This window comes from Mesoplodon mirus, assembly GCF_964341445.2.
Source record: "Mesoplodon mirus genome assembly, chromosome: 12".
Taxonomy (NCBI): domain Eukaryota; kingdom Metazoa; phylum Chordata; class Mammalia; order Artiodactyla; family Ziphiidae; genus Mesoplodon; species Mesoplodon mirus.
In genome coordinates, this window is record NC_138988.1 from 97,776,982 (window position 1) to 97,921,160 (window position 144,179).

Below are 144,179 nucleotides of genomic sequence, written 5' to 3' on the forward strand. Positions count from 1 at the left end.
CGTCAACTGTGGATCTTCAGATGCTGTATTTAACTGGGGTCCAGGTGAATTAAACCCAATTATAACTACTGATTTAATTGTCATTTCCACTACAGTTTAAACTCCAAGAGGGTAGAACTATGTCTACTGTATCTCCAGTGTCTATCACATAGCAATTTCTCAATAAAGATCTGATGAGTAAATGTGGGAGTGCCTGACTGACTGGCTGCATAAATGGGAAGAACCGCAGAGAATCTACTTCTGTGGTGGTTGTAAGAATTGGCTGGTAGTCTTTCTCTTGCTGATGAGACTGGTTCTTTAAACCCGGAGCATACGCTCTCCCTCACACACCCTCCAGGATGAGAGAGTTATTAAAAGCCTAATAACTCTCTTCCAGCCTCAGTGTCACTTCCTGCTAATCTCTAGCCACAAGCGAGGTAAAATGTCTAAAACAGACACCTAGTCACCATGTTGTTCTCCCAATGACAAACCTCCAGAGATCCTCCACTTGACTCCAAAGTGTGGCATAACATCTAAGGCCCCTTTGGGAGTCTGTCTTCAGCCCATCTTTCCAGCTTCCTTTCCATCACTTACAACCGGCTCCACAACGCAACCCTCCAGACTCTACACTCCATCCATATGGGACTGTTTGCAATTCCTTAAATACTCCAGGCCCTCCTCCATTTTTCCACCAGAACCCCAACCTACCCTTCAAGTCACAGCAGCTCAAAAGTTGTCTTGACCATGACACCTCATTTAGAGTGATTCGCGCCTTCTACCAAGATCAACGACACCTTGTTTATAACTCTCTTCCCATAGTACATTTCGATTAGGTGTTTCCATGTCTATGGCTCCCCAGACGTACAGAGAGCTCAGAAGTGAGGCTTTGTCTTTGCACAGGTGGTTCCTAGAGAGGTAGCCGGCACACCATAGGTGTTTCAGCAACTGGTAGTCAGACGAATGAGCTTACAGAGTGAGTGGCTGGAGGTGTCTGCTTGGCCACCAGGCTTTGATCCAAGCTTCTTTGCCTGGGTGTTCATGCTGGTTACAGACAGTTCCAGGGCCCTGTGTCTGCCACTGCAAGCAAAGGAGAAACTGTCCATGAATGCTCATTGTACAGGTTGTATATTTTCAGCCACAAAACCATCCTCTGCTGGTACCAGTAACCTGGAGTGGTAGGTCGGTGACCAGGAGGTCCCCAGGAGATCATCCTCTCCAAGAGACTAAGAGGTTTCAATCTGAGATGCTAGCCTTTGCATCAGCCTGACCCACTGTCACCCTGGCTTTGTTGTTCTGACTAATTTGCCTTGCTGTGCAGGCTAATTTAAGAGAAAACACACAGTTGATGATTATATGAAACTGGTGACTGCACACCATTCCACCAAGGCACAGTCCTAAAAGGCGGCAGAAATGATGTTGTTGTTTTTTTTAAAGTCCAGCAATGTTGAGGATACAACCAGACATGCTCCCTCTCAGCTGAGAAATATTCCCCTCTCCTTTGTGGAAAGTAGGAGGATGACAGCAAACTTTCATCTTCCCTGACAAGGTAACTCAGACATTTTCCTCAGGGAACGGCAACTGACCATTTGATTCTGCTCAAGGATAACGTAAAGTGCATAAAAGCGCTCACAGGCCCCACTCTTTACAGCCGCCTCCTTTGGACACATGTGAGAACACACAGGATGTTCTTCATTAGACGAGGAGCCCACTTATGATTTTTGTTCCTAAAGGCTCTTGAGTCCTGGGAGCTACGACAAGAGGTCATTTCTTCCCGATAACGCAGACCAAAAGAGCTCTTCTCAGGCCCCCAGACATGCCCCCAACCTAAGTACTCTGGTTGACATTCCTCTCTACTCTCTGGACTCTTAAAAGCTCTTTCTGCCTAAAGCGTACTGCAGACGATTTATTATAGATTATATTGGGTCCTGTGCTCTCCTCTTAGGTTTCATAGTGTTTCAGGTAGATCTAGAACTTCGGAAGGACAGAGGACCCACCATGTACCTCTTTGGTAACCCCTGGAGGGCCAAGCACAATGCGGAGTACATACATCATGCTCAATAAATAATTCGATTGACACATTCCTCAACACAAGATATAAAAAGGACGTGTGAGAGAAGATTAATCATATGATGTCAACTTCTTTTTAGGCAACTTTATAAGAAGCTATCACCAATTTATAACTCAACAGTATTTCTTTTTGTAACCTAGATAACAAACAATGTTCCGTGATCAATGACACATGCAGTTTCCCGTCAACCTGAAGCTGGTCCCCTAGCCTGTGCTAACATGGGATTGTTTTTAATAATAGGATTAAAACAGCATCACATTCTTGAACCTAACCAGGATACATCTACCTGAGGAATTCTGTGTGTCATTCTGTTGTCAAACCTTAAGAAGAATAACTGAGAGCTACAGAGACCTGTGGGAAAGTATTTTCGAAGAGTAAAGAGATTGGATGCACTGTTTGAAGAAAACCAGTTGACATATTACAATTCTTTATTCAGACTACAAAAAGGATAATAACATATACAAAGTTTATAAAATCACAAAGATAAAAATTGAGTGACCACAGAATTACTGACCAAAAGCTATAATTCTACCATCTAAAGACACTCAACAAACAGCAGGCTTGGAAAAGCCCTTAGTGATCATGTGATTAAAAACATATAGAGACCTTAGAAGGACTGGAATCAATTAATGGTGCACAGAACCACAATATATTATTTAAGGAAATCAGGAACACTTGAGGTTCTCGTGCTGAAAGCCAAATTACCATGTCTTCTCACAAAAATCTTACTTGCTGGCCTCCTCAGACATATAATATTGAGGTGATGAGGGTATTGTGTTTTGCTATTATTATATGTTTTAAAATCTTTACCTCCAGGGGCTTCCCTGGTGGCGCAGTGGTTGAGAGTCCACCTGCCGATGCCGGGGACACGGGTTCGTGCCCCGGTCCGGGAAGATCCCACATGCCGCGGAGCAGCTGGGCCCGTGAGCCATGGCCGCTGAGCCTGCGTGTCTGGAGCCTGTGCTCTGCAACGGGAGAGGCCACAACAGTGAGAGGCCTGCGTACCGCAAAAAAAAAAAAAAAAAAAAAAATCTTTACCTCCACTTTGAATTTTTTTTTCTTTCCCTGGATTCCTACAGAATTTTATCTGTACCAACAATATAGTAAATAATCTGTATACTCTGTGCCTTTTATTATAAATATGTGCATGTCATTTGCCCTACAAGGTTTAGAGGTCCTTAATGACAGAAAGAATGATGATAAGGAGGATGATGATATAATAAAAGCTAACATTTATTATACTTTTACTATGTGCCATGCTTTACTGGGTTTCATTGAATCAGATTCACTTAAGCACAGTGCACTCATCTTTGTATGTCCATTAGGCCTAATAGTACTAGAATAAAATTATCTGTGAAATCAACAAGTAGTAAGCAAGTTCAGTTGTTTATTTTCCCTTTGAGTAACCTGGGCACATGGGCAGATTTGGTTGAGATCCAAATACGTGACTGGTTTTTCTCCTCCTTTGAAATTTTCAGAAGTCTCTTCTATCAAGCAGGAAGGGTCACATCTTCTGATGACACAGTTTCCTCCAAGTCCCTACTGCAGTGGTAGCTACCTAATAGGTTCTCAGAAAATGCCCTTGACTTAAATATTCCACAGCACCAATTATGAAAAGTGACTTAGCATAAGAAATGATGATAGACTGAGCTGCTGTGGGTTATACACAGTGAACATGCTACCACTTCAAATTTATAAGCATCAGGAAGACCATGAGGGATACATATATATATGAAAATTTACACGTTTCAAATAAGCCCTGTAATGAGTTTGAGAGGTCCCTGTGTATTTCTAACTAATTTGACTACATCATTGTAGTCAATCTAAAATGCTCTAAAATGCCTGGGTTTGAAACCTTTTAATACCATGAAAATAGTAAAAGAGAAACTGTGTGTGTTATTCTAACACTCTAAAAGGCTTAAAAATAAATCACAAATATCCTAAAGAAACTCCCACTCTTGGGGAAATTACTAACTTGTGAGTAATGTGAAGAGATTCTCAATAGATTTGCAGTTACATATCCAGTGGTCTTCATTGTTTACTCTTTAATTAAAGTGGGTCCATCCCTTATGTCTCATGGACTCCCAAATACGCAGAATGGCCCCCCCAAAAATAATCACTCTTCTTATCCCCCTTTCTGCCCTACCCCTCATCCCTTCTAGCACCTTTTCCTGGGGTTACAGTCTCCTGAGGGAACTTGCCCTGGGCCAATGGAAGTTGGGAGGAGAGGGGTGAGGGAATAGAAAGCAAGGGAACCATGGCAACTTTGAGCTCCCTCACTACCCTGAAAAGCTCTGAAATGGCCTATCTTTGTAACAATCTACGGAATTTGCCTCAAAGAGAAAGTTGGAGAGTTTTCTCCTTTTCTGATGAGGGGAATCTTAGATCCTGGTCTCAGAGTTTGCCCGTTTCTTTTTAGTGGTGGGCGGGAAGTCAAGTGGCTGAATTCCCAAGCCTTCTGGATCTATGTGAAAGTTCTCAGCCTCTACCCAAGCCTTTTTCTCTGCCAAGTGGTGCGATAAAACTTGTGAGAACAGGTTTGCCTTGCGAGGTAGCTGATGCATCTGCACCCATTTCTGGCAGAAAACCAAAGTAAAAAAGAATTTGGAGAAACCTTACAAATATCGTAAGGGGCTTGATATGAATTTCCTTTAGAAATTTAATGATTGTTCAAGGGAATGTGATTTTTGTTTGACCTTTATCTAAGCAGTTTCTCCCCAATCCCAGCACTCACACTTAGCTATAATTCAGCTTAATCAGCCAAGACCCAGGCAAACCACTTTTATCTGGATGAATTATAAGACTTTTACCAATTCAACATGATCAGCACGTGGCGTAGGTCTTTTGCAACAATGACCTTCTACAATAAGAAAACCTTAGAACTGTATGAGCGTCAGAGATTTCAAAAGACTTCAACATGAGTTATCACTTTTAATCCTAGGAGAGAATTGCTCCAACTGTCCAATAAATTCATTGATTCTAATATCTCAGTAAAAGAAATATTTTCTATTTTCCATCCTTTCCCTTTAATAAGAAAAAGAACCAAAAGGGAAATATGTATTCTTGTCATCCCTTCAGAAATGCAGAGGGGACACAGCTAGCTGTTGCATCCTTCAAAGGGCTGAGGTCTCAACCGGCCCTTGGTGATGTCACCGTGATCAGTTTTCACTTTTGCTTACCCTTCCACTCAGACCCAAGGGAGCAGCCACAAGGATTGTCAGTCACTGAGAAGCGGGGCTCCCTCCACCTTCCTCTTCTTGGTTCTGCTGTGAAAAGCCCACGGTTATCCAACACACACTTGGTGGAGAAACCAAGCAAGCCTCAAGATCACCAGCCAATTCAGACTTATAAAGTGCTTTACTGGTTACCTCACTGAACTCTTAAAACAATGCTTTGGGGCAGATATTATTACTTGTCATTTTACAGACGAAAAGTCAGAATTTTAGCGAGATTGAAAGTAACTTGCGGGCTTCCCTGGTGGCGCAGTGGTTGAGAGTCCGCCTGCCAGTGCAGGGGTCTCAGGTTCAAGCCCTGGTCCGGGAAGATCCCACATGCCACGGAGCAGCTCGGCCCGTGCACCACAGCTGCTGAACCTGCACTCTGGAGCCCGCGAGCCACAACTACTGAGCCTGCGTGCCACAACTACTGAAGCCTCCGTGCCTAGAGCCTGTGCTCTGCAACGAGAGAAGTCACTGTAATGAGAAGCCTGCGCACCGCAACGAAGAGTAGCCCCTGCTCACTGCAACTAAAGGAAGCACGTGTGCAGCAAGGAAGACCCAATGCAGCCAAAAATAAATAAATAAAATAAATTTATTTTAAAAAAAAAAGTAACTTGCACAAAGTCAGGTAGAACTTGGATTGAACCCATGTCTCATGGCTTGGTGACAATGGAATAAATTCACCACATCCTTCAAAGCATATTCTGTGGACCAGCAGCATCAGCGTCCCCTGGGAGCTTGCTAGAAATGCAGAGTCTTAGGCACTCCCCAGAACGGCTGAATCTGCATTCTACCTAGATGGCAGGAAGTCTGTATGCACAGTAAAGTGTAAGAAGTACCGCTGTACAAAATAACTATCTCCAGCCAAGGGGAAGCTCAGCTGAAGCTCCAAACGCAGAGAAACCAAATGAGAGGGATGCGTCCCTAGGAGGAACATTACGGCAAGCTCATGCTAATTTTGTATTATTCATCTGTAGTTAATCCCCAAATTTAAATCCCTCCAGCTCTTCCAAGTCTAGTAAAACAGAATCTCACCCTCTACAGGGCAGATGAACCTCTGCTCAATGCCTCTGCTTGTGATGGGGGGGGGGGGGAATGGGAAGCACTGTTTTCATGTGAATCTTTTTGAAGATCCCTATTGAAGAGGCTCATCACTCCTGCTAATATGGAGTCCTAGTTGATGTCACTTCTAAGAAAACCCATTTAGCTTGAATACTGTTGGAGATATTCACAGATAAGCAACAGTGATTTTTGCTTGAACAAAAGTTAACTGGTAGCTGTAGGGAATGGGAAAGGGTTTGGGGGAGAGGGCTGTAAGGACTCCCACGGGAACAAGGACGAAAGCTGCCTCTGACTTCATTCTCCTGCTCACTGAGCATCCCCTACAAGAGAGGGCTGAACAGGCCACTTAGGGCCTGCCTGTAGAGTGTCATAATCCAAATAAAAATGTTTCTGGAGTCTTTTCACCTTCTATCCTTCCCACTTTCCCAAAGAAGTACTCAGGAAACCAAACGGCATGATTTCAGAGATTGGGATAGTCTAATTATGCAAAAGGCACCCCACGCCCCTGCCATCACCTGTCCTCCAATTCCAGGAATTCTATTAATTAGTGTTTCTGCTCAAGGTAATTTTTTTATTTCTCACAATTGGAATAGTTCTCCTTTTCATGATGTTGGGTAGGGTGTTGGGAGAGCTAGAAGATTCAAACTGGCTTCAGTCACACGGATGCTAGTTGGTGCTGGTGGCTGCCTGGGAGCTCAGCTGGGCTATTATCTGGGAGCTTCAGTTCTCTTCCATATGGGTTTGTCCACGTGTCTGCTTGGGCTTCCCAACAGTATGGTTGTTAGATTCTAACAAGGAGCCTTCCAAGAAGTAAAGGCAAGTAAAAGTTAAGACCTTGCCTTGGAGGTACACAGTGTAATTATGAAACATCATGTTAGTCAAAAGAGGTCACTGCCACAGCCTAGATCCAAGGAGGGTAGAGAGGGAAATAAGCTCCACCTCTTTATGGGAGAGTAGCAAGATTACAGTGCAAGAGCGCTGTAGAATGAGAACTATTGCTGGAGACACCTTGAAAACATGATCTACCACAGGCCATTTTAAAAGTCCTCTTGCATGACATGGACTGTTTAAAACAGCAGGAAAGTTGATTATAAGGACAATAGCATTTGAAAACAAAACAAAACAACAACAGCAGGATAAAGATTATGATATCACTTTAAGAAAACAGAGGGTGGGACGCCTGAGAGTTTGATAGCCCTCACATGTGTGATAGAGGTACTTTCCTACGCAATGGATCCAACGCATCCCTAATCAGTGTATGGGGTGAAGAAAGGTCAGGGTTCACTTTCACTACCTGATTGAAACGATCAGTTGGAACTGCCAACTAATGGAGCACTGCACGTGTATTACCCTATAGCAATACGTGGTGTGCACACCCCACCGCTAGCACTAGACTAAGTATAGTGGGTTGCATGGGAAGAAAGGGGCCAGCCCTTGCCCTCTAGCACTTGCATACTTAGATGTATGGTTGACATGAGAATCCCATTAGGATGGAGCTCCCAAAAGTGTACCTAGTCACATACTTCTGAGTTCGACAAACCCTTGAATCACGTAAGCAATCACTGCTTGTCTTGCTACAATGCTTTAAAAAGGAAGGGTTGGTGGAAACTGATCTAGGGTGAGGTACAGACCACTCTTCCGGAGCAACAAGTCTAGTAGCATGATCAAATTAAAACTGGAGGCTATATGCGGGTTCAGAGGGAGAAGGCAGAACCTTGAAGACGTTATACAGACATGTGACTCCCAGGTGCCTGGCTCCTTGCCATTAACAACATGGTGTAGGATCAGAAGCTTTGTTGCATGATCTGAACCTGGACAAAAAGAACATTTCCAAGCACCTTGTTAAAATATACTCTGGCAAGAGTACAGCTGGCGCTCTGTAAAGTAATCTGGACATTTTTATCAGAGTAAGAGACAATAATATGATTTGCTGTTGGCATAATATAAAATCTATTCATTTTTTAAAATAACAAAGTACGTAGTTATGTAAGTGTCTTATGGTAAGCATTCTTCCAAGATAGGGAAAGGCTCCGCGTCTCCGGATTTCTGGGTAGAGTTTATATCTTACATAGATTTATGACAATGATGAGATTTGGTCCCTTGAACTTCCTGACATGGAGTGTCTAGCACAAGCTTCCTACCTGGATTGAATGGTCACCCTTGGGCATCCTAACTTGTGTGGGAACAGCAAACACATAATAGGCATTCAGCAATTGCTAGTGAATGGATAATTTCATGATTGGAACAGACAAGGCTGATTAATTGGATTTCCCAGGTCTCCCCATCTGCCCCCAGCTCCCATCTTACACACACATACCTACCATTTGAGTTGCCTTCAGAGGCCCAAGGGACTATAAGCTGCTTCAGATTCTGAGGCATTTCAAACCAAAAACATAGTAAATATTGCTAAATCAAAACCACACAGACTGCATTCATTCAGTCTACTACTTTGGAACAGTTGCTTTCCAGAGCAAGACACTCAGTGGTTATAAGTAAGAAATAGGGCTCAAGTGGAAAATATTTACAAGGGGAACAAAAAGCAAATGGTGTTGTGTTTGCCAATGACATCTTGGAGAACCAGTGGGTATTAAAAGAGGGAAGACAAAGAGACCTGCTATTATAATGTGCCTTTCTTTCAAGCACACACATACACACAACCAAAATAAGGCAAGCTCCTTTCAGGCACTGAAAGGGGCAACACTTCTGGCAGAAATAATTGCCCTATACTTATTGCTGCTGGAGTTGTGGCTCAACAGGGGAACAGAAGGTACAAAGGGCAATGAGGTAGAGCTGCAAGGGGGACCAATGGGCACTGAACAATTCACAAAAGGCTCAGTGTGTTCCACCTGGAGAGAGGAGTGTATATTTTAAAATATCACATTTAATTAACACTTGAAGAGAGGAACCTAATGGCTCACACCAGTGATTCTAGGCAGCTTTTGTATGAAACAGAGGAAGGGGAAAAACCCTGATTAGGCACTGGCCTTAAGCACAGTTTCCTTGGATTTCCTTTTTCCTCTTTACCATATAATAACATGGCTGAAAATGAGTTCTGACAGCTAATCAGAGTGAGTGGCTCTTTCTTTTCTTGGAGTGGTTAACACGTACTGTGCATTGTGCCAATACATCTACTGCTGAATGGCTGTAGGAAGGAAGGAACTGATGAGTTATTCCATTGCAGGCAGCTCTGTACCTCCTTTCAGCTGAATCAGAGGACTTCTGTGGTACTTGGGTTCGCTATGTGTCTGAGGGCAACCTAAGAATGTCAGAAGCCACTCTGCTAATATGGTAGCTTCCCCTCTGACTTACTGGACCTTATGTACCTGCACTCCCCACGCCCCCATGCCCCACACCCATCCCTCTCCAATGCCTCCCACTCATAGTTACTGCTGCTTCTGACAGCACACTGGAAACGTGTACTATAAAGATGGAGTGTTGAACTAAATTTAGTCTGTTAAATGATAAAGCAGGAATTAGCTAAAGACAAAAGAACAAGTCAGTAGAAGGAAAGAAATCATAAAGATCAGAGCAGAAATAAATGAAATAGAAATGAAGAAAACAATAGCAAAGATCAATGAAACGAAAAGTTGGTTCTTTGAGAAGATGAACAAAATTGATAAACCTTTAGCCAGACTCATCAAGAGAAAAAGGGAGAGGATGCAAATCAATAAAATTAGAAATGAAAAAGGAGAAATTACAACTGACACCACCAAAATACAATGGATTATAAGAGACTACTACAAACAACTATATGCCAATAAAATGAACAACCTGGAAGAAATAGACAAATTCTTGGAAAGGTACAATTTTCCAAGACTGAACCAGGAAGAATTAGAAAATATAAACAGACCTATCACAAGTAATGAAATTGAAACTGTAATTAAAAATCTTCCAACAAACAAAAGTCCAGGACCAGATGGCTTCACAGGTGAATTCTATCAAACATTTAGAGAAGAGCTAACACCTATCCTTCTCAAACTCTTCCAAAAAATTACAGAGGAAGGAACACTCCCAAATTCATTCTACGAGGCCACCAACACCCTGATACCAAAACCAGACAAAATAAATTTGACAAAGATATCACTAAAAAAATAAAATTAAAGACCAATATCACTGATGAACATAATCCGAAAATCCTCAACAAAATACTAGCAAACAGAATCCAACAACACATTAAAAGGGTCATACACCATGATCAAGTGGGATTTGTCCCAGGAATGCAAGGATTCTTCAATATATGCAAATCAATCAATGTGATACACCATATTAACAAATTGAAGAATAAAAACCATATGATCATCTCAATAGATGCAGAAAACGCTTTTGACAAAATTCAACACCCATTAAGATCAAAACTCTCCAGAAAGTGAGCATAGAGGGAACCTACCTCAACATAATAAAGGCCATATATGACAAACTCACAGCGAACATCATTCTTAATGGTGAAAAACTGAAAGCATTTCCACTAAGATCAGGAACAAGACAAGGATGTCCACTCTTGCCACTCTTATTCAACGGAGTTTTGGAAGTCCTAGCCACGGCAATCAGAGAAGAAAAAGAAATACAAAAGAAAAAGGAATCCAAATTGGAAAAGAAGAAGTAAAACTGTCACTGTTTGCAGATGACATGATACTATACATAGAAAATCCTAAAGATGCCACCAGAAAACTACTAGAGCTAATCAATGAATTTGTTAAAGTTACAGGATACAAAATTAATGCACAGAAATCTCTTGCATTCCTATACACTAACAAAGCAAGATCAGAAAGAGAAATTAAGGAAACAACCCCAGCTACCATCTCAATAAAAAGAACAAAATACCTAGGGATAAACCTACCTAAGGAGGCAAAAGACCTGTACTCAGAAAACTATAAAACACTGATGAAAGAAATCAAAGATGACATAAACAGATGGAGAGATATACCATGTTCTTGGATTGGAAGAATCAATATTATGAAAATGACTATACTACCCAAAGCAATCCACAGATTCAATGCAATCCCTATCAAACTACCAATGGCATTCTTCACAGAATTAGAACAAAAAATTTTACAATTTGTATGGAAACACAAAAGACTCTGAATAGCCAAAGCAATCTTGAGAAAGAAAAACGGAGCTGGAGGAATCAGGCTCCCCAACTTCAAACAAAGCTACAGTAATCAAGACAGTATGGTACTGGCACAAAAAGAGAAATATAGATCAATGGTACAGGATAGAAAGTCCAGAGATTACACACACATATATGGCCACCTAGTTAATCAAAAAGGAGGCAAGAATATAAAATAGAGAAAAGACAGCCTCTTTAATAAGTGGTGCTGGGAAAACTGGACAGCTATACATAAAAGAATGAAATTAGAACACTCCATAACACCATACACAAAAATAAACTCCAAGTGGATTAAAGACCTACATGTAAGACTGGACAATATAAAACTCTTAGAGGAAAACATAGGAAAAACACTTGTTGACATAAACCACAGCAAGATTTTTTTCAATCCACCTCCTAAAGTAATGAAAATAAAAACAAAAATAAACAAATGCGACCTAATTAAACTTAAAGGCTTTTGCACAGCAAAGGAAACCATACACAAGACGAAGAGACAACCCACAAAATGGGAGAAAATATTTGCAAACAAAGCAACAGCCAAAGGATTAATTTCCAAAATATACAAACAGCTCATGGAGCTCAATATCAAAAAAACAAACAACCCAACCAAAAAATGGGCAGAAGACCTAAATAGACATCTCTCCAAGGAGGACATACAGATGGCCAAGGGGCACATGAAAGGATGCTCAACATCACTAATTATTAGAGAAATGCAAATCAAAACTACAGTGAGGTATCACCTCACTCCAGTCAGAATGGCCATCATCAAAAAATTTACAAACAATAAATGCTGGAGAGGGTGTGGAGAAAATGGAACCCTCTTGCACTGTTGGTGGGAATGTAAATTGATACAGTCTCTGTGGAGAACAGTATGGAGGTTCCTTAGAAACTAAAAACAGAACTACCATATGACCCAGGAATCCCACTACTGGGCATATATCCTGTATATGATGAATGGATAAAGAAGGTGTGGTACATATATACAGTGGAATATCACTCAGGCATAAAAAGGAATGAAATTGGGTCATCTGTAGACATGTGGATGTACCTAGAGTCTGTCACAGAGAGCGAAGTAAGCCAGAAAGAGAAAAAAATATATATTGTATATTAACGCATATATGTGGAATGTAGAAAAATGGTATAGGTGAACCTATTTGCAGGGCAGCAATAAAGGTACAGATGTAGAGAACCGACATGTGGACATGGTGGGAAGGAGAGGGTGGGACGAATTGAGAGATTAGGACTGACATATATACACTACCATGTATAAAATAGACAGCTAGTGGGAACATGCTATAAAGAACAGGAAGCTCAGCTCAGTGCTCTGTGATGACCTAGGTGGGTGGGATGGGGGGTGGGGTGGGAGGGAGGTCCAAGAGAGGGGATATAGATATACATATAGCTGATTTGCTTCATTGTACAGCAGAAACTAACACAACATTGTAAAGCGATTACACTCAAAAAAAAAAAAAAAAAGACAAAAGAACAAATTCAAATCCAACTCTCTCTTAAAGAGAAGAGCTTGGGATCCAAGAGATTGGCTAAGAACAGGACCAGCATTTGTGTGTAATGGGCAGATGTGAGTTAAGGTCATCCCAGGTGAGTGGGCAGGAGCTTCCCTCCCCAAAGAGTGTCCTTTACTTGGCTGAAGGGAGTTTGTTTGCTCACAAAGAATTTTGTTTTTATAGTTTGGAATGCAAAAGAATGATCATTGCTAAAAGGGCTGTGATAGAATGGACTGGAGGTAAAGAGCTTTAAGATTCTCCAGATGAAAGCCATGCAAAGGGGTACAATGACTGCCCCACCAATTAAAAATAATAGCAATAGGGCTTCCCTGGTGGTGCAGTGGTTGAGAGTCTGCCTGCTGATGCAGGGGACGTGGGTTCATGCCCCGGTCTGGGAGGATCCCACATGCCGCGGAGCGGCTGGGCCCACGAGCCATGGGCGCTGAGCCTGTGCATCCGGAGCCTGTGCTCCGCAATGGGAGAGGCCACAGCAGTGAGAGGCCAGTGTACTGCAAAATAAATAAATAAATAGATAGATAGATAGATAGATAGATAAATAAATAAATAAATAAATAAATAGCAACAGCAAAAGTGGCCAAAGGGGAGGTATCTGGGCCAAACACAGCCCACAGGATTCCAAAACCTGCCCTAGGGCTGGATGACATTTGAAATCCCAAAGAATGTCCCTGAGACTACAGTTCCTGATAGGTCCCCTTCCTAGGGAAGGAGCCCGGGGAAAGGATTCTGAGCTTAATAGGGCAACGTGACAAGGCCAGACCTGAACTGTGGCAGCTCCCACTAAGCCGAGGCTAGCTGTGTCCAAGCAAACACGCTGGGGTGCTTGCTCATGCCCCAGTCGGGCTCTTGGCTGAGATCCTGGAAAGTTTCCCTTTCAAGTTGTCTTTCGAGGGAGGAATGGGCACTCATCTTCTCCAGGACAGTTCTCCTTGGCCCTCTGGAGGGAGATGAGCCCCTGAAGAGGACGAGCCTTCTTTAGCACAAATGTCCTGGCATTTTAGGGCTGGGTTTTGCTATGTCTATGCTAGAAGGTCAAAGAAAAAAGGGAAACCAAGCCTTCAAAATCACTTTAACAATGCACAGGCTGTATTTTGGCTGGATGAACACTTTTCCTATGTTTTTTATTGTGGTAAAATACACATAACAGAAAACTTATATTTTAATCATCTTGAAGTGTACAATTCAGTGGCCTCAACTACATTCATAATGCTGCTCAACCATCACCACCATCTGGTTTCAGAACTTTTTCATCACCACGAAAGGAAACTTGTACCCGCTGGCAATAACTCCCTCATTCCTACCTCCCCCACCCCTGGCATTCACTAATCTGAATTCTATTTCTATAGATTTGCCTCTTCCTATGTTTCATATAAATAGAATTACACATATCTGGCCTTTTGTGTCTGGCTTCTTTCACTTTGCATGTTTTCAAGGTTCATCCATGTTTGGGCATGTACTTTATTCCTTTTATGGATCACTAATATTCCGTTGTATGGATAAAGCCCATTTGGTTTATCCACCCATCAGTTGATGGACACTTGGGTTGCTTCCACCTTTTGCGTACCGTGAATAATGCTGCTATGAACATTTGTGTACAACTTTTTGCTTGAACATTTGTTTTCAATTCCTTTGAGTATATGCCTACAAGTGGAATTGCTAGGTCCATATGACAATTCTATATTTAACTTTTTAAGGGACTACTAAACTATTTTCTATAGATACTGTACCATTTTACATTCCCACCAGCAATATAGGAAGTTTCCAATTTCTCCACATTCTCACAACACTTGTTATTTTCTGTTTTATTATTGCCATCCTTGTGAATTTGAAATGGTATCTCATTATAGCTTTGATTTGCATTTCCCTAATGACTAAGGATGTTGAGCATGTTTTCAAGCGCTTGATGGCCATTTGTATATCTTCTTTGGAGATATACAAATAACTGTTCAAGTCCTTTGCCTATTTAAAAAATTTTGTTGTTGTTGTTGAGTTGTAGTTGTTTGTTTATTTGTTTGTTTGTTTTTCGGCACACGGGCCTCTCACTGCCGTGGCCTCTCCCGTTGCAGAGCACAGGCTCCAGACGCGCAGGCTCAGCGGCCATGGCTCACGGGCCCAGCCGCCCCGCGGCACGTGGGACCCTCCCAGACCGGGTCACGAACCCGCGTCTCCTGCATCGGCAGACGGACTCTCAACCACTGAGACACCAGGGAAGCCCTATTTATTATTTATTTATTTATTTATTATTATTTATTTATTTTGCTTTACGCGGGCCTCTCAGTCTTGTGGCCTCTCCCGTTGCAAAGCACAGGCTCCGGACGTGCAGGCTCAGCGGCCATGGCTCACGGGCCCAGCCACTCCGCGGCGTGTGGGATCCTCCCGGACCGGGGCATGAACCCGTGTCCCCTGCATCGGCAGGTGGACCCTCAACCACTGTGCCACCAGGGAAGCCCTGTAGGAGTTTTTTAAAAATATATTCTAAATATTAGACTCATCAGGTATGTGATTTACAAGTAATTTTCTCCCATTTAATGGGTTGCTTATGTACCCTCTTCATTGTCCTGTTTTTAAAGAGAAGATACCAAACAAAGCACTCAGATGCTTTTAAAACAGGTGCACCAAATAAGACAGTAACGGTCACAACAGTTCTGAGCTAAGGAAAGTCTCCATGCTGTCACTGTTTTACGCTCCTGGCCTCCAGGAGGAGGCCTCCAACGTCTCCCTGAAATAACTAGGGCAACAGTAAGTTGTGTAAAGACTCCATGTGCCAGACAGGGTGCCGGGTGCCTTAACTGCACTTTCTCCCATCCTTGTAGCTACCCTGCAACATGTGTTATTACTCCCATTTTACAGATGAGGAAACTGAGGTGCAGAGGTATTAATGAATGACCAAAGGTCTCAATGCTCACAAACAACAGAGTCAGACTCCAAAGCCAGGTCTGCCAGACCCCTTCCTGCTCACCGACAGGTTTGTTAAATTTTGTTCTGGGGAGCTTTAGGGCTTCCATGTGGGTGCCTCTGGGGCCTTCCTGGACATAGAGAGGAGGATCAGTGGAGGGTTTGGGTCTCTGGGGCCAGCACCCACTCCAACCGGAGCAGCTCTGCTTTGATCTCTTTTATAATTTGGGGCTCAGGGGTAGAACTTTGAAAAAAAAGAGGCTTCCGGTGCTTTAAAAAAAATGTTTGAAAACCACTGCTAAATCATGCTGCTTCATGGGAGGAAAACCCAAAGCTCTTGCAGCTTCTTGTAAAACAGAGGTTTAGTTAAAGGAAAATCAGTTCTAAATGGGGAGTTGTTGTTCAATAGGTATAAAGTTTCAGTTATGTTAAATTAATAAGCTCTAGAGATCTGCTGTACTTGCCTATAGTTAACAATATAGTGTTGTGCGTTTAACATTTTGTTAAGAGTACAGATCTCGTGTTAAATGTTCTTACCACAAAAAAAAAAACAATTAAAAAAAAAAGCCTAAGGGATACAAGGAAAAGTTGGGAGGTGTTGGAAATGCCTATTACCTTGATTACAGTGATGGTATCATAAGACTTTGCACGTGTCTGAACTCATCAATTTGTACACATTAGATATGTGCAGTTCTCTGTAAATCGCTTATACCTCAATGAAGCAATTTCAAAAAAAAGGAAAACCACTCCTTGGCTTCACTGATAGAAACCTTTTGTGTTGCACTCGCACACACCCACCCCCAAAGACGCACACACTCTCCCTCATCGCCCCATTCCGGTACTTTCCTACTTCAGGTGGGTGATGCCAGCTCCAGAGGGAGTTGCCTCTGAACTGCCACTCACCAAAAAAAAAAAAAAAAAAAAAAGGTGGCTCTTGCTGGCGAGTGCACCCACACTGCCTGGCAGCCACAGCTGTCACCATTCATCAGTCAGGTATGCTGCCTGCCTACCTTTGAGGGCATTCTCACAGCCAAGCAGCCAAACCAGAGCCACCTTTCTTGTTTTTTATTTTGCAACTTAGCATGAGGACCGTGTTCAGGAACAGAGCCATCCTGTGGAAATCACACAAGGTGAGGCCACATCTTAAGAAAAACAGCTTGCAGGTGCCTATCTTCCCAGACTGACAGCTGGCTTGGATGGACAGGTGGCTGTGTGGCCAGGTAAGGAGGCGAGGGGACTGCCTTTCCCACACAGCATTTCTGATCTTAGGGGAAGAGGCGGCCAGCGGCAGGCAGAGCTCTGGGCCGGAAATCCTGTGTGCAGGAAGCTGGGCTTGGTCTCGAGCTCCCTGCCTTTCGTTCTTAGGAAACCCGGGCAGCCTGAGGTGAGCTACAGGCACATTAGAGCTGGCATTTGAGCTTCACCACTGTGTGAGGATGAAGAGTTGCAGAGAGGGTAAGGGGCCTTGCAGTGGGTGGACAGGGACATGGATTTGGGCAGCTTCTCACAACTGCAACTTGGGTTTCTGACCATTTACTCTCCGTGCCCGTGAAGTGTTGCCAGAGGCCTGCTCAATTACAGTTCTAGTGTGAAATCACACGGAGAGGTTTAATGCCATTTACTGCTTTGGTCAAAGATAATGGAGGGGTGAGGAGGGGTGATGAGGAACCTTCCTGCCCACGAGTTAAACTGAGATCTAAGAGCAGAATGCCCTTTCATCCTCCACTTTTAGTTTTCTCCACTTAAACACTATGCAGGGCATCTTGTCTCCTTCTGTTCTTAAAAGTTACCCAACTGATAGTGGGTATTAATTATCATACTCCTATAGGGTAAATGGTGTCAGCAGGATGTCAGCAAGATGTGTCTTCCAAAACACTGAAAGGCCTTCCTCACCTCCACATCCTCCCCAGTGCCTTCCTCAAGTACTACGCCCTCTCCTCTAATCTAGCCAAAACTTTCCTAAACTTTAAACGACTAAAGTCACTAGTAGGTTAGCCTACCAATATGGCACTTTTGCTGCCGGAAGGCCCCTGGCAAAGTACACCTGGCATTGCAGACTCAGCTGCTCAGTGGCCCGTCTCTGGAAGATCTAGACCACACGAATCCAGTGAGACACAGACAAGAGCAAGCCCAGGTCTGTCCTGCCTCTTGCTGTTTAGGTGTGCACACCCTTGCTGGGCAACACCCAACTCACCTACCCAGATAAGCAGCAGCGGGGCGGGGGGGCCCAGGCACCAGCCATCTGAACACTCAGTGAACCATCTCTGGAACACTGGATGCCTGGAAGTTGAGAAAATACCCCTTTCCTTCATCCTTCTTTCTTTCAGAGCCTAGGGGTCCAGCTGTAATTTATTCTCTTCTTTACAATCAGAAAAAGTTTTCCCTATACCCTGAGAAAGAATAAAACTAAGAGGAGTTTAGGACTGTCTAGCCAGTGTTATTTCCCAATGCCTCAGATATCTATATGCGCTGTGGTGAGGTTCTTTTATTTTTTATTTTTTTTATTATTATTTTTTTTTTGCGGTACACGGGCCTCTCACTGTCGTGGCCTCTCCCGTTGCGGAGCACAGGCTCCGGACGCGCAGGCTCAGTGGCCATGGCTCACGGGCCCAGCCGCTCCGTGGCATGTGGGATCTTCCCGGACTGGGGCACAACTCCGCGTCCCCTGCATCAGCAGGCGGACTCTCAAGCACTGCGCCACCAGGGAAGCCCTTTTATTTTTCAATCAGCAAAATAAATTACCACCTACCAGCGAGGGAGACCTTTTGGTGGCCAAGCTTCCGGATGGGAGTGGCAGAGGGGAAGAAAAGGGCATCCCCACACACTCTACTGGCCACTGAGCTGTGCTGTTCCATGGAGCCTAATGCGGTCTGCTCTACCCCATCACAGTTCTTTAGCCTCTCCGTCTACAAGGGGTGAAATTGACAAGTGCTCAGGAAACACTGAGAAACGTCCTGAAGGTATACAAGAGAGCAGGGATGGGATCTCATCGGGGAGCAAGGCAGCTCTGGAGGGAAGGCAGCAAGATGAGGCGCTAAATTCAGGTAAACCCTCTATATCCCAGAGTACCCTTGATGGCTAGGGGTGCCTTTGCTGCTGGATCTTCCTTTTGAACTAAACTAGCAAATCTCAGGGATCCTGGATCAGAAATCCCATGAATTTGATTTAGAATGATTTCCAGAATACTTTTCTCTCAGGACTGACATGATTTCAATGAGCAGCAAATAACAGAATTATGCTTGAGGATATGCCTTATGTGAAGTAAGAAACAAGAAACCCTCCTTTCTCACACCAGAAGGGTCTCCCTAAAGCCCTCCTGCAACTCTGAACCTTCAAAACATAAACTGTAGGCAGCATTTCAAAGTGAGCACAGGGCACAATCGTATACAGAGGGTTAGATACACAATATAGTTAGTGCAAACATTCTTGCTAAATTAACCATGGCTTGCCAAATTAATTCCTATAAGCAAAGAAAAAGTTCAATTTTCTGACTAATTACGCTCAATGATTTTTCAAGGTCATGCATGCCTCAAAACAAAGAAAAGAAAATGGTGAAGGTGAAGGTGAATACTGAACATTGCAATAAGGCTTTATGAAGAGCCTGAATCTGAAATGATGTTTTATTTCTACTTCAGCAATAACTACCATTCTCTTAATCAGTGAGCATATCTAGAATCCTACCTTCAGAACCACGCCCTGTGTTCATGCTGGCTACAGACAGGTCTGTATACGCTTAGGATCCCAGGAGCAGGCTCACCTATTTAGGGTCTATTTTCTGGGGCTTAAGAGGTTTCTAAGAAGTAAATTATTCAACTGCCTCTGCCCTCCCGATTATATAACTTATCTGTGGCAATCAAGAAAGTGTATAGTTGGATGTCATATGATGCTTGTGTTCTTTTGGTGCCCCAGTAATAAGTTTACTTTGGGACCAAGATCCACACCTGACCTAAGTCTCATTGTGAACCATGAATCAAGATGACCAATTTAAACAATTGTTTTTTGAGGGGGTGGGGAATGGCAGAGTTGTTAATGACGCATGAATTTACAAATAATTATTTGGAGGTGTAAGACTAAGTGATTTCTAAAGGATTTAGTGCATTGAAAATGGATCCATTCAAAACAAGCTTGCTTCTTGAGAGAGGGAAAGAAACCCAATTCTAAGTGTTTAGCTTCATAGACAGAACCTGGTGTTACATCTGCACACAGCTACACCCACATCCACTCCCCCGCCCATTTCCCCATTCCTAGCAATTCTGTGAAAAAGATCATGCGTCTGAGCAGTTGCCACCGTGTAATAAAGTCGAGACTGTTCTACTCACTCCTGAGGGTGCCCTGGTGATCGTCCATTCCCACTGTCTCCTCCAGTACTTCTATAGATATCAGTACCGTCCAGCTGTGGGCTGCCTGCATGGAGGGGGCCCTATTCCAAACACTGATTCTTCCCCAGACCTACTGAAACAGAATCTCTTGGGTCAGAATCAGGAATTCTCTTTTATTTTTTTAAAAAACAAGATCCCCAGCTAACGCCTATGCACAATAAAGTTTAGTAACCACTGACAGCAAGATGGCAAGGAAATTGGTTCGTAAAGGAACCAGACCCAAGGCCTTGACTTCATTCTTATATTTATCTCAGCAACTGTAGCTCTAGACTTCACCACCACCTTCCAATGGCCCAACGCATTACAAGAAAAAGAAATGCACAATAAAGGTTTAAATGTTAAGGATCAAAATAAGAGAAATAAAAGTCTAAGTAATAAATGCTAGAATGCTGAAATAGGTAATTTTTAACTCTCTTTAATGACACAAAGACACCCAAGCCATCATTACTTCTAAAGTCATCATGATTCAGGTAACCAATATGACTGAAATTACGTATACATTTTAATATGGATGCTGATTTAGATCAGTTGAACTAGAGACATGAGAACAGTAAAGCAAAGCAAAATAAAATAAAAAGTGGGCTTCTACTTCAAAATATTAAAAAAATCCTTTATTAAAATGTATGGATAGACAGTAGTTACCAATAAATATACATATATTGGGGACAGAGCTCAAAATTTTTGCTGCTAAGGAGACATAATCAAAAGTGTTTGGGAACCACTGCTTTATTTCATTCCTTCAGGATCTTGATAGTTGAGATGAATCTGATAAACTTTAAAAATACAACAGGATACTAATATATGGTCCCATGTGCCCCCTCTTAGAAGAGATCTGTATTTTCATAGAGGACAATGCTTACTCCAGAGGAATCCACTCAAGGAGAGCTTCTGGCTCTCTGGTTGGCAGGTAGATGAGATGTGGGGGTAGAGAAGCCTTTCCCAGGAGAAGCATATCCAAGAAGAAACTTCTAAGGGTTTGTAACCACATCCTTGTCTGGGATGAGGAAATCAAGGCAGTTATGATTTTTCAGTGAACTCAGTAATTACCTTCTGTTTTCGCACCTGAGTGGGATTCAAAATATGGTCAAGCAGGTTACTGGTGGTTTCTTCAGGTAGTCTGAGGATAAGTGTCTTGTTGGTGTTTTCCACATTCGTATCTTTATTGCAGTTTTACATAGACTACCTCAGTTTTAATAATCAACTCTGTGATCACATCAATTCATTCATTTGAAAGAATATTTTCTAGGTGTTCTGCTTGGGAGGGAAAACTCAGTTCTTCATCTCGCCTCTGCGTTTCTCTCCCTTTCACTCTACGTGTAACTAGCACACGTCTAATTCTCACTTCCAAATATGCCAAACATGTTTTACAAAGGAATCTGCTTTAGAGTGACCGGTTATCCTAGTTTTCCTGGGATTGTCTTGTTTTAACACTGAACGTCCCGCATCCCAGGAAGCCCCTCAGTCCTCTTCACCCAGAACTGCACTACCCAATATGGTAGCCACTAGCCACATGGGGTGAGTTAAATCTCAATAAGTTAAAATAGACAAAACAGTTCCTCAGTTGCACTAGCTATCTTTCAAGGGCTTAATAACTACGTGTGGCTTCTGGCTACCTTACTGGCCAGCGTAGTTGTAAAAATCTCCATCATTGCAGAAAGTTCTGTTGGATAGTGCTGAGCTAGAGGGTTTTTCCAGCAAGTACCTAGGACTAACATCTTTTAAAACAGTACCCTGGTCAAGTGTCACCAGATGGTTGAGCAAACTCATGTGATGGGGCCTCTGCCATCTCAGTGAACACACAGAGTATGCTGGCTCATCAAAGCCTCAGTGAAAACTATTTGTTTTTCCGAGTTCACATTTCCTGATGCATCAGGCTTCTGGAACCATGCCCTCAATCTTCCCAGCTCCCAGGGATTTATAAACAGTTGTTCGCATTTAGTGAAAATGGGAATATGGCATTAAGAAACATTTAACATGACAGCAAGAAAAGACAAGTTGACTCCTTTTAAATTGTGTCCATGACGCATGAGGGTCACACTAATTTTGTTCCCATTTGTGGATTTTCCCTTGGTGCGCAGCAGAGAGGACAGCAGAGAGGATAGCCGGACCTAGCTGAGTTAGAACTGAAGAGGACATGCATAGGAAAACCACCTTAGGAATGGGTGCCTTTAAGTCGGTCACATCCCTACCCCAAGCATCAGGTGGATGGAGCAACGGGGCTTCTCCTCTTACAAAGTGGCCAGGAGTCACGCAGAGGACAGCACTTTGGCAACACCCCTGTTCCCCCAGGGCAAAGGAGAATTAGAAACAGAAACAGGAACAAATTGCTGTCGGTTTGAAGATGCATTGCTGAAAGACCTAATTGTGAGCACAGGGATTTATTTGTTTTATAGAAGTTATTGAGCACGTACTCAATAGGTCCCTACTCGCGAGCCATTCACAGTCTAGTAGGGGAGATTAATAATGTTCACTGATTTTTAAAGTATAATGTAACAAACGGTTATTTGTGAAGATAGTGATGATGATGATGACAGCTAACATTTACTCAGAGCTTTCCAGGTGGCAAGCTCTACTCTGAGTGCTTTACATGAAGAAATACAAGAAGAATAATTGAGGAATACAGATGCTGGAAGGATCCCCAGGTGAAAATATAACACACTATTTTTCAAAATTTCCAGGAAATTTAGCAGATAAACAAAGCAAACCTCTCACAGCTGCTTGAAAAAGTAGCCTAGTAAAGCAATTTAGATAATGGATTTTATTTTTTAAATAGCCTTTTTTATTTTGGAATGACTTTAGATTCATGGAATAGTTTCAAAGAAAGTATGCAGAATCCCCATATGATAACTGGTTTCTGAGTCAGACAGAAATGGCTTCAAGTCCCAAGTTCTGTTATTTATTATTGTGTCCTTGGGTAAGTTATTTAACCACTCATACCCTCAGATGTGGCTTCCTCAATGGTAAAATGGCACAACAGAACTTGCTTTAGAGGGTTGTGGGAAAGAAAAAAAATGAGAGAATTTGTGTAAAGTGGTTTGTACATGCTTGGGCCACTGTGCTTAATCAACATTAGCACATTATTATTTACGTGGATGACATCTTTAAGAAATTAATGAAATTTGTTAAATTTAAATGTTATAATAATTTTAAATGGCCAATATCTAATAACTATAGTTTTAGCACTTCAAAGGACAAGTTCCATTTCCTTATCTTGTTCCTTTTCTCAGGCAGTTGAAAGGGCTCTCAGTTCTAACCTTCACCCAGGCTCAGTCTATACCAGGCCAGATAGATGTACCACCATTTTGGTCTCACATTGTAAACATGTCTCTCCCCACCTAAAGAAATGGAGGGAAGATGGAGTGGGTATACCTACTGTCTTAGACATTTCAGGCTGTTATAACAAAAATACCATAGACTGGGTGGCTTAAACACAGATATTTATTCCTCATGGTCTGGAGGCTGGAAGTCCAAGATCAAGGTGCCAGCAGATCCATGGTCTGGTGAGAGCCCATTCTCTGGCTTGTAGATGGCTGTCTTCTCATTGTATCTTCACAAGGCAGAGAGCAGAGAGAGGAAGCAAACTCTCCTGTATATTCTTATAAGAACAGTAATCCCATCTTGAGGGCTCCATCCTCATGACCTAATTACCCCCCAAAGGCTCCCATCTCCAAATACCATCAAATGGGGGATTAGGGTTTCAACATGTGAATTTTGAGAGGACACCAACAGTCCACAGCATCCATCCAGGATGGGAAGCTGAAACATTCTGCTCTGGTCTGTCCAATCGGGGCTCACTGAGGGGGCTCATAGAGCACCTTCTTAGGAGCTCTAGGCACGGGTACAGGGACTCCTCCTTCTGTGGGGTTGGGGAATGATCCAGAACTCAGCATCCTGTTGTCTCCCTGCTGAGCTGGGGATGGAAGTGGAAGGGCAGAGAAACTGGAGGGCCAAGCACCTTCTTCCCCCTTTTCTTCTCGTTCTATGATCTCTGAGGTACTGAAGGCTGTGTCTCTACCTCTCAAACACAGAGAACTCCCAGGATCCTTGGGCCTCTGTGTGGTCCATTAGCGCCATGCACATTTATCTCCATCACTGAGAAACAGTCACTCCTGCTGTCTGATTTCTTCAGAAGAAAATACTTTTAACTCGACAACGTTTGGGTTATGAATTCAAAATCAGTTTTCTGAGGCTTCAAAATTTGGTAAACAGTTGAACACACTCGAATTTTTCCATATTTCTCTCTGCTACCAGAAGACACTTCTAATCATCACTGAGCATCCCCCTTGATTAAAACAAAGACACCAACTCAACACTGAGTGTTTACTTTTCTTCTTACCCACCCTTGCCTACATGAACCTGCCCCCACTATGTACACACACACACACACGCACACACACACTCACACACAAAGAAAGAGGTGATGATAATCCACAAACCTTGGACTTTAGGTCTATTTCAGTTGGTCTTTTCAATTTCTAAGAAACTAAGCAGGGGGCATGGGGAAATTCTGAGTTGCAGCCTTAATGGAAAGCCCCAGGTCAAGAGTAACAGCTTTTCTTCAGTTTAAAAGCTAATGTTGACCTTAAGAGAACTCTGAAATATGTGAGAAAATTGTTCCCATCCAATGTTTTCTGGAAAGAATTCAGGCTTTTTGCAGTGAAGAACCTATGGATAGATTTAGCACCTCAACATGCCATTCACCGAAGACACACTGCAAAAGTTGTTCCTGTGACTATTCTTTCTAGTGGTGTCGGCCAGATGGGCATCCTGATCAGGTGGTGGCTGTGAGGACAGACAGGCTGTGAGTTAATTCCTATCATCAAACCTAACACTTATTGACTACTTACTACCTTACAAGTTCTATCCTTAGCACTTCACATGTACTGTCTCATTCAACTTGCACGGTCATGCTATGAGTTGGGCACTATTATTATCCCCATTTTACAGTTGAAGAAACCGAGACTCAGAGTTTCATTAACTTGCTCACTGTCACACAGGTAGAAAGAAGTGAAACTAGGATTTGAAGCAGGGCATGCTGACTTTGGAGCCCACAGTCTTGGCCACTAAGTGACAAGGCTTTGCCTCACTGCACTTTGGAGTCCATGCTTCTTTGGAAGCCAACATTTAGCTGCAGACCAGCAGCCTCACCAAACAGAAAGCAACCTGAGGACCACTCAAATCATCCAGCATCTCGCAGACATTTCCTTAGTCATCCCCTCTTAGTATCCCCATAATGACATCACTGATGGTAGAAAAATGGCAGTGCCAGGACTGAGCACTGGATTTTCCTACGTGGCACTCTGCCCAGTGGCTTCTAGGCCCAGTGTATTCTCTCTTAGCTTCTGAACCAGTGCTCACTTTGAAAGCTACAGACAGATTTATGGAACCAGGGATGCTTATACTAACACCACTAAAGAGCCAATAACTTCGTAAAAACTGTTCTATCGTATTACAGCGGTAGGGGAGGGTGTCATTAGGCCTGCAGTGAAACAATCATTGTTTCCAAGAACACAAAAAAGTCAGCACCTCAGCACTTCAAGTAAGTTCATTGGCAAAGAGGCCTCATGGTTTGAGGACAATCTTTTTTTTTTGCGGTACGCGGGCCTCTCACTGCTGTGGCCTCTCCCGTTGTGGAGCACAGGCTCCGGACGCGCAGGCTCAGCGGCCATGGCTCACGGGCCCAGCCACTCCATGGCACGTGGGATCTTCCCGGACCAGGGCACGAACCCGTGTCCCCTGCATCGGCAGGCGGACTCTCAACCACTGCGCCACCAGGGAAGCCCGAGGACAATCTTGAAGACAACTATTATGCTTCATCTACTCCCTACGTAGGCCTTTTCCGAATCATTTCAACATTACTCCCTCTGAATTTTGGAAGGGGGACAGAGAAGGGGAAAAGGCAGAATATCATGGAAAAAGTTCTGACATCTTTGAAGACAAGAATGCAAAGGGCTGGTACTTGAGTGGAGGCTCAGGAGGAGACATTCCCTCGAACCAGCTGAGCAGCAGCTGTACTTCTGTCCCCAGGAGCTTACAATCTATAAAACATTCTTATGCTGAGAGGCCAGGTTTCAAAGAGATCTATTGTTGTTGAAGGTAAGAGAGAGATGCTGAGTTTATTCTGTATTGGCATGTGATTTATTTTAGGCACCAACAAAAACTGGAATCACTTTGAGTGGCCCCAAATGCTATGAACCTTCTGGAGGAGAATGGTGGAAACTGCACCTCGACCAACCAGATAATGTGAAGCAATGCTAGATGAATAATTAGTATGTAGTGATTCAGACGTGCTTGGCAGGAAGAAAATGCCAAGGAGGCTAACAGATTTGACCTTAAACTTCAGCCATTTTGTAAACAAGTGTTCTGTGAGGTTTCATTTCATTTTCATACACGTTGAGGATGGCATTTCCATTCAGAGGGCAGTCAAGTAAATGATTAGCCAAAACAACTCCTTTTGACCAAATGAGTCAACTCTGCAATAAACAATCTGGCAGTATGTGTGTTTTTTGGTTTACTTTTTGTGTTAAGGGGATTTTTTTTTTTTTAAGCACAGCAACCTTTTCCTTGCTTTTATGAAACACTGCCCTATGTTTCCAGGCAGAAAAGCAAAAACTTTCAAAAGGTCATGTGATGTCATCTCAGCAATGCAGAAATAAGAAGAAAACCAACTAACATGAAAAAAAGGATGTATTTGATAATGATCTTTGGCAGATGTCTTAAAGTAGAATATATAAACATGCATGCAATGTATGTAAGGCTAAGAGTATTTCACCTTGAAACTTGATAGATGTAATTCCTTAATAAAGACCACTTGTTTGTCAAGGGCTAGATTAACTTCTGAGCTGGGTTATACAGGAAGTCAAATTCTGTTCCATTATAGGAGCCATTATCAATATCCTCCCTGAGTACAAATTTGGGATGTAGTAAGAGGCAAATAAAGCCTTCCCTCATCCCAAGCTGAAGGAGTCAGCGCACGTAAACACAGATTGGGATCCTAAAGTGCTTCCACAAAGCTTTAGGGGAGAACATATTCCCATCTCCCTACAGGATCATGGCCTGTTCTATATGGAGCACACTGAACTCTTCTGGTTTCTATAGAGTAATGGTCCTCACTTGGGGGTGATTTTCTCCCCAGGGACTTTTGGTAATGTCCATAGATATTTCTGGTTGTAATACTGGGACCCCCAGTGATACCAAATAAACAAAGCAAATCAAAGTAGCATCACAAAGGCTCAGGACATTAAATTGTCATTGGAACCATAGCCTACAAAAGTCAGGCCAGGACCCATGTGCTAACCCTAAACAGGGTGACTGATTGCTAAAAGATTTAAATAGGACTCAGAGACTCTTAAGATAATAATCAAAATCTCTAGGATACAACTGAAAATCCCAGCCATACCAAGAACCAGAAAAAGCACAGCCTGAAGAAAAAAGGACAATCAACTGCCACCAACACAAAGATGAATCATATATTGGAATTATCTGACAAAGACTGTAAAGCAGTTATTATAAAAATGCTTTAATGAACAATTCAAAATTCTCTTGAAACAAATGAAAAATGGAAAATATCCACAAAAAAATAGAAGCTGTAAAAAAACTCAACTGGAATTATAGAACTGAAAGATAACAGTAACAGAAAAACAGACAAAAACAAAAACAAAAAACCTCACTGAATGGGCTCAGTAGCAGAGTGGAGATAACAGAAGATAGAATCAATGAACTTCTGGAGCAATTTACTCACATTGAAAACCAGAGAGAAAATAGACTGAAAAAAAGCAAACTGAATTAGAAGAGCCTCCAGGAGCTGTGAGACAGTTCCAAAGGATCCAAACTTCATGCCACAGGAGCTCCAGAAGGGGAGTAGAAAAAGAGTTAGACTGAAAGAATATGTTTTAAAAATGGCTGAAAATTTCTCAAATGTGGTGAAAGGTATAAATCTACAGATTTAAGAAACTGCACAATCTCCAAATATGATAAGCCCAAAGAAATTCAAGCCACAACACATCATAAATAAACTTCTGAAAACTAAAGATAGTCTTCAAAGCAATCAGAGAGAAATGACACATGAACCGTAAGGGAGCACAAATTCAAATAAAAGCATTATTTCTTATCTGAAACCATGGAGGCCAGAAGGAAGTTGCACAGTATTTTTCAAGTGCTGAAAGAAAAGAACTGTCAACAGGGAATTCTATATCTTACAAAGCTATTCTTCAGGAATGAAAGGGAAATAAAGACATTCTGAGATGAAGGAAAACTTAAAGAATTTTGTTACTAGCAGAATCACCCTTAAAAAATGGCTAACGGAAATACAGTCAGCCCTCCATATCTCCACATCCACAGATTCAACCAACTGCAGATCAAAGATATTCCAAGAAAAAATTCCAGAAAGTTCCAAAAAGCAAAACTTGAATTTGCCACACAGCAACTATTTACATAACATTTATACTGTATTTACAACTATTCACAGGCATACCTCACTTTATTGCACTTTGCTTCATTGCACTTCGCAGACATTGCACTTTTTTACAAATTGAAGGTTTGTGGCAACCCTGCATCAAGCAAGTCTATCAGTGCCATTTTTCCAACAGCACTTGCTCACTGCATGTCTCTGCGTTACATTTTGATAATTCTCACAATATTTCAAACTTTTTCATTATTATATTTGTTTGGTGTCCTGTGATAAGTTATCTTTGATGTTTCTACAACTCACCGAAGGTTCAGATGATGGTTAGCATTTTTTAGCAATAACATTTTTTAACTAAGTTATGTACATTCTTTTAGAAATAACGCTATTGTACACTAAATAAACTATAGAATCGTGTAAATATAACTTTTATATGCACTGGAAAACCAAAAAATCGCAAGTGACTCACTTTATTATGATATTTGCTTTATTGTGGTGGCCTGAAACTGAACCTGCAATATCTCCGAGGTCTGCCTGTACATAGCATTTACATTGTTTTAGGTATTGTAAGTAATCTAGAGATTTAAAATATACAGCAGGATGTACCTAGGTTATAGGCAAATACTACACCATTTTATATAAGGGACTTGAGCATCTTTGGATTTTGGTATCTGCAAGAGGTCTCAGAACCAATCCCCCAAGGATCCTGAAGGATGACTTAATTCAAACTGGAAGACAATGACAAAAGGATGAAACTTGGAAGCATCAGAAAGGATGAAAGAACAAATATAAAGAGCAGAAATATGGTATATACAATACACTAACTCTTCTCATGAGTTTTATAAATCATTTAATAAGTAGAACAAAAATTGCAACACTATCTGATTTCCAAGACTATGATATTTAAAAATGGGAAAAGTAAAGGGACTAAAATGGAAGTAAGGAGTCCAAGTGGTAAACTGTAATGCCAGTAGGCTGTAATAAGTCACATATGTATATTGTCATACCCAGAGCAAGTGTTAAGAAAACTATACAAAGAGATACACTCAAAAATACTATAATTAAATCAAGATGGAATCCTAAGTGTTTAATTAATACATGGGAGGCAAGAAAGGAGGAACAGAGGTGTAAAAAAAAAAACAGAGGAAACAAGGAGAAAGCAAATAACTAAATGGAAGACTTAAGTCCTAACATACCAACAACTACCTTAAATGTAAGTGTCTAAACACAACTATTAAAAGGCAGAGATTGGCACAGTGGGTTAAGAAAAACCTCACAACTCATCTATGCTGTTTACAAGAAACTTGCTTTAATTTCAACAAAATAAGTAGATTGACAGTAAAAAGATTAAAAATATGTACCATGTAAGCATCAATTTAAAAAAGAAGAAATAATAATATTACTATCAGATAAGGTAGACTTTATATGAGCAAAGAAACTTACTAGAGACAATGAGAGACATTACATAATGTGAAAAGGATTAATCACCAGGAAGACATAGCGATCCTAAAGATACATGTACCAAATAATAGAGTCTCAAACACATAAAGCAAAAACTGATAGAGCTGAAAGGAGAAATAGACTAATCCATAATTATTGTTAGGGACTTCAATACTGCTCTTTCAGCAAATGACATAATTATTAGATAGAAAATCAGCAAAGTGCAATTTAGGTATACGAATATACATGATTCACACATGGTACTATACAGACTACTAAAACAAGATAACCAGAGCTTAACTGCTGATCTTCTTGTGGTGAATTTCTCAAGAAAACAGGCATTTACATGAGAGTTTTAAAAGATTGAAACTGGAATTGCTGATTGGTCAGCACTGAATATGTTTTTTAACTTTGCTGATTAGTTCAGCATATAAAATTCTATCTGAAATATCTGAGTTCTTTCATGAGAAAACTCATGTAGTTCTCATTAACACAATTTTGCAAAACATGAAATCTGACATGGCATCTAAAAAAAGTCATTTCTAGGTAGACAGTTTCTATTTAATAACTTCATCAGACCTCACATAATCAAGTGGACACACAAACTAATTCAAGCAAGAGAAATTCACCTGAAAATTTCAGAGCTTGGGTACAAAACAAAGCAATTCAAGAAACAGTGAAATCTCACTGGCCTGATTGTTAAGACACTTGTGTTCTGGTCATTGCTCCCCCATTAACAGCTGTGTGATTTGGGGCAAGTCCTTTAACCTCTCTGAGCTTTAATTTTCTCATCTGAAAGATGAAGAGGTTGAATTAACTGACCTCAAACTGTTCTTTCCTGCTCTAAACTTTTAAGACAATGTGAGTCAATTTCATGCTTGTAAACAGGAAGAGTTCTTTGGCCTCCCAACTGAAAATGCACCATCAAAACTCCCAACAGGGCTTCCCTGGTGGCGCAGTGGTTGGGAGTCCGCCTGCCGATGCAGGGGACACGGGTTCTTGCCCCGGTCCGGGAGGATCCCACATGCCGTGGAGTGGCTGGGCCTGTGGGCCATGGCCGCTGGGCCTGTGCTCCGCAGCGGGAGAGGCCACGGCAGTGAGAGGCCCACGTACCGCAAAAAACAAACAAACAACCTACCAACAGAGAACTCTGCTGCTCTAAGTGAGTCTGAGAAGGTTAACACAGACATTTGCATTCCAGTGCAAAAGCAGAACTGGAGATCAAAGAGTAAGGCAGATCTGAATCAGGTTTCCCAATGCAACAGGCAAAGTGATGGGCCAGGAAAGTTTTCATAGACTGAAAAAAACAGGTTCCAATGCCTTTCTGAGCTGGCTTGGTTTGGTGGCTGGAAACCCACACATGGTCTCACCAAACAGACTTCAGATGGGAGCCTTTAATAAATGTTCTAGTTTTTGAAAAGCAGGGCAGTCCCAGTGACCTCTGGGAAAATCAAGTGCTGTTCGATGTGGTATAAATAACCCGATGGGTGAAACGCTTCATTCTAACTCAGTTTTCGGCCACATGTACAGTCAATGGACAAAGCATCCTAGGGATGCAAAGTCCACTGGAAGGAAGATCCTGGTCTCCCTAAATGTTGACTTCAACTGGGCATCTCATACATTTAATTATTTCCAGAATAAAAGGTAGGCACCTTTTACTGGGGAGAGGGCCTGTAGAAGACAGTGTGGGTGATACTGGTTCAGAGGCAGCAAGGCTTCTAGGGAAGTACAAACAGCACTGGGTTATGGGAGTGGTAATAATCAGGAAACCCAACGGTCAGAGAACCTCCCCCCGCCCCAGGTAGAGAGTAAGAAGACCACGATCCCAGAACTGGTCCATGCAAACAAAGCTTCATTAGCATCTAGAATTTACCTGCTACCATAAACAGTGCTAAGGGCCCAGAATTGTGTCAGATACTCCTGGAGGAGCACACAGTCTGACTGGCTCCATCAGTTAGAGTTCCAGCAGAAAAAGGCAGCCCCACCCAGCTGGGAATTTAATAATGGGACTATTTACCAAAGGGTGGGTGAAGCTAAGGGAGCCTGTAAGGGCCGGGGAGGTATACGTCAACTTTAAAGGGAAGGAGCCGTCTCAACAAGGTTCTCTGTAGGTTAAGAGGGTAAGTGGACTACAGGTAAGTCTCACCAGCACGGCTTGTCTTGAAGCTTAAAATGATGGGGATTTACCGGTTAGCACCATCATCGGGAGGTGTGTCTCCCCTGTGCCTGAATGAAACCACACTCCCTCAACCTTTTCACCATAACCTCAAGAATTCTGGGCTCCACCATCCTTAATTCCTTCTCTCCACTGTGCTACCTGCAGTCATCACTGTGAAGGGTCTTCCAACACCTTCCACTGTGGTTGGCTCTACGGTCTGTGCCGGACTGGGTGTGTATCAGTGTGGGCTTGGGACTTTGCGCCAATCTCTTCAGAGGCTAGGCCACATCAATTACTCCTTTAGCCCAGTAGATGTCCTGGCTTTAGGAAGTGAGACAATCACTGTTCCAGATTCCCTGAGCCCCATTTCACACTTGAGGGAATGAACTAACATCCCAATGAGGCTGATGTCTGACCAGCTCAAGGTCATGCAGCAGACTCAAGCCTGGGTTTGAGCCCCTGCTCTTTGTACCTCACCATTCTGCGCCTGGCCTAAGAAGGAATGGGTTACAATCTCCATCAGACAAAGCTGTTATCTGTACTGGTGAGATTACATTAATTCTTACCTTCTCCTACATGACATCTAGTCTCCTATGATTTACTCAATGCATTCATCTTTAACTCCATCTTCTGCATATTTAGAATGACAGAATAATTTGCAGGATAATTTAGGCTCCATTAGTATGTTATACATGCCTCTATTACAGTACTTATCACATTGTGCTGTAATTTTTTGTTTACATATCTGTCTCTGCCACTTGACTGTGAGTTCCTACGGGGATCAGCCTATGTCTTACTCATTTTAGTATTCCACCTCCTCCCCAGAACCCAGCAGCTGAACATTCTGAATGTCGTAGGTTTTTAATGAATGAGGCAGCTATTTATAGTAAGGCTCAATAGACAACCACACCTGGTTTGCACACATTCATTTATTCAACAGATATTTATTAAGTTCTTACTGTGTGCCTAGCAATATGCTAAGCTCTAGGGATCCAAACATACCATCTCTGTGTGTTTGGGATATAATGGGAGATAATGGCACATAAAAAAGATAAAATCCTAATTGCTACAGACTGTGTTTCTCCAAAATTCATGAATTGAAATCTTAATCCCCAAAGTATTGATATCAGGAGGAGGGAAGGTGATTAGGTCATGAGGCTGGAGCTCTCATGATGGGATTAGTGTCATTACAAAAGAGGTCCCAGGGAGATCTCTGGCCCCTTCCCACATGTGAGGACATAGCAAGAAGATGACTGTCTAGGAAGCAGGCTCTCACCTGCTGGTAGACAGAATCTACCAGCAACTTGATCCTGGACTTCCCAGCCTCCAAAACTGTGACAAATAAGTTTCTGTTGTTTACAAGCTACTCAATCTATGGCGTTTTTGTTATAGCACCCTGAATGGACAAAGACGCTAATCACCACGCAATTTGCAGAGATGCACAGGGTATTAAGGGAGACTAGAAGTGGCTATTTAATATGGCCTGGCTGAGGAGAGGTTCAGGTAAGGGTTTCTAGAGAAGGAAACTGCTGAGCTGCATTTTTGAACATGGTTATGAAATAACCAGTGAAAGACATGCCACGAGGCCATCAGGCAGAGGAAATAATAAGAGTAAAGGCACTAGGATATGACATAGCCAGTTGTGATTGGACAACTCTGCCACTCTGGTGCTGTAGGACGACCATCAACTATGAGACAGGAGTAAGGCAGGAAAGACTATCAAAGCTAGCTGAGAGTGGCCAGTTCATCAAGTTATGGAACTTGGATGCTATTCTGTTAATGATACTGATGCAGTAAAGGGACTTAAGAGGGGGAGAGATGTGGTAAGACTGGCATTTTAGGTAGAATCCCTCCCTGACCTTGTGAAGAACGGAGTTGGGGGATAAGACTAGAATTAGGAAAACCAGGTAGAAGACAGTTACTAAAGTACTGGAAAGAGATGAAGAAGACCTGGACTAGGTCAGTTGTAGAAGGAATGGAAAGAAGAGGACTGAATTGAGCTTGATTTGGGAGATGAACTTGGCAGGATCTGGTGGTTAGTTGGACTTGAGGAGTCAGGGAGAGAGAGGAAACAAGGAAGACTCCCAGTTAGAAGACAGGGCCATACTCACATACGGAGAATAGAGGTGAATAGTCAGGTTTGGGGCAAGGTAGTGAATTCATTTTAAACATCTTGAGTTTGAGGTGCCTCTAACTAATTGAGGAAATGTCCCACAAGCAGTCAAAAATATGTCTGAAGCTTGATGGAGATGGGGACAGGGCTGGGATTAGAGGTATAACAGTTTTGGTCATAGACTAGAAAGCAGGGGTAGAAATCATGAGAGTCAGCAAAATCGCTATGGTGAGTATGTAGTGTGAGATGGACAAAGAGCTGGGCCAGGTCCCTGGGAAGCACCAGGAAGATTTAGGTCTTTGTCTCCTCTCCTTTCCCAGTATTTCCTCAATTCTTCACCCATCTGCAGACCTATGCTTGAGATTTTGTATAAAGGGATAAAAATCTCTAAATCTATAATGATGCTTACCATGAAAACACCCTGGGAGACATAGCACAGTACCTCATATGTGCACCAAGTTTTAAAACATAATCTGATCCTTTCCTGAGAGAATTTTCTGATGGGAGAGGTAGAGGAATAAAAGGGGCTCAGCAGGAGTGGAGAAATATTGCAAAGGGAGTCTAAGGGTGTGTTTCTTTGTGGTCAGGCACACTGGTTAGAGTGCAGCCTGCAGCTCTGCCTGCCTCTTACTAGCTTTTGAAGGCATCCAGCTTGGGCTTCAATCTCCTCATCTGAAAAGGAGGATTACAGTAGTACTTACTTCGTAGCAGTGTTTAGAGCGTTAACTGAGTTAATATGCGCAAAGCATCTGGAACAGTGCCTGCCTCGTAGTAAGTACTGTAAAAGTATTAGCCGCTCTTGTTAGTTACCATTTTAACTTAGGCCATGGAGCTGTGTACAGCATTTTCCGTCTCTCATTTCCCAGGCCACCCTCTCCTTTGGGGATGGTTACAATGCAGACCCTATATTGTCGGCTCAGGCGTGCTCTACCCCCGTCTACAGTTCCTCATGTTTGGGTTCCAGTGACTCAGGAGGTACGTTTGTTTTTGTTTTGTGCTCCATGTGTAGCCTGCAGTTCTTTCTCCCAGTACTTGTAAGCCCTGATTAAATCACGGAAGAGCACCACCTACAGACTTTACGTAACTGCATCAGGAGCATTTCCCTTGGGGATTTGCTCAAAACCCTCTGAGTCAATTGCCCAGGGAAACAAGCTGGTGATGTCACAAGGTATGACACTTCCAGCCCTCTCTCAGGTCCCTTCTGTCGAGCCTGAGGCAGGGTCCGGTTCTGAAGACTTTGCCCAGCCTAAGCATACTCTTGGCCTCTCCGAGGCAATGCAGAGACCCTCATTCTCTCTCCGCAATGTCTGAGCTCAGGTATGTTGGGGTAGTGACCACACACACCTCTTCCTGATTCTTTGGCCACAGACCTCTTGCTATGCTTCTTCCCTCCAAGGGAACAGAAATGCCTGTTTAAATGGAGTGTCTGGGACAGCTGTCAGTAACTCTTGGTTCTCTAGGATATAGATAAAAAACTGCGGGGGGCGGGGGGAACAACTAACTAAAATGCTGGGGCTGCTCCCTAGAGGATCAAAGGTTGTTTCAGATTTTATAGGGCCTCAGGGACCTTAGGAGCAAGATTACAACACCCTTCCCCTTTCTAAATATTTACTTCCCTCCATGCGATAAACACGCCCACAATCTCTCCCTCCTGGTCGGTCAACCTGCCTCTCATTCTCTCAAGATATATTATGGCAACTTCCTTATTCTGCCCCAAAGAAAAGAAAATACGACCATGACAGTAGGTATTTCGTTAGAGTTCTCTGGTACTTAATGATAAGGTCATTTAATCATGCCCCGACCCAGTCAAATAGTGCAAAGTGCACTTCTTACATTGCTCCCTGCCCTCTTCAAAGCCTAAATACTGAAACATATGCAAATATGTGGATTGCCTGCTATTATCTAAATGAAGGCGTCTGAAAATCAGCAATAATCCTGTCTCCCACGTTTATCAGGAAAGGAGCCTATGAGAGAAGCAAAATTCAGCCATGTTGGAACTCTCAATCCCAGAGGGGAGTGTTCTCCTTCTACGGCCTGGCCTGCCATAGGACTTCCGCTGTGACCTGCGGAATTACGCCAGAGGGACGCTACTTTGAGACTGTTACAGTTCCCTGGTCACAGCTAGCCATGACGAGGACTTCTACGTGCATATACCACTTTTTTGTTTTGAGCTGGTATATTTTCCTCAATTTTTATATCTCACAACAAGGAGAGGATCGGCGGAAATCCAAAGTCTTTCTAAATGGTGGACAATGGAAGTACTTAACATTCCTTAATCTGGTAAGTCCATTTGGCTGTATCAGGAAGCAAGCTATTTGTCTGTAATATCAGTGCCTCTATACATAACACTTTTTGATTTTATCAAGTACAAAATTCCAATATTTGTCTTTCTTCTTCACTGTTTGTTGAGTTTTGGCATTCTCTTTTACTTGACAATTTGCTCTGAGAAACCCCATTTGGGAGTTATCCATAGCTACCTTTTGTGCTAATTGTTAAATGCTCTTTTGAAAAGAATCTTGTCTTGAAGTTCTTCTCAGATGAGCCCAAATGGGGAACTAAACTAATGGTTTCACCATGGGACTGACTACATATGCAGGAGGAATTTTGAACTTTGCTTGGGGAAGTCTGTGAGGGAAGGCAGAGTGGTGTATGTTGCGTGGGAAGTGCAATTTCCAGTGGAGGGATAATGCCATTTTACAGCACACACAGACTAACAGATTTATCTAAGAAAAGCAAATACATTTTGCCATGTTCAGATCCCACTTCAATTTTTTATAGGCTCAGGCTCCATCTTAAAGGACAAATCACCCAACCAAATGGCAAATACACATTTTCAACTATTTACAAACCAATCACATCACTTGATCCTTTCTTGTCTCCCTAGCCCAGCTGACCACAATCTGATGAATGAAGTGATGAAGTGTGAATGAATGGGAGAAAAATAGGTTTTTAAAAAATGTTTTGGAAATATGTAAAATTATTTTTAGAGTTAAAAGCTAAACATGCTGTAGCCTTTGGGGATGCTAATTAAAGTTTTGAGATTTTTAACCTAAATGTAGGATACCATATAAACATCTGATTTCAGAAACTAGACAAAATATTCCAATTCTTTGGCATCATAATCCTAGGCAGAGGTAATGCATGGTAAAAAAAAAAAGAAAAGAAAAAGAAAAAAAAGATGACTCTCTGTAATGCTAAGGAGAAGAAATTCAGAAGGTTCAAATCAAAGAAGCCTGGAAGTTCAGCTTCCTCCTCTCTGGTAACTTGCTGGCTTTTGATTTTGAGATTTGAGCCCTGAATACAGTTCTACTGTGCTTGAAAAATATCAAGGTGACGGCCTGTTTCAATCATAGAATTTTATGAGAAAACAAGTAAATAGAAAACAATAACAAAAAATGATTTTGTGGAATTAGAATAATACAGTGAAAGTCTCAGCTTTATGTATGTATTGGCTTCACATTAAGAATAGTCAAGGTAAAGGGAGCACTGTCAGCCAGGATTGATGATCTAATCAAATCCAAATTCTAGTATGGTTGTCCTCCCTCACACTAAGCATGGCTAAGAGCAGATTCATCACCTACTCCCAAAACCCAGCTCCCTGGCTTCTTAATTATAGCTCGGTTACATGTCCCAGAGTCATCATATTTCCAAGAATGGAAAAAGACACTCATCTGTCCAGGACACTTATTTCCTAGTGTTAATTCCCTAATCGGCCACCAAATCCTATGTCTTCCCTCTTAATAGGTTCATCCCTTCTTCCCCAATCTTACTGCCCCTCTCATTGTAGGTGTTTATTAATTGGTACCTAGATGACCAGATCACCTCTTCACTGTCCTCCCATTATCAGTCCATCCATCACTCAGATTTCAGATTAATCTTCCCAAAGAACTGTTTTTGGTTTTGTTTTGCTTCAAACATCATAAGCCTGCTTGAGAAGTGTGGTCAGCTACTCAAGAAACCACAGGGGCTCCCTCCTACCGTACAGGACCAACCTAAACTCCTGATTTAAGAGCTCACCTGCCTCCTTAGCTGTCGGGCGCTCGCCTCCCTAGGAAGGTTGGTCTCTCCTCCAGGAAGGCCTGTGTCTTCTCCAGTGTTGGTCCCTAGGCTTTTGCTGTCACTGTTCTATCCATATTCGCACTATCCTTGAATGAAAGGCCTACCTGATTCTACACCACCTTGCTGCTTTCACAGACCACCTGAAATCCCATATTCTCCTTAAAATCTCTGCTGACCAACTCTAGCCCAAATTCGTTTTTTCCTTTCCCTGAATTTTTACAGCTTCTCAGTCTTTGCTTACTTATGTATAATATTGTTTTCTCATTTCCACCCACATGTGATTCTCAACATTTCAATCAAATTGTAAATGGCTCCAAAACAGGAGTTTTGTCTCCTAAGTCTTTGCCAGCCCTAATGTTCTATGATTCTACGTTGTATTTGCTACAGTGGCTGGCGCAGATTATCCCCATAACGAAAGCTGGGTGACTTGGTATGTTGTCTGGACTTGACCTCACTTTTCTGTATTCCTGAGCAGTATAGTCTCTTCTGACATCTTCTGGCCCTTGAAATGGGCAGAGAGGGGCTTCCCTATGGCTGTTTCCTTTCTGCTGTTAGGTGTCATCCTGAAATTGTGACTTAATGCAACGTTGTCCAACTGGTGAAGATGGGTTGAATGTGTTTTAGAGGATCAATTTAAGGTCAGACTTCAAATATGTGACATCACCTGAAATACTGCGCCTTAAAATTTCTAGCTCTTGAGGTCTTGTGGGCTGATTAACGGTTGTGCTTCCTAATGATTAATTAGCGTTAACTAACGAATAATTAGTTAATGGTTGCGTTTATAAAGTCACAGAGGTCTCATAACTTGCTATAACACTCTTAAATTTATTTTATGTAAACATATTGAAGTCAGTACCCCATCCTGCTTTCCAGGAAATTTACATCCCACCCCTTTAAACAGCTTTCATTTCTAGTTGGCTGAATGAATATCCGTCATGGCCCCTAAGAACAAAGTCCAACTTCATGCAAGTCAGCATTCTAAGTGGGCCCCATTTCCTCCTGAATCTACCCCAGGGGCTTCAAAGGATTGATGCCTGGGGCATGAGGTGAGTTGGGGGGGTGCCACTGAGGCATGGTGACCAATTCCTGCCTAGTGCCTAAGGAGAGCAAAGGAAGAAGAGGAGAGATGTGAGTCTCTGTCTAATGAGGGAGTAAACTGACCCCAGGGAAGAGGCAGCCAATTCCCTGTGGGGAGGGGAGGCAGTATAGCTTAGTGGTTATAAGCAGGAGCTCTAGGATCATGAACTCTCTGGGACGGTTCCTCAGTTCCACCTCCTACTGACCCTGGTCTGGGTATTTCTTTGTCTTCTATTTCCAAATCTGTCAAATAGTGCATAACCACAGAGGGACAAAGGACATGAGGGAAGCACTCAGAATGGTATAAGCAGTGGACAACGGAATGAGGAGACAGGAGAGTGCTGGTGAGCTTCTAGCCATCTCGTCTCTGAGTACAGAAGGGATGGTGCAGAGGGGAGGGTAATTTTCTGGGACATCGGTCCCCTCACCGAGCACCATGGGTGGTGGGTCAAGGATTCAGGCAAGGGCCACCCAACTGCCTCACGGTTCAAGTACTTCCCTCCACAGGCTTCGTACTTCAGCTTCCCAGCTAGAGGACGACCACTGTGGAGTCAATGCTTTCCCTATATAACAGTTGCCTGGGTGGATGCCCTCAGGCACTGGGGAAGCCCTAGAGGTAGAGTCTGCAAGCTCAGGCAGAGGGCAGCGAATCCTGCTGAATGGGGTAGCCCCCAGGAGCTGGGCATGGAGACAAGGCAGTGTTGTGGACATCCTCCGGGTGCTCACGTTGGCTCAGGCTGCCAGTGCCTGGGTCTTCCACAATGTTGTGTTCCCTCCACTCCATCCACTCCACTTCCACTCAGGGACTGTCCCTGACCCCAGGGAATGCAAGCTGGGGAGAGGGGAGAGAGGGATTTTTCAGCTACAGTTGAAATCGGCTTGCAGAATTCATAAGAGTTTGCTGGGTTTTCCTCTTTTTAAAAATAAACTTCCTTCTGAAACATGGTTAGAGGTGGTGCCTCATAACTGGGATCTCCAGGGGAGATTCTGGGTGGGCCCCTCCCTGTTTCCCTCCCCCCACTTCACCAACAGAGGCACGACATTTCCCTCCCTTCTTCGTATAAAGTTGCCCAAGCCGCAGGCAGCTCTGACCTCATTATCGTCAAGCTCTCAGGATGACAAGAGCCACTTCATTACATAGGTCCTCAGGGATGGCAAAGCAGGGCCAGGGGAAGAGAGATCCCTGAGAGATCCTTGGGGACGTTCCACCGTTCAAACTCCAAGGTAGCCCAGGAACAGTGAGAAGACAGGGATCCATTTATAGTGTATAGAACCCAGTGCGATACTTGGGGCCAACCTTTAATTTCCATCACCGGGTTAATATACTCATCTGTGGAACTCTTAAGCTCAACAGACTCAGAAATACACTTAACTGTCTATTCCACAAAAATGCTTAAGATCACTGCTTTTACCTCTCAGATAGTTGAAAGAATGAGGGCTGAGAGAAGGGAAGAGTCACCACCGGCACCCAAAATAAAACAGCTGTGGTTTACTGAGTAACCGTGACAGCATTTTGGTAGGTTCTTTGTGCACAGTATAAAGATGAGTGATGGAAGGCCTAGCTTCTGGAGCCAGACTGCCTGGGTGCCACTCACCTGCTGTGTGCTCGAGTGAGTTACCTAACTTCTCTGTGCCTCATATGTAGTGGATCTGTGGTGTGGCACACAGATTCCCCTACCTCCTCAGCATCAAGGTACTCATTCCCCAGCTCCTGGGAGAAGGGGTGTTGGCTGCTGATGACTCACAGCTGAGCTCTCATCCCACAACTGTCCTCAGCAGAAGGAAGCTACCTGGACCAAGGCTTAAGACCTCCCTGAGGTTGCTGCATGCAGAGACTGGTTGACCTGGGCTACAAAGGCTGGGCTCCGGGACAACTCTGGAGGGGCAGCTCAACTCCAGTGCTCCTTCAGGGATTAGCTGATTCCACGCAACTGTACTGTCCTTCTGGTTTTCCGGCTGCTCGGTCCTTCTCCCTCCCTCCCTCCCTCCCCCTCACGGATGTTCTGAGATCACTCCTCCATCAACGCTCTTCAGGCAGATCTCAGCATCTCAGATTCTGTTTCCCAAGGAACCTGGCCTACAAAACGTAAAATGGTAAATGGACCGAAAAGGTTCCTCCTCTTCTGCCGCCTGCTCTTCTACCTAACAAAGACATATTAACATAGAACCTGCCCTGGTCTGTATTATGCCTAACTTCTGGCACCTAAGAGACATTCTGTGAATGTTGGCTGCATCAATAAATGATCAGAACATAACTCTTAACTGGGAAGAGCCACTTTCTAGAGAACCCCATCCCACCTGTAAGACAGCCCACCCCACGGCCATCCTACTGCTACACTGAAGCCAGCTGTTATCAGCTACAGAACACTGGCCAAGCATTCTTACAAATCTTCCTTCCAACCTGTCCCTCAAGGTTCTTAGTTCCTTCTCTTTTCTTTCTTGTGTTCTTCATATCATGTCTTCTCCCATGTTCTTGATCTCATTTTTCATCTGTTTCATAAGCTCAGTGCACATGAATAATGTCTGAAATAGAATATTACATATAATACAGATATATTTGACAAAGACTTCCTCTACCTGTCGCAGATACCACCGCCCTTACCACCGCAGTTATACAAAACGCTCATCACAATGAGTCCCCATGTGCTGTTGTGTTCTGAATTAATCTCCTCTGCAAGTGCTGCATCATTCTGAAGGCGAGACCTGAGAAAGTCCCGGCCTGTCTGAGTCAGGCCCAGAGAGCTGAGCTGGGCGTTGGATTACTTGACTCATTCAGTCAGAGTTGTAATGTCTTGCTCAGGAAACTTGTGGAATCTCCCTCTCTGGAATTATTTTTAAATGAAGAAATTCTCATTTCCTGGGATAGTTTAAGAGGGTTCTGGCTTAAAGCAAGGAAAATAAACTTGACGACTTAGAAAGGTTAAGCTTCTGTGTTTTCAAGATTTTTGTGAATTTTGTGAAGACATATGAATGTAAAAACGAAACATCCTTTAGCTATGGTTTCTCAAATTGCACTAGTTATAACAAAAATGTAAATTAAGCTCTCCCAGGTGGTAAGTTTGTCAGCTATCAACAAAAATGGAAGACAGCTAACAAACTTAGATCAGCAGTATTTCAGAAGAAGGCACAGAAGAACAAACGGAATTAGGGAAGAACTGGTAGAAAAAAATTAAATCAGACAGCAGCAACTCTGAAGTAAACCCTGACCAAGAAGATACCATTAACTCCGCTTTTCTGAGCAGCCCAAAGAGTTGAGAAATGTAAACAACACTAATTTTGCTGTAAGAGTCGTAAAAGAAGGCCAGTTGTTGCTATCTTCTTTGAGTGCTACTGTATTAGTTTGCGGGGGCTGCCATAAAAACATACCACAGACTGGGGACCTTACACAACAGAAACTTCCTCAGAGTTCTAGAGGCCAGCAGTCCAAGATCAAGGTGTTGTTGGCAGGGTTGGTTTCTACAAGCCTCTCTCCTTGGCTTGTGGATGGCTGCCTTCTCCCTGTGTCTTCACGTGGTCTACCCTCTGTGTGGGTCTGGGTCCTAATCTCCTCTTCGTATAAGGACACCAGTCCTACTGGATCAGGGCCCACCCTACTGTCCTCATTTTAACTTAATCCCCTCTTTAAAGATCCTGTCTCCAAATACAGCCACTTCCTGAGGTACTGAGGGTTATAACTTCAAATATGAATTTTGGGGGGGGATACAACTCAGTCCCTAACAGCTGCCATTTTCCCCCTTGACTGTTCCTTCTGTGAATGTCTTATAAACATTCTAGTGTACTGTCCGTAGAGAATGAGCAGACCAGGGTCTGGTTCTGTGAGCTGATGCAAACCTGTCCTTGAGGCCCTGCAGGAAGCCTCCCCATTGAGTCAGCCGATGCCACCTCCCTCTCCTGGCTCTCCGGCTCGGCTGTGTGGATCCTCTATGCCCTACTTCTTGCCTATTTATTTCTTTTGGCAACACCCTAGCGCCTCCCCCCCGGGCTCCTATGTAGGGGCTCATAAATATTCCTTGTTGATACAGATGATGGCACGTCAACGTGGATTAAGAATCAATGGAGACAAGGCTGCCTCACGCACACAGCTGGCGCCTCTCCAAAGTGACATATGCCTGTGCAATAACGTGTGAGCTGAGGGTAGAGGGGGAGAAGTGATGGGCAGGTTTGTGGCGTGGAGCACATTTTTATCGGTGAAGGAGGAGCCACGGAGGCTCTGAGTAATGTGTTCTTTCCCCAGTCCAATTTCCACATTCTGCGACTGGGAAAGGCAAGAGAAAGTCAGGACGAGCTTGACTCATGCTGATGCTAGGAAGCTCTCGCTAAGGAAAGTGGTCACATGGACTTCACATGCTGGGTGGAGGCGGCCTCTCCCCAAGGAGGGAAAACCTGGCAGGCATTCAGCGCTCCGTGGGAGATTAATTGCCGTGTGGATTAATTGCCGTGTTGATAGAATGGTGCAGGCCTCCTCACCGGGGCCCAGGCCCCTCGTCTGCCCTTCCTAACTCCAGCAGCTGCCTGCTATGGCCTCAGGGGTGAGCTGGGAGCTGCTGGGGGAGAATGGGAGAGAAGGAGACTTCTCCTAGCATCCAGTGCAAAGACTGCACTCCAATTCTGCAGCGCTCAGGGCTCAACGGCGAAAGTAAATGACGAGTATTGGGGTGGCAGCCTCTTCATGGCATTTAAAACTGTAGCCCCCCCTCCCTGGAATGGCCCCTTCTGGCTTGAAGCTTCCTCCTCCCTCAGGGCCATGGGGTTCTTGCACATTCCTGATTCTCTACCATCTGATCGCTCTTTGCTACTTGGCTTCCCCCTTAGCCCTTCTGTCTCTTAGAGGAGGGCATTTCCTCGACATGTGCTTCCCACTTCTCTCCTCTTCCCTTTGTCCTCTCTTTAGAAACCTCATCCCACCATGCGGGCTCATCTCCGCAGCCCCGCCTCCCTGGAGACTAGCAGGTCTGCATTTCCAAATGGAAGTTCCTCTAGGCAAGTGGTTCTCAACCTTGGCTGCCCTGATTACAATCACCTGGGAGAATGTTTTAAGATCCTGAAGCCTAGGCTGCACCCCCAGACTCATTAAATTAGAATCTTTGGGAGTGAGAATCAGGCATCGGTATTTTTTGAAGTCATTTTTAATTCTCCCACCTGGAGATAATGGTCTCTTTTTCTGAACTCCCACAGTGCTTTATCCTTATTCTTAGCAACCTGACACATCACATGGTGTGTGTGCGGTTTTTTTAAAAGTCTGGCTCAAGAAGCAGGCTTTGGGTTTCAAATCTTGGCCTTGATATTTATCAACCGTTAGACTTTACACAAGTTTATTTAATCTGTCTGTGCCTCAGTTTCCTCATCTGTAAAATGGGAAGCGGGGAAGGAATAATAGGACTTACCTCATAAGGTTGTTATAAGAAATTAAAAACTTAAGATCAGTGCCCAGCACATAACAAGAAATCAATAAAAGCCAGCTATTACAAAAAAAAAAGTCAGCTATTATAGTTTTGAGTAGTCAGTAAGATTTTTAAGTGATAAATTTATGTCTAATCCAGTGGTTCTAGAACTTTAGCATATACACAGAGCACCTGGGAGTTGATTGAAAAACAAATTCCTGGGCTCCATTCCCAGAGATTCTGATTCCATAGTCTGGGGTGGGGCTGAGGTCCTGCATTTCTAACAAGCTTTGGGGTGATCCTGGTACTGCTGATCTGAGGACCCCCGTGGGGACATCGCTGGCCTAATCCACCTGTGTGTCCTCTCCTGCCCACCCTTCAGCCTGAGGCATGGCAGGAGGCCAACTCTGCTAGAGGTTTCCTAGGGTTCAGAGCTCAGAGCTTGTTCTCCAAAAGCTGACTTGGTTGATCATTAGTCCAGATGCCCAGGTTCCAGAACTTGTCTGACTCAGACTCAGAGCAGAGTCCAGGCTGTTCCTTTTGTACCAGTCAGAGCTTTCAAGGAACAGGACTGATTCTGAAGCAATAACTCAAAACCAACTCCAACTCTGTACTATTGTGACCCTTAAATTAGAAGCCGTGGGTTTGTGGAAAACTAAGAATGGACAAAGTCTGTTCTGATTGTGATCTTATGTCCTTGAAAAAGGCCCTGCTTCTTTTTTACCTTCAAGGCCCTCAGGTACCTAGAGATGCACCCGAGCCCACGGTTTGCTGTATAGCCCTGTGGATTTAAATCACTCCCTCACACAGACTGTCTCTGTAAGGTCTTCAGAGGCCTTCTCCTCTGGCTTCTCCCTCAAAAAGGCAAGATGCCATTTTGTGGGTCTCCCTCAGGAGAGCACAGAGCTCCTTCCTGGTGCTCGTGACCCTGATTCTGGCTTCTCTAATGAGATCGCAATACTAGGCATTTAAAATTTTTTTCTTCCTAGGAAGAGGCCAGAGTATATCTACCATTGTGTCTGGTGCTGTGCCCTTGTGCTGTTTATTTGGTTTTTCCCACCTCTGTGCAGCCAAGGTATCTACCTCATTACATTCTCCTTTTAAGCTGACTCTATTCTGTTTCCATTTTAGCTCAAGTCCATTACGCTAAATACTGTACACATTATTATCCCCTAAACAACTTTACACAGTCGGTTTTAGTGATCAAGGTCAGGGCCCAGCAAGTTGCGAGACCAACCTTCAAATTGGCTCCCAACCGAAACAGCCAGCAGCCCCTCCTTCTCAAATCAACACTGCTCCCAGAGGGATGGCGCTTCATGTCAGTGAAGAATGTATTAATTAAAGGAAATGAAAAGGTCCTCATTTGTTGTAATGAATTTAGTTCTTGCAGGCCATTTTCTACGGGGTGGCCTGTCTGGAAGATGTGCTGAAAAGAGCTAAAGGGAAAAAAGACATTAAGTTCATAACTGCCTTCAGAGACCTGCTTTTCACCACACTGGCTTTTCCGATATCTGCAGTAAGTTACAAAAATGTGCAGGTAATATAATACACATGTCATATGGACTGACACTTCTCCTGGGCAGCAAGGAGCCCATTATTGTAATCCAGGGCAACTGCATTTGCATAAATGGCCTGAGGACTGCATAGCACTGCCCAGTGTCTTGGGGAAATAAGGCACATTAACTGACAAGATGTATCATTAGCCTTTGTACCTTTGTGAACGTTTGATACAAGATCCTTATTACTGTCTAACAGGGAAGTCTGAAGGACCTTTCTTAACCAAAATACAACTGCGATAACCTTGGTTCCATCAGGGTGATGGGAATGGAGGGTGCTGAGGAGGGAGATGACTAATTCCCTTCCCTTTCATACATCTTGTTTCACTTGCTGCAATAAGCATTTGTTACTTCTGCAAGTGGAAACCATTAAAAATAAGGTATGAAAACTTTCAAAGTTGACACTTTGAGGAGAGAGAGACAGGATGTTTGAAATACCTGGTGTGGGACACATGTTGGGTGACTCATGCATTTTGTTGAATGAATGGACGTTGGGAAGAAGCAAGACATATATATGCAAGGGACAGTCAGCTTGTTGCTGATACTGTCCACATTTCTACAATGTTGCTCAAGTTTTCATTCATTAGTTAGAATGGAAACAAACTGAGACCAGGCACACGGGATGCCCGGAAGGGCCCATAATTAGAAATGATGACCTCTTTCTACCCGTCATCATTCCGCTTCCTACAGTATTGAGACCTCAAACTTAAATCCAAAATGAAACTCTCCAAACACTAACAATGAGCTCTCAGATAATGGAGCGAGAACTGGCATTCCAGTTTTACTTTGCAGGACACCTCCTCCTCCACCCCTAAAAATCTTCCAAAGGCTAAGTTTTTTTGTATCAATGGAGTTTATTCATTTTTTAAGTCGTAGAAATTGAGCCTTTGGAATTTAAGAAGATCATCGGAAGATTAATAGTTATTTTTTTCCATCTCTCCATTGATTTTGTAGCACGGAAGACAGACACTTTGAAAAGATAGCCAAGGGGTACAAGAGGATGGGGATAAATCCAAAGTCCTGGGCAATAAAGAGATCCAACTGTCCGTTCACTAGCTTGTGAATTACCCTGGGAGCTTGTCACCTATCCTCGCCACAGCCTTCCTGCTTCCCTTTGCCATGCCTATTTAGAGAGTGGGCAAAGCAAGTGGAAGACTCACGCCATTCCATGTGGCTGCTCTCAGCACTCCTGGCAAAGCTCAGAGAAGAGAGAAGTCATTGGTTAAAATGAAATGGTCTGCGAATCCTATTTATCTACATCCTCTCTGCCTGCCACAATGACAAATAATTGATCCCTAACTCTCTGAAATCCCCAGAGACTGGGTATCGTAATTCTACAATAAATAATTTTTTCCTTCATTTAGTATTTCATGATGTATATATAGGAATGTATCTTTAAAACTGGTATCTATTTTTATTTTGCTATGTTTCCTTGGTTATCTTAGGAAGCACTCATTGAAAATAAACCTAATGATACTATTTTTGTGTTCTATTTTCCAGTTTGTATTTTTGTCATTCTGGATCCTCTTTCTCTACGATCGAGAACTCGTTTACCCTAAGGCCCTTGATGGTATCTTTCCAGTGTGGCTGAATCATGCAATGGTGAGTAAAAGGAAAATTTAGTGACTACAGAACGGCAATAGCCTCTGTTCTGAGAACTCCAAGTGCCTTATTTATGTTTCCAAACTTCTCCTCAACCCCCAAAATCCCAGTCACTCCTCCCTCTTCATCCCGTCACTATTTATTTAAAGAACACTTTGAGAATACGAAATGAACAAAAAGTGGTGCTGTAACTGGAGATACGGAGAGCAGATGGGATGTCCAGGCAAGACTCTTTGCCAAGTTGCTTATGAAGTTATTGAAAAGACATGAAACCATAAGGGCAAGCAAATTCTTGGATTCTGCAGTCCTGAAAGAGAAGTAACTTCAGCAAATAACATGTAATGAATTCCTATCTAGGAATGGAATCAAGCAAGCTTTAAAAATAATCCACCCTGGATGTTAACTAGACTTGTGGTGGTGAACATTTCCCAATACATACACATATCAAATCATTATGTTATACACCTGAAACTAATATGCTATACGTGTCAATTATACCTCAAACAAATCCACCCAAATGTCCGAAGAATAACTCATGGCTCAGAAGCAGCTTCTTAGCTAACACTCGATCAGGACTATTTATCACAAATGATTTACATATTTCTGTTTCCCATTTGGGCTTTTGTTCATGTATTTATTTCTGAGGGGCTGAAGAGTAACCAGAACCTGTTCTGAGTTATGCAGGGCACTGTATCTGAATACCAGTAACAGTGGCCTGGACAAGCAGAGCTGGAGCAGGACTGTCCAGGTCTTGGATGAAGGAGGAGTTCTGAGTCATCGGCACCACATGCACAGAGTAATCATTCAAAGTACTTGCTCTGTTTCTCAATATTTACAAATGTATTTCCACATTAGTCAGGCGTTCAGAAGGAGGTCTGAGAGTCTGTGAAGCAAATGACATTTAAAAACCAGGGGGAAGTCACAAGGGAGTAGCATATCAAGGCTCCTCAGGTTCACAGACTTTCTTCTACCTCCAACTTTTCCACTGTCTTAAAACTCACATGATTACCAATTTGGAAAAGCAGCTCAGTCCACCATGTGCCCTGCCCTCCACCCCTCAGAAAAACATACTTTCACTTTAAATATGTGCTCAGTGAGATACTAATTCATCAACTAAGGTATACAAGTTCCAATCTCATTTAGAGTTCAGGACCAAAAACTATATATTTAATAAGTCCCGCCGCTCAGAGACCCGTCCTACCAGCTTCTTTTTGTCAGATCACCTCCTCATCTTCCCAGTTTCCCATTAACATTAATCTGAAACCCCTACACGGGGAATATTGTGGCTTTTTATGGCACTTAGACTATATTAAGTATGTTCCTCAAATAGGAGCCCATTTAATTCATACAACTTTCTTTAGATAACAATTACAATCCTGAACTTCTACAAATTAAAAAAATAAAAACTCAGAAAGGTTAAGTGATTTGCCTGGGGCCACTGAGCCCATAATTCACTCTTCCTTGCCTTGTACTATAGTCAGTGCAAAACCTGTGGTTCAGTCTAGTTTCATAATTCACCAGGCAATCAAAAAGGATGTCACTTTGCTTGATTAACAAAGCAAAGTGAGAATTCTCACTTAAAAAAATCCAAAACCCCCATCTGTACGCTAATAGGCCAAAACTCTACTTAAGAAAATGAAGCGATTTGGGACAACTGACTGAGCTGGATGTTACTAAAATAAAAAGGCAGAGTATTGAAGGTGTCTTTTATTTGGAGCCAAACACATGTATCAAATACCTTTTCAAGGTTTTGTTAGCTCAGCTAGTAGTTTTCCTACAACTATTACAAGCTTCCTACCTCTTTGGGGTACCATTTTCCACATGGAAGTAAGGTTAGATTTCTTCCAAATAGGTGTGATATTGATGCCCAGCATTTGTGACCTTGCTAAACAGACGTATGGATTTTTGTTAATTTTGGAAGCAGATAGCTTGATAATGTATGTCATATCCATCAATTAATTGGCAAGGCAGATAATATACAACAGAGAACATAAAATATTCGTGTGCCTTCACAACCTGGGGGTTTCTTTTGACCCTGCTCTTTGCCTTTTGGTCAATCAAGTAACCTGAATCCCTTAGAAAGAAGGGGCTAGGGTCCAAAAAGGTGTAACGACAGTGAAAAAGAGAAAAGAAGAGGCAACCTGCCTTGGGTCAGACACAGACTCTTCTGTGATTCTGTTCATTTAATTGGAGAAACTCCCAACAGAGCCATTTCTAGTGAAAATGTTGGCATCAGCAAAACCAGCACTGGGTGCTCCTAATGGGGTCATCCCCAAACGTCCACGCTACCTTATGGTGTCTGCTCCAAAGCCAGTGTGCTCGTGGCTGCATCTCATCCCTCTCCCCCAAACTGTGTCCCTTACTCTGGACATATTCTGTCCTCACTATCAAATACTCCTCGTCTATTACCTCAAGGAATGCTCTCTGCTAACTTTTTAAATACTAGTATACAAGAATATGGAAATGGCTGTTACTGGGTTAATTTGTTGACACTTTCTGCATTTTAACAGTGTCCTTCCATGACAACTCAAATGAGTAGATACCCAGAAACCACCACTGTGGCAGCCCAAGTGAGGATGGGAGGTCACTGGTACTAGTTGCTTCCATGTAGGTCTGGGCCTGATTTTAAAATGAATCATTTCCTGTATTGCTCCTTTTTTTCTTCCACAATATAAGAACTATTGCTGTACAAAGCCAGGGTCGTACTTTCCTGAAGGTTCTTTCATTTCACAACAGTCTTTATGTCTACTATTCCAGCCTTAGCTTTGGAATATGCTCCCTGTTGCCATTTGCGTTGCTGCCCTGGGTTTTATGAGTAGAATTTGTCAGATTAAGAAATACCACTCTCCCCTTTGATACAGTGTAGTTCTAAAACGTTCATGATTCATCAAGTCTTTGGGCTCCTCCCAACCCAACCCTTCTAGCTCATTCTAGACTTGCCATTGCAGTAGATCATTCAAAGCTGACTATCATCTCTAATGGACGTTTCTCTATCCTTGTTATATATTCAAACCAAACAGTAACATCAGTGTAATATTTGCATCAACCATGGGCAGGCTGCCTTATTTAAAGTAGATCAACCGGACTGTTTTATTGCTAAGCTGTTCTCCAGTCTTCAAGAAAGAAGGGAAAGAATAGCAAAGTACTCCTCCAGGTTTTGCCAGGAAAACATTAACTCCTCAGGCATTATCTAAATGACTACTAAAGATAGAACCAGAACAGACAGATTCAAACAGCAGGAAGAGGACTCAGTAACTGAGGAAACGCTCAGATCCTAACCTGAAGGGAGCTGGGGAACTTATTTCTCCGGAAATCAACCTAAACCATTCAGGTTTCCCTAAAGGAGAGGGAAAAGATCAGAGAACTCCCTCAGAGGCCCTCTACATTTGAAATCAGTACCCGATTATTGAGCATGTGCGTACAAGCACCTTGTAAACTACCAAGGACTGCATAAATAGTTAGTATCATGTAAGACTCTCACTCAATCCATGATCACAGAGTTTTAGAACTGGAAAGGCTTCATTTATATTAATAGAGATTTCAAAACAATCTGCTCTTAAGAGACAGGCCTTATCTTGGCTCTTTAAATTGGAGCAAATACCAGATCCAGCTACCTAGTTATTTAATGTGTTGTCATTTATTCACTTGAAAAAAATAATTATTAAGTACCAGCTATAAGGGTAACATCAAGATGGATATTTGACAAGGGTTTTGACTTCTGGCACCCTTAAATCTGGTTGAGCCTAGTATACACACACAAAGTTGAAATAATAAAAATAACAGTTAATGCTAATACAAGCCATTGACATAGATGGTGTCATGCAGTGGTATGTTATTATTGCCAAGTGAATGACATAGACAGGAGGGATGCTGTGCCCCTTGTGTCCCAGCCTGGCTGTGACAGGCATGTGGGTCATGACTGGACAACCTGGAAGGCCTTTTAGCCATCTCTGGGGGCTTGCTGGGGAGTCAAAATGTCAAGGGAGTGAAACTCTAAACCTTCCAGTTTCTTCCTCACTCACAGTAGGCCAGATGTTGTCCATCACTAAATTCAGGCCCAGTCTCAGATTTTTCTTTCCCACCCGTAAGCTTGGTGTGAAACTGTCGGGCGGCTAGGTAGAGGTAGGTGAGTCCTAATGAGTAAAGAAGGTCACCTGTGGGGACATCAGCATCAAATGGCCGCCCTTTGTCCTCAACATTACAAACCCCTCGCCCATGCCTCCTTGGTTCTTTACCCCATTGCTTCTGGGCAGAGAGGACCCACAGTCTAGATATCTCTGGATAGCTCAGTGGTTTTCAGCCTTTAGGAAACAGAACGCTTTGTGAATCTGAGGAAATCTACGAACACTCTCCCAAGGAAAGCACAAATAACCATAAAATTTTGTGTACAATCTTAGAAGGTTCATAGATCCTCAAAATTCCATTTATGGACTGCAGGTTAAAATCTCCTGACATAAATGAACATATACTTGAAAACTGGGCCCCCGGATGAGTTCTAATGCTGAGTTCAAATAAAAAATACAAAATCAAGAATTATTCATGGGGTGACAAGAGAAATTTGAGATATGATTCCTAACCTCAAGAAGGTTAAATTATAGTTTTATCTATATACATACTCCCACCCAGCCTTTTAACTTGCTGTAAGTAGAGGCTGTGTTCTGAAGGAACTCTGGCAGAACATTTGCCACAGTTAAAAACAGCCCCCCGCCCCTCCAGTATTATTCCCCAGAAAGTCCATGTCTGAAGAGGAAGAGGGTGCTGGTCAGGGTTCCTATGGGAACTCCACCTCCCATCTACTTCTGTTCCCATATAAGACAACAGCCAGAGTATGTTCTGCTGATACAGCAGCGTCCCGGCCCATGTTACTCACAGGGTGGTAAGTGAGATCCTTTGGAGGCTTGGTCTAAGTCCGCAGACATGCTGGGCTTGTGCTCAGTATAGATCTGGAATGTAGAGCCATCAGGATTTACTGAATATCTGGCAAGAAAAAAAGGGGAGATAAGATTATTAGCTTAAGACACAGGGGAGGTATGGATAGAGATGGTAGGGGAGGTGCAAGGATTGTGGAGAAGGAAATTGTTTTGTCTGGACATGTTTGAGATGCCAATTAAGACAACAAACTTTTAGATGCAGAATAGGCAGCTGGACATGTAAGCCTAGGGGAGATTTCTGGACTGGTGACGTAAATTTGGCTGTCTTCATTATAAAGATTGTTTTTAAAGTTAAATAAGATCACCTAGGGAGTAAGTATGGTTAGAGAAGATATCCCAGAGCTAAGCCTTAGAACATTCCAACTTTCAGTACTTGGGAGGAAAAACAGGAGAATTCAACAAAGGAGACTGAAAAGGAGATGCCAGTGAGTTAGGAGGAAATCCAGTGCAGTTTAGTCCCCTGGAAGTCAAGTATAAAAATGTTTCAAGAGGAAGTCTTCTACGTCAAAAGCTGCTGAGAGGTCAAGTAAGAACAACACTGTAAGATGATCACTGGATTTGCAGTAATGAACTCTCTGGTGACTTGTACAAGAGCAGTTTTTTTTGTTTGTTTGTTTGTTTTGCTGTACGCGGGCCTCTCACTGTTGTGGCCTCTCCCGCTGCGGAGCACAGGCTCTGGACGCGCAGGCCCAGCGGCCATGGCTCACAGGCCCAGCCGCTCCGCGGCATGTGGGATCCTCCCAGACCGGGGCACGAACCCGTGTCCCCTGCATCGGCAGGCGGATTCTCAACCACTGCGCCACCAGGGAGGCCCAACAAGAGCAGTTTGATTGGGGGGAGGGGAGAGCCTTGGTAGTGCTGTATGTATTAGTTTCCTGCTGCTACTGTGACAAATTAACGCAAACTTAAATGGCTTAAAGCAATACAAATTATCTTACAGTTGTAGACGTCAGAAGTTCAAAATGGGTCTTACGGGATAAAATCAAGGTGTCAGCAGAGCAGCATTCCTTCTGGAAGCTCTAGAGGAGAATCTGTTTCCTTCCCTCTTCCATCTACAGTCTGTCTGCCTTCTTTGATTCACGGTCTCTTCCTCCTTCAAATCTGTTGTACCATTACATTCTAAAATCTTCTCTGGCCATTTTCTACTCTAGACCAAGTCCACATTAGAAAGAGAAACTATGACTGCCAACAATGAGCAGAAAATGGTGCTGGGAAATAACTTGTCACGTGACTCTAGAGAGGGAAGAGCTGCACTTAAGCCGATGGCGTACCACAGGAAAGGTCCTTCCTCAGAGCATTGTTCTAAATCTCTGAGCAAGAATGAAGTAGAGGGGCTTCCCTGGTGGCGCAGTGGTTGAGAGTCCGCCTGCCGATGCAGGGGACGCGGGTTCGTGCCCCTGTCCGGGAGGATCCCACATGCCTCGGAGCGGCTGGGCCCGTGAGCCATGGCTGCTGGGCCTGCGTGTCCAGAGCCTATGCTCCGCAACGGGAGAGGCCACAACAGTGAGAGGCCCGCGTAATGCAGAAAAAAAAAAAAAAAAAAAAAAAAAAAGAAAAAATAAAAAGAATGAAGTAGAATCATTTATCAAACCCTGATATTTACTTGGATTTTTTTTCAGGTTTAATCACTACAGTGTTATAAAAAGTTGCCCTCTTGTTTTAAAACACTTTATTCATTCCATTCGCTTCTGAATCTAAGGTAGGTTAGACTGTCCAGTGGCACTGGGTTAAATGAATGCTTAAAGCTCAGCAGTGAAATCAGAAGCTAAGCTGGGATTAGGAAGCAGAGTTAGCTGGGTAAGGACAATAAAGCCATCTTGCCCCTCAGGAAGTCTTAAGGTAAACACAGGAGATTCTGATAATGAACTGCCGAAGGATTACTAGTCCACTTAAGGTTTTATATAACTAGAACCAAGCAATCACAGTGCCTGCTTTCTTCATCTCTTGAGAGCAGAAACCAGAATGGTGGAAGTGTATCTTTTTTAAAAAAAATCCCAGTTCTGAGAATTTCCAGTGTGTGCTGAAAAGTAGCTTGCTTTTACAATTCCATTATCCAGTGATGCTCTATCAATGGGCTGCTTTTGAAATAAAAGAATACCAGTAGAAAATACATCCCAATTTCAAAATCAAAGTCAAAGGTTTTTAATGATCAAAACCTATACATGCCTTCTAAGAAGTTACTGGGAATTTGAATAACTGAAATCATTTGGTGTCCTTGAGGGTTCACTAGCAGGCCTCCCCTCCTGTGTGATGTAATTAGTCCCCACTTCCATGGCAACCACAGGTACTACTACCAACAGGAAGAATGACTTTATGCTGGAGAATAACCAAGGTGGAGAGATTCACAACAGAAGATCCTAAACCTCTCTGAAATACCAAAAGAAAGAAAATCTAAGTGGGTAGGAGAGGGCAAAAGTCCCATGATCTCAGAGCAGAAGTGAAAATGCCTACGAGCAGCCTGGTGGAGGGTGTGAGCGCCTTCTCCACAGATTTGAATAGACATCCCCTTCCTGACCAGGGAGCCAGCACAGAAAAGCCCCTTCATGCTTCTAGTTACTTCATAACCCCACAGGCAGACACTCTGACAGCTGCAGAGTCCCATCCTTGAACAGGGAGCTGCTGACAGGCTCTCAACCAGCCTCCACATCTTTTTCCCTGGTCTCTTTATCTTCTCTGCCTACAGAGCAACCACTTGTGCCTAATTGGGAATTGAGCTTTTCCAAGTCCTCTAATCTTACTCTCACCTCCAGGTCCTTGGATTACCAGCCAGTAGATGGTTTCTGCAGAGCGTTATCTAGTCTGCTTTATTCCACTTGCCCACATGTTACACACCCACCACGTGGATTCCTAGCTCTCACATGCTTATGTCCTAAGTTTTGGATTCTCAGCCCTGCCCTTTATTCCTCTCAATCCAATGGGCACATTCATTCATATACAGGTACCTGCGTTCCCAACGGCTTCCTAAATCTCAACAACTCTTCCAACCTACCACCAGCCTTACTTACTTATCAGCTTCATCCTTTTTCTATCACCGTCATGTATTCACTAGACTCATTTATTTTCTCTAAAAGTTTATAATTAGAGCAAAGCTAAAGAAGAGTGAGAACATGGGAACAAGAATGAGCTCTTTCTCTAGGGAGTTCATGCATGTTGAGCCATGTGAGACAGGGGCAACTGCCAGAGTCTCTGAGAGTGTGAGCAAAAGGTTTGCTCAGAGTGGAGATCCTGCTTTTATGCTCAGTGATTTTACACTGAGTGTATACTTGCAGTCTTTTAACAGTGGTCTGATAAAAGGGCCCAGATGCCATTTAAAGAGCATCTCCATTAATACAAAAATCTATAGGCATGTTGGTGCACACTCCATGTATTCACTCAAAGAATCAGCTATCTAATTCTGAATGCTGAGAAACAATAAAAACCTGATGTTAGAAACAAGCTTGCTGATCAGGGGCAAGAGGGCATGGCCATTGCTTGAAAATGCTGTTCTTGCTATTGTCTTAGTACATATGACTAACAGACAATAATATAGTGATATTTCCCTTTTTACCCAATTCATGCTTGACGATAAATATTCTTTTGTAGCAATGATTGGCAGAGACACTAAAATACTTAACCTATCAAATAGTATTTAATAAAAGTCTTTTGTCTCCAATCAACCCAGGGACTTTAGTGTAAGGCTTACATGTGGGAACATTTTAATTAATATGCATACTTTTCCTGACATATTTTAAAATACTCTGCTAACCTAATAATGTCAGAATTAGTGGCATTAAAATATCATGATGATCACAGAAATTGTAAGCCTAGCAAAAAAGGTGCTTAAGAAATATTTGCTGAATGATATTTGACAACTGGAATATTAAGCTGCATAGCCAAAGGGAATGACACAATCTTAGTGGTATCTTTTGAGGTGGTGACTTTTAGAGCATGGTGCAGACAGTCCAAGACATCTCCAGGTACAGGTCATCAGGAAATGGACCATCTGGTGAATCATATTCTATCTTCACAAAAGTCCTTTCATATCTGTTAAGGTTCTTCTTGCACTAAAAAGTTGGAAGGGATAAATTATTAGGAAGAAAAGTGCTGCAGCTTGATCCCTAAGAGTTAGTTTGGGATGAGTGGAAGCAAAATGTCTTAGCCCTGTGTCTCAGTTGCAAAAATAATTGATCTCAGATGTTTTCCACAAGTTAATTTTTGATTTCATGAAAAGAATTGACAAGTACCAGAAAACCTCAACTCTGGTCCCATTTCTGCCATTCTCTTGCTGTGTGATTTTTGGAAAAGCTAAGAGACCTACACTGGGTATTGGTTCCTTGAAATAGGTGTGTTTACTGTTCTTATTTCTCAGTGATGCTATTAGGAGCAAATAAAATAATATGTGTGCAACATAAAGTGCTATCCGTGATCCAAAACAACCTATGTCAAATTGTTGTCAACTTGGAATCACCGTCACCCCTTCTCCATTCTCCTCTGCATAGCAAGGGATAAGCCTGGAATCACACACAAGGTCCTAGAATCCCTTTCTCCATATGGTTCCAGGTGAGAGTCAGCCAGTGACGGGCACTCTCATGAGACGTGAAAGTGAGGACGCCTTTTTCTCTAGTGGCAGTTGAGAACAGATGTGCAGACACGAGGTTAGCATCAACTGCTGGACAAGCACCCAGGAATCACAGGCTTTATACTACAGGCAGCGAGGGGGCAGTTCCCAGAGACTTCTGAGATGTACCACAGCTTCTGAGCCAGCGCCCTCAAACCATCCCCTTGTAGTAGAAGTTCCCCTTTTACTGCTTTGACCTTTCCAATAACTGTCTAAGCCTCTAAAACCTTCATCCCTGGAATCCCTCAATGGGCTTCCCTGTTCCTGATGGGATCCTGACTGATAATGACCATAAATTCCTGCATCCTTCCAAATCATGCCCACAACCCTTAAGAGGAGGAGAGTTATCCATCCAAAGGAAACAAGGTCCCAAGTGCCGTCCATTTCTGGCCATAGAGAGCAACAGTAGCCTGAAACAAACAAACATACAAACATCACAAGACACCTCAAATGCTGAAAAAAATATTTTTAAAATATTTGTAAACATTTGACTTGCGGACAAGAAAATAATGGAAATTCCCCAAAGTTAAAATAAAACAGAAGAGGAGCTAAGAGAGAGAGTGAGATGCAGGCAATATCTGAAGAGAGAATCACTGATTATTTCTTGGAATTTATGAAAAATTAATCCTCAGAGTCAAGAAGTGCCAAAAAAAAAAAAAAAAAAGACACACAGGACACAGGGCAGACATCTAGTCACTTGCATGACATCACAGACACCTTAGACAAAAAGATCCTAGAACCAGCCAGATTAATAAAATGGATTTCCCAAAAACTAACCACTGTTACACTGATAGCTGATTTCTCAATACCACCAGAGAAGCCAGAAGAAGTGGGATAACAGCTTCGAAGTACTGAAGACAAAAAGAGCCAACCTATTTACTCTCCGAAAGTATCTTCTGAAACAGGGACAAAGTAAAGACGTTTTCAGACACACTAAAACAGATGTTATCACCCACAGACCCTCAGTAATGGAAAATGCTAAAGGTCATACTTCAGGAAGAAGGAAAATGATCTCAGAAGGGAGGTACGAGGTACCAACAACAATGGCAAGCAACGTGTTCAATTTATGGTGACTTTAAAAACGAATGAATTAAAACCCTGGAGGCAAACAGAATGTAAGTTGAGAGAGGGCTGATTAGAATTAAGGCATGCTAAGCCCCCCTGGATTGCTGGTGGGGAGGGGCTAGAAATAATGACTTATATTAGCCGTTACCACATTAAATACGCATTTTAATGTCTAGAATAGCCACGTACAAATGGAGTGTATGACTTACGCATCAGTAGAAAAGGAAAAAATGAACAGGAAAAAAAATAAACTGATGAGAGTTCGAATCCATGGTCAGAGACTGTTCTAAGGTTCTGGAGAAAGGCCTTTCCTGCAGGATTAAGTTACCTTCCCCCGAGAATCATTTCTACTGTTCCTGCAGGCACAGATTTCTAAATTATGCAACCAACCCCTAATTGAGCTGTTCCAGTTAATAATGTAGGTGATATGGGGGTTGGGGTGCAGGACGGGAATGGTCAGAACATATTTGAGAGTAAAATGCTAAGCTTCTGAAGTACTCATTTTAAAGGGGGAGGCAAAAGAAAAGGGAATTAATAATTAAATCTTCCTTTTTGTTCATCCCTTTAGTAGGGACAAGAGCCCTGTTCCCGAAGGCTTATTCCACAGGCCACTATTTAAAAATACTAAATTGTGATTATAGATGAATTTGGTGGAGTGTTCTCCTTTCTAATCCTGGCAGCTGTCCCTGGACAGAAGGCCCGTAGAGTTCTCTGGCAATTAAGAAAAGGCTCTTGGGCTTCCCTGGTGGCGCAGTGGTTGAGAGTCCACCTGCCGATGCCGGGGACACGGGTTCGTGCCCCGGTCCGGGAAGATCCCACATGCCGCGGAGCGGCTGGGCCCGTGAGCCATGGCCGCTGAGCCTGTGCGTCCGGAGCCTGTGCTCTGCAACAGGAGAGGCCTCAACAGTGAGAGGCCCGCGTACCGCAAAAAAAAAAAAAAAGAAAAAAAAGAAAAGGCTCTTGATCATAAAGTGATCTCTGGAGGTGATCAAATTGCCTGCCTTCCATGCTAGGCAATGTAAAAATTAAGCACAAGGTTTGTATATTTTTTATACTGTGGTGCATGCTGTGTATTCGTTTGTATATAATTAAAGTTTCAGGGTTGGGTTTTAACGTCTCAGGATTGCCTGATGTACTTTCCTGTTAATGTCAACATGGGAGTTCTGCACACAAATCTACAGAACAACCTGGACCTACTAGTGAGGGGAGGGGTGAAATGCAAGCTCTATTTGTTACCCGGGATTTTCCCCACTGAGAGATCTAAGTGGAAACCAAGTTCTCAGCTCTCCCCAGCTCAGCAATGCCCTGAAATGGAGACTTTGCCAACACAGGCACTGCTTTTCTTTTCCCCAATTTCCCAAACCCTTCTGTTCTTCTGTTCTATTCTATTCTGGTGGTTGTGGGGTTGGCTGATTAGGAGTTTCCTTCAGGGCAGACAGTGCTATTTGAGCCACACGCAAAACAAGCAGGTATGCCTTTCCCAACAGAACAAAGTCCAAGAGCACTGCCCCAGACCCATACGGGATTATCTATACATTCTGCTCACTCCTCTTATTCTAGCCACCAACTATCCCAAACTGCCAAACCCAGGGCTCCTGTTTCCGCCCCCATCTTACTCTCAGCAGCATTCAGCACACTACACTTCTCGCTCCCTGAAACTGTGCTTTTTTGGTTCTATTGATAGCAGACTGACTAGTTTTCCTCCTACCCCAGTCTCTGGCTGTGTCCTCTACCTGCCCTCTAAGTGATGCCCTCTTTAAGGCTTGTCCTGGACTCTCTTTGCCAGTACTCTTTTCCCAGTAACTACTCACATCCATCCCCATGGGTTTAATTCTATCCATGTGCTGAGTCTATAGCTCAGATAGCCTTTGAGTTCCAGATTTGTTTCTCAACTGCCTACCTGACATCGCTGTTACAGGCACACCTACAGGCGTGCCACAGACGTCTCTGAATCAACGTGTCCAGAAGTGGACCTGTTATACTCACTGCCAAACCTGTCCTGGGCACCTCCATCTCAGAAAATGGAGCCACCATCCTCCCAACTGCTCAAGACAGAAACCAGCACTGACCTTCCCACCTCCCTCCACCCCACCATCCTCATATCCCATCTATGAACTAATGTCGTCAATGCTACCTCCAAAATATGTAGCAAATCTGTTCGCTTTCTGTTCACTGCCAGCACCCTGGTGTCCACCTTCACTTCTCATCTAAACCGTACAACACCTCCAAACTGGTCTCCCTGCTTCCATTCTCAACCTTTTCCATACAGCAGCACGATTCACAGGACACAGTGTCCCCCTTCCTAGTGCCCTGCAGTGGCTTTCCACTCCACTTAGAGTAAGTGTAGTGGAAACTACACTTAGGGAACCCCTTCCCACGGCCTACAGGCCTGATGAACCTGGCCCCTGCTTAATGCTCCAGACTCCGGTGGAGCCTGTCTCCCCATTACGCTATGTTACAGCTCTTCTGGCCTCTGCTTTGTTTCTGTAACTATGAGAGCTCCTTCCCACACCAGGACCTCTGCATATGCTGTCCCCTTTGCCTGGAATGTTCTCCATTTGCTCTTCCCTGGCATTGCTCTTACATTTAGGTCCCAGCTTAAAAATGACCTCCTCAGAATGACCTTCCCTGACTGCCTTATGTAAAGCATGTGCCTCCACTTTCCTTCCAATGAGTAGATTCCTGTTTGTTTCCTTTATAGCCCATATTGTGACTGGTATCTATGTGGCTGTTTACTTGTTTATAGAAAATCTTGCTGATTAGACTGTAAGGTCTACAAGGGCAGGGCCCATATTTGTTTACTGTTTAATCCCCAGCACCTCACACAGCACCTGGCATGGGGTAGGCACCTAATGAAGATGGCTGCACGGAAGAATGAAGTCTTTTCCTCTTGCTCTGCTAGCTTCTCTGTACCCTAGACTGACCCCAGAGTTCCTCCTCAGGGCTAGAGTGAGGTGTGCTGGGACCAAAGGGCATTGGAGGCAGAGAGAAAGCCTTTAGCAGCCCTGCCTTTACAATCTGTGGATGACATGATACGTTTGAAACTTTGAGGTGTTCTTTTGTACAGGAAGTTACAAGTGAGGAAAATTCTAGAGAGATTATTGGTACCTTGAAATACCTATGGGGCTTTTCGTTGTTGTATTGAGACATATGCTATATTAGTGACTGATTTATGTTCAAAGAGACGCACAGAGTCACAGTAATTACATATATTTTGTTAAAGGAGGGATGATGTCTATTCTGATTTGGACTGGACTGTGCCTCAAACGCGGTTCTGGAAAAACCATTTCCAGGCTTACGCTTTCCTCTGTTATCACCATTCTCAGATGTTAATTAGGGAACTGAGTATTCATGTAGCCAAAGAGAGTTCAAAAAACCATCAAATCAAGGAAGAAGGGTGGCAGAAGCTGAATTTAAGAAAAGGAATGAAGACACGACCACAGAAAAAACCAGATGAAAGAAAAGTGGTCAAAAGAAAGAGGAGAAGAATTGGTTGCAAAAACAGCCTCTTTTTATCTCTGTGAAAGTGTGTGGAAGGCCAATTTCCCCCATTTTTGTTGGTGGGCTAGCAGTGGCTCTGAAAGATATGTCCTGCCACTCCCTTCTGGCTTGCAGAGTTTTTGCTGAAAGATCAGCTATTAACCTTATGGGCATTCCCTTGCATGTTATTTGTTGCTTTTCCCTTACTGCTCTTAATATTTTTTCTTTGTATTTAATTTTTGATTGTTTGATTAATATGTGTCTTCATGTGTTTCTCCTTGGATTTATCCTGTATGGGGCTCTCTGTGCTTCCTGGACTTGACTATTTCCTTTCCCATGTTAGGGAAGTTTTCAACTATTATCTCTTCAAATATTTTCTCAGTCCCTTTCTTTTTCTCTTCTTCTTCTGGGACCCCTATTATTTGAATGTTGGTGCATTTAATGTTGTCCCAGAGGTCTCTGAGACTGTCTTCAATTCTTTTCATTCTTTTTCCTTTATTCTGCTCTACGGCAGTTATTTCCACTATTTTATCTTCCAGGTCACTTATCCATTCTTCTGCCTCAGTTATTCTGCTATTGATTCCTTCTAGAGAATTTTTAATTTCATTTATTGTGTTGTTCGTCACTGTCTGTTTGCTCTTTAGTTCTTCTAGGTCCTTGTTAAACGTTTCTTGCATTTTCTCCGTTCTATTTCCAAGATTTTGGATCATCTTTATTATCATTACTCTGAATTCTTTTTCAGGTAGACTGCCTATTTCCTCTTAATTTGTTTGGTCTGGTGGATTTTTACCTTGCTCCTTCATCTGCTGTGTATTTCTCTGTCTTCTCATTTTGCTTAACTTACTGTATTTGGGGTCTCCTTTTCACAGGCTGCAGGTTTGTAGTTCCTGTTGTTTTTGGTGTTTGCCTCCAGTGGGTTAGGTTGGTTCAGTGGCTGTGTAGGCTTCCTGGTGGAGTGGACTTGTGTCTGTGTTCTGGTGGGTGGGGCTGGATCTTGTCCTTCTGGTGGGCCTGGACCACATCCAGTGGTGTGTTTTGGGGTGTCTGTGAACTTAGTATGACTTTAGGCAGCCTCTCTGCTAGTAGGTGGGTCTGTGTTCCTGTCTTGCTAGTTGTTTGGCATGGGGTGTCCAGTGCTGGAGCTTGCTGGCCATTGGGTGGAGCTGAGTCTTAGCACTGAGACAGAGATCTCTGAGCGAGCTCTCACCGACTGATATTACATGGGGCCAGAAGGTCTCTGGTGGTCCAATGTCCTGGACTCAGCTCTCCCACCTCAGAGGCTCAGGCCTGACAGCTGGCCAGAGCACCAAGACCCTGCCAGTCACAAGGCTTGGAAGAAAAGGAAGGAAAAAAAGGAAGAAAAAAAGAAAACGAACAGATAGAGCCCCGAGCCAAATGGTAAAAGCGAAACTAAACAGAAAAAAAACCACACAAAGAAACATACATACACACACTCATAAAAAGAAAACAAACAAACAAACAACAACAAAAAAAACCCCAACAGTCAGAACCCTAGGACAAATGGTAAAAGCAAACCTTTCTACCTTGTTAGACTGGCTTCTGTTCAGGATTTCCAAGCTGCTATAATTGAGAGTCATTCTAATCTCTGCTCCTCTCCAGTCCTTCTGAAAATTATGAACCAGGAACTAATGTAGATCCATGGATTTCAGTAGTAAAAAGCAGTCAAGAATGTGTGGCTTCGTGGCATTTACACTGGTCTTCCTAAAGCCGGGCCACCTGCAGAAGCAACTTCTTGTAGCCCCTCTTCCACAAAGCCAGAACCTAATGTTTTAAGACATTACTACTGTTTTAAGACAGTAGTAATCAGGAGTCTTATGTTGAGGGCAGAATTGCAAAACAAACAAACAAACAAAAAACCAAAAAAACCCCTCATAAAGCCAGGGGAGATTTCAGCATTTCACTTCCCTTAATCAGAACAGATTTTACCAGTGAAAATTCAGATCTGAAAGTTATAAAAACCAAGCTAAAACAAAACAAAAACCTTTGTGCTTTTCCCTCCTGAGTTTGGAAACCAAAAAATGCACGATCATTCAGAGGGGTATTCTGGAGAGCTCTCCTAGTACAAACTGCTTGGGAATAAAAGCTTGTGTGTTTTTGACATCTCTCTCCAAACACATCTAGGAACTCATAAAAGCCACATTTTTACTATTCTCTGGTGAGACGGAATTTTGTGACCTTTTGAGAAATTCTGTTTTATTTTTCCTAAGAGGACCACAATAAGGAAGTAAGCCAAATTTCCTGGCAATGGGAGAATTTCAATGCCACAGGCTTGCATTCCCAGGAATGTAGAGGGCTCTGAGCAAGTGGACTTGTAATCAACTTGTGCCACATGTAGTTCCCAAATTTTACACTTAAAAACTTGTCTAGATGTCCATCCACTCTTGGGGTTTGCAGAATGGAAGGCAATGGCAGCCCTGGAGACATCTCTGTATTAACCTCCTCCCAGAGCCCAGGGGCTCCAAGGTCCAGGTCTAAAAATACTATGAACAGGAGGTTGAAACCCAAAGATGCAGGAGACTGGACAAGGAAGATGGGAGTCAGCCTAGAAGGAAGAAGGAGCAATCGGGGACACAAGGAGCAAGCTCCTCTCTGCTCAACACACATTCTCGTCCCTAAAACCAGGGGTGCTGGTGCTCATGTCTTAATACTTTTCCTTGATCTTGGACACAAATTCACCACATCTTTTTCTCAAAATATTCTCTTCCTTTACCTCCAGACTCTCTGACACTCCTTGTCAACTACCTTTGCAAGATGTTCTTTTTTTGTCCATCACTTAAATCAGGGATTTTCAACCGGGATTGCTTTTGCTCTCCAGGGAATGCATGGCAATATCTGGAGACAGTTTTGATTGTCACAACTGTGGGTGGGTAGGTGCTCCTGGCTTCTAGTGAGTAGAAGCCAAGGATGATGCCACACGTCCTACAAGGCAGAGGCAGCCCTCCACAACAAAGGATGATCTATTCTTCAACATCAATCGTTCAGAGACTGAGAAACCCTGCCTTTCACAGTGTTTACTTCTAGATCCTTTATTATTCTGCTCACTCACACACTCCCTTTGGGCCATCTCATCTACTACCACGAAAATAAGTTCTACACTCTGCTCCCACCTCTCTCTCTCCAGCTAGATTTCTCTTCTGAGCACCAAACTTGTATATCTACTATCTTACAGGACTTCTTCTTTGATATCCTACAGATGCCCCTGTTGTTTTCATTTTGTTTTGCTTTTTGATTCTCAGCAAGAAAAATAATTGTTCATAATTGAAAAAGTAGTCTGTGATGATAGCTACCTGCTTTTAATAAAAGAGAATTAAAATTGACTTTTATTTTGAAAGAACAAAACACAGCTTAGTGACTGCCTAGGAGATATTAAGACACAGTTTGGGATGCTACAAAAGCTGAGGAGGAGAAACCCTTGAGTCTCTTAGGTGTGAAGGATTTTTACAAAGTGCGTGAAGGAGAAGCAGGTCTTTGCAGTAAATGAGAACTTGTTCTCTTTGGTTGTGGACTTCAAGGGCTCAACCCAGAGCTGCCTACTGCTGTCTAACACTTTCAGAGCCTCCACTACATAATGCTTTAGAACTAGCCCAGGCATAGTGTGAAACCTGTAGGGTTACAGTAAATGTAAGTTGAAATTCATTAATATTTTTTTGAGTTCCAAGACCATATCTTATGGACCTTTTAATTGCCTGGAGTGCTGAAACATAACTGCTTTTCATGACATATTTGATGGATAGCAAATGAGGGCATTTATCAAGCAAACTTTTCTTTTACCTCGAGGCGCCACTCCCATCCATCTCCTCCCTCTACTGGGAAGAACCCCACCCCCCCACCGAAACCCCACAGTGAGCTCATGTGCCCCTCATGCAGACAAACCCTAAATCAACCAAGTACACACATCTGGGAAAATCACCAGTGAGCAACTGCCATTCTTGCAGAACAGCTGGTGAGTCCTTCTAGGAATACCTTGATGGGTCAGCAAGGGAAAGCCAGAGGCAGGAAGGAGAAAGTGTGGAAAACTGGTCCATCATGGGATCCATCACATGGAGAATCTGGAACTCTGCCCTGGTGCTTGTGCTTACAGGGTACTTTCCTGATTCACTGTTTTATCTCCCAGGGAAACCAATTGAGTCCTTTACTGGCATGGAGACGAGATAGCTGAGAGGAGCGGAAGGTGCCCTGAGAGGTGGTGGCTCTAAAGCAAGAGCAGATTCCTGTGCTTCTGAAACTTTCTCTTTCTTGAAAAGAACAGTCTCCTTTCTCCAACTCGGAGCAGCTTTCTAGAGAGCTGCCCATCTGTCTATGTCTTAAAAACAAGTCTCCATGTGTGCTCTGTGGAGCCAGGCACAGAAGCACGGAGGAAGCGTGGATTACAGATTGATATAGAGGAGGGGGTACAAAGGAGATGCCGAACAAAACCTGGGGAGTTTGTTTACACCTGGCCCAATCTCAGAATGGAGGGCCACAGGCCAGTGGGTCCCAAAGAACGGTCTTTGCTGGATAAAAATTTCCTGACTTCTTCCAGGGCTGCCAACTCCTGCAGGGCTGCAGGGATGGTGACACCCCTTTATTGAGTCTATAGTTTAGTTTCTGTGATGTTGGCACCCAGAGATTGTTCCCAGGAGTCACATTTCCTCACAGGTTTCCCCGTGACCCACAACACCCATTTTCAGGATTTGGGGTGCCATCTACAGCCATGACAAAGGGTATAGGTGACTAGCCTGAAGTGGGATTGACTCTGTGGCCCTGCTAACCATGGGCACAGCCTGACATGTGGCTGCCAAGCCAGGTGAGTCTGGCCTGCAGCTGTCGTCTTCTCACTCTGGGACACTGATTATCTTCCCAGGCTATGCAGAGGAACTCTTCTTCCTCTTTTGCCCCACTCCACTGTTTCACTGATTCATTCATTAATGCCACAGACAGGAAGTGGCCAGAGAGGTGAAGCACCGTTCTGCACTGGAGATGAAATGGTGACAGCCCTATAGCCTCGGGCTGCTTCCATCTCTGGAAGGTTTGGCTGGTGCTGGGTGAACACAATAATGTGATGCTGGGATGGGGATGAGCACAGGGAGATTCAGCCGTGCCAAGGAAGGCCACCTGCCGGAGATCCAGATTCTGCCCTGGAGGCGGGGATATCTACCTTGAGCCCCGTAAGGTGAGAAGAAGGTGGAGGGGGCTGAGGAAGGGGAGACATAAGTGTGTGTAATGTACCAGTGGTGAGAAAGGGAACTGTGGGTGGAGGGCAGTGTAATCAGGGGGTGAGGGCTGGGTGAAGGCCACAGGATGCGGAGCGGGGCATGGAAATGAAGATGGGACAGGGAACCAGATCACCAGGGGCTTTGCAGGCCATATTAAGGGCTTAATTCTGTAATACTTTGTAACACATAGGTTTGAATGAAGAAGATCGGTGGAAAAGTAGTTATTACTCAGAGGGTGGAGGGGAGTCCTGAAAAAATAGGAGGTGAAAGCTTTGACCTCAAATTGTTTATAATCTAACCGAGAATAGAAGAAAAAGTACATGAAATTGACAGTGTAAAAGTGAAAACTGAATGTAATTAAGCACAGAAGAGTCTAAGGCAAACCAAATGAGCTGCAGGAAGGACAGGGGAGAGTCAGCATCTAATGCAAAGGCAGGCTGTGACACGGGTGTGACATGCATGTGACACGGGCCCCAGAGGTGGCAGAAAGCGCTGGGTGCTCAGCTCCTAGAGGCTGGATGGTTTTCTTGGTGAGGCTTCTGATCTGCAGTGAAAGGGTGTCAACACTGCCACTGACTCTCTGAATTCCTGCAAGCTTTTACACCTCCGTGTCATCACCAGTGTATAATACCTACACTCTAGGCTCTAAACACAGAATAAAATATGGGCTGTTTTATGACGCACAATTAGAGTAAAAACAAACAAAAACTCTCGTGGGGGGAAATGTTATTTCTGGAGTCCCCCTACTGCTCTGATCATCAGAAGCCGACATAATCATACAATGTTATCTCCTTACTGGCAGAATCCCCTTCAAAATATGTTTTATTATTTTGCCTTCAAATTTTATCAGATATTATCATTTTATGGAACTTAGATGTCTGAAATGTTTTGCTATGGGGACACTGGTGAGAGCACTGCCTACTATTACTGAGTGTTCCCTAAACGAGATGCAACAGTAAAAATTTCTTTGAGGTCTACTTACTAGTGGAAACACTTAATTTCCCCTTAAAAAAAACCCAGGAACTGTATACATTCCTTCTCTCTCTTTTCACTTTGGCTGTCTGGAAAGAAGTTGCTAAATTTAAATCTCGACAGCAGCAACCCAGCAAGCCTCTGGTTGGCATGTTTCTGTTTCAGTGTTCTCCTGGGTCCTGATGTTCTTTTACATCTCCTCACGTTAATGTGTGTGCTTTTGGTTGGAAGGCATCTCAAAAGTGTGTGGGTCTGACTGGGAGAGAAGAACTAAAGAAAAGAGTTAGGTGTATGAAAAGAGGGAGGAGTCCTAGGAAAGGAAACAGAATGAATGACAGGAATAGTGAGGAGACTGGATTGAGTGGAAGGGATGGAGCCTGTGGAGATACTGTGGAAAACGGGAGACAGCTAAGATTAGAGGAGTAGACAGCGGACTGAGGCAACGCGGAGCCACAGAAGGTTTTGGGGGGAGTAGTAACATGAAACTTGTTTGAAGAAGGTTGGTCTAATTGCAATGTTGAGTATGGACCAAAAGAGAAGAAAGCTAGGGAGGTGATGCTGGGGAAGATAAAAGAATAGACACCTATGGGAGGCATCTGAGGAGAAAAGTGAATCAAGTTTGGATCGAGAAGGAAAGAAATGAGTCACTGATTACAGCTGGTGTCTAGGGTGTTATTATTGCTGGAGAGAGTTAAATTAGAGGCAGGGGTTTGGTGCTTTGCAGAGGCAGGGACACAGAGGAGGAGGATGGGAAGAGGCAGATATATCCTGACTGCAGGCTCTCAAGAGCCCAGATCTTTCTTTTGTCTTACCCTTAACTGAATAGAACCTAAATCACTTCTTCACCAGGCTGGACACTGTCAAAGCCGACTAGCTTCCTAGAAGAATGCTGCTTTGAAATGTTGGCTAACCTACATATTAACCCAAAGGAAAACAGTGTAGCAAGTAAAAAAAAAATCACATAGAAAGTTCAGAGATTCAGAAAGTTATCATCTAACCACCTGTTCATTTCACATACAAGTTCATAAATAATGGCATGCTTTTCTTCCTCAGCCCAGTGGAGCATTCGTTTCTCTTTCCGGGTCAGTAAGACTATTCATATTTCTCCCAACATTTTATTGTGAACATTTTCAAACATAAGGCACAGTTCAAAGAAGTTTACAGTGAACACCTGTATTACCTGCCACTTAGGTTCTGCTATTAATAGTTCACTGTATTTGCTTTATCACAAATCTACGCATCTATCCATCCAACAACTCATCTTCTTTGTGGTGCATATGAGAGTAAGTTGCAAACATTACTACTCTTCTGCAATAAATAAAACTATTGGTTTTTAACTTCTGTTCTCTGAATTTTTACCTGACTGGGCTGTGTCAGCCCACCTAGGTAGACTGGAGATCAAAGAGAAGCCTTCGGCTCTTTCTATGGGTGGCTTATCCTCCCAATCCCTCATCCCCAGGCGCTGACTCTTTAATTACAGTGATGCTTAGTCTGTGCACTTAAGTTCCTAGAAAGTAGAAAAGGAAGTTTTTACACGTTTTACAGTTATCTTCTAAACTCCAGTATCTGAGATGGAAAAGATTCCTGCAGGTAGTGCAGGTGGAAGAATGAAAAAAAAAGTCCCCTAGATATGTAAGCAATACAACCTGTGTCTACATATCCAGATTACGATATATTGGATTGACTTAAAGCAAAACTGCACCTTTAGTAACATAGTGGGGGCCACAGAGAATACAGATGGTCTCTGCTTTTGGATACAAAATATTCCCAGAAAGACCATCACCACTGTCCCAAACTATAAGAGTTAGAGGCAGAAACTGCAGTGGGGGATGTTGGTGAGGAGTGAGGTAAAGTTTTTTAGCTGGTAAATGGATATTATCAAAACCAGAGATTGCCTCACTAGGATTTACAAAACAGCTATCACTGCATGTTTTTACTGTGTGTAGTTTTCAAGCTTAAGGAACATGATCCTCCATTGTAATAACAAGCCTGGGTACAATGGTGTTCTATTAAGGTTTGTTTTGCCTCCATTTTCATGTCTGTTGTATATTTATGTTTAAGTTTTAATTGATGTTTTGACCATGTGTTTGCCCCGAGGAGGTTTTGTGAAGGCTTTCGTCTTTAAATAAATTTTAAAAATGATATATTTAATATACAGTAAGCAAAAATATCCTCCTTAATGTACCCAGAAGTAAAATCTTGTCCGTGCACTAAAACTTCATTTTAAAATATCTATCCAGTAGCACCATAAACGAACCAAAGACATTATCTTAGAGACTTGAGAGAAAGGAACTCAGTTTGGGAAGAGCCGGTGCAAGGAATGAATTCTCAGGTCCAAGCGTTGCCTGAACAGAGGAAGGAAGGAGAAGACTGAAGCAGATGTGAAGTGGGCAACACTACATACGCTCATGATTAGGAACAGCACATGAAGAAGAAAGCCTTTCAATGACCAGCCTGAGAAGGCAAAAGCTGACGTATTTATGTTGGTCCACTCAACATAAGAGCTGGTGCAATAAGGAAATGAAACTGAGGAGAGAGGCAGAGAACTTATTTTAAAGTGTTATCGTCTGATTTTTACAATGTGTAGGCTCTCTGAATTTCTTTCACTGAAGACTATTAAGTGCTCTTGGACCTCCAAGAATCTTAGAGATAAGAGTGTGGCCGTCCTCGCCTTCTGGAGTCAGTCTCTGGAGGCTGCACAACAAGGATGGAAGACTGCCGGCTCCATGGGTTATCTGAGTGATCGAGGCTTGCCTCTTTCTCAAGAGTCAGGCAAATGCATCTCATTTTAATCTGAGCCTCAGACACAGGGAAGCTGTTTTAGAGCAGCTACTTATCTACTGGTATGAGGCTAGTAAAAATAAGTGCTCATTACTTTCCATGTCGCCACTCATATAACCTTATAGGAATTCTCTACGGGCTGGTAAGTGGTAGTACTTATCTACAAGGCTGTTTTGCAACCAAGGAATCTACAGGGCAACTATGATACTAACACTTAAATCAATCTTTCATGCTTATAGTTCTGTCTCCAAGATATTCCAATGCAAGTAGGCATCACACAAAGGACAGGAGGGAAGGTGTAATTTAGTAGAAAAGGATGAAAAAAGGACACCACTCTTCCTTTTAACCAATGCTTTTGGAATGAGGTATTTAAAGAAAAATCTACCAAAATGATGGCTCAGTTAACAAGGAAAGATAGCTTCCTTCCATCCCCTCTGTTTACACATACTATTGTTTCAGCCCATGATGTTTTGTTTACTTTGGAAGGAAATATTTTACCCCCTCTGAGATAATTAATTTTTGTCAGCTTCACTGTTTATAAGGGAAACTGAAAAACTGTTAACTGAAATACAGAATGAGTCACTGTTTTCAGTAATTTTTGGCAGCATTCTAATTTGTGTCAATCCCAGCCTAATTATTAGATTTTTTGGAAGCAGGAAGCATATTTGATTTTTCTCTTACTAAATTTTTTCTCCTCTTTTGAAAAATATGTGCTGCCTGACAAAGGTTATATAATTTATATCCACGTGAGGTGAAATACCAGTAGGTTCGAAATACCAGGAGGTTTACTGTGTCATGCTTGGCTCTTCACAGTAGCTCAATATTTAGAAAGCTCACAGAATACAATCTTCCTCCTTTCCCCATTCATACCCCCAGCCCTGGCCAAAACAATGTGATTCTTTTCGAGACCTTTTAGCTGGTATTAAGCCATAGTATATGGCCCATCACGGATGACATCACTGAAGGAAACTTCCCAGAAGCCATCAGGGAGAATTCATTTGGAAATCCAACTGAATGTCACTTGCAAAGGGCAGGCTCCTAGAAGAGGTGACCAGTCATGCATTCCTGAGTTATTTGTTATAAAAGCATTAATCACTGTGAACTCATTTGCTCCTAATGCAAACACGCTACACTATTCCACAGGAATTCTGTTCCAAATGATCATTAATGTAGAGAATGGAAGCTGCTGTGAGCAGGGATAATAGAGTCTGTCAGGTCAATGGCCAGTATAATGGGACTGTTGGTGGTTCCTGACAGAAGTCGGACCTTCCTGATAGAGCGAAGGTGGGCAGAAAGGCGGGCAACTGTACTGGGCAGACAGCCCCATCTCTGGCCTCCTGAAGTGGCCTCTGGATTAAAGGAGCATCAGTGTCCATCACAGAGTACTGCTAAGGCTCTGAGGTGGCCATCACTGGGAGCACAGGCACCAGCTGTGGGCTGGAGAGGGACCCACGGGACGGCCACGGGGATGGCCCTGTAACCACACTCCAGCCGCCTGCAGGCCACAGGCAAGGGTGCATCCACTCACCTGGTGCTGCGGACACCCCAGACGCTTGCCTCACCCCGCTCCACACTGGGCCACCAATGAGAGGAAGGGTGACAGTCACAAGGATAATAGTGATCATCACAGCTAATGCTCACTGGACACCCTCCTGGGCTAAGCACTAAGCCCTTGACGTGCACTAATCCCAGTCCTCAGAGCAGTACCTCTAGGACATGCGTACTATTTACTGTCACGTTTTATAACCGAGGAAGCTGAAGTTCAGACAGATTGAGTGACCAGTCCGGGGTCGGACTCGAAAGTACGTGCCCTTAAACACCATGCTCCATTACTGGAGGGAGAGACAGAGAAACTGTAGATTTCGGTCCCTAAAATTAGACCAAAGAAAGATGCAGGATATGACAGCGGGCCTGGAAGTCTTTCCACTGTGTGGTCAACCAGTCAGTATATTCAGGACCAACCTTGTAGAAAGTCTATAAAAGCTGTGGTTTGGAGCTTCCCTGGTGGCGCAGTGGTTGAGGGTCCACCTGCCAATGCAGGGTTCGTGCCCCGGTCCGGGAAGATCCCACATGCCGCGGACCGGCTGGGCCCGTGAGCCATGGCTGCTGAGCCTGTGCGTCCGGAGCCTGTGCTCCGCAACGGGAGAGGCCACGACAGTGAGAGGCCCGCGTACCGCAAAAAAAAAAAAAAAAAAAAAAGTTGTGGTTTGTCCACCATGCTCTTCCTCCAAGCTTTGCTACTAAAATGTGGGCGCCCAGGGCCTTCAAGTAGCCTGACTGCTCTGTGCCACTGAACTGCAGGCTCCCTCTGCCCAGGACTGCCCTATAATTAAGACCTGTGCTTCCTCATCCCACCCCTGCTCCATGAAAACCTGTCACGTTTCTTGTCATCAGAGGGTTCTGATCTCCTGACTGGACCCCAGCTAGCATAGGTAGAGCAAGAAGAAGCTACCACCTCCTGTGGATGCCTCTGAGCACAAGACTGGTAGGACTGACAGCAAAGGCCAGCCAGAGTCAGTACCCAGGGTTCCAGCAGCACAGCTGGGCATGGGAGCACGGTGACATGGGCACTGTGACATTCCTAAGCCCCAGCCCCTATTGTAATTGAGGTGCTGTCTTGGGGCTCAAGAATGGGCCTGGGAGGGAGCTTGAAAGTAGAAGCTATGGATGCAAGAGACTTCCAAGAGCTGAGGAAACTGGGGAGCAGGGATGAAAGAGGCAAGATGTAAATGTAGATAGTATAAAATACTAACACTGTGAGATGTTACCCACAAGCACAGAGTGTGGCAGAGGAACTTAATAAACGTGTTTAAGAAACGAAAGGACATTTGCAAAGAGACTCAAGTCGCCTCTCCCGGATCAGTTCCCATAACCAAGAGAGGAGTGGGACTCAGTAGTCTTCGCACCCGAAAACACCACTATTCCTTGATTGTGTCATTTGAAAAACTCTAGTGTTAAGAGTTTGAAAGACGTGAGAAAACAGATGGTTACAAAGAAGGAGGTGAAGCAGGGAAGGAGGCGGGGAGAACACAGAGGTTTCACAGGGAGCCTCTCCCACCCCCTACAGCACCACCAGCTATCGACAGGACAGCTCCACGGTGCCAAGTGCTAAACGTGTTCTCGGCCTCTCCCCGCACCGAGCTTCCCAATGCGCACCGTAAGTGTTAGACTGCATGGCGCAGGATGTAAGTGCAGCAGAACTGAGTGAGAGAAGTTAGCGAGAGGAAAATACAGAGACAGCATCATGGAAGATGGTTCTGGCCGTGAACACCATGGACGGGATGAATACAGGGAGAAAAGACACACTCCACACAGCTGAAGCAGGGACAGAAGTGTGAAGGGGGAGCAAACACGCCAAGTGCAAAGAACGAAGGAGACAGCCTTGTTCTGTGAAGGAGTGTGTGCGCGCGCGTGTGTGTGTGTGTTAGGAAGGGCGTGAGAGCATACTATAAAGAGCCTTGGTAGCCAGACAAAGGAGTCTGGGTCAGTAGGGTAGGCAGTAGGGACCTGCTGTAGGTCCTTGGCATCCAAGGAGCACGATCCAAGCCAAGTTCTGGAAAGTTTCATCTGGTATTTGTGTAAGAAGGTAGACTGGAGGGGAAGAGGGAATTAGGGGTGCTGGAGACAGCCGGGGCACCTTGGGTTGATGATTTGTCGTCTTTTCTCCTGCAGCACACGTCCATATTGCCCTTCTCTCTGGCTGAAGTCATCCTCAGGCCACACTGCTATCCACCGAAGAAGAAAGGACTCGCCTTGTTGGCTGCTGCTAGCCTTGCTTATGTCAGCAGGTAAGAGTTGCAGAGAGAAAATCAACTTAGACTTGTCATTCCAGAGTCTGAGGAATATTCCAGAAGAAGCGCACTGCTCTATAAGAGTGCCTTTATCTTGGGTTAACAGGGGTTTTACCATCTTTAAATTTCAGGAAAAAAGGAATCTTAGTGTTTCCTTTTGATACTCATGGAAACATCAAATGCCCAAGAATACACAGGTATGCGTGCACACACAGCAAGTCATGAGTTCCCCCTCCCTCTCATGAAGAATTAATCGTTGTAAAGCTACACATGTTACTTTCCCTAGGAAAACATTAATCTTTGGTTTCATTTGTAATTAAAATGTTTGAATGGCTGAATGATCTAAGGCATCTAAATATATTCCATCTAAAAGGGCGCTTGACAGGTTGAGCAGGCAAGGTTTGGTCCATTCCTGTTGCCTGTATTATTATGGGCTTAGCTGCATCAACATCTGGCACTGGAGCACTGAAAGGGCATTTGGGCAATTGCCCAGGGGCCTGCAGAACAGCCTAACTGGAGGCATGAGAGATAACTTAAGTAGCTGGCCTGGATTTCATCATTCAACCACCTGGTGACACTAATTCTCAGAAATTCTGCCCAATGGCTGTAATCAAGGGAAAGTGCTTGGCCTTCCACCTAGCAACTGGAAAGCCCCCCTTTCTATCCTACAGCCTTCTCACCCACAGCCATGCTCTTGCTCTACTGGGAGGGGCATGCCAAGCATAATACCTGCAGATTGGAAGCGAATCCTGATGTTCCTACTCTAGCCTAGCCTCACATAAGCTTTGCATATCTGCCAATCCGGATAATCCCCCAATCCCTACGTGAGGGGTGGTTTCACTCAGGGCAGTGCTCTGTCAGAGACAGAAGCCAGGAAAAGAACACATTCCAAAGGACTGGCCTCCAGCAGTGCCTGCTTCATGTGCTTCAGCAGCCTTTGTCTTAGAGCCAGTCACCTTTGTGCCCAGAACTCAGGTGATGGTTCCTCCCCAGCCTTTCCTTCCCTTTCGCAAGGTATGTTCCTCCCACCCTTCTGCACCCTTGTTTCCCCGAGTGCCTACAGTCTTTCATGTTTCACCTGTCTTAAAAGAAAGCACTTGTTCAGTAAATCCACCCCAAGACTCAATTGATTTACACTGTTCACTAGCCTGGGGCCTTTGCATTTTAACAAAGGACACTTTTAGAGAATAAGGCATAAATTGGGGACCTACTGGTAGCTGAGGTCTGGAGCACTGTGTTGACAAGGATTCTAAGGCCCTACCAAAAGAGTTGTGCTATCATTTAGCAATATCTGCCTATAGCATGTGAATGGATTGTGGTGGGACATGCGCCATGTATATTCCAAGTCTGGCTTAACCCAAAGGAATAAATCCCTAAAGACAGAATATCTAGGACCTGGGGTCAGGTAAGATATACACAAAAGATATATTTTTTTTCTCTTGTATGTGTTGAGGAGAAGCAGGGTGGTAGCTGGTTGATTATGCACATGCATTTCCATACTCTGTTTTTTTGGTGGACTTTAATCTGATTTATCCTTTCTTGCCAAATATAACTTTCAGAGTTCATATATGAGATAGCACTTTCGGTCTATTAATTTTCTTCTACCTAAGGACTTGGAGTTGATCATCAATCCTCATATCTACCCTTGCTCTTTTCCTCCTCAGAAACCAAGAAGGTAATAGAGCACCTAAGGTGACTGGTATTTGGGGAAAATTGTGGTGCCCATAAGGATGAAAAGTAGTGGTCGAGAGGGTCTGGCTCATTGGTGCCTGGGCATGAGCTCTGACAATGCAGCGAACTGGGGTGCTGGAGAAAGGAGGTGCAGCAAGACGGTCAGGAGTGAACACATCACACGTCCAGTCAATTATTCCTCAGTGCCAGGCACTGTGCTAAGGTATGAGGATACAGAGATGTACAAGACACGGTGCTGCCTTTGGGGACTGCCTGGGAGAGAGGACAGTACAGAAACAGTGGGAAGACAGGGTGGTGAGACTCTAACAGGGATAAGCACAGGGTGCTGGGGGATGCGGAGGACTGGCTTCTTAAAGGAAGTGGTGTCTGAGCTGAAATGCAGAGAATAAGTAGAAATAAGTCAAAAGAGATATGGAAAAGACCTTCAGGCAGAGGGAATAGCATCTGTGAAAGGCTGGAGGAGCTGAGGGCATGGCTGAACTGTAGGACAGAGAGAAGTTAGTGAATCTGGACTTTTAAAATGAGGGCTTGGGCTTCCCTGGTGGCGCAGTGGTTGAGAGTCCGCCTGCTGATGCAGGGGACACGGGTTCGTGCCCCGGTCTGGGAAGATCCCACATGCCGCGGAGCGGCTGGGCCCGTGAGCCATGGCCGCTGAGCCTGAGCATACGGAGCCTGTGCTCCGCAATGGGAGAGGCCACAACAGCGAGAGGCCCGCGTACCGCAAAAAAAAAAAAAAAAGAGGGCTTTTCTATGCAAAAGTTATAAGCAGAGAAGTGAAATAACATGGCTTATGTAAGAAAGATGATTAGGAAGATGATGCTGGCTGAAGTATGGAAATTAAAGGGGAATCAGACAGGGAGATCAGTTGGTGGCATTTGTGGTAACTCAAGAGAGTTGATGCTGGCCCACAGACGACAATATCAATCAATCTGCAAAGAGAATCAGAGAGGGTGGGTGGTGGAAGGCGACTCAGAGATCATCCAGCTTTGGAGACCTGAAGCCCCAGTGGGCTAAGTGACATGTCCAAGGTCGTGTGGCTGGGGAAAATGAAAGCTGAGACTTAAATCAAGGACTTCTGTTTCCAAATCCAGTTCTCTTTTCAGTGTATTGAGATGGTCAGGTATTTGTTCAGCTCCCTGTTTGTGTAAAACACACTCTGCTAAATGCTGAAGGGGTGAGAACGCAAAAGCTTACCATCATCTCTACAGTCTAAAAGCCTTCACGATGTTGTTCCTTCCAGCTCCGTGCTGATTGTATGTTAAAGTGATGTAATGGGGCAAATGAAGGGAAGGGCTGGAGACCTATCACTAGCAGGAATGTGACTGGATAGACCCTGGCAGGGAGCTGAAGTGGTTTGGGATGTGGACTTTCTTAACATGAATGAAGTACAGAATCAGCATTCTGTCCAGTAGGCCTCATTTTTGCTGGAGTGAAGCAAATACACCTGTACGCAGGCATTTTATGCTGCCCTATTGATTGGAGCTTTGCTCCCTGTCTGTTGCCTAATTAGGGGAGCTCAGACTCCTTGCTGCCAGCTGCCTCCACCCTTACACAATACTCTGGGGGCACATGCACCTTCATGGCCACGGATGATCAGCAACAAGTTCCACAAACTGTGGATGTCCATGGAGATATTTTAGGGAAGCGGCTATAGGTCAGCTGTTAGGTGTGCCAGTTTGGATGCTCAAATAGGGAAATAGCATAGCAGGAATGAGGTAAAGAATACGGTCCCGGGCCAGAGGGAGCGTGAGAAACAAACATGAGTCAAAAAAATGGCAATAACTCTGAGCTGGAGAAGTATTTCACTGCTGAAACCATGTTACAATGACCTAAAAATATCCACCAAGACCATGGGGACTGCCTCATATGTGGCACTTGCTTTTTGTTATTTTTCAGATTGCAAAATTGGAGGGCTGGCCCCTAAGTGGGAAAATAAAGCTTTGCAAAGTAGTAATAACTGTAAATCTTTCATTTCCTTTGGAAAGCATTAGTCATCTATATATATGGTAGCTCACTTACTCCCCCCTTCTCTCTCACCCCAAAACACATCACCTAGCTCTTCCTAAGGAGCAGGAGAATAGAAATGTTCCTACTGCTGGCTCTTACTCATCTTTTATTGAACAAATATTTCCCCTAACACAGGGCTGGTCCTGCTGGGAAAAGCAAAGTTATATAAGGCCAAGCCCCAGCCCCTAGGGGGTTTGTACCTCCTAAGTGGAGATGAGCCATGCACACAAATTATAAGAACACAAGGTGGAAAGTGATAAAATGTCATAACAAATACGAGGTGCTAAAGGGAACACAAGGAGGAAGCAGTTACATCTGACTGGGCAGCGTGGGAAGGACTTCATGGAAGATGTCATTGGATCTGGGCCCTGAAGGACTGGCTGGATTGGAGCAGCAAAAACTGGGAGAAAGCGAACACTGCACAATCGCAAAGCCAAGAGGGCACACATCACATTAAAGCCATGGCTAGCAATTCACTTTAGCTGGACCTACTAGTGAAAGAGACTAACAGGAAATCACCCTGAAACTGCCCACTCACGAGTCTTGCAGGCGGCAGGCTGGAGGAGGCTGGACATGGTACAGACAATGTGAGATGTGTTTGTTGCTGTTGTTTGTTTGCCATGGAGGGAGGAGTGAGAAGAATTCTTAGTAACATGGCCAGAGAATTATGCTTTAAAATGACTATCTTGACAATAGTGCTTAAAATGGATTGAAGTGGCAAGACATGGGAAGCAAAACAGAATAAAGCAATATACGAATAAAGGTTAGCCGGAATACTCTTAAGTCATCTAGTTCAATCACAATGGTTTATTCTTCATCCACGGATATTTCACAGTTCCAGTGTCATCCCATGTCTGGATGCTTGGAACACCCTTCTGCAGGTGGTCCAGTCCTCCAAGACCTCTGTCTCTAAAATATTCTAATAATCCCGTGAGTGCTCACACATGCCCATGCAGTACACAGTTCTGAGACTCACTCTCCCACACAGACTGTAAAGCCACAGTACCCAGCCTCCTGGATCCAGCACCTCCACGGGGCTTGCTTTAAGGTCAGCACGCCTCCCCCACTGCTGTCACTGCCAACAATGCCACTGCCCATTGGTCTCCTATGTTGGGGGAAGTAGAACAATGCTACTGGCTATTGCAACAGCCCCAGCTGGCCTGCAGTGCCCCACCGCCTTGCTCTTTGGTAGACCAGAAATCAGCTGATGCTGTATTTGTCCCTGCTAGTGTGTAAAGTATTGCATGCCAAGTGCAAGCATCATAGAGATATACAGCTGTAACCCAGCCTGGGAAAAGATATTTTTAAAGTCACCTCTCAATAGCAGTTCCTATGGGGCAAGAGAGATGATTCCTTTCTTCTATTCTATGCTCGCTCAGGTGAGGCCCCAGAGCAAAGCTGCCTGGACACCCCAAGTGTAATAACCCTCTAAATCCGTGCACCCGTTTACACATGCACACTTACACATATAGACAGCTTACGCCCAGAAGCCATTAGAAACTGCCAGAGGGGCAGACGAAGCTGAGTTCCAGGACCAGCCACCTTGTTATATGCGGTACCAACAATCCTCTCCTACTACCGCTAATGCACTATGTGAATTCACTCCCAGAGCCACTGTTACCCTTTCCTGAAATATGACCTTAGTCTGGGACCATCTAGATGGTACCATTGTTTTACAACCTAAAAATCTTAGTGGGGATCAGAATCCCAGGCTCACTTTCCACAGAAGGACTCCCTAGGCCTCCTGTAAATTAATACATGAAAATAAATAGGAAGATGCCACACAACTTCCCCTACGATCAGCATCTGGGGTCCAGGCCAGCCAGCATGCAAACTGAAGAGGGGTGGAGGTGGAGGGCTAAGAATGGAAATGCTTATCTACACTCTTCATCCTTCCTGCCCAAATCTCAGCTACCCAAAATGCCTGTTACACAAGTTAGAAACAAGAAGAGCCTGGAGAGGGATACAGCTGTACAATTAGGAATGAGGGACATACCTGAGACGCATTGTTGGTGTAGCAGAATAGGTTTGATGGATTCATTGGTGTGTAGTGGGCGAATGAGAAGGGAGCATCAAGGGAACTTCTGAGAATTGTCCGCTGGTGGATTGGGAAGGTGGTGATTCCATTAATGTGAGCATCCAGTTAACTACAATTTGGAAGGCTACTGGTTACGCGTTCCAGCTTTCAGAGGCTGCAGTGTTCTTGGCGGGCCAGGCAGCTGAGACCTTCTATAGCAGCCGCAGCCAACAGCACTTAAAAGGCACCGTAGGTGCCGGCAGTGCCACCCAGACAGCCATTTGTTTAAAACTAAAGAACCTGCCATGTGTCTAGCACTTGGGAAACAGATGCACATAATAGATAAAATCCCGGTCCTTACAGAGCTTCCAGAAGCTCTGGAGAAAGACAGTCAAATATGCACCAAGGGTAAACTCATGGTAGGGGAAGCACGTAACAACCTAACCAAATGTGGGTTGTGGGAGGAATGGTCAGGAAGTGTTTTCTGGAGAAATTAACTTGTAAGCTGAAATTCAAAGCATGAGTAAGGTTCAGCCGGGGACAGAGCAGGAAGTGTGTCCTAGGAAGGGTAAAGGTAGAGGTGTTCCAAGGAGAGACAGTTGCATGGGTGAAGACCAGAAGCTGTGGAGCTGGGCTCACTCAAGAAACAGAAAGGGTTGGACTGCAGATCTGAGGGTGGATGGGTGGATGGGTGGGCAGGGCAGGGCCAGGTAGGCCAGGGGGAGGAGCTTGGGTAGTTTCCTAAAGCAACGTGGATCCACTGGAAGCAGGGGAGCACCATGAACGATTTTTTTCTTTTAGAGAGATTATTGGGTTACTGCATTGTGGAAAGTGGGTTGATGTGAGCAAGAAAGCCCAGTGAGCAGACAACTATAGAAACCTATAGGAGATGAAGGAGCCTGGATTGAGATCATGAAATGAGTGCACTGCAGAAATATTTAAATATGATTCCATGGGATCATATGTGGCAGCTAGGGAAGAGCTGACATTGGCTGAGATGGAGGACAAGGACAATTCGGCTGCACACGTGCTGAGAGCCTTTCCCTCCCTCCCTCCCTCCCTCCCTCCCTCCCTTCTTTCCCCCCCTTCCTTCTCCCCTTCCCTCTCCCTCTCTCTCCCCTTTTAACATATATTCCAGAAGCCATAAAGAGGTGATAGCACCTGACCATGGCTATCTCCGCACTCGGCCTCTCTGCTGACTACCCTTCATTAAATGACGGCAACCATGCCTCACGCTCTAATCATATTTGCATTAATTTTCCCACTGTCAGTGAACACACCTAGAACTTTCTTTGCACCTTCTCTGTGAAAGTGCAGACTTCATTAGCTTACTTCAGGAACTTTCCTTTACAAACCTTACGCTGGAGGGAACAAAAATGAAGTAAATAAACAGAAACTTCCCAGGCTTCTAGAGGAGTGTCCTTATTTGTAGACTATCTTATATAAGTGTGCATGGAAACTAGGAAGCCCTAATTTCAAATATATAGAGAAAACAAAGTGAACCAATTAATGCAACCCGTTTGGAGTGTATTTAGATCTCCTCGCTGACCCAAAACTCCTGGCCTTAGCTACTTGAGGATATTTACTTTCTGTCCCTTATACTTCCTCCAGCCTGTCATGAGAGACAGCCATGCAGGAAAGAAGTGCTGTGGATATCCTTCTAAAATGCATCCATGGATGCACATCTCACAGAATTCTAATATTAGTAACAATGATAACAATTATTACTTGTTTTCAATCCAGTGCAGTTTTGAGTACATGAGAGTAGCATCTAGACAAGCTTGGGGCAGCAAAGTGACGCCGGCAGGGCCAGGCCTAGGGCCCAAGGGACAATACTACACATGCAGAACCCTGAGACTGATGCCTCCTTAAATTTTCTTTTTTATTGTGGTAAAATACACATAACATACAATTTACAAGTTTTAAGTATACAGTTTAGTGGCATTAAGGACATTAACATTGCTTGCAGCCATCACCACTATCCTCCTCCAGAATGTTTTTCTTCCCAAACTCCCCATTTCCCCCTTCCCCCCAGCTCCATTCTACTTTGTCTCTATGAATCTGATGACTCTAAGTACTTTATATAAGTGAAATCATACAGTATTTGTCCTTTTGTGACTGGCTTATTTTACCTAACATAATATCCTCAAGTTTCATTCAAGTTATAGCATATGTCAGGATTTCCTTCCTTTTTTTTTTTTTTTTTTTTTCAAATTTATTTTTGGCTGCGTTGGGTCTTGGTTGCTGTGCATGGGCTTTCTCTAGGTGCGGCGAGGGGGGCTACTCTTCATTGAGGTGTGCTGGCTTCTTTTCTGCTGAGCACGGACTCTAGGCGCACAGGCTTCAGTAGTTGCAGCATGTGGGCTCAGGAGTTGTGGCACGCAGGTCCTAGAGCACAGGTTCAGTAGTTGTGGTGCATGGGCTTAGTTGCTCCGTGACATGTGGGATCTTCCTGGACCAGGGCTCGAACCCATGTCCCCTGCATTGGCAGGCGATTCTTAACCACTGTGCCACCAGGGAAGTCCCAGGATTTCCTTCCTTTTAAAGGTTGCATAATATTCCATTGTGTGTATATAACTGTACTACATTTTATTTATCTGTTTGTCCTTAAATGGACACTTGGGTTGCTCCCATACTTTAACTACTGTGAATAATGCTGCTATGAACATGAGAGTACAAATATCTCTTTGAGTCTTTGCTTTTAATTCTTTGAAGTATGTACCCAGAAATGGAATTGCTGGATCATATGGTAATTCTAGGTTTAATTTTTTGAGGAACTGCTATACTATTTTACACAGCAGTGACACCATCTTACATTCCTACCAACAGTGCACAGGGGTTCCCATTTCTCCACACCCTCTTCAACACTTTATATTCTCTGGGGGTTTTTTGATAGAAGATACCCTAATAGGTGTGAAGTGGTATCTCTTTATAGTTTTGATTCACATTTCCCTAATGATTAGTGACACTGAGTATCTTTTCATGTGCTTGTTGGCCATTTGTATATCTTCTTCATAGAAATGTCTCTTCAAGTCCTGTGTCCATTTTTAATTGGATTGTTTATTTTTTGTTGTTGAGTTCTAGGAGTTCTTTATATATTCTGGATAATAATCCCATATCAGATGCATGATTTGCAAATATTTTTCCCATTCTATAAGTTGCCTTTTTATTCTGTTGACTGTGTCCTTTGATGCATAGAGATGACTTCTTAAATTTTATGCCATAGGTGCCTCCCTTGCCCCACCCTAGTCCTGGCCCTGATGTTAGCCCCTCTCTTCCAACAAAGCATTTGACAAACTTAAAGTATTTGAAACAACCAAGATTGCACTTGGGTTCTGAAAGTTTAATTAAGCACAGAATTTCATTCTTCCATCTGAACTCCTTTGACAACCTGGGATATCCAAATATGAACGTTGTTTCTGAAGCATAACCTAGGCTATCCTAATTTTTACAAGAGATGAATAGCCTCAAAGAAAGATTGCTGAGGCGACACCCACTGTGTATTCCCTCAGAGGATAGAAGCTTTTAAACTCTTATAAAATGATTACAATCTGCCAGGCACTGTTCTATGTAATTTACATGTGCTAAATTAACTCCCTTAATCTTTACAATAGCCTTATAAGCTATATGCTGTTTGTACCCCTACTTTATACATGAGGGTAGGGGGAGAGAAGAGTTGAATCAATTAGTGAAGGTAACACAGCTAGGAGGTAGCACACCTAGGATTCGAATCACAGAAGCCTGGTTCCATATTCCGTACTCTTAACTGATTATAAGCTGTAGCTGATACATCATCTTCCCCGTATTTAATTTTAAAAGTTATTTCAGACTTTGGCATCTTCCGGTGCAGTTTGTTTCCAGCAAACTGCATTTTTAGGCTTCACTTAGACATCGTGGCTCCTCTCCTAGCATTTCTTTTCCTTCTCTTGGCTGACAGAAATGATTTATATTCTACCCTCACATGAGCAAGATCTGAGCCTCCTGTAGATCCATCTATTCCTACTTAATACTCTATCCATGGCTATTTCCACGAGCTGAAATCTAGGCCCACAATTAAACCCCAGGTCTACTCTATTATAGTAATAATGCTCAATCTCTGCCTCTCCTACCCCAACAGGCTTGGAGAGCTAATGGAAAGCTATACTTAACTCTTAGGCACAGAAAAGCAAACCCCACTTGTCTGGCTGAGAGTGAGCAAATGGGCACCATCTTAGCAAGTTCAATGTCTCAGCAGGTCATATCTTTCAGGGAAAGAAATAATTCATGTTCTTATACATTTTGTTTGGTTAATGATGTGTTCAGTGTTTTCCCATATTCTTTTACCATCATTGAATTTTAATGGATTAGGTAAAATAGCCAAGCCCAGCGCCTGAAACAGAATGTCTCAATGAATCAGTCTATTTATCCAGAAAATACTCACTTCTGCAGGTTCGGGAAACACCTCGGCTGTTAAATGTCCCTTGTGGCTTCTTTTCCTCTGCCTGGACTCCAGAACCCCAATGATCTTGAAGAGACTATGGCTTTTTTCCCCTGCTGTCCTAATCATTGTGATTTGTCATTTTCTGCAGGGTACTATGGATCTACTCTGAGATGGGTACATGGGTGTATCCCGTGTTTGCCAAACTCAGCCCAGCGGGTCTAGCAGCCTTCTTCTCTCTCAGCTACATCTTTAGCGTCGGCATCTACCTATTTGGAGAGAAGCTCAACCACTGGAAATGGGGTCAGTTCATTTCTCTCTTACCTACAGAAACACTTCTTCGTTATGCTCTCTGGACTCCTCCTGGAAACAGAAGGAGAAACCAGTAAAGCAGAAGGCAGTGATGTTTGATGCCTTTGTCCAAAGCAGGCAAAGGAAAAGCCTGGGGGAAGTTTGTACTTTCTCAAAGGACCCCATCAAATTATCTCCCCTCCTCCTCCAAACAACACCTCATTTAGCTTTAAGGCTAAAAATCATCTTGTTTAGAGAGCTTAGGACCCAGAGAGCATGGGTATCACCAACCCCTGCATGAAAAAATGGACTCAAGTTCTCTCCCTCCCTTAAGTGAGGACTTGAGGTTCACAAGTTATTAAATGCCAAGAATTCCTCTTTGAAAGAAATGGATCCAGATGACCCTCTCAGCTCTTCCACCCTCAGCAGTGCCTTTCCTGATGTGTTCCCATCCCTCTCTCATGAGGTTGCTTCTCAACCTTTAGTAAAGTGTTCACCAGGTAGAATCACACCCTGTACTTGAGACTGAAATTCTCACTTGGGGTTTCAGGCAATGTGAATATGCCAGTAAGCTAAGCTTTCTAATTATAGGTAGGCAGAACCACGTTGCTTCTTCAAATTAAAAAAGCAATCTTAACTTAGTTGATTTCAAAGAGGAAGATTTTATTCTCTCCCTGCTTCCCCTACTGCCCTCACCCCCAGAATATTTTCTGTCAGAAAAGTAACCACCAAAAAGTCAGGTTGAAAAATAGCCAGGATTTTTTTACCTATCCAAGGAGGAGTGCAGGAACTCCACTCTGATTTTGTATATAAGGAAGGCAAGAGTCACACACAGTCCCCCACATCACACACCCACATGCCATTCTGTTCTATTAAAATAGAAGTGGCATCTTCCGCCCAATCTATGAACTGGTGTGAAAACATAAGCCTGTGTATGCAAAAAAAATGACAGTTTCAGAAGGTTCAGTACAAGAGTCTGTATTTCTGAGAGGAGACTGAGACCCTGGAGAAATAAGCATGCAACTTGGCTTTTTCACATATTTTCTGCTCTTGGAGAATTTAACTGGTTGAGAAAGCCTCAGAGGCAATATCCTCCTTGAAAGCAAACACTTAAAAAATGTAATACTAAAAATGACTCAAAAAATCAGGATTTCAAATCACAGGAAATTATCCAGAAAAAAATGTGTTGACATTTCAGATGTGCTGACATCTAATTCTAACTAGTTTTGGCTCCTTGAAGTTCTGGGTAGATTGTTGATGCCGTCCCCAAGTCTATATTAAAAAAAAAAAAAAAGAAATAAAGCAAGACACTAATCCATTTTTTTGGCAGAAAATGTGCAGAGAAAAAAAGTGATTACTCAGTGCTTAGAGAACAATAACTTTTTAAATCAATACTATTTTCAACACAAAGCTCTTTTTAATAAGCTTCATTGTTTAAGTGCTATATCCAATTTTCCACTACAGTTGAATCCCAATGAGCAAACAGGCTGGCATCAACATGTGGACCCTCATTTGCATCATGCATATGTGAATGTTCATGTGAACGACGGACACTAGCGTCAGTGGCTATGTGTCTCTCTCTTCTCTCTAGATTTTTAACTCCTTAAGAATAGAATGGGTAAAAAGTTCTATATAGCATCAGAATAGGATCATAAGTGTGTTAAATTCTGAACTGATCTTAATTATAGATGGTTAACTAAGAAATTAAAAAGAGATATTAGATCATTTAAAATTCCAGTGGCAGTGAACACTTAAATTACCTAAAACCAAACACAGCTATATATGTGAACACATTTTCCCGTGTCCTATTCCGCTGAAAGCACTGTAAGTCTTCCCTCATCAGATGAAAATCCAAGCCCTTGGAATGGCACACTGTGACCCAGTCCCTGCCTTGACTCTTAACCCTCCTTCTTCTAAACTTGTTCCCCAGCAGCACGGAACCACTTGTTTTCCCTACACATTGATGTTTCTCACCTCCATGGGCTCTCTCACTTCCCCCAGTCTTTGCCTGTCTCACACCCACTCATTCATTTCAACTCACCTCTTCTAGGAAGCCTCCCCTGGTCTGCCCCAAGATTTGTTTTTACACTAGACCCTGAGTTTCTTAAGGGGTAGAAGTATGTCTTATCCATCTTTGAATCCCATTTCCATTAGCTTCCCCAATATTAAATGGATCAATCAACACAAATAGAGAATATTCAAGGTCTCTTCTCTCTAGGCATTAAATGGGACTTTGTGCAAAGTTGTTCTGGAGACAGTGGTCAAGGAGTGACTCTACTGGTTGGAGATTAAAGTGTTGGACAGGGAGTTTAGGAGCATAGGAGGGTATGATATGGTACACTGGTTAGAGAGTTGTTGAAAAAGAGATGAAAATTAGGGCAGGCAATACAAAACAGGAGAAGAGCATCGGAAAAGGAATCAAGAAAACTAGGATATGTCCTTCACCTGGCCACAAACCAACCATGTATCCTGTATTAATGCATTTCAACTCCTCGCGGATGAGACGACCTATAAGAAAGGCAACTGCACATCTCAGTTTGCCTAGGACAGTCCTGGTTAATGCCTGCTGTGCCAGTGTGAATAGAATTTTACATTGTCTAGGCTTGGACAACACATTGTGTGGTCCCTCTATCTCTGAGTCCCTCTCTAAACCCTCTGTTCTGGATCTATGGAAACATGTAAGTGGCCACCTACTCTGTCCAAATTCAGGGCTAATTCTACTTTCTCACCTTTTCCCACAGCCTGAGCTTCCTTGGATGAGAGGAGAAATTCAAAGGAGTGCTTTAGTGATGCAGTGGGCGGCCGTGGTTTGGAGAAAAGTTCTGTGCCTGATTGCCTGGGTTCCTACCTTGGGCTTACCACTTATAGATCTGTTTCACTGGGCAAGGCACTCAATATCTTCGTGTTCTAGTTTTCTCTTGCACAGCATGGAGACAATATTAGTACCCTCCTCGTGGGATTCTGGAGGATCATAAATGACTTGGGAAGTGTCAACTGCCAAGTATAGGGTCAGCATGGAGACAATATTAGTACCCTCCTCGTGGGATTCTGGAGGATCATAAATGACTTGGGAAGTGTCAACTGCCAAGTATAGGGTCTGGTACACAGGGTTAGTCACTACTGCTGTTAATTACATTCTTTCCAAGGAAAAATCAGTAACCTTCTTTTCTATGTGGATATTCCAATCATCCCCTTCAACTTCACGCATAAATTACCAGTTTCCCCAGCCGAAGGTGATTAAAAGTAACAACCACCTAACTGAATGCAAACTGACAGAGATGGTGTAGTTCCTGAAGAACTTACAGAGTGAAATAGGTTAGGCTGATTGAGATTAGAACTGATTAGAATCTCTGCTTCTGAAATTTCTGAGCCACAGTGTGGCCTGGTTGGGAGTCACCAGCCAACTAACCAAGTGATCAAGAAGTATCAGTCAAGACCCAGGTAATAAGCAAGTATCTCTCTAGCAGTAATGCTCGATCTTGACTGCACATTACAAAATCACTAGGGGAACTTTAAGAATACTAACTCCCAGGTCCACCCCAGACCAATTAAATCTATCTATGGAGATGGGGACTCAGCACTGGTATTTTTAAAAGCTTCCCAGTTATTTTAATTTGCAGCCAGGGTCAAGAACCACTGTCACAGAACAGCACTTCTCAAACTTGTATGTGCCCGCAAATCTTGTTAAAATGCAGATTCTCATTCAGTAGATCTGGAGGACAGCTTGGGATTCTGCCCTTCCAACATGTGCCCCAGACAGACAGACACTGCTGGTCTGAGAGCAAGGCCCTTATGTGCCACAGGACCCTGAACTCCTTTCAGTTTAAATAGTTATGTCTACAAGCATCCTTGTCTGATGTGGTGTTCTCCCAAGTCAGCTGCTTGGCTGAGAAGGGTGTTGGAAATGATGGTCACATCTACCCACTTTCTACCTCCTTGTGTGTCATGTCAGTGGGTGAAAATGAAGAAGAGGTTGAGAAGGGCAATAATAAGGAGTGACACCAGGAATCAAATGTAAACTTGGAAAGTGTGTGACATTCTCCAGGGGTATACGGATGCAGAGAGCTGACCCTGTGCGCCAGGGAGACAACTGTTGTCAAGCCCTCAGGAAGGTCCTGCTGGCCTTCAATAAGCTCTCAAGAGGTTCCAGAGGGCCACCCTGCTTGACTTGTCACCATCTCATTTCCTGACCTGTGCTAGCTTTTCCGTGTCATGGAACAGAAGGGTGGACAAGCACTGAGTCAATTACTGGGACCAGATACCCACCAGGAAAGAGTCAATTTCTACTTTTCAGGCAGAGCTAGGTAAAACACTGATTTCAAACAATGATGGAAGCCGGCAGGGGGAAGCAGTCTTTGGTAGATCACTGAAAACTTGGCTCACCATGTCTGAGCATCTAGGGATACTCCAGACAGACTATTTCCACTCTGAATGGGGGAAAGGGGCTGTCAGGGGGTCCCAGTATAGGCCTCCTTCTCTGCCACTTAACTACTTAATTTTCTCTTTTTTTCCTTCTTGATAAGACATAAGGATGCCAACACCAGGACACAAGTCCATCAGGAAGAGAAACCCAATCTACAAGATCTACCAGGCACTGAAAGGGACTAAGTGCCTCCAGGACAAAATGGAGGGCCTCTTATATGTAGGTGTAGCTGGAGGGGCAGTCAGCTTACCTGTGGTCCATGGCCCCTCTCCTTACATTCACTGAGGGATATATGCCAGGGGTATCCTTTGTCAGGGCCCAAGACCACAGATCCTTTTCACCCAGGATGGTTTATAAGCTGAAAATTCCAATCTGGCCAAGTGACCATGTGACAGTGCCTTGGACAGAATGATATTAAAACCTTCCTTTAGGGCTTCCCTGGCGGCGCAGTTGTTGAGAGTCCGCCTGCCGATTCAGGGGACGCAGGTTCGTGCCCCGGTCCGGGAAAATCCCACATGCGGCGGAGCGGCTGGGCCTGTGAGCCATGGCCACTGAGCCTGCGCATCCGGAGCCTGTGCCCCGCAATGGGAGAGGCCACAACAGTGAGAGGTCCGTGTACCGCAAAAAAAAAAAACAAAAAAAACAACAACAACAAAAAAAAAACAAAAAACTTCCTTTAATACTATTTCCTACAGATCAGATCTATTTAAAGGAGATTTTATTGTTGAAAGCTGCTCAGAGGGCATCTAGTTTACCTCCTTAGTTTTACCCATGAAGAAATTTATTATAAGGTCTGTCTATCTTGCATGTTGTCCCTAATAATTTCATAAAAAAAAATCTTATCGTGAGTTGACTCCACATGTATTTATAAGGCATGGCCTCACTGGGCACCATTTAGTCCATTAGAAAAATACATCTCCTTTTTGCATTCTTGCCCTAACTTCATCTCCCTAAGCTCCAAAAGAGTCCACGAGGGATTATCACTTCTCCCTCTTCCTCAGCCTCTTTCCCCACTAGGGTTTCTCCAGCCAGCTCTCAACTCCAGCTCCTCCTACTACTTCTGCACTGTGACGCGTACTCATGTTCTTGTACTCAACTACATGCAAATCTTGTACTCACTTGTACTCACTATGTTCAAATCTCATTCTTCTAACACCTCATGTCCCCCCCCACAATCTGCCTTCTCACCCTTTTCCAAGCCAAGCCTCTAAAACCAGGCAAATGTTCTTCAAATTTTCAGTTCGAAGTCTAGCAGTAGCTTTTGTGATGGTAGATACATAGGTGTAAATCTTTTTTTTTAATAGTATGCTTTTACTTATCCTGTGTTCCAACTATTGGAATAATAAGGTATATGATTACATATGTATCCATAGTGATGTTGACTACAGGAATGGTTTCCCTTACCACGCCAGCAGAAAATGTTTGAATCTTTCATGAGACGAACATGAAATGTTTGGCCTAAAATACCTCTACTCCTTGGTACTAACATAGGGTAAAGAAAGGACTAAAATAATCCAGGGTGGGAGGAGATCAAAATGGCATAGTAGGACGACACTGGGCTCACCTTCCCTCATGAACACATCAAAACTACAACTGCGTATAGAGCTTCTCTCGCTGAAATTGACCTGGGGACTAGCAGAACAGCTATTCTACAACCAAGGCTGTGAAGAAAGATCCACACGGAGTTGAGTAGGAAGGGAGAAGAAGCGATCTGGTCAGCACCCGCACCACTGGTGGGGGACACAGAGGAGGAGGGGGCTATCACAAGCTAAGGGATCCTCCCTGGGGAACGAGGGGTGCGAGCCATGTATTAGGCACCTCAGCCCTTGGGTCTGACATGGGGAAGACGAGCCCCCTTGGCTGGCTTGAAAACCAGTGGGATTTACTAATAAGGGCTGTAAGAAACTGAGACTCCACTCTTGAAGAGCACACGTACAGATCTGCTTACTCCCGATGATAGCAAAGAGGCAGCTGACTGAAAAATGCCTAGGGACCGTCCCAGTGTGCCCCCAGCCTGCACCAGGCCCCTGCTGCAGCCCCTCTTGCTCCAGCACTGCTCTCCGCTAAGGCAGAGGCTGTCACTGCCCATGAGAATGTGCACACTTGGAGGGAACAGAGCTGGCTTGGACCCTGACCCTGCCTCTGACCAGGGTAGAGGCAACCATTACCAGCTCACGAATATCTGCCCACACTCCGGATGGAGACTGCCAACGCTGGAACACAGATCTCTGTGCACACTTGGGGGAGGAGGGGTGGGGTCAGCTCAGTGGCATGGCACTAACCCCTCCAGCCCTGACCCAGCCTCTAACTGAGGGCACACACTGGGGAAAAAGTAAAACCAGCACAGGAGTGCGGCCCCAAGACCTTAGGCCCTGACCTTGTCCCAAACCAAGATGGAGACTGCCATCATACCCAAGAGAAACCCAGCTCCCTCAGGGCTCCGGCTCCAGCCACTCTGCCCTCACCCCCACCCCCAACAGAGCAGTGACAGTCATCAAGCACAGCAGCAGCCCTGGCTTGTACCCGGCTCTGGCTCTAGCCCCCTCCAACTCCAGGCCTACCTCCCACCAAGGTAGTGGCTACCAGCACACCCTGGGGGAAGATGCAGATCATGCTCACCTCAAATCCAGCTCTCCCACCAAAACCACTGGGCTCACGCAGACTGCACAGGAATGGTCCCACACGAGGACATGACATCAAGACTAGGACAGGCAACTGTTTCACCTGATTTCACACAGACGAAGAAAGTTAAACAAAATGGGAAGACGAAACAAGAAAAAAATACCTGAAAAAATGCTAATGAAACAGAGATAAATGATCTGCCTGACAAAGAGTACAAAGGGGGCTTCCCTGGTGGCGCAGTGGTTGAGAATCTGCCTGCTAATGCAGGGGACACGGGTTCGAGCCCTGGTCTGGGAGGATCCCACATGCCACAGAGCAACTAGGCCCATGAGCCACAACTACTGAGCCTGCGCATCTGGAGCCTGTGCTCCGCAACAAAAGTGGTCACAATAGTGAGAGGCCCGCGCACTGTGATGAAGAGTGGCCCCCACTTGCCACAACTAGAGAAAGCCCTCGCACAGAAACGAAGACCCAACACAGCAAAAATAAATTAATTAATTAATAAACTCCTACCCCCAACATCTTAAAAAAAAAGAGTACAAAGAAATAGTAATGAAAATATTAACTGAACTGGGGAAAAGAATAGATGAACACGATGAGAATTTAACAGAAAACTAGAAAATACAGGAAAGAATCAGTCAGAGTTGAAGAATACAATAACTGAAATTAAAAATACACTAGATGGCATGAACAGGAGATGAGGTGATATAGAACAATGCATAAGCAATCTGAAAGACAGAATAATGGAAGTCACCAATCAGAACAGCAAAAAGGAAAACAAATTTTAAAATATGAGAATGGCCTAAGGGACCTCTGGGACAACATCAGTCGCACTAACATTTGACTCCCAAAAGGAGAAGAGAGAGAAAAAAGGGTAGAAAATGTATTTGATAAAACTGTGACTCAAAACTTCCCAAACCTGAAGAAGGAAACAGATACCCAGGTACAAGAAGCACAGAGAGTTCCAAACAAGTTGAACTCAAAGAGACCCACACCAAGACATAATCATAATTAAAATGGCAAAAGTTAAAGATAAAAAGAGAATTCTAAAGGCGGCAAGAGAAAAACAAAGAGTCACATACAAGGGAACCCCCATAAGGCTATCAACTGATTTTGCAGCAGAAACTTTGCAGGCTAGAAGGGAGTGGCATGATATAGATAAAGTGCTGAAAGGAAAAAATTTACAACCTGGGATACTCCTCCCAGCAAGGTTATCATTCAGAACTGAAGGAGAGATAAAGAGTTTCTCAGACAAGCAAAAACTAACATTCATCAATACTAAACCAATCTTACAGGAAGTGTTAATGAGTCTTTAAATGAAAATGAAAAGGCTATATCAAGAGATAAATTATAGGAAGGGGAAAATCCCACTAGTAAAGACAAATATCCTATAGTAAAGCCTAGACAAAAATCCTACTAGTAAAGACTGTGGATCAACCACTGAAATAAGCTCATATGAAGGTTAAAAGACAAAAATGTAAAATCAACTGTAACTACAATAAACAAGTAAGGGACAGATATGAAGATGTAAAATATTACATCAAAAATACAAAACATGGTGGGGGGGAAATGTAGACCTTTTAGAATGTGTTTGAACTTAAAGGACTACCAGTTAAAAATAAATATAGTTATAGAGCCATATATATGAACTGCACGATAACCACAAGTCAAACAACTGCAATATATATACAAAAACTAGAAAGCAACATAAACGTAACATTAAAGAAAATCATCAAATCACAAGGGAAGAGACCATAAGAAGAAGAGAGATAGAGAAGAACTACAAAAACAATCAGAAAACAAATAACAAAATGACATTAAGTACATACCTATTAACAATCACTTTAAATAAAAATGCACTAAATGCTCCAATCAAAAGACATAGGGTGGCTGACTGAATAAAAAAACATGCTGCCTACAGGAGACTCCCTTCAGAGCTAAGGACACACAGACTGTAAGTTAGGGGATGGAAAAAGATATTGCATGCAAATGGAAATGAATAGAAAGCTGGGGTAGCAATGCTCATATCAGACAAAGTAGACTTTAAAACAAAGTCTGTAATAAAAGACAAAGAAGAGCATTACATAATGATAAAGGGATCAATACAAGAAGAAGCTATAATGTTCATAAACATATATGCATCTAGTATAGGAGTACCTAAATTTATAAAGCAAACATTAACAGACATAAAAAGAGAAATTGACAATAATACAATAATAGGGGACTTCAACACCCCACATACATCAATGGACAGATCATCCAGAAAGCAAATCAATGAGGAAACAGTAGACTTAAGTGACACACTAGAGTAGTTGGACTTAAAACTACAGGACATTCCATCCAAAAAAGCAGAATACACATTCCTTTTAAGTGCACATAGAGTATACTCCAGGATAGATCACATTCCAGGTCACAAAACAAGTCTCAAAAAAATTTAAGAGGATAGAAATTGTATCAAGCATCCTTTCTGACCACAGCAGTATGAAACTAGAAACCAATTATAGGAAGAACTTAGAAAAACACAAACACATGGAGGCTAAACAACATGCTGCTGAAAAACCAAGGGGTCAACAAAAAAATTGAAGAGGAAATCAGAAGATGCCTCGAGACAAATGAAAATAAAAACACAACTTTCCAAAATCTATGGGACACAGCAAAAGCAGTCCTAAGAGGAAAGTTAACAGTGATACAGGCATACCTCAAGAAAGAAACAAACAAAAAACTCAAACAACCTAATCTACCATCTGAAGGGATCAGACAAAGAACAAAAAGCCCAAAATCAGCAGAAGGAAGGAAATAATAAAGATCAGAGAGAAAATAAAATAGAGATTAAAAAATAGAAAAGATCGATAAAAGCAAAAGATGGTTTTTTGAAAAGACAAACAAAATTTATAAGCTTTTAGCTAGGCTCATCAAATAAAAAAGAAAGGGCCCAAATAAAATAAGAAACGAAAGAGGAGAAATAACAAACTATATCACAGAGATACAAAAAACCAGAAGAAATCACTACAAGCAGTTGTATGCCAACAAACTGGACAATGTAGAAGAAATGGATAAATTCCTAGAAACATACAACCTTCCAAGACAAAATCAGGAGGAAATAGATCATCTGAACAGAATACTGAATACTCCCAAAACAAACAAAAGTCCAGGACTGGACAACTTCACAGGGGAATTCTACCAAACATATAAACAAGAGTTAATACCTATCCTTCTCAAACTATTCCAGAAAATTGAAGAGGAGGGAACATTCCCAAATTCATTCTATGAGGCCACCATTACTCTGATACCAAAACTAGACAAAGACACTACACAAAAAGAAAATTACAGGCCAATATTCCTGATAAATATAGACACAAAAACTCTCAACAAAATATTAGCAAACTGAATTCAATAACATATACAAAGGATCATACACCATAATCAAGTGGGATTTATTCCAGGGACACAAGAATGATTCAATATCTGCAAATCAATCAATGTGATATACCACATTAACAAAATGAAGGATAAAAATCACATGATAACCTCAATAGATGCAAAAAAAGCATCTGACAAAATTCAATACTCATTCACAATGAAAACTCTCAAAGTTGGTACAGAGGGAACATATCTCAACATAATAAAGGCCCACAGCTAACATCATATACAACAGTGAAAAGCAAAGTTTTTCCTCTACAATCAGGATCAAGACAAGGATGCCCACTCTCACCATTTCTATTTAACATAGTATTGGAAGTCCTAGCCACAGCACTCAGACAAGAAAAAGAATTAAAAGGCATTCAAATTGGAATGGAAGAAGTCAAACTGTTACTATTTGCAGATGACATGATACTATATATAGAAAACACTACAGTCTCCACCAAAAAAACCTATTAGAACAAATAAATGAATTCACTAAAGTTTCAGGATACAAGATTAATACCGAAATCTGTTGCTTTTCTATACACTAATAATGAACTATCGGACAGAGAAAGTAAGAAATCATCCCATTTACAATCACATCAAAAACAATAAAATATCTAGGAATAAACTCACCCAGTGAAGTGAAAGACCTATACCCTAAAAACATAAGGCACTGATAAAAGAAACTGAAGATGATACTATTAAATGGAAAGATTCTGTGTTCATGGATTAATATTGTTAAAATGTCCATACTGCCCAAAGCAATCTACAGATTCAATACAATCCCTATCGAAACACTCACATGACATTTTCACAGAACTAGAACAAAAATTCCCAAAATTTGTATGGAAGAACAAAAGTCCCTGAAGAGCCAAAGTATTCGCTGAGAAAAAAGAACAAATCTGGAAGCATCATGTTCCCAGACTTCAGACTATACTACAAAGCTCAGTCATCACAACAGTATGATACTGGCACAAAAACAGACACACAGATCAATGGAACAGAATAAAGAGCCTAGAAATAAGCCCATGCACATATGGCCAATTAATCTACAACAAAGGAGGCAAAAATATAAAGCGGTAAAAAGACAGTCTCTTCAGTAAGTGGTGGTGGGAAAACTAGACAGGTATATGTGAAAGAATGAAATTAGAACATTTTCTCACACCATACAGAAAAATAAATTCAAAATGGATTAAAGACCTAAATGTAAGACCGGAAACCATAAAATTCCTAGAAGAAAACACAGGCAGTACATTCCCTGACATAAATCTTAGCAATATTTTTTTTGGATCTGTCTCCTTAGGCAAGAGAAACAAAAGCAAAAATAAATAAATAAGACTACATCAAATTAAACTTGAAAGCTTTTGCACAGTGAAGGAAACCAACAACAACTTGAAAAGACAACCTACTGAATGAGAGAAGATATTTGCAAATAATATGTCTGATAACAGGTTGATATCCAAAATATTAAACCGCTCATATGACTCAATATCAAGAAAACAAACAATCCAATTAAAATGTGGGCAGAAGACTTGAATAGACTTTTTTCCAAAGAAGTCATACAGATGGCCAACCAGCACATGAAAAGATGCTCAGCATCACTAATCATCAGGGAAATGCTAATCAAAACCATAGTGAGATATCACCTCACGCCTGTTAGAACAGCTATTATTGTCAAAAAGACAAATAATAATAAATGCTGGCAAGGATGGAGAGAAAAGGCAACCCTAGTACACACTGGTGGGAATGTAAATTGGTTCCTCAAAAATTAAAAATAGAACTACCATATGACCCAGCAATTCCACTCCTAGGTATACATCCAAAGAAAAGGAAAACACTAATTTGAAAAGATATATGCACCCCAAAATTTATAGAAACACTATTTACAATAGCCAAGATATGGAAGCAACCTAAGTGTCCATCATCAGATGAATGGATAAAGAAGACAACATATGACTATTACTCAGCCAGAGAAAATAATGAAATTTTGTCATTTACAGCAACATGGATGGACCTGGAGGGTATTACACTTAGTGAAGTAAGTCAGACAAAGAAAGACAAATATTGTATATTTTTACTTATATGTGGAATCTGAAAAATAAAATGAATGAATATAATAAAACAGAAAAAGACTCATAGATACACAAAACAAACTAGTGGTTACCAGTGGGGAAAGGGGTGGGGGAGGAGAAAGATAGGGGAAGGAGATCAAGAGGTACAAACTACTATGTATAAAATAAATAAGATACAAGGATGTAGTGTACAGCACAGGAAATATAACCAATATTTCATAGTAATTTTGAATGAAGTATAATCTATAAAAATATCAAATCACTATGTTGCATACCTAAAACTAATATAACATTGTAAATCAAATATACTTCAGTAAAACAAAAACTAAAACAAACGAAACCAGGGTGGACCTAACCCCCTAACCACCAACTAGGAGGTGTTCCACTGGGAAAGACTCCCTTCAATGAGGAGAAGAGTGATAACAGGAACATTATTTCTCAACCAGTTTGAAATCCATTTTGTGAACTCTGGGTAAGATAATACGCTCTATTACGAAGTCAACACTTCCCTTATCTCCAGCCATGCACTGTGGAAACACGGTCAGATATAAATTCTGAAGACTCAAAGAAGTCTAGAGACTGCTCAGCCTCATAGGAATTTAGGACTAAGGAACCATCCCCACCTGCTAGAAACAAAAAGAAAAATGTGATTTCTGTGATAGTCACACTGTGTAAGTCTCTACAGAATGAAATGACTGTTAGAGCTCCACACAGAGACACATCTGGGGATGGTGCCTTCTCTAGCACACGGGGGTGCATGTGGGACTTTCTTGGCACTCTATCTAGCTTCATGGTGTTGGACAGGGGAGACCCAGATTCACTGGAAGAAGCCATCTGCTCTCCTCCTCCAGGGGAACTTCCCACCACCACTTCTGCTCCCGCTTCTGCTGTTTCTAAGCCATCATGTTCTGGTGTGTTTCTTAACTGGAGAAGGAATCTCTAATCCTTGGAACCCTGGGTTGAAGAAGTGAGGTTCTGATTACAGTTAGATTCGAAGTGTTGAGGGTTGGTAACAACATGGATAAACAAAGTTTTAGGTGCCCTCAGAGTGACCACAGAGGGAACAACTTTGAGAAGTTTATACTGACCAAGCTCTTGAACACAGGAGAATTAATGTGTTATTTATCTGAAAACGGATTCATTAAAGGCCCTAAGTGTATACTTCAGAAAAGAGAAGATACTGTGTTTGTCCTTATAGACCTAACGTAGAGAAGACCTAACTGGGGAAAAATGAAAAACAAGTGGAAGCATAAATGAAAAGAACACGAAGCATGTAAAGCTGGATAAATCAGCTAGGCTTCACTGGAGTGACTGGATATAGTATGGATTGATGAGGAGTAGAAGAAAGGAGAAGACTGTGCCTAAAAATGTTGAGAGACATGAATTCAAGTGTGGCCACGAGGACTGTGTGATTAGGAGCTGTCTGCCCTAGAAAATCAGTGTGATGAGGGGGCCACAGGAGGACTTCAAGTCATCAGTCACTAAAGCCTCTGAGAAAGGGAGTTCCAGCAAATAAAATGATAAGATATTTAAAATTTACTATTAAAGATATAACTGATGGAGGGGGCAGGGTCTGAAGCATAAAGCATGGCATTGGGAGCTGAGATTGCTATGGTAATACCGAGCCAGAAGTAATAGGGCTGTAACTTCCAGAATGGATAAGAAGAGGCTGAGCTGAAAAAAGACTGCATTTGGCAACAGACAGGAAGGACACTGAGTTAATGAAGTTTTCAAAGTTTCAAAGTTTATGTAAAGATTTGTGATCATTAACTGTGGAGGTACCCGTCGTTGGCCAAATGGAAGTCACTCTAGAAATCTAATGTTACAATTAGATTGGTAATTAGTAATTCCTAATTAGTAATAAGCTTATTACATATTACAATTAGTAATAAACTTACTAAAAACTAAATCAATATGCCAGTACTTTTCTACCCAGGTCAATAAACTGATTTGGTGAGAGGTCACAGAATGGCCCCTAGTTAGGTGAATATCCATTCTTCTCTTTCCTCTCTCATTTGATGCGGTTTCTTCATCTCCATCAGCAAAGTCTCAAAGTTTGTTGATGAACTGTGTGCAGCCTACAAACACATGGCCAAAAGCAACAGCCATCAGTGGTTCACAGGACATATTCAGAGCCACGCGATATGAACTGCACCGCTGGTCAGCTGGGTGGCTGTGAGCCAGGTACCAAGTAGGACAGCAAGATGTCCCTTCTTGCCCTTGCGGCAGTGCTGGTTGTTTTCCAGAACTCTTTAAAATACATCAGCTTGCCTTCGGAAAAGCTTCCTCAACTTTCCACTGTCCCAAGTCAGGGTGAATGTCCACCCACAGAAGAATACCCATTAGGGAAACCCTGAAGGCTAAGGTCTCTTTCTGTTCTTGTTTGTGCAGGTGACACGATGCAGCCAAGGAAGAAGAGGAAGTGATTAGACACCATTTTCCAAGAACTAAGGAAGAAGAAAACAGGAGAGTTTTTTTCATCTTTTTTTCTTCCTGGTGCAGGGAGGTGGTGGAGCAACATAGGAAGGTAAAAAGGACAGGGAATGATATTTAAATTTCATAAGAGAGTTATGACGGCAGCTGAATTTGAGGACTCTTGTCTTTTTAAAACTTTTACTGGACACACCCAAAACAATTCCTGCTGTTACAGAATTTGTTACATCTGTCTGACCTCTGTGGAGGATGGTCTGTGGTCAACATCTGGCCAAAAGCCAAAGAAACTCATGTAAATGTGGTGTTAGAGAATGTTTAGAGAGAGAAAGGAACTTAGGATCACCCAAACTATTCACTTTACAGAGGAGGATGCTGAGGACCTAGATGAGAAGTTACCTGCATGAGGCCAAAGAATTAGCCTCAGAACCAAAATAAAAGCTTTTGTCTCCCATATCTTCTAACTCCCAGTCCTGGGCCATTTTTGAATAATCCCAATTTTCCTAAAAAGAGGCACTTTCATAAGCTAGTTATTTTCATGGATTCCTCATCTATTTTTTTCTCAGTCTAAATGGAAATGTAGGGAGATGGCTGCTTCTGAAGTTGTCTGTCTACCTAGTATAATAGAAAATTAACTGGGGTAATGAGAAAATAAGTTATAAAAAATATTGGTAGGGCCTCCCTGGTGGCGCAGTGGTTGAGAGTCCGCCTGCCGATGCAGGGGATACAGGTTCGTGCCCCGGTCTGGGAGGATCCCATATGCCGCGGAGCGGCTGGGCCCGTGAGCCATGGCTGCTGAGCCTGTGCGTCCGGAGCCTGTGCTCCGCAACGGGAGAGGCCACAACAGTGAGAGGCCCGCGTACAGCAAAAAAAAAAAAAAAAAAAAAAAAAAAAATATTGGTAAATCTGTCCCTCTTGTGAGCAAGCATTTGGGGCAGGTAAACATTGAACACAGTGATATTGTCAAAACCTCTTCCATTGGTATATTGATTAATTTGTCAAATAAATGTACATTTTACTTGGGGAATAATCTGGATGGGAAGTGATATGATTATGATGACTGCTGAGACAGCTTTAAGTACAAAGCACTTTGCTGCGATAGTTTACGGTTTAACAAAGCTGACCGTCAGATGATTAAGAAGCACGTTCATGAACCCTGCTTTAATTTTCCTAGAGGATTTTTCTGGGTCTTTATTTACAGACACATTTTGTAAAGAACACAAATGACTAGTGGTAGGTAAACATGTTCAAGTCCATCGATGGGTCAACAGGCCCATGTGGGTTGGGTGTGGGCACCAGAGTAAATTGTACTTGGGCTTCCCAACCTAACATTATAGAGGAGAAATCTGGTTGAAATGGACACCAAGGGCAGTCTGATAGGCTTAGAGAAGAGAGCAGACTATCCCAACAGGGCAGGTAGTCCATGGGAAGACTAGGACAGGCACCAAGAAAACTGCTTGAAACCTACTCCTCTACAGTTATACAAATATGAGCCTCAAGTCTTTTTGGATTAAGCTGGGAACACCACCTCTTTTCCCACACCTGCTGCTTCTTGACTGCTCCTAGCACCTGTCTCAGCAGGAGCCCAGAAGCAGTTGTCACAGTGGAAATTCTCCAAATGTGAAGCCCGCAGGGGATCACCCAAATTTTCCACACCCCAAAGATGACTTGGCCGGTATACTAATCGGAGTCATAGTAAGCTCTTGGCTGCGATGAGCCTGCAGATTTCTATCTGTGGTTTCACTGTCCCCAGGACCAAATTAAATTGTGATTGCTGCATGACTGGCCACTGTGCAATACCTATTCCAACACCAGAAATACCTCAGAACCATTCCCCATTGAGCCTATACGTAAGCACACAGTGCTTCCTTGGTGCTGGTGTAGCTTAAGAAAGGAGAAGCAACAAAACACCTGTAATGAACACTGACTAAACATTCATTAAAAGGGAGACAGTATTAGCTGCCTACATAAGGTTGTGTTTGGCCCTTAGTGGTTAGAAAACAACAATACAAACCAAATGATGAGAAAACCATCAGTAATACTTGTACAGTGTCATGTAATTTAGAGCCACTCTCACCTCCATGACCTCGTTTTACCTTCACAGAAGTCTTAAAAGTAGAAAATATATTATGTCCTCATTTTACAAACGAGCAAACTGAGTTTCTGATGTTGGTGTGCTGTAAATATTTAAAATCCAACTCTCTGGAAAAAAGAAAACTTTAAGGCCCTGATGTATAGTTTGCCCATTGCCATGGTGTAAACACTCCAACATGACCTTTTTCAAGCTACCAACATGTCACTGAATGCAGAGCTGGGAAGAGAGACGCAGAACCACTGAATCCTTGTGAGCCTGTACAAACTCTCTCCAGCACACCACTGGGTTCAGAGAAAGGGAAAAAACCGATCCCAGGCCACACAGATGGTTGATTCCCAAGCCCACCTTCCTTCCTCTTTATTACAGAACAAAGCAGGAACTGAGCATCTGGAAGCCTTTATTTTAAAAAGCAAACATGTATGTACATCTGCAAGGTTACACAAAAGAAGGGGTTAGGGACCCCAACTTGGTGGAAACTCTCACTCATACAGGCAGGGGGAGGAGCTACACTACTGCTTCATGGACTGGTCCATACCTGTGCTTATAGTCTGTACTATCTCACATGGGACACCGATGTTGAGTTTGGGGAGAAGACTTACCTTGTTTGCCTAAACAATACAGTAGCCCCATGCTCCCTGCAAATGGGTCATACATTTCTCCAGCTATTTTTGGGCCCTCTGCACCTACTCGCTTGCAATACTTGTCATAACAGGAAGTCAGTTTCATATACCGTAATCCCCAAACACGCTGCGCCTGCACATGGGGAGTGTGAGGCAGGGTGAGGAAAGAGTGGGGAGGCTGGGCCTCCCAGAAGGCTACTGGATGAGCACTGAACCCATCCCAAGTCTGGGCATCCCCCCTGCGAGGGCACAAGTGTCAGCAACCAGAATCCATATCCAGATATTATTTTTCATTCTCATGCAGTTGGTGGTTCCTTTTTTTTTTTTTAATAAAGCATTTGAGTAGGCAGCAAAGCCAGTCAGAACTGTTTATTTATAGCTGTGGATTTTCAATGCTGTATAAATTAGAAATCATTGCTGAATGAGGCCCGCGCCCACTCACACACCCAGGGCCGCTATCTATGAGTCCTTTCACACAGTTTGACTGTACACAGTCTAAAATGGGAGAAAATGACATGCTCCAAGTCAAATGATGGAGTCACAGCTAAACTGAAAAGCAGAAAACCAGCAATTATTTTTCTTCAGCACAATATGGGGAGTACGACAGGTGCAATTATCCAATATTATTTAACAGCACTGGTTTGTGGTGTAGGGAGAAAATAAAGGTTTCTGTGTCTTGGAGAGAAAAAAAAATAAAAAGAGAGAGAGAGAGAGAGAAAGAATCAGCCTCTGGCTCCTGTTTCTGTGGATTAAGCTGTGTAATGTAAACTGAAACTGGCCTGGATTCCAAAAAGGGAAGGAAGAAACACCTGGCTCCCTTGCCCTGGCTCCCTGGAAGCTCACCACTTGCATCATCAGGGACTTTTGAGAAAGGCCCCTCTCCTTGGGGACCCTGAACATCCTTCTCAGAGGCAGTGGTTCCAGGTAAGACTGTGTGGAAGGCTGAGCTTCCTGAGCTCCTGTCCCTTAGAGGGAAACCATCTCCTGCGATGACTCCCCCTCCCTCAACTGAATTAAGATACAGTAAAAGAGAAGGCAGCCCACAAGAATAATTTTCATTCCCTTAATCAGACCTCCCCCCGCTTTTGTCCTTCAGCACATTCTTATTCCTACTCCCAAGCCTTTCCTTTATTGGTCATCCTACCTGGAAAGACCTCTCTTCTTCCAGCTACTATCAAATAAGTTGTCCTGCATGGCTTCTGGCCCTATCTGAGTGCCACTTCCCAGTTCTCCTAAGAAGTTTTCTCTTACTGGTCCAGGGCATTGGGCTCTTCCTCCTCTCAACTCCCATAACAGGCCACATCCACCCCCCACAGCCTTCTATTGCTCTCTTCACCTCTCCCTCTTGGCTTCTGTGTCCATAACAATGTGGAATGCTGAAAAGAACATAGGCATCAGAACCAGACCAGACCTGAATTTAAATCCTGACTCCACCACTCACTAATTATATAGAACCTGGGGAAAACAGTTTACTTTTCTCAGCCTTGGTTCCTTAAGGTCATAAGATAATCCCTACTGCGATTAAATAATATTATTTAAAGTGATGGATGCAAGTGCTTGGCATCCAAGATTCCCCATTCCACTCGCTTAACTGCAAACTCCTTGAGGCCAGGTAGTTGTCTGCATCCCCAATAAGGCCTAACTCCATACCATTAGGAAGCAATGAAAATACATACAGACTGACTTGAGAATTACTAACAACTTATTGATTTTACAGGCGTAATCACCAAATAGCTTCCTCCTTTCCCAGAAGCTGAGATTCCCAGCACGAGACTCACTGTTTCATTTAAGATACTCTCTCCATCTTAAATCCCAGGATCCTATTGACAATGATAATCAAATTATAGTTTCACGTGATCCAGCAGTGGAAAGCATACTGATAGAATGGGACACAGGACAAATAAATTTTGATAAAGAAAAAAAGATGAGGGACAGCCTGCAGAATAAAGATTGCATGCAGGTGACACTCCAGATTGGACTATTAGAATGACCCTGATTACCCCAAGGAGAGCCTATAGGCCACTAGGGTCCAAATCAGGGAGACTGATCTTTAAAATCTCGTTTAGATCTGAATTTATTTTCCTTTAGGTGCCTGCTAACCCCTTCCTCACAGATGATACCTGTTATTTGATTATTTAAAAGCAAGTTTTAATATGGGAGGAAGCATGCTTGGAAGAATAAAAATGGGGATATTGTGAGAAAAGGAACAGTATAGAAAGGGTCAGCTGCAGACTTGGAGGACAAACCTTACCGAGTTCACAGTGTTTTACCACGTGGCTGCCAAGAAATGGCTAGGTATGTGTGTCTTGACTCTCACCCCTCCCTAAGAGAGCTAATCTATGGTTAGAGTACCGCAATATAGAAGAGACAGTGATCTTAGCCACTGATGGGTCAGCAAAATTCTGCATCCCTTTGAAGGAGTGGAAAGAGGAGGTGCAGCTGTGACATGCCACACTTTATGATTCCAGTCTTGACTAACTAGCTGGCACTACAAGAATTTAAACCTGCTTTATGGCTGGGGAGAGAAGTTACTGTTGGGTTGTCACCATACCTAAGAAGGGAGGAGACAGCAAAGAGAAAAATAGACTCCATTGGTCCTGAAGAGCTTCTGATGCCTTCAGAAATACATTTTACATCATGGCTCAGTAGAAACATACACACACACACACACACACACACACACACACACACACACACACACACACACACACACACACTTTTAACACGTGTGATAGACCACTTTATTTTCTATCCTATTATTTTCTATCCTATTGTTTGAAAGATATTGTGGGACTTCTCTGGTGGCGCAGTGGTTAAGAATCTGCCTGCCAACGCAGGGGATATGGGTTCGAACCCTAGTCTGGGAAGATCCCAGATGCCGTGGAGCAACGAAGCCCCTGCGCCACAACTACTGAGCCTGCGCTCTAGAGCCTGCAAGCCGTACCTACTGAGCCCGTGCGCCACAACTACCGAAGCCCGTGCGCCTAGAGCCCACGCCCCGCAACAGAGAAGCCACCGCAACGGGAAGCCTGCGCACTGCAACGAAGAGTAGCCCCCGCTCACCGCAACTAGAGAAAGCCCGCATGCAGCAAGGAAGACTCAACGCATCCAAAAATAAATAAATAAAAATTAAAAAAAGAAAGATATTGTGACCATTAAATTGATTTTCTTTTTTTGGCTGCGTTGGGTCTTCCTTGCTGCATGCGGGCTTTCTCTAGTTGCGGTGAGCGGGGGCTACTCTTCGTTGCAGTGCGCAGGCTTCCCGTTGCGGTGGCTTCTCTGTTGCGGGGCGTGGGCTCTAGGCGCACGGGCTTCAGTAGTTGTGGCGCACGGGCTTAGCTGCTCCACGGCATGTGGGATCTTCCCGGACCAGGGCTCGAACCCGTGTCCCCTGCGCTGGCAGGTGGATTCTTAACCACTGCGCCACCAGGGAAGTCCTTTAAACTGATTTCTTAATACAACAATAGGGTTGCAACCAATAAGCTGATCAACGCTGCACTCCACCGTACTGTAGCATTCATTCACTCACTGAACAAGTAATGGTAAAGTGCCTACGATGTGTATGGCCCTGGCCATATGCACGTCATGGCCTGAGGACAGGAACATGGTGGCCATCACCCAGGCCACTTGCATTAGGGTTTGGGATTTGTATCCTTTCATCCTGCAGCACCTTTGGGAATGCAGAACCAAGGCTTGTTTTTCCAGCTCATTCTGTTAGCAGCTGCTCTGCCAGACTCAGCTCCTCTGAGATGCTGACAGGAAGAAGAGAAAAAACACTTCCACTACAAGAGCTTACAAAACCTTCCGCTGAGGCTTAAGTCTGGCCTGAGCCAATATATTTGGTTATACTTTTGGGATTTGTTTTCACTCAACACTTAATTTTATTAAGATTCAAATTATGAAGTTAGATGACGTAGAGTTAGGAAAACAAATGCTATACGACTTCTACTTTGCCAGGAATCTGGTACAGGGTTCTGAAAACTCTCAATCTAGGCACGTTTTATTCCATTTGAAAAATTTTCTAACTAAATTCTAAAATGCACTCGTGTTGACATTTTATGTACATGCATTGACTCAACTTTGCCAATTATTAAAGTCATGGGGTTAAATAAAATTCTTTTTACTGTAAAATAAATTGCATCGGCACTGCCTATATTTTCCTCTGCTAGACTTCCTGCCATCGTGACCTTTTAGTGCCCTTATATCACCCAACTCAGAGGAAGAGGCCAAGAGATCTGCAGCCAATTCAGTCAGTCTTCCCCGCCCAGCGAAGTGGATTTCTGGGTAAGCTTCACGTCAAGAGAAAGAAAAGACCTGTTGCAAAATATTCTTCCAACATACGGATGAACCTCTCCCGGGCCCACCTGGGAGCCACATTAGACCCTAGGCATGGAGTATTTGCAGGGGTTACTTGCGTGACTGTATCAACAATGATAAAGGGAGACTTTGCCGTACATTCCAGTGGGTTTAACAAAAATGTCATGTGCACATGAATCTCTGTTCTGTGGCTGCTTAGTGGGACAGAGATTGAAATCACAACTCCAGGAGCGGGTGTCCAAGGATGAGAGCCAGCAAAGTCTAAACTAGTTGAGTGTGCGTGTGTTTATGTGCGTCACAAGGGGTTGTGCTGGTGCAGCTGAGATCAAAGGGCAGGGAGCCCTTTTCCCCTGATTGGTGGGTGGACGAGCCCAGGGCAGGCGGCAATCTGACTTTTACTTATTGCCTTACTGCCTCTCACGTGGCCCCTGCTACGTGCAACACTTGTTATTTCACTCCATCTCTCAAGCACTCACCCTTGAAAGACCCTCCAAGTGCCAAAGGCCTTGGCTCCTAGCACAGATATCATCACACTAGGCTGTTTATCCAATATCTAAATAATCCTAATGAACAGTTAGCTAAAATTTTACCATTTCTAAATTTAATTATATTTACAATATAAATTCATTTATAGTTGCAATAACCCAGAAGTACTATATTACCACCTGAATTGGTTTCCTAGAGCTACCGTAACAAAGGACCACAAACCAGGTGGATTACAAACCCCAGAAGTTTATCCTCTCACAGTTCCAGAGGCTAATAGCCTGAAATGAGGGTGTCAGCAGCACCACGTGCCCTCTGAAAGCTCCAGGGAAGAATCCTCCCTTCTGGTGGCTTCTGATAATCCTTCACCTGTGACCACATCACTCCCCTGCTTCCATCTTCATATGGCATTCTACTTTGTATGTCTTTGTGTCTCTTACCTTAGAGGAAATCTGGAATCTGTGTCCAAATTCCCCTCTCCTTTCTCGTATAAAGACATGAGTTATTGGTTTTAGGGCCCATCCTAAATCTAGGATGATTCCATTTCGAGATCCTTCACTGATCACACCTGCAAAGACCCCATTTCCTAATAAGGTCACATTCTGAGGTTCCAAGTGGACATTAATACTGGGGGGATGCTATCCAACCCAACACATTATCCCTATTTTACAAATGAGAGAACTGAGGGTCAGAGGTCACTGGACATCAAATTTTGGCTTTTAATTCCTCTGTCTTGTCTGTCTTACGTCAAGCAGTCACCAGCAGTTTATACCATCTATTGAACGCCCACTACAGGATAGCCATTTACTTATTCATTATCTCTAGTCCCTCCTTATCTGAAAAGCAGACATTATTATTCCAATGTTAAGGATAAAGAAACAGGCTCAGTGAGGCTGATGAATGTGCCCAAGGAAGAATTACCCCAGAAAAATGGAGCCCAAGCCCAGTCTGGTCAGTTCAGATGCCCCCTTTTCTTTATACCATGTAACTTCTACCAAATCTTGCTTCTGTTTCCTTCATCATGTCTAGAAGATCAACCCTTCCTGCTGGCTCCTCAAGGTCAGAACGTTCAACATTTTCATTTTAAACCCTCTGATACAATGTGAGAAAGTGCAGGCCCCAAGAAAATCACATTATTGTGGAAAACTCCCTTTCCAGAGCCCTAGCAGCTCGAATGGCCATGGAAACGGGTTAAATGGACATTGAGGGAGCCTCACATAGGGGAGGTGGGGAAGGAAATGCAGCTGACCCTTGAACAATGCAGGGATTAGAGGCGTCGACTCCACACAGTGGAAAATCTGTATATCACTTATAGTCAGCACTCTGTATCCGAGGTTCCTCTGTATTCACTATTCCACATCCACAGATTCAGCTAACAGCAGATCATGTAGTACTGTAGTATTTACTACAGAAAAACATCCGTATAAGCGCGGACCCGTGCAGTTCAAATCTGTGTTATTCAGGGTCAACCGTAGAACAAAGCTGCTGGAGCTGTATATGGCAGAGCTATTCAGCCTTGCCTGTATATCTGGAGTCACCCGGGGAGCTTATAAAAGTACTTATGCCCAGATCCCTCCTTGAGAAATTCTGAATTGTTCTAGGCTATGGATTAGGCATTGGGAGTTTTAAAAACACTTCTAGGTCATTCCAATGTGCAGCCAAAGTTGGAAGCACTGATATATGGGAATTCTGATCGAATATTATTTGGAAATGGCAGCAGCTGAGGTCTGATTGAATATAAGAAGTTGCAGTTGCTTTAAACGTCGCCTGGGAGAGCCACCGCCTTCTACCCTACCTGCCTTCTGAAACCCCGCCATCCTAGCGCTCGGCAGACCTGGTGGCATAATTGACTGTCTGCTCGCTTCGCACGCAGTATCAGAGGTGACCCTGAGGCGGAGTGAGGGGCCAGGCTCTGAGGATGCTTCACAGTCCTCTCCGGAGCGTCCCGGTTGGGCTTTCTCACATCTATCCGTCGATCTCAGCGCAGCTCCCTAGCGGTGACAAATTCCAGACGGGCAGAACGCAGCCGCAGCCGCGGCTCCTGTGGGGAACTCTGTCAGCAGTCGGCCTTTGGGCTTGACTGCCGCCCGGGCTCTCCTGGGTCTCCAGCCCGCCGGCCCTCCCTGCAGATTTAGGTCTCGCCAACCTCCGCAACAGCGTGAACCAACCTCCCTGAAACCTCTCCCTCTCGCTCTCCCTCCCTCCTTCCCTCCACACACACACAGCCCTCTTGGTTCTGCTTCTCTTGGAGAATCCTGGCCAGCCTCATCCACTCCTCTGCCTTTCCTCTGCCCTGGCCTCGCTTCCTCCCCCGCCGTCTGCACCCCACCCTTCCCAGGCCCCGCTCCACGCCGGCCCCGCACTCATTCACCCCTCTCCCCATCACCTGCCTGCAGCCCCCGGGACTCACAGGCCTGTAACAAGCCCTCAGCTTCTGTGTGACAAACTCTCTCTCTCTTCATTCAAGAGTCTCTCCAAATCCATCATCCCATCAAGGAAACAACAGCCTGTCCTCCCTCAGATGAGCCCATTCAGTGGAACAGATTTCTGAAAAAAATCTAATAGTATGAGTTTTGCTTTGAAAATTAAACTCTGAGACTGTTCCACACATGACCATAAGGGGACTTGGTGTTTCCAAATTCTCTGCTTTAGGGGCCAGGCTGCCAGAGGCTGGGTCTGCACTGCAGAGATTTGTCTTTGGCACATCTTCACATGTGCTAACGATGCTCACGAGGCCACGGTCTTGGGTGTGGCTTCCGGACTGAGGTGCTAAAGGCCACTGCCCTCCATGGCTACAGATTTTATAACCAACCTCACACTACCATCCTGCTCATGGGACACTATTTATCAAGTGAACTGGGTGAGAAGGTGTAAAGGGGTCAGGACAAATCCATACACATATGTCCTCTTGCCTTCCTCCTGGGGGCAAAGCCCATTCTTACACAAGCTCAACACAAATGATCAATATGTACAATCATTCTGGTGGCTCATCCACCCTGCCTGTGTTTACCTGCAGACCATCCCAGGGTCAGAGAACGTTAGTGCCTGGGATGAGAAGAATAGCCGTGGCCAAACCATGGCAGTTACTGCAAGAGACCTGCAAGGGTCTCGTCACTGCCCCCTGCACTCCGGATGATGGAGGGCTGGGGGACACTACCCCTCCCTTTCCTATCAGCTGTGTGGAGGGGCCTTGTCATGTTGCTGCAATCACCATTAAACCACACTCTCGGCACACACTGCAGACGCTATGGAACACACTGCTCAACCAATGAGCTACACTTCCAAAGACCCCTGAATGGCCTGGGGAGAGGAATCCTTGGGTAGCCAGAGGATAAAGAAAACCCAAGGTATAAGCTCATATTATGAGGGCTACTGCAATGTCAGAAAGAAGATGAGCTTCACAGGTAGGCAAAATTCAGTTCGCTCTCAACATTTACCATCTTGGGTGAGTCATTCCACCTTTCGGGTCTGGGTTTCCTCCTATATAAATTGGGGGAGCAATACTTGCCTTGTGTTAGAGTTACTTTAGGGATGGACTATAATAATGAACCTAGGACACAGCCCAGTGGGTGGCACTCAATAAACATCCATTTCCTTCTCTGCTCTCTTAACTCAAAGGCTCTATTAATTCAAGGAGGGATATATTTATAGGTTGTCACTTGTAACCTTGGTGGATTCAGTGTGAAATCACAGAGCACAAAGCAGCCAATGGGGGCACCAGGTGTCAGAAGATTTTAATGGGAAATCTAACTTATTGTCTGCATGACTTCACAAAATCCACAGAAGGGGCCCAATCATTCCCTAACTTAAAATACAAACAGGAGACCATTACAAGTGACCCAACAATATAAAAATGAGAGCAGGCAATGAAAAATTGTAAATGCCATAGACTCCAGCAATCCTAGGTTTTAGAACCCTCTAAGTCTTCATAAAGCTCTAAAATTTCAGCAAACATCACCACTTCAGGTAGCTTACATTAGGCCTCACTGCTAACTCCCCACTTCTTTCTGCCCGACATATGGGAATACCTCCCACGCGGTCCTTGCCTTATTATAGGGCATTAGAGAGAAATTCATTTTTCAATTAACACAAGACAAGGAGCCCCTCCTTGCCATTTGGAGACAGAGTATTTAAAGCAAGTTTGCTAGTTTCAATTCTCTCATCTTGTAATAAGATGACTTGGCAGGATGTCCTTACAATGGTAGTATAAAGTTAATAGAGTGGGAAAGGATATATACCCTCTTCTGGTCTTCAACTGCACTTTTCTCTATCTCATGAATAGTTCTAGGCCTACAATTAAATGGAGTGATGAGAGCCCTCTGCTGGCTAAATTTACTCTTCCCTTTTCTTAGAGATATTAAAACAAATTATCTTATGTTTTGAAAGCCCTATGCATTGTTCTCATGAACAACTTGCTGCACGAACTTCACCTTTTCTCCACCTGTGATCCCTCACCCTCGGATAAAGAGATGATGAGATATTTTATTTTCAATTTATTTGAGGCTCACACTCTGCAAATATCTGGGCAGATAAATCCTTCTGAAAAGATAAAACACACTTTTAAAAATTAATTTTCAGACATTTATCTAACAAATATCTATTGGGCATCTATAACAAGTCAGAGACCATACTATGGACTGTAAGAGATACAAGGAAATTTAAAATATAATCTCTAATTACAAGAAGCTTATTGAACAGTACAGAAGACAAGAGGTTTTAGTTTTTTAAAATGCGGCTTTTCTATAAAACTTAGTTGTCTTATAAAATATATACATTTTCTTCTAAGAGTTATACCCTGAGGTTCTCTACCTTTCTATCCTCTTGGGCGCCTGCAGCAGGAATCTGAGCACCGTTCTGGACACTTCCTCCTCCTACTCACCACTCCAATTACTCACCATGTCCTGCCAATTCTACTTCTCTCTGTTTCTACTGACACCAGTTTAGCTTAGAGCACCATCATTTCAGGTTATCACAATATACTTTTAAAAATATTTTAATGATTTTTGAGTGGTTAATGCATGCACATATTATAAAATTCAAAAAGTACAACAGGAATGCATAGAAAGTAAGTCTCTCTCATACCCTTAATTCCCTAGCCACCCAGGTCCCCTCTACAAAAGCAAACGACAATTCCAATCTCTTGCGTATGCTTCTGGAGATACTATATTCATGTACAAGCATATATATATATTTTTCACAGTAGTGACATCCTGTTCTGCACCTTGTTTTCACATCTTTCAGTTCATGTTGGAGAAGATCATAAATGTGTGTAAAGAGGGCTGCCTCATTCTTTTTTAACAGATTAAAAGAATTCTATTATATGTATACTACCATAATTTATGTAATCAGTTCCCTATTGATGGAAATTCAGATGGTTTCCAATCTTCTGCTATTATAAGTGGATGCTGCAATAAAGATCTTCATACAGACACCATTTTGCATATGTGCCAGCATATATTTAGGATAAATTCCTGGAAGTGGAATTGTTGGATCAAAGGAAATGTGTTTTTTTTTTTTTTTACTATTGATAGTTATTGCCAAATCACTCTTCATAGAGGTTTTACCAATATCTACACTCACTGACAAGATATGAGACCCTGTTTCCCCAAATCCTCAACAATACAGTGGGTTATACAATCTCATGGGTAGAAACAGTATCTCAATATAGTTTTAATTTACATTATTCTTATTTTGAGTGAGGATGAGCATCTTTTTATGTTTAAGATATTTTAGTATGTATAATTTATATATATTTCTATGAACAGACCTTTATATCTCTTTTCCATTTTTCTGTTTCGAGGGTTTTTTTTCCCTTATTGAACTGTAGGCACTTGTAGCAGGCAGCCTCCAAGATAGCCCCAGATGACCCCCACCTCCTGATATTCACATCCTTGTGCAGTCCCCGCTCAGGCTGTACCAGGGTTGGTCGGAGTGAACCAATACCAATATGGCAGAAGTGATGGTACGTCATTTTCAAGATTCGCTTGTAAAAGATGTTGTACTTCTCTCTTGGAGGTGTGCCTCTTTTGAGTTCCTCACTCTGAAGGAAACAAGCTGCCATCTCAGCTAGCTGCTGATGGAGAAGGCCAGTGCTGAGGAACCTAGGCCTCCAGCAAGTGGCCAGCAAGGAACTGAGGTTTCCTGCCAAGAGTCACATGAATGACCTTAGAAGTGGGTCCTCTAGCCCGAGCTGAGCTTTTAGATGAGACTGTAGCCCCAGCCAATAGCTTGCTTGACTGCAGTCCCATCATGAGAAGCACTGAGCCTGAGCCACCCAGCTAAGCTAGCTGCTCCCAGACTCCTGATCCTCAGGAACTGAGAGATAATAAATGTTTGTTGTTCTAAGCTGTTAAGTTTTGAAGTAATTTATTATACTTTAATCAATAATAATGTAGAGCTCTAAATATATTTCTAAACACCAGTCCTTTCTTTCCTTTGAGTTTGAGCTTATTTATATGAGTTTCAAATGTGTCTCTCCATTTGTTGAATGTTTATTACTGGTCTTCTTTGTGATTTCTTTTTTATTTCTTTTCTTTCTTGCCATGCAGAATTTTAAAAATTCACTATGTAGACATATGTAAACATAATGAAATTTACCAATTTAGGGGAATACTTTTATACTCAGAAATGGTGAAAAAGAGACCATTAAAAAACGTTCCAAATTTCATTTTCCCCCTTTTCCAATAATAAAGAGCTGGGCCATTTGCACCAACCCTCCTGCTAAAAATGTGTCAGATAATTTTCCTAAAATTTTTTTTTTTTTTTTTGTGGTATGCGGGCCTCTCCCTGTTGCGGCCTCTCCCGTTTGGACGCGCAGGCTCAACGGCCATGGCTCACGGGCCCAGCTGCTCCGTGGCATGTGGGATCTTCCCAGACCGGGGCACGAACCCGTGTCCCCTGCATCAGCAGGTGGACTCCCAACCACTGCACCACCAGGGAAGCCCTTCCTAAAAATTTATAAAATAATTTTCCAATCTTCTTAAAAGCATCAAAGGAAGGACAAGATAATGAGGAATTACCAGACCAAGTTCTAAGAGACTCCAAGAACCCAGAAAGGCAAGAAAAGCAACCAAAACCTTTTTCCCTGAGGACACATGCTGGGGGAATTGTGTTACTGTTTTGAAGAGCTCACAGAGTAAGAGAGACAAGTCAAAGCTCAGGGTCCACCCAGGGTGAAAAGTTAATATTAGACACCACCTCTTAGGTTAACCTAGAATCCCAAAGGGATAACCTACAGGAGAAAGGTAAACCAGAAGTAAAACTACCTACCCCTCACTCCCCATTTCCCAAAAAATCCCAACAGTCCAAAGACAGAGATGTCTTAATAGAGCAAAGAAGGGACACATACACACACTAGCATAAATTCAAAACCCAGGAGTGGTTCAGAAAACTTCATGCCATTGCTTTAGTTTGAATTGGTTACAGAGAGGTAGTGCCCCTAAATGTCTGGAGAGGCAAATGCAAGACTGTCTGGAGAAGGGCTCCTCACCCAAGTCACAGGAATCACCAAAAACGATGTCTCATGGACAGTAAGCAGTGAGAAGTCAATGGCAACCAAGTCACAAGGAAAAAAGTTATGATGAGAAAGAAACAGCAGCAAAAGAAAAATACAAAACTGTATAAACAGACCCTGAAAGACTTCAGATCCTGGAAAAATCAGAGGCAAGTTATAAAATATCTATATTAAAAAAAATAAAAACGAAAAATCTGCAGTAAATAGGAACTTGAAACAACTGACCTAACAGATTTGAAAAAGAACCAAGTAGAACATCTAGAAATGAAAAATACAAAAACATAAATTAAAAACTCAATTGATGGGTTTGAGAGCAGAATCGACAAAGCTAGAGAGAAACAGACTACAGATCAAAAGAAATTATCCCAACTGTAGCATGGAGAGACAAAATTGGAAAACACAAGGCAGTAGTTAAGGGAAATGGAAGATTAAAGGCGATCTACCATATGTAGAACCCAGAGAAAATTATATAAAAAACCCACTACCAGAACTAATTAATGAATTTATCAATATTAGAAATATTGATAAATTATCTTGCTATTTAATAATAGCAAAATTCAGAAAATAAAATGTTCAAAAATATTATTTACAGTAGTAAAAAACAAAGTATTTAGAATTTTTTAAAATTAAGGTAGGATTTATATACAGTGAAATGCATTTAAGTGTTCAGTTTGATGAGTTCTGACAAATGTATACACCTGCATATGTTATCCCACAACTCCTGTCCCCAATCAAAATACAAAACATCTTCCTCACTGCAGAAAGCTCCCTCGTGCCCCTCCCAGTCAACCTGTGCTCCACCTCCAACTCCAGGCAACCACGTTTCTGACTCCTTTCACCACAGTGTTGTCTACTACAGAATTTCATAGAAATTATATCAGATAGTATGTATTCTTTTGTACCTGGCTTCTTTCCCTCAGCATGGGCATGATGTTTTTGAGGTTATCCACGTCTCTGCATCCGTGTTTCATTCTTTTTATTGCCTTTAGTATGTATACATATATCATAATCTGTTTATCCATTTTCCTACTGTAGACATTTGGGTGAACTTCAGTTTGAGCCATTATAAATTTGCTATGAACAGTCCCGTACAAGTACTCTTGTGGACATATGTTCTCTTTTCTCTTAGGGAAATACTTAGAAGTGCAACTTCTGGGTCAAAATGCACTCACCACACCGTATTGTAATTATCCACATAAATGGCTGCCCCACTGAACTGTAAGTTCTTTGAAAGTAGGACCAGGTTTGGTGCATTGGCTTATCTCCAATGTCTTGCATGGTAAGGGGCACACAAGAGGCATTAACCATGTAGTTCTCGAGTCAACATATTGAGGAAAAAGTATTTAAAAACACAAAAAATATAAGCAGACAATATATCTTCAATCCAGCTTGTCTTGGTTACACCACGGTACTGTTTCAAGGATATGAACACCTTATTGTAACTGAATCTCTTTGCTGCACAGTAGAAATTAACACAACATTGTAAATCAACTATACTTCAATAAAATAAATTAAAGAAAAAGAAAAAAAAGTCCTTTTCACAACTTTGTAAAATAAATCCCATGAAAAAGGCCCAAGGAATTTTGAACTTGTAGTGATAACTATTTTTAAAAGACTAATATTTACTGACCCCTAACAATACTAAACAATTTACAATAATCATCACATTCATTCCTTGTGCTCCAAAAAGTAGGTACAAGGAACCAAGGCTTGCAGAAGTTAAGTAACTTGCTTAACGTCACACAGCTAAAAATTGATGGGTCTGCAATGAATATGAAGTTTTGTCTTATTATGTTAGTAAGTATTACTTTTGAAAACAGTTTCAGTCCAAGTTTTTCTACACAAAAACTGAAATGATAATAATAAAACTGCATCACCTATGTACTACAGGAATCCAATGAGGTCATTTATTTAGTAGTAGTAATTCATTCTCTAAACAGAAAGGCATGATAAACAGATAAATTCTCATCTTCATTGTCGTCGTCGTCGTCATCATCCTTTGACCACTTACCAACTGCGTGTCCTTAGGTATGTTACTGTTAACTTACAAAAAGGGGATAATAATACCTACATCGTATCATGATGATTAGAAGATGTAACATACATGAAGCACAGTGCGGTAGCTGGCACTGAATAACTGCTCAATACAAAGCTGTTGCTGCTGACCCCCCCTGGCTTGTTCACACCATGGTTCTTGTCCATAATTTCATTCCTGGCCAACTCGTCACTCCCTGGTAGGTAGGAGGGCTCCTAATCAGGCTCCATGATTCTCCCTCTCTCAGACATACTAAAGCTTTGACCAAAGCAACCAATCAGAATACCCATTAGAAAAGTGCCTGTTATCAATCACATCAGCTTCCAGCAATAATCCAAGTATTCGCAAACATCAGTGTCCTTTGTTCTCTTACGACCTTTAATTTAAAGACTGCAGTTCTGATCTTTCACTGATGTGAATAAAGTGAACTGTGTGTATAAATCAGTGATCAGTTTTTCTAAACATAAAGTGCCTCACATATAGACACATTCATTTTTATATAAACCAAGGAATATAATTTAAACTTTGTTTAGCTGTTTGTTAACTTCTGAGCCTTGAAATACTGAAATTATATTATCCTTAACTGGAAGCATCATTTTCATAGGAAATTTAAAAGCTACGAGGTCTCACTAAAGCACAGGCCATGTTCATAAACACAAACCAAAGGGACAGAGGCAGAGAGCTCCTGTGACCTCATATCAACCAGAGGGGTGGACTGCCAGGTTGATTCCGCTGCCTCAATTGGCACACAACCATGATTTGCAGCCAAGCCTACGCCTGCAAAATAAAGCGACCACACAGATGCCATGGGACTCTAAACACTGCCAAGTCCCCTGGCCACCCCCTGTCTTCTCCCATGCTGGGGGATGTACCATTAATGTTGAGTCAACATAAGGCACCTCAGGGTAACAGGTTCCTCCAGGACAGATACGGCCAGGCCTGGGACCACCTCTAGACTGCTCCTCTAAACCTGTCACCCACCTCAGTGTGGGTCTGATGCCAGTGACGTCAGAGGGCAGGCCTCCTGCCCTTGCTCTGCTTTTCCTGCAGCTGCTGCTTTTACCACCAATGCACTCGGTCCCCCCATTGATTATCACTTGGTTGCTGGCTTTCTGATACAGTCATCATTTCTGTTCTAAGTGCTACAGGTAAACTGCTACCCGAGGTTGCTATGTTTATTCGCTTTTCCAGCGCTCTCTATTGAGGCCATGTTGGTAGCTTTTTCTCTATTTAGGAACTTCAGTGAAGTCCTCTGCTTGTTTTACAGGGGAAGCTATTCAGCAAAGCTCCACGCGACAGCCCAACTCCTCTTCCTCCTACCACGTTCTCTGTGCTCTAAAGAGAACTCTTGTTCTCTGACTGCCTCCAACCCCAAGCTGGCCTTGTACTTCACCAGAGCTCTCTGACCACAGCTCAGAGGCAAAAACCTCATTTCCCCTTGCTGGAGACTAAATGCAAATGTCTTAAGTGGAGAAAGTTAGGGTTATAGTCTTTTCCCTTAAAATACAGGGCTGCCTTTTTGCATAAAGGGTTCCTGGGGCCCCAGTGGCCATATGTGAACTAACCCAATGGTCCTGGGTTTAGACAGTCAAAACAAATAGATCAGCCATCAGGTGCTCTCAAACTTTCATAGCCTCAAAACCCTAACGTGTAAATCTAAGAGCATAGCTGCAAGGATTGCGTGTAATTAGCTGCCCAAACTCCTGTCCCCTGAGGTGGCTCTGATAAATGCAATGTTTTTTTAAAGCCATGCTTTTCAATCATTTATTTTCACAGATGATTTTTTCCATTGCATTTACTCCCCAATCTGCACCTTTCAGTGGCAGGGATATAGGAACTCTGTGAAGATATGTACAGATTTGTGGTTCACTGCAAGTGAAGATGTGAATCTGAATCAATTGCAACATATGCTTCCAAGACTCAAACCCACTCAGAAGAACGGTCAAGGAAGAAGCATCTTGCCTGGAGATCCTCACAGTAGCAGACACATGATTTCTAAATGGTTTAAGGCAGGCAGAGATTGCTCCGTCTGACCCTTGAGTGTGACTGGAAGCATGTCCTCCTTAAGCTGAAATAAGCCCTACAAATTCCCAGAAAACAGGCCCTCTTATGAGCTCCTAAATGTTGACTCTTTTCTTTTTTTTTTGCTAATAGTCTCATTTTCACACAGGCTTACATATTACTTCCATTTTTTTTGGAGTAAAGGCACATTTATTTATTGGAATATCAGCATGCAGATTGACACCAAGAATTATAATAGCTCAAAGAGAGGCAAAAGTCAAATATATAAGCCTGAAGGAAAGTGAAAGCAGAGAAATAATTAAAATGGTAGTTATGCTTATATTATTTGTCAAAGTTTACAAAGCACTTTTACATATATGATGTATAATAATCCACATACTTGGTGGCAAGTAACAGAAGCTATTTCTGGCTATTGCAGTGGAAATAAATGTATTAGAAGGATAAAGACTAGTTCACAGAATTTACATAAACACCAAAGCATGGAGAACAGTCAGGAACTCAAGGGACTTTGTGGTACAACCAAAGTCATGCCACAGTCATTTCTGGTCTGAAAGCTGCCCCAGACTCTGCCACCACTGGGCATCTGCCACCACTGCTGCCATTCTCTGGGGCTGACCTCTTATAGCACCTGAGTCTTTGTATCCTTCCCTCCAGATTCAAAGTTCCAGGTGGGCACGTCTGATTGGCCAAGCCTGTGCCTTAGCTGTTAGGGGGGTAAGAAAAGACAATACCCACTTCCTTCACCCCTCACCTCTTGGCGTTCGGTACTGGGTATGTTAGTTTTTATTGCTGCACAGTAAATTACCACAGACTTAGCAGTGTAAACTGACACAGATTGATTATCTCACAGTTTCTGTGGGCCAGGAATTCTGGCATAGCCTCAGCTGGGCTTTCCATTCAGGGTCTCATAAGGCTGTAATCAAGGTGTCAGCTAGGCTGCATTATCTGGAGGGTCAACTGGAGAAGAATCTGTCTCCTAGCTCCCTCAGGTGGAGACACAATTCATTCATTTGCAGCTGTGTGTCTGAGGTCCCTGATTTCTTGCCAACTGTCAGCTGGGGACCATTCTCAGCTCCTAGATGCCACACTCAAGTTCTTGCCATATCCACAGGTCCATCCCTCACGGGCAGTTCACAGCAAGGCTGCTTGCTTCTTCAGGGCCACAGGGTATCTCAGGCTTCATATCTCCCTTCAGGAAGGCCCCAGTTCCTCTTTTAAGAGTTCACTTGATTAGGCCAAGTCCACCCAGGATAATCTCCCTTTCAATTAACTCATAGTCAACTGATTATTAACCTATGCATAGGAGTAAAATACCATTATATTCACAGGTGGTCACCCACACTCAAGAAGAGGGGGTTACACAGGGTATGTACACCAGGGGTTGGAATCTTGGCGTCCATCTTTGCATTCTGTTTATCATACTTACCAGAAAATGACAAGAACTATCTCATTTCATCTCACTGGAGCAGCAAGTCAGGCATAATTTTCTAATTTTATAGAGGAAAAAAATAAGACTCTGAGAAGTCAGGTGATTTGGTTGTAGCCACAGAGTTAAGAAGTAGCTAAACTGGAACATGACATCCAAACTTTTTTTTTTTTTTTTTTGCAGTACACGGGCCTCTCACTGTTGTGGCCTCTCCTGTTGCGGAGCACAGGCTCCGGATGCGCAGGCTCAGCGGCCATGGCTCACGGGCCCAGCCGCTCCACGGCATGTGGGATCTTCCCGGACCGGGGCATGAACCTGTGTCCCCTGCATTGGCAGCCGGACTCTCAACCACTGCGCCACCAGGGAAGCCCCATCCAAACTTTTGACAGTGTTTTTTCAAAGACAAATGGAAACAATAGCAGTAAATATAAACATTCATGAAAATAAATGATTTGACAATTGATGCTACAAGTTCTGATGGAAATAAGAAAGGAAGAATAAAAATGGAGAATTATGACTAACGAGCCTATGGCCTGCTAGGGGAGGCCGTTCTTCAGCTTCGGGAAACAATGCCAACAAAGAACATGAGCTGCCTGTTTGATGTTAGAGAGAATGACATGCATCTGTGACATGACTGCTTTTTTTTTTCTTTTTTTTGCGGTACGTAGGCCTCTCAGTGCTGTGGCCTCTCCCGTTGCGGAGCACAGGCTCCAGACGCGCAGGCTCAGCGGCCATGGCTCATATAAGCAGCAATTGAGAGCAAGTTTCAAAAGTGAATATTCAAAGTGACAAAAGTCTCCAGAAAAGACCAAGAAGGAGCTAGAGAGATCACTGCCAAGGCCCTGTAGTTTTCACCAGCTCTACCCCTCTGTGTGTTCTTTGCTTCCTGTTCTCCCCTTTATAGTTCAGAGACCACCCTGTGTTCCAAGGAACCCTCCTTGGGCAGGATTATCAAAGAGAACTTGAGTTTATGTCAAGCTAACGATGTTATTTCCTTTATCATCATAGTGAAAGGTTACCAGAGAAGCTTTTGAAAGGCAGGATTTAGAAGGATAAAAGGGGTAAGGTTCTCAATGATTTAGTTTGATATTCTACAAATAACAACATTTTGTTGTCTAAGGATATGTAAGTAAAAGTTTAATAGGTCTTTGAACCCATGTCTCTGTATGAAAAACCTGAGTGTAGAGAGGGCAGTTTTAAAAAAATATTCAAATGTGTCTGAACACATAATAACACATTTATTACCCTCTTCTAGTTACATGTATACCACATGCAATGAGTAACAATAAAGTTACTGGAAAACCTCTGTGCTAATTTGGACCCTGCCACCATCCAGCTGTGTGATCTTGGAGATATAATTTCACCTATCTAGGCCTCAATTTTCTACTGTAAAAAAAATAAGAAGTTAGAAAATTTGATTCCTAAAAGCACTTCCACCTTTAAAATTTGGTAATTCTTCAATTGGCTAGATAATGTGCAATAGTCAATATTTGGGGAAGACCATCTTTAGATGGAAGGATGTTAGTTCACTTTAATCACAGGTGACCATGACCTTGGTTACATTTTGAATTACATTCAGCTAAGAACATTTTCCAGCCCCTTTCATCATTTTGGGATATTTGTCTACTGTAGAAATACTTACCATAGCCATATATCTAGCTATCTAGATTCCCCCCATGCTAACACACACCAGAAATATAAAGACAGTTAGTGACCAGGTTAACAGAGTGGAAGAGAGGAGTAGCTGAATTAGCAGAGATCTGCAGAAGGAGAGAAAAATAGAAGAAATAGTACACAGCTTTCCCAAATTGACATTATCCATATGCACCACCATTAATTATAATCATCATCTCCTTCTACAGCAAGTATACTGTTTGACCCTATGCCTATGTTTTACTTACTTTTTTTTAGCATTTCTCTTCTCCTTTAGGCTGTTAATTAACTGCAGTGAAAGATTAAAGATCTCCATCCCAGGGTCTTTTTGGCCTGTCTCTGCTCTCTACCATCTTAAAAGATTCCCAACACTTTTATGAACAGCGGTACATTTTAGCATAACCAACAAGACAGCCAGCTCTCTTCTTGTCTCTTAACCCCTTGTGTTCAATTTTTACTGCAGAAGAACAAGGCACAGGAATGCTAGACCAGCGTCCAAACTCTGTCTGAAACATAAGTGGAGTATCTGGGATATGTGCCCATTTTGTTTTTCCAAACTATGCAAGAGGAATGCATATTCTTGCTAAGACCTTCTTAAAAGCCAACTGTATTCTCTTCCAAAGAGATATGGAAACACATTTTTTAGGGAAAGGAAGAAAGACTTTCCATTTTGTTGTCATTTCTGCTTCACATATTCCTCCAACCAACACAGACTGAACATCCTGTAAAGTCTTTTTCATTGAGGTAACTTCCTCACTTAACAAATGGTATTTCAACTTGATCTATAATTCAAATTTCAATGACGCCCTACGTGTGTACTATCTTACACTATTCTCTTCACAGCCAGAAATCACCTACACATTGCCTTACTCGGTGGGCGCGTGCTTTCACTACCCAGCCTGAGGTCAAGTCACGGTTAAGCACTGCCTCCTTTGTGGAAGTCTCTCCTCCTTTGGATTCGGTGCCTTCTCCTTCTCTTCCCTTCTACCGCTCTGACCACTCCTTCTCTGTCTTTTGGGGGGGGGGGCTTTCTTCCTCCGCCTGCCCTGAAAATGTAGGCGTTCTTCAGAGCTCCATCCCATGGCCCCCCGCTCCACTCACTCTTCACACCCTTCAGGATTACATCCAAACTCGTGGTTTCACTTACCACCCACTCCATGACTGCTTCTAAATGTATTTCTCCAACAAAGACCTCCCTTCTGGAGTCCACAATTATGTACTGAAATACCTACTAGAAATTACCATTAAGATGTTCCCCAGATACCTCACACTCAGCTGGGCTGTTTTAGTGTGTTCAGGCTGCCATAACAAAATACCACAGAATGGGTGGCTTCAACAACAGAAATTTATTTCTCACAGTTCTGGAGGCTGGAAAGTCTAAGATCCAACTGACACCTGATTCAGTTCCCAGTGAGGGCCCTCTTCCTGGCTGGTAGATGGCACCTCTTGCTGTGAGCTCACATGGCTTTTACTTGTGTGTGTGTGTGTGTGTGTGTGTGTGTGTGTGTGTGTGTAGAAAGAGAGAGAGAGAGATGTTTTGTCTTCCTCTTCTTTCGAGAGATGTTTTGTCTTCCTCTTCTTTCAAGAGCGCTGATCTCATCACACCCTCATGACCTCATGTAACCCTAATCACATCCCAGAGGCCCCATCTCTAAATACCATCACATTGGGGATGATGGCTTCAACATATGAATTTGGAGGGGACACAGATATTCAGTCCATAACATGGGCCGAAACCAAAGGCCTTCCCCTTCCCGCTTACATATGCTCCACCTCTGCTGTGCCTCATCTCAGTGCAGGACAGCATCACCCATCCAGTTGCCTAACTGGTAACCGGGGGCCACCTTCTAGGTTCTCCAAGCCTGTTTTCTCACCTGTAAAATAAGGATACTAACAGTATCGACTTCACAGAGAATGAGATTAAATAAGTCGATACATGTAAAATGCTAATAAAATACAGGACACAAAGTAAGTTAATGGTAATGTTGCCTATCACACTTTTTCTTAAATTTCTTCTTTTTACTAACCCCACAAAAATGTCTGAGATCTTACCTTACATAATATTCTTTGACTTGCAAACTTTCCCCAGCCCTGGTCTACCTCTACTACTTTGGTTTTGGGCAGTTCACTGCACACATGGTATACTGGAATTGCCTCCTAACTAGGTTTTCTGCATTCTCTCAGCTACCTATCTAATCCTTTCCACACATAGCTATGTGAGTAATCTTTTCAAATTTTGGTTACCATCATCACAGTTCTCTGGTCAGAAGTCTTCAGTGGCACCTCATGCTTTCGAACATAGTTCAAATTCCTTAGCATTGCCTAAAATTCCCTTCATGGTAGAGCCCCTGCTTAACTCTCTAGCCCCTGTTGGAAGAGACAGTCTACCATGGGTGCTAAGTGTCTCTGCTCTCTGCTGAGGCTGCCAAACTGCAAGACTCATCCATCTCCTGGTCCTGAGCAGCTCCTATAGCTAATCGTTGCATAAGGCAACCACAGCATGACTAGTGTGTAACTGCTCACTCCCTTGGAGAGGGGGACTGGACAGCTGGCTGCTTGCATAAAAAGTGCTGTGCCCCTGGCTCTGGGTTTCTCAGCTGCTATGCAAACCCACTGAATATGTAGCAACCACCTAGGTCCATCACATCACCCGTGTGGGACACTGAGGGGAAGGGAAACCAATGCAAATATGCTGATGCTCATGATATGCTTGCTATACCATTAATAATGAAGTCCTTTGTCTCTGACCCAGTAGCCTTGTGTCACCTGCCAGCATCCACAAGACTGTACCAAGCTAACTTATTAGCTTGCAAATAGGGGGAAATTCCATGTCCTTCACTTTTTGATAGCCCTACCTCCTCCTGTCTCTTGTTCTATCTCTTGTCCTATGCTCCAGTTGTACTGAACTATTTCCTGCCCCTGTGCCTTCAAAGATGCTAGTCTCTCTACCCCAAATCTTATTTCCTTTGTTTTCAACCAGCTAAAAGCACTATTTCCTCCAGGAAGCCTTCCAGACTTTTAGCGTGATTTTGAACCCTTTCTCTCTTCTTCTCAGTGCCCTGTGCAAGCCTCTGCAGAGCTCTTGACACATCGTACTGTGGCTTATTTCACTCACGCAGCTTCTCCACTGGACAGAAAGCTTCTTGAGGGTAAGGGTCATGTTTTATTTGTCTTTGTATGCCTGGTGTCTAGAGACTTTGTATCCTGCAACACTTGGCATGTAAATGTTTAATAAATGGTACATGCCTGAATGAATGACTGGACCCTAATAGGCTGAACTCATTCTGAAAGATGAGCTTAGAAATAAATTACCCACTATCTCCCTCTTTGCCCTCCACACATTTCTTTCTCTTTTTACCCTCCCACCACCTTTTTTCTATTCTAAGCTACACCCTATTCTGTGTGCTTAGCTAGATGCAAACAGACTTAAGTGAGGCAGAAGTATGACTGCAAAGCAGTGAGGTGGATTCCACGTGCCATATGGGAGAATTAATCTCACCCTATGTAATCAGTGCCTAAAGAGAGAGACTCAAACTGCCTTCCCTCTCTCAAATTTCCTGAGAGATTGCAAAAATGGATTAAGTAGCAGGGATTAGGTAATGTTTCTATTTTTTAATACTTTAAAATCAATCTCTCTCTCTCTCTCTCACTCTCTCTCTCTCATACACACACACACACACACACACACACACCCTTCTGATGATGAAGAATGGGCCATGGTAAAACAAAACAAAACAAAACAAACTGCTTGGCTTCAGACAAATTTGCTACTCTCACAGTGGAAATCTCAACTTTAAATGAGCCCTCTGGGCTTCCCTGGTGGTGCAGTGGCTGGGAATCTGCCTGCTAATGCAGGGGACACGGGTTTGAGCCCTGGTCCGGGAAGATCCCACAGGCCATGGGGCAACTGGGCTCGTGTGCCCCAACTACTGAAGCCTGCGCACCTAGAGCCCATTCTCCAAAATGAGAGAGGCCACCACAGTGAGAAGCCTGTGCACCACAACGAAGAGTAGCCCCCTCTCACCGCAGCTAGAGAAGGCCCGCGTGCAGCAACAAAGACCCAATGCAGCCAAAAATAAATAAATTAAAACAAAAACAAACAAACAAAAAAATGAGCCCTCTTTTCGGGAGACAATCCCCAGGAAGCAACACCGTAAACCTAGAAGGTACATCTTGACATGTGTTAAATAAATGCATGAGCTAATAAATAATGTTCATAGTATAAGTGCGTAATCCCATGGAGGCTATTTCAGAAATAAACATCTTCACAGGGAAACTAATAAGATTTTCCTTCCTAGGGAAGGTATATGTCCTCCCCTACTTGCCTAATTACTGTCCTGACTCTCACCATGTCTGTAAGTGTACTAATGATAAACGGCTAGGATTTCATCCTAGTGCACTTGGCTAGTGAGCCAGTTACTAAGCTACTCTCTCTCTACGTCAAACCCATCCTTCCATACTTGGCTTTGTGATTCTGGCACTGACTCTGCAAACTCCATTTCTGCTTCGCCATTCCCTTCAAGTCTGCCTCTTCCATTAGGGCATAACAGAAGAACAAGGCACTTGCTCCTTGTTTGTTTACCACTGGTGTCAGTGTCACCCAGCCTCACTTCTTCATAATTCTAAAGAACCTAACTCTCCCATAAATGGCAAAGAGCCCAGCCCCGTGGGGCAGCATCTTCATCGCTTGCTTTCCTGTTCACTTTTGCTCGCTAACCGCACTCATGGCAAACACTCTGCTCTCCTTCCATTCCAGTCCTGTCATCATGCTTCCTCTTCCCTTTCTTCTCTCCCTTTTTCCGCACTCTGTGAGATCACGGCACTGTCCATTTATAGAACAATTGCTAAAATAGCAACTGAGGTGAGATCAAAAACTAGCAGCCAAGAAATAAATATTTGTGGTTGTGTGCTTAAAAATAACCAATCTGGAATGACATAATTGGAAAAATCCAGATAAAACAACCTTTGCCCTGCTATGAAGTCACAAGTAGCTTTACTGCTGGATGCACTTTTTCCTGATGGTACCACAAATATTTAAAAGCAAAAATAATCTCCTGCATTCCTTAATCTTCCTGCTCTCCAAAACACACTAAGCAATTAAAATTTTTCACTTAGTGTCCAGCATTACTTATTCCATTTGAAAGAGGAATACACTGAGGTGCCAGCAGTTTTAGTGTAAATCTTGTAATTTTAGCTGAAATAAAAACTTAAAGCTTCATTAATTTCTTGAAGAGATTATGCAGCTTGGGGTGGGGGGGATGTGTAAAGAAAAAGGAAAAAGAAAAGCAGCAGCAGCGACTGACACTGCTGCCTGAGTTGCTTACCAGGTGAGCACCACCTTGCACTGTGCTCCCCTCCCCCTCACCACCTTTCTGCGTTCTAGAAGTAGATGGAAAACTGATCAACAACCTTCACAATGCTGATCAGCAGCCTGGTTGTTGCCCCCAGAGTCGTCTGAGAAATCTACCCTAGGGCTCTTATCAATTGTTCAGGGTTAAACGACTTGAATAAGGATGTCAATAATGTTCTAAGCAACTGTAAATGGCGACTGGTAGAAACGCTAGCTAGAACTTTCCACGGGCAAATGAGAGTCCAGAAAGATCTCAACGAGCAGATCAACAAGATTAATTAGGAAATTCAGGTCCAAACTGATGTGTAAAATAAAGGAAGGTTGGCACATGTGATACAGATGAAGCAGTTTTATTGACTGCAGATTCAATATGAATCATTCATATGACGTGATCATTTATATGATCACACATGATTGCATGTTAGGGACCCCTGCTGTGTGTTCTCTCAGTGCTTTGGGCTGAACCCTATTACAATGCTCATCACACAGTGCTGCAGTTGTCTATCTTCCCATGTACACTGTAAGTTCTCTGAGGGTGGGGACTGTCTTTTTTTCTTTTTCTTTTTAATCCACAAGTCTAGCATAATATATAACCCATTGTGGGAACTTCATGTCAACTCTCAAAATGAAGGGGACAGGGGCTTCCCTGGTGGCGCGGTGGTTGAGAGTCCGCCTGCCGATGCAGGGGACGCGGGTTCGTGCCCCAGTCCGGGAAGATCCCACATGCCGCGGAGCGGCTGGGCCCGTGAGCCACGGCCGCTGAGCCTGCGTGTCCGGAGCCTGTGCCCCGCAACGGGAGAGGCCACAGCAGTGAGAGGCCCGCGTACCGCAAAAAAAAAAAAAAAAAAAAAGAAGAAGAGGTTAAACTATTTCCGTCAGAAAATAAGTCTTATTTTGATGATAGGTTTAAAAAGGGTATTGGTTTTGTTTACATGGGGAGGATATTGTTTTGTAAATTAAATTAGATAAATCTGCAGCTTCAGGTTTGATGAAAATATATTTTAAAACATGGTAAGAGAAATATTTTTATCAGTAATAAAGTTAACAATTTTTTTTTTTCAGCTAGTTCAGGAATTATTGATATCCTGCTGTGTATCCTAATGGCCCACCCATTGAGTACAGTTCACCGTCTAGTGCAAAGGGCCCAAGCCTTTCTGATTCTCAGCTATAAAAATGGGGTTGGGGCAGAAATAAAATCAGTGCAGAAATCTGTATTGTTCTAGCATTATGCCACTCAACAATGGATACAAGAACTAATTCGAGAGAGGAGCACCATTTCAAGAGAAGCATTTTCAATGATATTTTATTTTTTCTGTTTAACGAATTACAATATTGTAAAAGAATTTTATCTTGATCAATTGTGTAACAATAACAATTGCAACAGCTCAATCTACAAGAAAGTTTAAACACAGCCTTATGATCCAGGAAATAAAACATATTTTAAAATTTCAGTTTCTATCTACAATTTTGTCAAGGAGAAGTATGATAGGGTGGTTCAAAAAGAGACTTTCTGGCATGAAAATATATTACATGAAGATAAAGTTCTGTGGGAGAATTGGAATAGAAAGGAGAAAATGGAAAGAAGGAAACTTTCCACAGGAAATTACGCATGCATTTTTCATAATGAATTATGGTTACTGAGTCAAATTGTTATGGTATTCAGATTCCTTTAGATACACTTAAACAGGTAACCGTTTTATTTTAAAGTGTTAATATTTACAAAATGTCAGAAATTTTATTCTTTGGAACTTTTTAAATCTATGATTTTAATCCTTAAATGTCGATGTTAAACTGTGTGAGGGGCACGTAGTTTTTCTAAATTCTTTTAAGGGTTATACAAAAAATAAATTTGCAGACTTATAGGTTGAATTGTGTTTCCCCACCAAATTCATGCATTTAAATCCTAATCCCAGTACTTCAGAATGTGACCTTATTTGAAGATAAGGCCTTTATAGAAGCAATCAAGTTCAAATGAGGTCACTAGGGTGGGCCCAAATCCAATATGACTGGTGTCCTTATAAAAAGGAAAATTTGGACACAGAGATAGACAGGAATGACAATATGAAGAGACACAGGGATAAAACAGCCATTAACAAGCCAAGGAGAAAGGCCTAGAACAGATTTTCCCTAATAACCCTCAGAAGGAACCATCCTTGCTAACACCTTAATTTTGGTTTCTACCCTCCAAAACTGTGAGAAATAAATTTCTGTTGTATAAGCCTTCCTGTCTGTGATACTTTCTTATAGCAGCCCTAGCAAACGATATACAAAGACCACTCTCCTGGAGAAACTCTCTCACTTGTAGACAAGGAGAAATATAAAGGGACGTTACTGCTTCATTCTTTGCATTAGGGGAATGGATAATTAAAATGCGGTATCCCAGCATTCCCTGTTTAGTGCCGGGAATGGGTTCCTGGAAATGGGAATGCAAATCCAGGTCTCTCTGGCATTATCCCTTTGGAGACATGCTCCTGGGTATCTAAAACTGGCAACTGCTCTTCCATTCTTTTCAAATGTCCTAAGGGCATGCATGCTTTGGACCACAGTTTCCTTTAGCTTCTTTCCATGCAAATATTTGGCAATCTTTGCGGTTGCAGTGATATTTCTGACACCCTTCACAATGTCAAAGGACTTCTAGCAGTTCTTCAATTGCAGGCTAATTTTTATCCTTCACATTCTTTTAAATGTGCCCCTTCCCCCTCATCTATAATTTAAAATCCAGCATGATTCTCTTCCTTTGTTTCTTTGCAACAAGGCTGATTCTATTCCCTATTATGTTAAAGGGCAAAACTGGCAGAATCTAAAATAAAGGACAGCATCAGAAAAACAAGGTGGACTGATGTGACAGATGGCAGAATGAACAGACAGACAAGTATGTGATAAAGTGAGTGTGGGAAAAGACCAAGAGTAGAATCCAGGTTGGGGGTGTATTATAAAAACTTGAACTTCAACTTTTCTGTATGTTTTCAAATTCTCAAAATATTGGAAAACAATGAAAAAATAAATGGCAGACAGAATGGCTATAGCACAGAGTAAAGAACACAAATTACAGAACATATCTAACTTGGGTGACCAAGGGTGACATCAACTGTGATAACTCATGTTGATAACATGTGTGCTTGATATGATGTGATGAAAATGGCACTTTACCTCTGTGATTTTCTTACCACACCCTGTTATCTAGGCCTTCCTCTGTCTCCTGGAGTCTCCTGCTATTTGTTCACTGGGCCGTCTCCCGCAGCCATTTAACTCGCGCTTATTCCTTTAAAAAAAAGGCTTTAGCTGGCCCCCAAAAAGGTTCAGTTCCGAAGTTTTTGGGTTTTTAAAAAATGACATTTTACATTACACTGAAAATTGTCAAGTATTTCCATGTATATGACCTCATTTGATTGTTACAGAAATCTTAAATACTCCTTTATTGGCTAAGGAAACCAGGACATTGAGGGTAAGTTGAAGGGCATCCCTGACTCTTGACGCTGGCCGTTCTTCCTCTTGTCTACGCAGCATCTGATGACCCTTGTAGCATGTGGAGAATTCTCCGTCTTATAAGGTAAGCATGCCTCTGTTCCCAGCCTCTGTTTCAAAGTACACACTTTTTGTCTGGCTTTTTTCACCCAGCATAATTATTTTGAGATTCAGCTTGTTGCAGGTATCAATAATTAATTCCTTCTTACTGCCGAGTAGTATTCCATTGTATAGGGAGACCACAATTCATCTATTCATCTGCTGACGGGCATTTGGGTTGTTTCTAGGTTTCGGCTATTATAAATAAAGCTGTTTTTTTGTTTGTTTGTTTGTTTGTTTTGCGGTACGCGGGCCTCTCACTGTTGTGGCCTCTCCCGTTGTGGAGCACAGGCTCCGGACGTGCAGGCTCATGGGCCTAGCCGCTCCGCGGCATGTGGGATCCTCCCCAACCGGGGCACGAACCCGTATCCCCTGAATCGGCAGGCGGACTCCCAACCACTGCGCCACCAGGGAAGCCCAGACTCACATATAAGTCTTTATACGAGCATATGCTTTCGTTTCCTCTGAGTACATACCTAGGGTGGAATGGCTGGATAATATGGTAGGTAATGTTTACCTTAAGAAACTGCAAAGAACTTTCCAAAGTGATTGTACCATTTTACATTCCCGCCAGCAATAAGAGTTTCAGTTTCTTCATATTCTCTGCAACACTTGGTATGATAAGTCTTCTTAAATTTTAGCCTTTCTAATAGGTATTAAATATCTCATTGTGGTTTAATTTGTATTTCCCTAATGACTAATGATGTTGAGTATCTTTTCATGTGCTTATTTACTATCCATATATATTCTTTGCTGAAGTATCTGTTCCAATATTTGCCCATTTTTAATTGAGTTGTCTGCTTCCTTATGACTGAGTTTTGAGAGCTCTTTACATATTCAGAATACAAATATTTTCACATTTTCTCCAGCCTGTGACTCGCCATTTTATTATCTTAAGAATTTCTTTTAAAAATCAGAATCTTTTAATTTTGATGAAATTTACTTTATAATTTTTTCCATTATAAATTGCTTTTAGTATCACATCCAAGAAATCTTTGCCTAGCTTAAGGCCTCAAAGATTTTCTCCTATATTAACTTCTAAAAGTTTTAAGTGTTACATTTAGCTCTATGATCCTTTTGGAGTAAATTTTTGTATATGGTGTGAGATATGAAGTTCTTGTGAGTGTGTGTGTGCACACAAGTATTTGGGTATTTGACTGTTCTAGTAGCATTTGCTGAAAATACTATTCTTTCTCCTTTGTACCTCGATAAAAAGTCAGGTGTCTAAATATGTGTAGGTCCATTTCTGGACTCTATTCTGCTTCACTGACACTTTTATCTCTCTTCATGACAATTTTTATCACTCTAGCTTTAAAGTAAGTAAAGACCTTTCTCTTTGCTTATAAAGGCATTTAGTACCATAAATTTCCCTTCAAGTACTACTACAGTGGCATCCTACTAATTTTGATATATTGTGTTTTCATTTTCATTTAGTTTAACACATTTTCTAATTTTTCTTTGACTCATGGTTTACTATTTTATTTCCAAATATTTGCACAGTTTTCAGATTTCTCTTATTGATTTCTAATTTAACTCTTTTAAGCAAAATAACATACTCTGCATTACCTGAATCCTTTGAAAATTGACACTTGTATTATTGCCCAGAATATTGCCTATCTTGGTAGATTCCACATGCATTTTAAAAGAATGCCTATTCTACTGTTGCATAGTGGGTCTTCTATCAATGTTAAATATGTCAAGTGGGTTGATAGTGGCTTTCTCACTTTCTGTATCTTTACTGATTATCTCTCTTCTTGTTCTGTCAAATATTGAGAGTTGGGTATTGAAATCTGCAACTAAAAATGTGGATTTGTCTATTTCTCCTTGCTTTTGCATTTTGAAAATTTGTTACTATTGGCATAAAAGTTTAGGATTATTATGTTCGCTTCATAAATTGACATTTTTCATTAGAAAATGACTTTTTAATTCTTGATTATTCTTTGCTTTGAAATCTACTTTATCTGACATTAACATTGTCACTCTAGCTTTCTTTTAATTGATGTTAATATGGTATATCTTTTTCCATGATTTTATTTTTCATCTATTTGTATCATTATATTTAATGTGGGTTTCTTGTAGGCAGCAGACAATTGGACAATTTCTGTTTTTAAACTGAGGTATTCAGTTAATGTGATGACTGATATGATTAGGTTTAAAGCCATCATCTTGCTATTTGTTTTCTACCTATTCTTTGTTACACAGCTCCTATTTTTCTGTGTTCTTTTGAATTAATTGAACATTTTTATAATTCTACATTATCTCCTGTGTTGGCATCTTAGCTAGATCTCTTTGTTATTTTAGCAGTACTTTAGCATTTATAGTATATAGTATACATCTTAAACTTATCACTGTCTACTTTTTAGTAATTTAGTCCAGGGCTAATTATTTTCCCTCCTACTGAGGTAAGACCCTTCTAAGCAATCTACTGAATGACCCATTTTCCAGTCAGGCTGAACACAGGAACTATTTGTGGCATTGGATGAGCTCTAGATACTGTTTCCTCTAGCCACCCTTTCACCTTTCAGGAGTTCATTCTCTGGCCTCAGGTAATGTTTGTAACCATGAGTGCTGCTCAGCACTCATCTGAATACTCAAGGGGCCCTTGTGCATATCTCCAGAGTTATCTTTCCGTACAGCCCTCTCCGTTCTGGTACTGCAACCTGAGAACTCTAGCTACCTTGGACTCCCTAGAAGCTCCACCTCCTCAACTCAGGTGTCCAGCTGGCTCCTCCTCCCTGCACTGTAGCCTAGAAACTCTCAAGGCAGCAAGGTGGGGCATTTGTAAGGCTTATCTCCTATTTTCTTTTTATCATCTCTCAGGGATAACTGTCCTTCATTGCTTAATGTCCAACATCTTGAAATCCATTGCTTCATATATTTTTTCTAATTTCTTAGTTGCTTCAGGCAGGAGGGCAAATCTTGTCCCTATTACTCCATTTTGGCTCCAAGGAGAACTTCATTCTGCCAATACCCTTCTTTTTTTTTTTTTTTTTTTTTTTTCAGTACGCGGGCCTCTCACTGTTGTGGCCTCTCCCATTGCAGAGCACAGGCTCCAGACACGCAGGCTCAGTGGCCATGGCTCACGGGCCCAGCCACTCCATGGCATGTGGGATCTTCCCGGACTGGGGCACGAACCCATGTCCCCTGCATCGGCAGGTGGACTCTCAACCAGTGCACCACCAGGGAAACCCCAATACCCTTCTTATCAATTCCTTTCAACTTAAGTATGACAGAGGCACTATCTATTGTTCGCAAATACGAATTCAAACACATACACATGTACCTCTTGCTTATCTCATATACTCCATTTATTTTCTGGTCCTGTCAGTTTTATCACTTAAACATCTTTTTAATAGTAATAGTGTAAGTTTAGATAGATAGATAGACAGACAGATAGGTAGATAGGTGAGACAAAACTCCTTAAAATGCCTGCAGTGCTCCCCAAGGCCTTGCCCTTCCCCACCCAGCTTCAACCCTGCTTGCCTCTTTCTCTGCCATCCAGCTACAGTAGACTTTTTTCAGAACTCTTGCTCTCTTCTGCCAAAGGCTCTTATTCACGTTGTTCCCCCCACCTACAGCACTATTTCTTACCCCTTTGGGGTGATTCTTTGTCTATTTTGACTCAACATAAGATACCCAGCACCTGGCATAGAGTTGAGCACACAGAAGACACTCCGTATTTTCCAAAAATGAATAAATGAATGAATTAGGTTAAGTTCCTTGACTACGGTGACATGGCAATAAGTTGGGAAACTGGAATTGGGCTTCTGATTCCTGGCCCAGTTATAGGTTTCACGTGGCATTTGAATTAAAAGCTTGAAAGAACTTCTTAACTGCTGTCAGCCTCTCATACCTGTTTTGGAGATGTTAGTAATGATACCCAGCCTGTAAATCTCTTAAAGAGTCAGTCCCTCCATGTCCCATGATTAGTTGCTGGTGCATTTGGCCTAAAGAACTGTTATGCTCTGAGGTTATGTATGGGCGACCCTAGTCTTTAGGAATTTCAGTGGATCCAACCATTGGTCTAAGCATTAGTTTTTGATGATTTAGCTGTGTTCTTTGTGAATTAATGATGACTAATGATAGGGATTTAGAACTGATACCCCAGGTATTTAGCTGTTTTAAATAGCACATTAGACAATGTAACACTTAAAGTTCATGTGCCTTAAAAAGTATTTTATGAAAACCCAGCAGGTGAACTATAAGTGTGGTATTAGTTGCCTTGAGAAGTATTTCATAGCTCCAGACGTGGAGCCAGAAGCAGATTCTTTTTCCTCTAAATGAACGTGCCCTTCACTAAGAACACAGGCTCATAATGACTGAATAGTATACACATTCCTGTTCCCAAGCTTCTAAGACCCAGTGCCTAAAAGGCAGAAGCATGCAAAACTGAATTTAGCCATGAGTAAAAATCAGATAAAACTCAAATTGAGAGACAGGTCTCAAAAGCATTAAGGTCATGAAAGACAAAGAGACACTGACGAACTGTCCCAGACTGGAGCCGTGACAACTAGAAACAATTGTTGATGTTGTCTCGGATCCTAGATCTTAGAAAGAACATTAGTGTGATGACTCGTAAAGTTTGAACAAGGTCTGTCAACTAATCAAAGATATTGTGTGTACTGTTTTAATTTTCCTGGTTTTGGTCACTGTACGATGGTTACATTGGTGGAAGCTAGAAAAAGAGCATGTGAAAACTTTGAGGACTATTTTTACCATTTGGTTACAAGACTAAAATTATTTCATGGTAAAGTGTTTAAAACATACCCCAAATGAATTAATAAACAAAAAAACACAGATTACTACATCCAAGGAGAGAGACACAATTTCTATGCAAAGAATGTTATAAATATTTAAAATTTCAGGCAGATTTCAAAGCACAAAACCAAGATGAAGGGAAAAACAGAACTGATTCTCTTAAGCCTAGAGCTCCTCAAGAAAACTCAGTTCTTCTTTAGAGCCACCACCACTGGTCTCACTAGATGCCATAAGAGTAGCACAGAACAGACACCTGACCTGTTGCCTCGGGCTGCCCTGCAGATGGGGGCCTGGAAGCCCTAATTCTTATGGGGCCTGTTGGGTATAGGCCTATTTTTTCTCTTTAGAGTTGTCTTACACGTTCTAGTTCCTTTGCCTTTCCATGAACGTTGTAGAAAAATATTGTCTCTATCTACAAAAATTCTTGTTGTAATTTTGATAGGACAAAATTGTACATGTACAAGACATGTACATGTCTTGTTAGATTTACATCGAAGTAATTTATTTTATTTTTTTAGGAATTGTAAATAGTATTGTATTTTTTTTTTTTTTTTTTTTGCAGTACGCGGGCCTCTCACTGTTGTGGCCTCTCCCGTTGCGGAGCACAGGCTCCGGACGCGCAGGCTCAGCGGCCATGGCTCACTGGCCCAGCCGCTCCGCGGCATGTGGGATCTTCCTGGACTGGGGCACGAACCCGTGTCCCCTGCATCGGCAGGCGGATTCCCAACCACTGCGCCACCAGGGAAGCCCTAGTATTGTATTTTTAATTTCAGGTTCCATGTGTTAATTGCTAGTATATAGAAATACAATAGGTTTCTTATGTTGACCTTGTATCTATACTGAACTCACTAAATAGTTGCAGGAGTTATTTTGTACGTTCCTTGGGATTTCTATGTGGAACAACATGTAATCTGAAAATAGGGACAGTTTTATTTCTTCCTTTCCAATCCATACGCCTTTTAGTTCCTTTTCTTCCTTACTGCACTGGCTAGAGCTTCCAGTTCTATGTTGAACAGCAGTTGTCAGAGTGGATATCCTTGCTTGTCCCCCATCCTAGAAGGAAAAGCTACAGGCTTTTTTATGAACATTCTTTACTAGATTGAGGAAGGTCCGCTCTATCCCTATTTTGCTGATAGTTTTTATCATGAATGGGTATTGGATTTTGTCAAGTACTTATCCTCCACTGATTGATACGATCATGTGACTTTCCTCCTTAAGCTGTTAACATGGTGGATTACATTGACTAGTTTTCATATTGAACCAGGCTTTCATCACAGAACAAACCCCTGTTGGTCATGGTATATAATTCTTTTAAATTTCATTTACCTTGCTGTTATACAAAAATAATTTTATTCATGCATACTGCCCTAGAATGATCTTTTAAAACATAAATATGACTGTGTAATCACTCTGCTTATATCCTTGAGTTACTTCCAATTTCCAGCTGGAAAAAGATCAAAGCCTCACTCTGGCCCAGGTTGTGGCAAAACCTGGCCCCTGCCTTCCTCACTACCTCACCTTGTGCTGTTTTCTTCTTTTCTTCTGTGCCCCTTCACAGTGTTCTCTCTACCTCCAACACTTCCCCCACCTTTTACCAAATTAACTACTATATACCTTTCAGATCTCAGCTTAGGGTTCCCCCTCTACCCCAAATTGAGTCCAGCTCTTTTTATTTAACCTTCATAGCTTTATATCAATTTCCTCTGCACACCGCTTATATGTGTTATTTAATGTCTTCCTCTCCCACAAGATGTCAAGCTCCACATGGACAGGGACCATTGCCATCTTAGTTTCCATAGTAATCCCCTTACATGGTAAACAGAAGGCATCTAAATACTTGTTGAATGAATGTGTCAAAGAAAGTCTAAGCAGAGGGGTAAGCAAAGGTACACATGTGGGCAGAATAAGTGGGTTCAGGGTCATTGTCCTGGGAGACAAAGCTCAATGGCAGGGTTTTGATCTTCACATGGAAGAAGGAGTGCTCTGGCTTATAGACAAAGGGGAGCCACTGGCTTCTGGACAGAGAAGGCACCTGAACTTGCTTTTATCAATTGTTATAAACTTACATATGCATTAATATTTAACCTCTTTTCTCCCATATTGATCTCTGTAAGATGATCTTTAAGTAGCAAATATGCTTATTACTAGTTTATATGTGTGTGTATATATATATATATATATGTATGTATATATATATATGTATGTGTGTATATATATATATATATATATATATATATATAAATTGATTTGATCTGCAGAATCAGCTTTCTGAAACAAAAAGGCAGCTAACAAAACACCTTGGTGATCTCAGAAAGTTAAGAAGATCAGAAAGGATATTCCAAAATTTTGCCAATGACTTTGAAAAGCCGGATCTAAGATCTTTATAAACCTGTTGTGTTCTTTCCCTTAGCCATATTTGATTCTGATGAAATCTCTTTTCCTCATCTTCTGATTCAACACCTTCCTGAAACTGCTCTCATCTTCTGTTTCACTCCATCCCTTTGTCTTTCCCACATCCTAATCACAGGCCTTCTGCAGTGTTCTGGCCCTCACCTTTGCCTCTCCTCACTTTTTCTGTCCCAGACTGAACATCTCTTCACCCAGCATCCCTGTGGGGATAACTCCCTCACTGGCTACTCTTAATGATTATGACCTCCAGGATCCCGGGCTAGGGGCCAAGTTCTGCAGCGGGTTTCAGGGCCCCTGGATCTCCCCAGTCCTTTTATTCAGAACCCTCCCACAGTCTGCTCCATTGTAATATAGGGCTGGATAAAGAAATCCCTGGGTATGTCATAGGTGGATGGTAAGATTTTATTGCTGTTAATTCCCCATAAAATCTTTTCCTGAAGAAATGGAGAGGAGTCCCAAATACACTGAGTACAGTTCAGCTCTACCTCTGGAAATGAGCTATCTTCTTCTACCCCAAGAGTGAGAGTCCTGAGAAAATGATTCACATTCTCCTACTCCACTGATTCAAGGGAATGTGCATATTGTAATAATTACTTTGTGACTGCAAAGTAACATTTCTCATTACCTCCTTAGTGCAAGATTAGCTAAAATAGGGGTGTGTGTGTGTGTGTGTGTGTGTGTGTGTGAGACTCAGAAACTTTTTTAAAGTTTCCAGCTGCTCTTGTTTGCTCTCTTAAATCTCACCACTGTTTTTCTTTCTAGATGCACAGGTTCCCTATGCACATGTCAGCAACTCCAGAATTTACATTTTTAGCCTTGACTTCTCTCCAGAATTCTACCCCTAAATGTCTATCTGCTTGACAGACCTTCCCACTGGAAAATTAACTGTGAATTCCTTGAAAACAGGAGCAATATCAGATTTAATTTTATATCCTCCATGCCTAGTGCAATGCGTACTATAGAGTAGACACTCACAGATATTAAAAAAATGAATGGATATTATGTAAGACTATGAGATTATGGAATAATGTCTGTGGAAAGCACTTAATAGTCAAATATGTTGCCACTGGTTACTATTTCTTTAAGTAACAAGAATAACAACCAACACTTGCATTACATTTGAAGATATGTTAAGATTGAAGTAATGGATTAATATCTTAAACTTAATTTATCACCATTTTACTCAGTGTGGCTGCAACTTTAGCTCCTACTCCTACAAACTAGTAAAATTACTCTAGTTACTGTCTCTGGAACACATTATCTTTATGTCTTTGCTTTTGTAATCCCTTTCTTCTAAAACTGAATTCCTATTTACTCTTATTTAAGTTTTCTTCGATGATCCATCTAAACTCCCACTTCCTGTATAAAGCATTCACGCAGCCTTCAAGCCAACACATCTCTTTTTATCTTCAGAATTCATAAAACTCATGGTCTAACCTCCTAATGGAGAGTCAAGATACAACTATATGTCTAAATTCCAGCTCTAGCACATTCTATGTAAACTTTCTCAGTTACTTAACCTTCCTGAACCTTGCTCCCTGATCTGTGGAGAAGAGATACTAATATCTACCTCTCAAGATTCTTAAGGGTTACATGAAGTAATGTTTATAAAGAACTTAGCTAGCATGTCTTAAGTATTCAATGAAGAGTAGCTATAACGTTATTATATGGCACATACTATTTGCCATCTTGTTTTGTTGTGGACTTTCAATGTATATATTGTAACTCCCTAGATTGGAAGTATTTCTTTGTAATTCTTTTTTTTTTTTTTTTTTGCGGTACGCGGGCCTCTCACTGTTGTGGCCTCTCCCGTTGCAGAACACAGGCTCCGGACACGCAGGCTCAGCGGCCGTGGCTCACGGGCCCAGCCGCTCCGCGGCATGTGGGATCCTCCCGGACCGGGGCACGAACCCGTGTCCCCTGCATCGGCAGGCGGACTCTCAACCACTGCGCCACCAGGGAAGCCCCTCTTTGTAATTCTTTAATCACCAAGAGCTGTGTCTTACTGAAGTGCTTCCTGATTTATTCAATCATGATTGTAATTGCTGTTATTATTGTTATTATTATACCTCCAGCTTGTATAATACTTTACGGTGTACAAAGCAATTTCATGTACATTATCTCAGTTTATCTTCATAACCATCTAGTGAAATAGGCCAGGCAAATATTGTTAGAACCTATAATTTACTGAATAAGAAATAGACTCAGAGGACTTTCGCTTCCATCCAAATTTAATTATCTAGTACTACACTTTTTCTTCCACTGTAAACAAATATAAACCTAGACAAAAATGTGTGAAACAAGTGTTTTTAGTTACTGGAAAATAGGCAGTGCAAAAACTGTAATCACTGAAAGGGCAAAAGCAAGTAAGGTGAGCACAACAATTTGGCCAGCTTTCTTCCTGCAGGCAGTTTCTGGACCTTGACACAGGACAAGGGAACCCAAGCAGAGCACGGCAGTCTCAATGAATTGCGAATACAGACATCTGAATCCAGGGAGGCTAAAGTGGTTAGAACATATGGGACAAAGTACTGGAGAAATCAGAGCTACATAGAGAAAATGCTTCAGAGATCTGAATAGGGCTACCCTTGAATTTTTGCTGAATATTGAGTGGTATATATATACATATATATATATATATATATAGGGTGAATTTCCACAAAGTCAGGCCTAGAACAACTATCATAGATTATAAAGCTGAACAATTTCTAGAGTTCATCGTAGCGGTAGGAGCATTTGCATTCCAACCAGCTACACCGAAGAGAACACACTGAACACCAGGACATTAGTATGGGCCCCAGAAGAGCCATACTTTAGAAGTGGAGCTAAATTAACCCTAAAATAACGGCTACCCTCGGGCTGCCTTAATAAAACTTTAAAACAGCCTAAAAGAACCAAACTGATCCACAAATAACTTAAATACCTGCCAAAACAAAATTCAAACTCATTAAAAGATGAAAAGGGAAAAATCCAGCTCCCAATCAATTCATTCACACCCTCCATCATCCCACCAATAATCCCTGGACAAAGAAGCAGGGAAATGGGACAATCAATCAAGGGGAAAATCAATAAACCAAAACAGACACAGAAATGACAAAGATGATGAAATTATCAGAAAATAATGTTAATACAGCTATTATAAATATGTTCAAGTGTGTAAAGAGAAACACGAATGTCTTGGGGAGAGACACAGAAAATATTAAGAAGAACCAAGTGGGACTTCTAGAGATGCAAAATTTAATGTCTGAAATTTTTTACTTTTTTACTTTTGGGCTGATAAAACGAGTTAGCATGTTACGTTGCTTGATAAATTGCTGATATACGGGCGCACCTGGGCAGCAGAGGGCCACCTGGGCCACCGGCGCCCTGAGCCCCTAGCCCAGCCCCTAGCCCGGCCCCCAGCGCACTGAAGCGGAAGAAAGGGGCCCCAGGAACCTCTTCCCAACACAGCAGGACGGCGCAGGCGGTGATACCCGCGAGGCCCCCAGGCCTGTCCTTACCGTGAGAAGGCCGAGCCGTCCTTCACTCCGGGGAAGTCTCAACGCGCCGGCTTCTCCCCTCAGGATGAGGGGCCCCAGGCGCAGCGACGGGAAACTCGCGGCTGTGCCCACAGAGCCGCCGCCGCCGGTGGACAAAGAACTTAATGAACTCGTAGTCAGAGGCAGGCACTGGTACTCGGCCCGCAGCGCGCGAACGTCTGCAGCGGCGGCCCCAGCTTCGGCGCGGCGTCTGCCTGCGTTTAGGCCCCAGCTCAGGTGTAGGCGCGCGGGTGGCGGCGCCGACGTGGGCTGAGAGGCGCGCGAGGCCTGGGCGAGACGCGGCTGCGCGCGCACACCCGGCAGAAGACCCGCCCGCCTAGGCTCGCACGGTGCCTGTGTCCGCTTCTGTGGAGACACGGTCACTTTATGAAGGCCCAGCGGAGGACGGGTGAGGAGGCCCCGTCGAGTATATCTCTGTCCAGCACGTCGAATGGGGCCTGCACGTCCACAAGCAGAAAGACCCGCTTCTCTGTGCCGGCGTCACCAGGCAGCCCGTGCCCCCAGGTCCCGCTCGGCTCGTGACGGGGGCGGGGGGAGGGCCGTGGTGGAGCCTCTGGAACTTTGCGCCTGCAGACTCTGCCTGGGGGAAATGCCCCGGTCCTGCGCTGTCTTCAGGACCACCAGGTGCTAGGCGTCATCCTGGAAGTAGGAGGTGGCGGCAGTGTCATGGATGCGGACCCTGGATGGGGTCGCCCCCAGCCCTCCAGGCCGGCCCGACATTGGAGGCAGACGGGCTGGTCACAGCATCGTGATCCCGGGCAAGTGGCCGGAGTTGGAGGGCTCTGTTTGGACTGTCTGTCAAATGCGGGACCTCCTTCCTTCTGGAGACATCCAGGCATCCTGGCTGGACGTTAACCCACGTGAGTACTCCACCTCCTCCTCCGTATCGGCTCTCTGTCACCTTCTCCAGGGCTTTCTCCTCTCCACTCTTTCCACCTTTTTTTTTTTTTTTATGAACTTCCCTAGTAGAGTCCAAAAAATGAGAAAAGATGAGGCCCAAGCAAGTTAAAGATCACCAATATTTAGGAAATTATCAAAGGGAGAAGAGCTTATGGAGAAGCTAGTGAGAAAAAAAACAAACAGGATAGAGTGGTCTCGTGGAATTCAAGAATTCAGTACCATGTGGTCAACAGGATCAAATATGATTTAAAGATAAGGAATGAGACCATGTATTATATTTGGTAAAAAGGTCATTGTTGACTTGTGAAGAGCAATTTCATTGGCATGGTGGAAGCAGTGTTGGAAGAGTTACTGAAAAATGGAACGTGAGAATAGGAAATACAGAAAACTTTTTCAAAACGTTTGCCTGCCAGGAAAGAGTTCAAGGGAATTTTGTAGTCAAGGGCTTTTCCCCCTAAAGTACAGGCAAGTCTTAAGTATTTTAAATGTTGATGAGAAGGAGCATGTAGGTTCTGAAAAGGAAATGATGACAACTTTTTTATCATTTATCAAGCCCCATGTTAGCTGGACCCAGGACTCAGAGGAACAAGGAGAATCTTAAGTGTCTGGGAAACACTTTTTTTTTTCTTTTATTTATTTTTTTATACAGCAGCTTCTTATTAGTCATCCATTTTACACATATTAGTGTATACATGTCAATCCCAATCTCCCAATTCATCCCCCCCACCCCACCCCCATCGCTTTCCCCCTTGGTGTCCATACGTTTGTTCTCTACATCTGTGTCTCAATTTCTGCCCTGCAGACCGGTTCATCTGTACCATTTTTCTAGGTTCCACATATATCACTCTCCACCGTTTAGCAACACTCACTTAAATGGCGATACAGTTCCAGGCTTCATGCCCTTCTTGCCCGCCTCTTCATGCCTCTTGCCTGTCATCTCATACAGACCCACCTCAAAATTGAGTGACATTAGATCTAGATGGTATTGATCAAATTGTAATGCATTAACCCTGTCTTAATTCAGTGTTTTGTCCTGGTCATAGAGAGGAGGACTTTTGGCTTTATTATAAAGACAGTTGTTTTTAGAGCTCTTCTATACAAAGTTGAGAGGAATTTGCATGTTTGGTGGTTTATAAAGTTAAAAACTCCACATTTTAGGAGTTCTGTAGTTTTGTCTTTAATGTTATTTTAGGTGTCAGATTTCATCTATTTCTGGGCATAATAAAACCCTTATGCACACAAACAAGATTTTTGGTCACAATTTA

At 42.9% G+C, this 144,179-nt stretch overlaps 1 protein-coding gene across 3 annotated transcripts; it reads left to right on the plus strand.

The window, feature by feature from the left end:
* Nucleotides 1-35,601: 35,601 nt before the first annotated feature.
* On the plus strand, nt 35,602-100,865 carry ADTRP (androgen dependent TFPI regulating protein; the record flags this gene model as incomplete). Of its 3 annotated transcripts, XM_082638282.1 has the most annotated exons (7): nt 35,602-35,663; nt 36,302-36,626; nt 46,245-46,379; nt 47,920-48,021; nt 74,736-74,851; nt 85,139-85,290; nt 100,192-100,865. In XM_082638282.1, the coding sequence occupies exons 1-7, from the start codon at nt 35,650-35,652 to the stop codon at nt 100,224-100,226; spliced, it is 879 nt and encodes a 292-aa protein (XP_082494408.1). In that variant the 5' UTR covers nt 35,602-35,649. The 3 variants fall into 3 exon arrangements, with proteins under 3 accessions (XP_082494408.1, XP_082494409.1, XP_082494407.1); XM_082638283.1 differs by lacking the exon at nt 46,245-46,379; XM_082638281.1 differs by lacking the exon at nt 100,192-100,865 and having other exon boundaries at nt 85,139-85,376.
* Nucleotides 100,866-144,179: the final 43,314 nt, after the last annotated feature.